General features: G+C 43.4%; 2 protein-coding genes across 2 annotated transcripts; one reads left to right on the top strand and one right to left on the bottom strand.

Moving 5' to 3' along the window:
* Positions 1 to 40966: 40966 nt before the first annotated feature.
* Positions 40967 to 119808, bottom strand: LOC147678446 (extracellular calcium-sensing receptor-like). Its single transcript, XM_086945632.1, has 6 exons — positions 119777 to 119808; positions 114571 to 114862; positions 95197 to 96027; positions 61327 to 61554; positions 52672 to 52795; positions 40967 to 41874 (listed from the first exon to the last, which is right to left on the bottom strand). The coding sequence occupies exons 1-6, from the start codon at positions 119806 to 119808 to the stop codon at positions 40967 to 40969; spliced, it is 2415 nt and encodes an 804-aa protein (XP_086801758.1).
* A 3400-nt stretch (positions 119809 to 123208) lies between these two features.
* Positions 123209 to 124333, top strand: LOC147678445 (uncharacterized). The gene has a single exon (XM_086945631.1). The coding sequence runs from the start codon at positions 123209 to 123211 to the stop codon at positions 124331 to 124333; it is 1125 nt and encodes a 374-aa protein (XP_086801757.1).
* The last annotated feature ends 6007 nt before the right edge of the window (positions 124334 to 130340 follow it).

Raw genomic sequence — 130340 nt, 5'->3', positions numbered from 1 at the left:
TTTAAAACAATATTGCTATTTTGCTTTTATGTGATACAGAAGGGTAATAGTAAAGTTCACCAACCCCTTGTTTCTAGAGTTTGTTAATGTTTGTATCAGTGGGGTGAGTTTTTCTGAAGTTGTGTGAGTTGACATTCTAATCTGGATAGGTGAGACAAAACACATTGACTTTTAATGGGATTTCTGAGACCCTTAACATTCCAGGTTGTTACTCTGAGAGGCATTCAAGAAGAGGACATCAGTACAAGTCAATAAAGAAACCTAATGAAATAAAAGTGAACTTTGGAAGTACTTCAGCAGAATATGACGTGTGAAACAAGAGAGAAGAAAGGGATGGAAAATAGTGGGGACGAAACCCACAGAAAAATAGAAAGAAAAACATGTAACCAACACAGGCAGGGTCCTTGGTTGCAGAAGCTTCATTGCGTCCCAAAGGATGCAGACACTACCAAGTGCTTAAGAAGAAGATTAGACCAGACCCGGATAACAAGGGATGGGGGTGCGAAAAATATTTAAGCAACAGAATTAACCACTTTCACTTTCCTCTGTAGCAGTTTTCATTCATTTCTCTCATCAATTGGTCTCTAGTCATATCTGACATTCTCAGACTTTAAGGGCAGGTCATTTAAACAGAAGGAAAAAAAATCCCTCTTCCATCATCCTCCAAGCTCAAACACATTTTGAACTGGCAGTTCCAACATGAATAAAGCCATTGACTTTGGAAACCACTTGAAGATATCAAACTTGTGAATTTAAGAAGGAGTTAAGGAAGCAGATTGTCTTGAAACCACCTAAGAAATCTGAATGAAAGAAATGGCTTTAAAGAGGTAAATCAACAACAATCAAGATTGGGCATGGCAGAGTACATTATGTGTGCTCTATATATTTCATAAAAATATTTTCATCTGAATTATTGAGGTATATCTCTAACAATAGTATTCAAGAAATAATTATAACTCATGGATAATTATAATTTCACTGGCAGGCTCCTAAAGTACTTACAAACACATAGGAGCCTATTATGATGGCAGGCGGACATGGCCCGCCCGCCACCGTAACAGAGCACGGGACCACCCGCCAATGCTGCGGCGGTCCCCCTATGCACATTAGGATGCGCCCGCTACACTGGCGGGAGCACCCTGTGCCTTTTCCATTGCAGTTGGATCTGTTGGCTGCAGACCCGCCAGCAATGGAAAGGACTGTGCACGGCACTGCCATGCACTACATGGCAGGCACCACGTGGTGCCTACCAAGTAGTGCATGGAAATGAGGAGGGATACCATAGGTGTCCCCATGTGCACCCCACACCCCCTTCACCCTGGGGGCCCGCAGCGGGCCCCCAATGGAATGACCATATACCTTTTCATGGCAACAACGCCGCAGTGGAAAGGCCATTGACCGCCAACATCCTATTATGGATGGCGGTGTCCCGCAGACACAGCCACCATATGCAGGCACTTTTTTGCTGTTCGACGAGTTGACCGGCGCAAAAGGGGCAGCGGGTCTTCTCGTCCTCCATGGACCCCCCCCCCCACCCATCCTAATGTGGCCTCATAGATGTGGGGTCAGCAGAATATCGGTATTAAGAGAAAAAAAAGCATTTTAGATAGACAAAAGTGGAAGAAGCTGTCCTTAATACAGATTCCAATTTGAAATAAATTCTTGAAAGAATTAACTTGTATTAATTTATTTGTAGACTCTGGGCCTGATGTAGAACCTGGCAGGAAGGCCACTATTCATCTGAGTGGCGGAGATAATTTCCTTGCCACACAGGCCAGACTGATGCCTACCAAATTAAGAGATCTTCACTGGCCCTGTGGTGATCTTTGTGCCGTCACAGGAGCCAGTGCCTTGGTGGCCACTTTGAGGTCACAAAACGTTTTGGTGCACGTCCACCACGTGTCTGAAGGTGGAGCACCAAACATTTTTGTTTTTCAGAAGTGAATTTTGAAAGGGGGAGTTTGTTTCTGAAAAAACTAAAAAACTAATAGCTGTCACACCCTAGGAGTCTTGTCCCACTGTGTGTCATTATTTTCCTGTTTTTAACATTCATATAGAACATCATATCATCTGCTCTAAAAAAGGGTTGGCAGTCTGATGCCCTTACTTAAATGCCCCTTACATTGTGGAGCTGTTTTGGAAATTTGGAAACTGGGCCAACTGACTCATAATTGAGAGGTTAGACAGAGGGATTGATGGACAGGATAAACGATCAAGTTTTCAATAGAGTACTCTGTGGACCAAACTCCAAATTAGACCCTTAGACCTCTAAAGGGGAATTGATGTTTGGTACTATATTCATAATACTTTGAGAATCATAGCATCAGATTTATAGTCAAATAGTTGTTTGACAATATAAATTGTGGCTACAGTAGCAAATGTCGAGCTCAGTCTGATAACTAGAATTAAAATGATAGTTAGTCATATATTTATGGGGACCATGCCCTTGGTGCTTTATCATTCATTTATTTAGGAGTGTGCATGAAAGATCCTATGACTTGCCAAAATAAAAAATATAAATGGCAGTTAGTCTATAAAAAATGAGCTTGTAAGGAATCGAATACTTAAATATGATCCCTTAAACTGATAAATTATTACAAATGTAAGTTACACTTGTGAGTTAATTTTACAATGGTACTTTACTCTTCCACTGTTGAGTAACTTTACTATTACTGGCAATTTAGGATATCCAAATGTAAAGTTACTTATATAGCATAACTTACATGTATCAACCCCCTAAAAAAATGGTCGGGGGGGGGTCCTAACATAATAGAGCACATGCCTAGCGAGACATTGAGGAAAACAAGAGAAATCAGGTTATTGGTTCAGACAAAGCAATGTAATGTTTTGAAAGATGATTAAATAAAGCAGGTTTAATCTCCAAAGAGATCAAATAAGGATATAATGCACTATATGATAACATGAGTGATGGCTTCCAATACTAAAATGGAGGCTTTAACTCAGTCTGTAACTGCCTCATGCACCACCATGCAAAAGGAAGGAAAAGTCGAAACACTTAGACATCAACAACTGATTGAACATATGTATGTTTAGTCATTCCATAAACCATCTTCCTAATGGTACATCTATATTGTCCTGATGCACAGTACACCCACGGGCCAAAATGGGATTTTACAGTGGTGATATGGCATGTGGGTTGCTGCAAGGCTCCACTGCACTTGAGGTTTTATAAACTTTACAAGTGGTTGCAAGCAAATTGACAACAACCTTCAAAAGGGAGGAGGGTTCAAGTCAAAGCAGGCTATCAGAGCAGGAAGTATACTGTGAAAAATTAGGTTACAGGTTGAAAGGGGATAAAAGCATACTCCATCAGCAACCACAATCGTTTGTGAGGCAAAAGCAAACTTCAAATGTGCATGTGCTTAACCCTCTGGTAGCTTGGCACAGAGCAGTCAGGCTTAACTTAGAGGCAGTGTTTAACGTATTTATGCAGAAGTTCAAACAATACAATACAGTGAATACAGTGAAAACATAACACAAGAAAAATCCCACACCAATTTTTAAAAATACAGCAAAATGTAGTAAAGCCCAAAATGCCACTTTCAGCTATCTGGTTGTGAGACCGGGAGAAAGTCACAAGCTCAGGCTGATCGCGATTGACCATGGGTCGAATATAGGGACCAGGTTAGATTTGTTGAAAGGTTACCGTCTCAGTTCAGCACAAAGAGTCCCATTTGCAGTGGAGGAAGTGTCATGGACGGTCAGTGTAGCATGAAGAGCAGATCAGATGTCACAGACAGTCAACACTGTAGTATGCAGATATTGTTACCGCCACAGGCTTTCAGGCCAGAGCTTCACAATGGCGCTCTGAAAGAAATCAATGCTGCAACATGAAGGGTCGGGTTGGCAGAACTTTGTGTTGGCAGGCAGTGTGAGTGACAAGGTTTTGCAGGACCTAAGGGGCACCACTTGGGGTCAGGGGCTAACTCCAGCTGGATCTGTATACTGGTTCAGGTGGTGTGGAGCCTGTTATGTCACTGTCGTGCTGAACAGTACGCCAGCAGACCAGCCCTTGGAGTCACTCTGGGAGTCCTGCGTTCAGTTGCACATACAGTCACACTGAATCAGGCAGAAGGCCAGCAGGGCAGCAATCCGGCAAGGCAGCAGTACTGCAAGTCAGTAGTCCAGCAAGGCAGCAGGCCAGCAGAACGGCAGTCCTTTTAGCAGCACAGCAGTCATCTTTCTGGCAGAGTCTCCACAGATCCATATGTGTACTGTAGAATTCAAAGGGCATCCTTTGAAGTGGCAGGAGCTTCTACAGTTTTCCCTTTGAAGTGCTCAGGTTTCCTGTCTTCCATGCCCTGGCTCCAGACTAACTAAAAGGGGTATGCAGCCCTTTGTTTGGTGCAGGACACAGCCTATTCAAATATAAGTAGGGCAGTGCCCAGCTCTGCCCTCCCATCTTGCCAGTGATGGCACATCCAGGCACACCTACATTCTCTATTGTGTTGGGCTGTCTAGGAGGAATACATGAAGCCCAACTATTTGCTACAGCAAGTCATGTGAACCAGAGACAGGCTGCAGGCACTAAATGGCTAAGGCAGGAAAAAGTCACCTTTCTAAACTTGCCATTTTCAAAATTGTATTATTAAGTCTGACTTTACCATAACAGAGGATTTTTTATTTCAATTCCAAAGAGACCAAACGGATATTGGTTACCTGTTCCCATTTTGAATTTACGGTTTATTGAATGTAACAAGGTCGCTCCAATGTTATTCTATGGCAGAGGTAAGCCTTGCAGTAGTGAAAAAACAAATGTAAGAGTTTTTCACTACCAGGAGGGGGCTCTGTGTTCAGCTGTTGGGGGCTTCAGCGGGCAATCTGCGTTTCTCCTCCCGAGTTATGTTATGTTATGTTAAGGGGTGCTTGTAAAGCGCACTGTCACCGTGGGTTTCCTGGCGCTGATTAGATGCTGAGGGGACAAAGGGACTTTAGCTGGGCTGTGGAAAGAGCCAGGTTTTTAATGATTTACGGAATTGGATGAGGGTATTGGTGGTCTTGACTGAGGCAGGGAGGGAGTTCCAGAATTTAGGGCCAAGGTATGCAAATCTCCGACCGCCAGATCTACAGAGTTTGATGGGGGGGGACAACCAGGAGGTGTAGGTGTGATGATCTGAGATTGCGTGAGGGACAGTAGGGCCTGATGAGAGATTTCAAGAAAGCGGGGCAAGGACCAGAGAGAGATTTGAAAGTGAGGCAGCCAAGCTTTAAGGCTGCCCTCAGGCTGACAGGGAGCCAGTGCAATTTGATGAGGAGGGGTTTGGCAGACTGCCATTTCGGTATCCCGAGGGCCAGTCTCGCCGCTTGGTTTTGGATGATTTGCAGCCTAAGGAGGGAAGATTTAGGCAAACCATAATAAATGGAATTCGAAAAATCCAAGCGGGAGAGGACAAGGGCCATGATAACTTGGAGCAGGGCATCAGGAGTAAGGAGGTAAGCCACCTTCCTGATCCTGCGCAGCTGGAACATACAGGAGGAGACCACCGTCCCCACCTGGGGCCCAAGGGATAGCCCAGAGTCAATGGTGACCCCGAGACTTTTTACCGAGGCCACCGGAGTCGGGGGGAGACCGAGTTCGGCCGGCCAGAAGTGAGGACCCCAGTAGGCAGAGCTCCTGCCGGGAAGAAGGAGCTCCGTCTTTCCTGGGTTCAGTTTAAGTTGGTTCTAACACATCCACTGAAGGATATGGGACATGACTGCCTGGAAATTGGGAATAGCAGAGGGGGAGTTTAAAGGAAAGATGAGTTGCAGGTCGTCCGCGTAGTTGAAAACGGTGACGTCCCACTGCCTCAGAGAGAAAAGAAGGGGGGGAAGATAGAGATTAAAGAGAAGAGGGGATAAGGAGGAGCCCTGGGGAACCCCACAAGGCGAGTGCTCCCTGGGAGCCCTAAAAGTGCCTAGGCTGAGGGTCTGGGATCTCCCGGTAAGGAAGGATTTGACCCATGCCAGCGCCAGGCCCTGGATGCCGGCCTGCTCGACACGGTGGAGAAGGATGTCATGGTCAACCGTGTCGAAAGCGGCCGACAGATCTAATAGTACCAAGGCATGGGGGGTACCCTTGTCAGCGCCGTCTCTCAAGGCATCCAATACGGCCAGGATCACAGTCTCCGTAGAGTGGCCGGGTCGGAAGCCGGCCTGGTTGGCCTCGAGGAAGTTGGAGCTCTCGATGAACTTTGAGAGACAGGCGGTGACATGGGCTTCCAAGATTTTAGAGAAAAAGGGCAAGAGGGAGATAGGGCGATAGTTCGCCGGGACGGCGGGATCGGCTCCGGGCTTCTTCAGCAGAGGCACCAGAACGGCCTCCTTGAAGGAGCTGGGTACCGTCCCGGAGGAAAGAGAGGAGTTCAGCAGGGGAAGAATACAGTCAGGTAGAGAGTGGCAGATGTCCCGGAGTATGGAAGGTGGACAGCGATCGTCAGGAGAACCAGACTTGATGCGGGCGGCCAGAGTTGCTAAGGATGTGGAATCTAGAGGGGGGAATTGTGTAAGGGAGAGGTCATTGTGAGGGAGAGTAACAGCATCAGCGCCAGATGGGGTGACCGGGATAGTGTCCTTAATCATAACAATTTTCTGTATAAAAAATGTGCTGAGCGCGTTGCAGGATTCCTGTGTGGGGGCCTGAGTCGGGAGCGTCCTGGGGTCAGAAGTAAATTCATCAAGGACTTTGAAAATCTCCTTCGACTTGCAATGGGCTGATAGGATTCTCTCTGAAGCATAAGCTTTTTTGGCGACAGAGATGGCTGATTTATACTTGTTGTGGACTGCCACATAGGTATCTCTGCTTGAAGAGCAGTAGTCTTTCCTCCACTTGCGTTCTGATTGGCAGAGTTCTAACTGTAGGGCTTTAAGTTGGGGGGTGAACCATTTATGAGAGTTGTTATGTCGGGACCGGGGAAACTTGGTTAAGGGGGCAAAGATATCGCTAGCTGACGTGAGCCAGTCAGATATGTAACCATCTAGCTTGTTGGTGGCGATATCGTTGGGGATAGAGGGGCGCGTTTGAGACAGGTGGGATAACAGTTTGGAGGAGTCAACAGCCTTCCACTTACGAGCGGTGCCGCCCTCCCGCGGGGGAATCCTGATCTGGCTGGCCGAGAGGGTGGTATCAATTAGAAAATGATCAGACCACACACAAGGTGTGACGAGCGGGCAAGAGGACTTGACCCCGTGGACCCAAATGTGGTCGAGAATGTGGCCGCCACTGTGAGTGGGAGACTTGACTAATTGGCTAAAATTCAAGCTCGAGAAAGCCTCGAACAGTTCGGTGGCGTGAGGGCCGGCGTCCTCATGCTGGAACCAGTAATTAAAGTCCCCAACAATGGCTAGGCGGGGGGAGGAGGTGGCGAGATTAGCGAGCTGTTCAATGAAGGATGAAGGGAAAGAAGGCATGGGCTGAGGGGGGGCGGTGGAGTAGCATAAGGGTAACTGCACCTGCCTCGGTCCCAAGGCTAAGAACCAGGTTATCCACTTCAGGGAGGGTCATAGAGGTGGAGGCAATGACCTTGAGGTTCTTACGTGTTGCCGCTGCGACCCCCCCCCCGGAGCGGCCCCCTGGGCGGTTGGTATTTAGCAGGTAATAGTCTGGGGGTAGCGCTGATAGGATGTCAGGGAGGGAGTCGTCCGTAAGCCAGGTCTCAGATAGTAGGAGGACATCTGGCCTCTCAGTCATGAGTAAGTGAAAGATGTCAGTTTGATGTCTGACAAGAGAGCGAGTGTTTAAATAAAGTAAGCGGATCTGTGACTCAGCAGTGGTAGGTAGGGAGGGAGGAGTATCCGGACCCAGGTGGGGGGGAAAGTTGCCTGCGATTTCAAGTGAAGTGATCCGCGCCCAGGTGTCCAGCAGTAGGGGGCTCGCAGAGGGTTGTAGATTCATGAGGGCAGCGGAGGAGTAGAAGGTAACAGCGTCCCTAGCCCCTGGGCCCGTCCGGCCGCGGACGGGCGCAGACGGGCTGGACTTAGGCGCGACTTCGGCGCGCTGATGGCGTGCCCGCTGCGCCCGTCCGCTGCGCTCCCTGTGAGGGGGCGCCATTTTATAGGGCTGAGGAGGTGATGGGCCGAGCGCTGCACCACTCACCTACTCACCCTCCTCACCCAAGATGGCGGCCAACAGCGCGTCCCGGCAGGAATTGATCTCCTGCGTGGACGCCCGTAGGCGATGAGGCAGCGAGCAGCAGAAGCGTGAAAGGTACTGCCCAGCGCGCAGTCAGAGTGAGCCCTGCACAACAAAAAAAGGGTTAAGCATACACAAAATGTTAAAACTTTAAAATAATGCGCGAAGGGCGCGTGTTACAGCGCGAGTCTGGCGAGTGGCTAGAATCCCACTGGCCGGCTCGTTGCATCCAATCAATTGAGGGTCAGACTACAATAGTTTATATAGGGCTGAGGAGGTGATGGGCCGAGCGCTGCACCGCTCACCTATTCACCCTCCTCACCCAAGATGGCGGCCAACAGCGCGTCCCGGCAGGAATTGATCTCCTGCGTGGACGCCCGTAGGCGATGAGGCAGCGAGCAGCCGAAGCGTGAAAGGTACTGCCCAGCGCGCAGTCAGAGTGAGCCCTGCACAACAAAAAAAGGGTTAAGCATACACAAAATGTTAAAACTTTAAAATAATGCGCGAAGGGCGCGTGTTACAGCGCGAGTCTGGCGAGTGGCTAGAATCCCACTGGCCGGCTCGTTGCATCCAATCAATTGAGGGTCAGACTACAATAGTTTATATAGGGCTGAGGAGGTGATGGGCCGAGCGCTGCACCGCTCACCTATTCACCCTCCTCACCCAAGATGGCGGCCAACAGCGCGTCCCGGCAGGAATTGATCTCCTGCGTGGACGCCCGTAGGCGATGAGGCAGCGAGCAGCCGAAGCGTGAAAGGTACTGCCCAGCGCGCAGTCAGAGTGAGCCCTGCACAACAAAAAAAGGGTTAAGCATACACAAAATGTTAAAACTTTAAAATAATGCGCGAAGGGCGCGTGTTACAGCGAGAGTCTGGCGAGTGGCTAGAATCCCAATGGCCGGCTCGTTGCATCCAATCAATTGAGGGTCAGACTACAATAGTTTTTATAGGGCTGAGGAGGTGATGGGCCGAGCGCTGCACCGCTCACCTACTCACCCTCCTCACCCAAGATGGAGGCCAACAGCGCGTCCCGGCAGGAATTGATCTCCTGCGTGGACGCCCGTAGGCGATGAGGTAGCGAGCAGCAGAAGCGTGAAAGGTACTGCCCAGCGCGCAGTCAGAGTGAGCCCTGCACAACAAAAAAAGGGTTAAGCATACACAAAATGTTAAAACTTTAAAATAATGCGCGAAGGGCGCGTGTTACAGCGCGAGTCTGGCGAGTGGCTAGAATCCCACTGGGAGTCCCGCCGGTAATCTCGCCGGTCCCCCCGCCGCTGCAGCACCTTTCATCAGTGCAGCGCGGCCGAGGGGGGGACTGCAACTACCAGGAGCCTTAGCAGGGAAAGCAGCCACCGCCCACACTGCCCCGGGAGGCGCTTAAGTTTGGAAAGAGCCCCGGTGGAGCGGGGCTCTGTGTTCAGCTGTTGGGGGCTTCAGCGGGCAATCTGCGTTTCTCCTCCCGTGTCCCGCCGGTAATCTCGCCGGTCCCCCCGCCGCTGCAGCACCTTCCATCAGTGCAGCGCGGCCGAGGGGGGGACTGCCACTACCAGGAGCCTTAGCAGGGAAAGCTGCCACCGCCCACACTGCGCCCGGAGGCGCTTAAGTTTGGAGAGATCCCCCGCGTCGCGGGACCGCGCGCGGGCTAAGCCCGGGCAAAGGGCGGGCCCTCTGTGGCCCTCGGAGGCTACAGGAGGACGGGACGGGCCACCCCCCTTGGTTCCCCACGACAGTAGGAGGTAAAATAGACTCATCTATACACACCTACTTTCGCTTCATACCCTTGGGGCACTATTATGTGAAACATTGAACATCTTAGGTGCTGTTGCCATTCTCATTACAAACCTGAGAAAAACTACTACATCATGACTTGTAAGGGGGTGCCCAAATATACAATCCCTCAGAGGGTCTCGCGTAAGGGGACACTGGACCACTATGTGAACAGGGCAACACCTCCCATTGCTTGTGAACTAGAGAGTCCAGTATGATGCCCGTCCACCGAGAGCATACCTAGTATGAGATCTCCTCGACAGACAACGGACCTAGCAGAAATTCCATCTTGGTTAGAGGAACTAAACATTCTATGTAAATCTACGTTTGTTCCTGTGGAGGCAGGAAATATGCGGACTAGAACTCCCAGCACTCCTACCTGCTCCACAGATAACACAAGTCCCAAGACTACTACCCCCTCCCAACCAAATGTAAGATTGTTGGATACTCTCCCCTTATTACCAGTAAAAGCTATGAGGCAACCTTTAGTGTCTCCGCAGGTTTCCTCCACTAAAAGAAAGAGATCAGAATCTGACCACACGGGGAGCCAACCTAAACAACAAAAGCTGCACCGAAGCCCACCAACGCCCATCACTACCACCCCAAAACCCTCTAGGGTAGTTGCTAACCCAGATTCTCCTGTACCCCCTATTCAGCCAACACTCTTGGACCAAATTGCAAATATGGTTAAATCCATAATATCCCCCTTGCTAGAAAAAATAAACAACTCAGGGGATAGGCTGACAGGTTTAGAGGAAATGATTAAAGCCAATTCGCCACACTTAAAAAGCATGGGAGGCCTCAGCCACCCACAGTCTTTAGTTGACAGGGAAGTTCCCAAAACAACTGCATGTTGTAACACTGTTAAAAATCCCCGTGTAGCAAAAACCAATCTTTACAAAAATGGAGAAAAAAAAATTACGAGACAAATACAGCTTCTTATAGAGACCGCCAACAGTCAGGCAAACAATCAATCAATCTAACTATTACTTCATAGATAAAAAATGCAAAATCCATATTTTGCTTTACCAATCTAAAGTGCAAGTATAAAGACCATTAATACATTTCTATAGTACAAGTATAATAGAGTGCAATACAGTAGATCCAATAAAAGCAAGTTGCTGGATGGGTATAAAACAGCTTCCTTTAAAAACCAAGGGCAGTCAATATAACTGTTAATTTACATACTAAACATAAATGCAGAATCCAAATTTTACTTTTCGTTTCTAAAGTGCATGTGCCAAGAGCTTTCATTCATGTTGAATTAAACTTAACCTCTACTATTAAAAACTGCGAATATGATACAATAGTATAATGGTTTAGTGGTCCCATAATGCTAATACTACAGACCCCTAAAGTGCATAATACCCCAACGTGCTAGTGCATACCCACCTAATATATTCAGCTTGCCCTGGCCTCGAGACTGTTTAATTCTCCTGATTTAAGTTCTCAATTGGCACCCCCTTACTTCCTCCAGATTCTCCAAATAGTGCCAGTTCCTTTCAAATCTCCTAATAGCCCCAACTCTACTTGAATATGCTTCCTCGAAATTTCGTGCCCTTCTCATTTTATTGAGCCATTTCAGGTGTAGTGGGGCTTCTTTAGATTTCCAATTTTGTAGGATTAATGATCGTGCAACTGTGCAAGAAATAAACATAAAGGTTTCCTCATCCTCCTTTAGCCACCCTCTATTATGACAAATCCCAAAAAGGGCCATTTCGGCTGAGGGCGGAAGACCTTTCCCCAGCGCTGCCTAAATGTCTAAAAAGACCATCTCCCAGAAACTATTCAAGTGGGGACAGGTATAGAAAATATGTAGCCAACCACCCTGGCCTTCAGCTAGACATCTAAAACACTTATTCTCTAGCTCCGGAAACCTCTTTCCCAGTGCCTCCGGAGTCCAATATGCTAGCCAACGAGACAGAAAGGACATTCTCTTAAAATTAGCGGCTCGCAAAGATCTATTGCCCAACCCACTTATCGTTTCCCAATCTTTATGAGATAAGTTGCATTGTGTTTGATTATTAATTTTCACAAGATGGCTATCTATAATAGGGAGTTGTCCTTCAGATGCAAGCTTCTTGTACCAGTTTCCTATTCCACAACTTTTGGCTTCATACAACAATTTCATCATCCCCTTTATTACTTCTAAATGGTCACCTATATTATTCAGTAGAAAATGTACAATTTGTTGATATTCAAGAAGTAGCGAGGAACCGGGAGTACTTGCTCTACCCAGAACTTCTTGCCATGTAATTATTCTATCCTGGACAAATAAGTGCCTTATCTCCCGAAATCCCATTCTTTCCCAGTTCATTATGTGGCTACTGCTAATTTGAAGGCCCAAGCTGCCACATTCTCGCATGCTTAGAAACTGAGAAGCTGAGGAGCTAAGATTTTTTTTAAAAAAAGACTGTAGTCTAGATGCATAATCTTTAATAGTCTTGTATCTTGTCCTTTTCGGTAGCTTTGCTACCTTTAAAAATACTTGAACTTGAGAGTCCGCCTCCTGTACCATTTTTTCCAAAAAGAAGCTATCATGATTATTCTTTGTTCCTAGCAAACCTGCCACTATATCAAGAAAGGCCGCTTCATAATATGTTTTTATATTCGGAAGAGCAAGACCCCCCTGTTCGACTGAGAGTTGAGTTACAGATAGTTTGACCCTCGAAGCTTTCCCACCCCAGATGAAGCTCCTGATCAATGATTCAATTTCTTTAAAGAAACGGGTATTCAGTTTAATTGGAACGTTACTAAACAAATATAGTAATAAGGGTAAAATTGACATTTCAATCAATGAAACTCTGCCAATCACTGTGAGGGGAAGAAGAACCCATTGGGCAAGAAGATTCTTAATTTTATTTTTCATCCTCTCATAGTTTAGCAGAAAAAGCTGATGGTAATCGCTGGTTACATATATGCCTAAATACCTTACAGAATCTTGCTTTGAGGCCTGAACACGAAGCCAAGATAGAAAAGAGCTAAGGCTGGTATTCAACGCAAGTACCTCTGTTTTCTTGGCATTTATTTTATACCCTCCTATTTGTTCATTGGCTTTAAATTCCCTTAAAATATTTTCTATGTTTCCTTTATCTGGTTTCAAATATAGAATGATATCATCTGCGAAAAGTTTGAGTTTCGCCATCCCTGGAATGGGAGGGATGATAACAGGATTTTTTCTAACCTTGATCACAAGGGGTTCAATAAAAAAAGTAAAGAGCAATGGAGACAGAGGGCAGCCGTGCCTCGTCCCGCGGTTAATTTTGATTGAGCCTGCCCTACTTGAATTTATTATCACCTGTGCTGAGGCATTTTGATAGATATTCTGCAGCATTACAATTACCTGTTCTGGGAACCCGAACAAAGCCAGGGAATGGAACAGCGTATCCCAGTTGACAAGGTCGAACGCTTTTTCTGCGTCAACCATTAATATACATGCTGGTGTTGAATTTATATTAAAAAAATCCAATGCCTGAATCAAGAATTCCGTATTAGAAGCCATTGAGCGACCTACTATAAATCCTGACTGGTCATTATGAATAACTTCTTGTGCAGCGCATTCAAAACGGAGAGCCCAGATTTTCATAAGGATTTTATAGTCAGAATTGAGCAGGCTTATCGGTCGATAGGAATTAATGTCATCAGGGTTTTTATCTTTTTGACAAAAGATATTATTGTAGCTTCTTTAAATGCTGAGGGTACCAATCCTCCTAGTTTTATATGATCATATAAATTCTTTAAGGGAATTAAGAGATCTTTAAAAAAAAGCTTATAAAATTCTATTGGAAAGCCGTCTTGCCCACAGGCCTTCGCCCCTGCCATTGAATTAATAGCCAGTGCGATTTCCTCTATCGTAATTTCGCGTCCCAGTTGTTCAACCCGATTGGCTGAAATCTTTGGAATTTCTATATCCTAAAAGTACTCCTGTATTTGATCTAACCCTGCTAGATATTTTGTAGAGTATATTCGTTTATAGTGGTCCACGAAGGCCCTTTGGATTAAGTCGCTCTTTACAATTTCTTGGCCATTCAGGGGGTCTTTTATTTTAATTATTGATGCAGATTCCTGACGTTTTCTTACGGAATTTGCCAAGAGCTTCCCAACCAGTTGGCTGTCCTCATAGACTTTTTGTTGATAAGTTTTGGAGCTATTAATTTCCTCGAGAAGAAAGAAATCCCTTAATTCCTCCTTTGCTTGGGCCAAATGATTCGGGCATAGCTGTAATTGTAAACCATATTCTTAGTCAACCGCCCTTTGCAATGTTGTTATTTTCTGTCTCCTCTCCCTGGCCACAACAGAGGTGAAAGATATTATTTGGCCTCGAGCTGACGCCTTAAACCCTCCCCAGACTGAGAAAGGATCAGCTGTACCCTCATTGATTTTAAAATAGTCCGTAATCCACTCTCTAAAAGCTGTTACCCAGTTTTGATTCTGGAGCATGGTACGGTCCAGCTGCCACCTAGACTGATCCCTGTTCGCTATTTCCAAGCCCACCAAAAGTTCTATTTTCCCATGATCTGAAAAAGGGTTTCCTCCTATCGAAGAGGCCAATATCTGGATGGATCTTGAGATCAAAAAAAAGTCGATCCTGGATGCTGTTTGGAAGCGATGTGAAAAACAAGTGAATACTTCGCCTTCTGGATTCAACGTACGCCACGGATCTATTAGTTGGTATTCGGCAATAAGGGAGCCCAGGGCCTTCTTAGTATTAGGTTTTAACTGTTTTTTGTTCTTGTTGGAGGTGTCTTTTTTTATGTCTTGTATATAATTAAAGTCACCTCCCATAATGATCTGTCCGGGAGCCCCCCTCAAAAGGTCATTGATTTCAAGAATGCTAGCTACCTCGTCCACAACTTGGCCATAGTAATTCACAAAGTTCAGAACTTTTGACTGAATTTTAACACAAGCCCAGAGCCACCTCCCCCTGGGATCCCTACTAATCTCCACTTCCTCCCATGGGATTCTTTTTGACAAGAAAATAGCAACACCTCTCTGTTCTACTCCCACTGATGCAAAAAATGCGTGAGAGAAATGTCTTGGGAGGAATAGATTAGGGGTATTGGACTTTAGGTGGGTCTCTTGGAGCATTAGTACATGTGGATTTTGGACTACTGCCCACTTAATGAGAGCCCCATATTTCTGTTTGTTCAAAACCCCATTGACATTTACTGACAGGATACTACATTTAATCATTTCCATAAAAACCTTTATTTTTTCCGCCATTTTACTCCAAAATCAATTAATTTCCGTCCCTGCCGCTCTTTTTTACTGCATTTCCCACCCCCTGTTCCCCCCTCCTACCCCAAGGAGCCCCTCCCCTGGAATGTGGGTCTTCCCTTCCTTCCCACGCAGACCACATCCCCCCTCCCTCGTTGTGACCTGGGTGTCTTCTCATCACACCCTGCATGACCTTGTGCAACCCCCCCCCCACATCAGCAAGACAGTTAATAAGGTTAATAAGGTTCATTCATTCAATGGAATTTTGTATAACACCTCCCTAAAAGAAGCCATCTTAAAGCTAGAAAAAGTCCTAGCTTTTATCCTTATCTTATCGATTGCTATACTTTAAGTGTTTTGCAATATCTCGGACACAGGTTAAGCCCCTGAAACCTGATACTATTCCTTAAGCTCTTGCAGATGACTGCGATGAGATCTCTTTGAGGAGGAAATGAGCTTCCTCGACGTCCGTGAACATATAGAACAGTCCTTTCACAAGGACTTTAAGTTTGGATTGTTGAGCGATTGACGCTTCAGCACCATTTGACTTAAAGAGATGAAGAATTTTCACAAATTCTTTTCTGCGGCGCGCCGCTATGGCTGTCATGTCAGAAAAAATTCTACATTTTATTGTCTCTGTAACCGAGAATTGCCTCTGTTGGAAAGCTTTTGTAAGAATTTTTTCTTTGATTCTATAGTCCGCGAAGTTCATTAGAATAGTTCTCGGGTATGCTGAATTAGCAAATCTGTGTGCCGGAACTTGGTGAGCTCTCGTAATAGTTAAGTACCCTTCAAATTCGGGAAGGACATTTCGATGTATGAACGAGTTGACCCATTGCAGCATGTCACCCTCTTCGAGGCCCTCAGGGACACCTACTATCCTTAAATTCGATCTTCGAGAGTGATTCTCAAGTTCATCCAGCTTATTTTCCAGCTTTTTTTACTTGCAGTTTCTTTGGCCTCTATATTTGCTCTATTTGTTTGATCCTCAAGAGCGGAGATTCTCTCCTCTGCCTCTTTTAATCTAGTAGGGAGACCCAGCATTGACTCTTCAAATTTTTCTAATCTGGAGTGTAGGGCGGCTATCTCGGCTTGTTGATTCACCTTGATCTCGCGGATCTCATCAAGAATTAAATTCAGCATCTCGCGGATATCCATTTGATAGCTCCTGCCCTTGTCCAGATTGTCCATACTCCCTTTGTGAGGTGAAGGTGATGGAGTTGCAGGTGCTAACTCTGAGAGAGCAGAGCCCCCTAAATCACCTTTTTGCAGTGGAGTTGCAGGAGACTGATTGATCACTGCTTCTGACCTTCGCTCCTCACTCAAACTTGCCTCCGCCTCCGCCTCCGCCTCATTTCCAGGGATTCCATTACTTTGGTCAGGCCTACGAGTTTCTCCCAGCTGATTTATCAAGGAAGAGTCTAGTATCTCGGGTAGGCTTAAATTTACAGGGTCCGTGTAGAGTTCAATTGTAGGTGTTGGAAGAGGCATTGAATGATTCCCTACCGAGGGAACAGATAGCGTTTGCAGGACAGGGGGGATTTTTTTTTCAAATAGAGGGAAAGCTCTTTTTTCTTTTATACCACACATGCTTTCTTCATTTGTGAGGGGCCCAGTTTCAGCTTCCGCTTCCAACACCACCACTTTTTCTATTGGGGTGTTTTCCAAGGCACCATTTGAGCAGCTTGCCCCTAGCGCCTTTTCTTTTGTGGGGGAAGTTAAATTAACTAGAGAGTCATCATCAGAACTATCCATTGCACCATCCTTTTCTTGAAGAGGGGACATCGTATTTCCTTCTCCCTTATTGGTTTTTGTTTTTTCCTTTGCTTTTGACGCCATTCGGGCGGCTTTCCTGGCTAATGCCAAGCGAGTTTTGCTTTTCAGACGGGATGTGTTTTCCATCTTGGCAGCTTTTTTTTTTTTGTTTTTTCCCCCACTCAGTTATTTGGTAGCTTACTTGCTAGACTACTTCTGGACCGTGCTCACTTTTCCCCTTCTTTCTCTTTCTTTCTTTCCTTTCCCCTCTGATAGTCTTCTTGGGTCCCAGAGATTTTTGAAAGAGAAAGGACCATTGAGCTTTTCCTGGCGTATTATAATAAAGTTTTGTAGCAGTTTTTATAGCTGACAGTGCACTCGTTCTGTGGCCCAGGCTTTAAATGGGAGTTGAGATTCCCCACGATCGATTAATTCTTTAATTCACAATCATCAAAGGAGAGGTCAGTGACAGCGCGCTTCTGCAGTCTTACGCCTTTGAATGCCTTTGAATGCCTGCAGTCACAGGGGGGGAATTCTGCATAACCTCCTCAAGTCAGCGTCTCTTCCCCGGCAGCTGCTCGCGCTCACCTTATCAGCTTATCACTGTTCCTTTCCGCCGCCGCCGAGTTTCTTTTAATTTTTTCACTGAGTCTCACCGAGTCTCTTTCTCGCCGTGTTCTTGCTGCTGCTGCCAAGCTGCCAAGTTAACGCGGGTTACAGCGCATTTCGCATACCGCGTCTAGCACTATCCGTCATTGCCGACGTTGCCGAGAACTGAGCACAGGCTGATGGGGGGCGGGGTTACAGGTCCTGACGGCTATCCGGAGGCGTGGAGCACCGGAGCCATTCCTCAGTCAATGCCGTAAATTTTAATGCCTTGTTGTTTTATGCCTTTATGGTTATGCATTCTAACCGAATAAAGTACTTGATTGTTAAAAAAAAAAAATGATTGACACTACCAGGACATTTAAAATATAAAAGTACATTTTGAAAATTTTAAATACATTGCATCCTGCACTGTGGGCTGTTTAGGGTCAACCCTTGGATTGGCCTATATTTATTAAAAAGGAAGGTTTGGGCCAAGCAAAAGATTTACTTTGCCAGGTCTTATTGGCAAAAGAGCTATGATACCAAGAGAAAATGCACATGCACTTTAGGAACAACATGTGATATCCTACATATACAACTAGATTGTCAGATGGTTTTAGAGATTCGAAGAGAGTTTCTCTGTCCAATTTTTTAAAAGTATGATATTAAAAACAGGGCTCAAGCAGTAAACCTTGTAATAGAAGTAATTAATTTAGATATAGCTTGAGTCATGGGGAAGTTCATACAAAAGTCAAAGAATGTCTCAAATGTGCTTAAAACTGAGATGCTTGTTTTATAGTTTTATGTGGTTCACGTATTTGGAAATGTTGAAAGGAATGTGGAATATATTATTTGAAATTTTATGAAGTTAAATGATGAATTGTGTTAGGAGTTTTAAATGTACTCCTAACACAATTCATTATTTGACCTCATAAAAAATGTTTTAGGAGCACTCGTCTAAATAGATTTGCCTGAATATTGAAATATTGCCTTCTGCACAGTATATAATTTACACATGCACCTTACTTGGTTCTTACGACAGTTTTGAATTAAAGGGCTGGATGGCATTTTACTTTTTATATACTCTCATCCTACAGAATTGTATGAGGTTTACTTTGTATACTATTATGGTCTTAAAAGACAGAATTAGTTATTCTGACTGACTGACTGACTGACTGAATTGGCAGTTTAAAACTGCACACACAGGCTGCAATGGCATACCTGAGACAGATTTAAAGGCCAACTTAAGTGGGTGGCACAAGTGCTACACCTGTAGCATTTAATTTACAGGCCTTGGGCACCAGTAGTGACAATTTACTATGGACTTATAAGTAAATTCAATATGGCAATTGGGTATAAGCCATTTCTACCATGTTTTAAGGAGTGAGCAATAGCCTGTTAGCACTGGTTAGCAGTCTGAAAACCCCCAAAAAACGAGTTCATATACCAAGAGGGTGAAAGAAGATTTTGGGAGATAACCCTAAGAAAGGGTCCAACATATGCCATGTATGTGAAAAAGGGAGCAGAAGGAGTGACACTGAAACTGCTCACCCCTCAACTGGTGTGAGATCTGTCAGCACTAAAGGACACAAAAACCATTAAAGAGTATAAATAGTCTATTTATTTAATACATTTTTATTGTGATAATTGTCCAAAATGTTTGAACAAATTCGTGCATTGTCTGAGTACATGCCTGGTTTGGTATTAACATGTTGTTTATTTAGAACGTCTGTGCATTAATAGAATTATTATATTCTCTTTATTATAAAAAGTATTATATATGTAACACACTCTACTACAACATACATCAGAATATATTTTTATACATTTGCATTCTTTTCAAATATTATTGTAGTAATCATACCACATTGATTCTTATGTGAGATATTACAAAAAGTGAAACTAACTACATTAAAAATTAACTTTTCACAATTTCGATATTCTTGAATATTATTATAAAAATCTACTAGCATTGCTCCTTTCAAAAGCAAACAAAATACATAACCATTCTTTAATTTGTAATTCAAAAAGTACACTACACATTTTATTAAAACTGGAATTCATGTAAATATATTTTAATATTATTTAAATTAATTGCTTTGCAATTTTTTTCCTCAATAAACACATATTTCCTAATTGAAATTATGCACTATTGTAGGTTTGTAGCATTAACTTTTCACACTCAATTACCACTGGTTTTAAGTTCATAGACATTTTGCAACGTTTGCCTATTAGCCATTCTTTCATAGATAATATAAGTTTTTTCACTAATAGGGAATCCCTTTTAGGAAATGTCACAAAAATAGCAACTCTGTAAGTATTTGGAGCCATATGTACAAATAATAGAGATTGCGATTTCCTGATCATGATTTTACAGAATTCCAATAAGGAAATCGCAATTTCTACTATAGGTAAACTTACAAACTTCATATAGCGATTCCTATTTTTAATTATTTTTATTTAAATACCTGGTAAAATCAACAATCCATACATTTTATAATTGATTCAGTTTAAAAGTCATATTTAGCGCCGGGAAACCCTTTTTGGGTAGCTGTAGCGCTTTACAAATCAAATAAATAAATAAATAAACAAAATATGTTAAAATCTGACATTCAGTATTAAAATTACAGGGAAATTCATGTATATACACAGCATTACTACATAAATATCATGTTCAGGGAGCAAAAGCTAAAAGACCTCAAGCCTTCAGACCTCCTAAAAGCAACTGGCCTCTTGATTTGATTACCATCCAAAATATAATTAGCATTGGGCCAGTTTATAAGCGGGAATCCCTCCAACCCTTGAGGGGGGCCCAGATGTTCAGCCCCAACTCCCTCATCTTCCTGCCTCTCCGGGTATATAAGGAGCATTTGATGTTATGAATCCCCAGAAGTCTAGCTAGCCACATCCGGAAGGAGGGTGCTGTAGTATCCTTCCATCCTGCCGCTAGCAATATCCGGAGAACCGCCACACATATAAAAACAAAATCTTCCTCCTCCTTGTTAAGACCCAAGTTACAATCAGTTCCTATTATCATGAGGGTAGAGGATAGGTTGATCTTAACACCTAGCAGCCCCTTCCAGAACTTCTCAATCTCAGTACAATTTCGGCTTAACTTTTCACAGTGATAAAACATATGCACCAGATTAGCAGGCTCTTCACGACACCTTGGGCATTTATCGTCGTCCCTTTTACCCCAATCAAATAGCTTGGCTGGTGTAAAATATTCCTCCATAAACACATATTTCCAAATTTAAATTATGCACTATTGTAGGTTTCTAGCATTAACTTTTCACACTCAATTACCACTGGTTTTAAGTTCATAGTCATTTTGCAACTTTTGCCTATCAGCCATTCTTTCATAGATTATATTATTTTTTCACTAATAGGGAATCCCTTTTAGGAAATGTCACAAAAATAGCAACTCTGTAAGTATTTTGAGCCGTATGTACAAATAATAGATATTGCAATTTCCTGATCACGATTTTATAGAATTCCAATAGGAAAATCGCAATTGCTACTATAGGTAAACTTACAAACTTTATATAGCGATTCCTAATGAGATGCAAATAGACCTACCTCATAAATAATAATGAGATAGAGCGCAATTTGTGACCCATTATGAATTCTAGCCATCACAGGGTTGGGGGCCTGCTGGGGTCAGCAGAACACCATGATTGTTAATGCTTTTTAATAAAGGAATCTTTTTTTTAATGCTTCGTGTTTTCCTTAGAGGAAAACTGGATCTATTTCCTCAAATAAAATGGAACATTTAAGTTTCATTTTTTAAGAATTTGCAGTGGTCCCGTGGACCACTGCCTGCTTAAAAAAATATTTGTTTCAACATTCACAAAGTGGAAGAGGTCCGGTAGGGACCCCTTCCCATTTGCAAATGATTCTCACCACCCTTGAGATATTGGTAAAAATGAACATTTTGCAACTATAATTCGGTCACAAAACATTCATACTTTGCAATTCGATATTTGGATGCAATGCCCTAAATGCACTGCTTTCAAATACAGAATAGCTAAACCTAAATTGCAATTCGGTAACATGTTATCGAATTGCAATTTAGGTTTTGTACATAGGTAAAAGCATTTATGTTATCAGAAACGGCCTGATTGTGTGAATCAGGCTGTCTGACTGCAAAATTGCTTTTGTACAAAAGGCCCTTGGTTTCTTACACTATTTTGCAAATAATCCTGAAATATACTATACTACATAACAGGTACACAGTTTTTGAAGCTGCATAGGAGTTACCAACTGGATTGTGAGGTGAAAAGTATTCGTATATCTGGCCTTCATTGACTAATCAGATTATTTAGGATTTTAGTTCTTTAAGTTCCTTACTGTAATTTCATATTTATTCATAACAATCCTGGGCAGAGGTTTAGTTAAGTTACAAACGTTTTCACTGGGTAAATATAAACTTATTCCCAGACGAGTTCAACTGGACACATTCAGTTTGGATAGGCGAGGTTTTCTCCCTCTCACCCATGGGAGTGAAAGAGCGCTAATTAAAGTGAAATTTTAGGGGTGCATCATATGTACTAGTAGTCAGCACCCACACATATAAGGTGTTTATAATTGCTTTTAGATGTAACGTAAGGCTAAGAATTAATGTGTTAGAGATACACTTAGAGCAACGTAAAGGGCTCTGGAAGCCTTAATGCCATGTTAACCTAGAAATGTCGTTTGCAGTGAAGAATTACACTAATCAAGAGATGCTCGATAGATTACCATTGAGTTTTAGATCTGCTTTATTAAACTCACAGTTATACCTTTAACATGGTAGAATTGCGTAAGTTAGAGAAATGTATTTTGCTTTAATGATGAAGGCATAAAGAATGAAATGTATTACTCGTGTTAGGATGTGATACACATAAACGTGCAGAGGCCTGGTTCATGGAAATCGTGTAGGCCTGATGGAAAATGTTTGCTTGACAATAGCCCACAGAAATGTTTGAAGAAAGCGGCCTTTAGCTAAAGTCAATTGCAACATGAAGAATGTGTGAGACGCTTTACATGTATTTTCCTTTGCAGGAGCAACGCCAAGTAGACAGTAAAGTAGAAGGGCCCATTGTGTATGAGCGTTAGGATGCTAGACTCAGACATGGAGGAGTGGACGAGGAATTTAGGGAAGCAATTTGAAGCGATGGAGAGTCTGGGACCCAAGAACATCTTAACGGACGAGGATGGAGAGATGCCATGGTGGAAATTTCCAAACACCAACACCTTCGAGAGGGGCGTACCTTATGGCGTGTCGTCTGCATTGTGGGGTTTCGTATTAGGGACAGCACCCCGAGGGTGGAGGCAGAGCAGATGGGTTGAGGAGCTAGAGAGAGCGGTTGTCTTTTGGACTAGGGACTTACAGCCTGATTCATCAAGCTGAATTGCGCTCGCAAAGGGCCAGATTCTCAGAATCTGGCCCTTTGCGAGTGCGATTTTTGCATTTGGGATTCATCATCCCAAATGCAAAAATCGGTAATAGCGATTTCGCTATTTTGCGAGGAATTACATTTAAGGAATCTCTATTTGAGATTACTTAAATGCAATTCATCATCCATTCAAAATTTGCGAATTCGCAATTTCGGCCCGCTATTTACAGCGAGGTCAAACCTCGTGGTAAATAGCGAAAACTCAGAAAAATGCTTTTAAAAGCATTTTTCTGAGTTGCATGTTGCACACACACACATGTCCTTTGGACATGTGTGTGCGCAACACCTGTTTAAATTAGCATTTAAGGGGTGCTACAGGGTGTCCTCTGGACACCCCTGGCACCCTTTAAATCGCTATCTTATTTGCGATTAGCAAATTGCTAATCGCAAATAAGGAATACTCCCCATTCATTCCTATGGGCCTTTTGGCCCATAGGAATGAATGGGGAGTTATTCCTTATTTGTGATTAGCAATTTGCTAATCGCAAATAAGGAATCAGTAGGAATCGCAAAAAATGTTGCTATTCCTACATTAATCCCGTTTTGCGAGTCTGGAATAGCGATTCCTTATGATTTGCTATTTCAGACTCGCAAAACCTCCCAAGAATGAATCAGGCTGTTAGTTGCAATTCTGGAGTCTCTAGTCAAAGAGAGTAAGTGGACGAGCTTCTTTGGAAGTCACCACTGCTGACACCTTTTTGTTAGGTTGGGCTATTGTTGAGTAGGGATGTCACGTAGTATAGTGTAGGGACAGACTAACCTGATCTTATGATTTTTCCGATGCATACCAGATCACAGATTATAGCTATTCTGTTTAGTCTGATGGTTCTCGAATTGATCCTGGTATTGTTCATCAGCCGTTTGAGGCTTTTCCGTAGGATTATGTTTGTATTAGTGCCTGTTTATCTTTTGAATCTTTTGCTAAGGTGTTTATACCTTCAATTGTTTTTGGTTATGTAATAAACCTTTAAACTTAGTCCTTGGTCAGTGGTTCTTTGGGGAAGATTATTGGGATTGACAAAATTTTGTAGATTCTTAATACATAGATTGCCTAATTCATTCCATGACAGGTAAAAAGATTCAGTCGGCCTGTGACGGGATTCTGGAGAATGGTAAGCAGGCTCTAGAATGTAAATCCCGCCTTTCCAGGAGAAAAGAAACACTGGGCTACAGTCTGATGAAATGGATGGTGGCATGGTGAAGGAAAGTGGTGAGAGGGAAATGGTGCACAGATATATGGATCACTATACAGCTACATTTATCAATATTTACTACAAGTGTTACATTTCTGAATTCTAAAAGACATCAACTAGAGGGAGGTGAACTGGGCGGAGTGAAGCAGCAGATTGCATGTCTTCAAGAGACAAAGGGGCTCATTAGAATGACGGGCAGAGTTAGTCTGCCCGCCATCCCATCGGTTATTGGGACCGCCCGCCATAAGGGCGGGGGTCCAGTGGTGGGTATTAGGATGCGCCCGCCACAGTGGCGGGCGCATCCTGCATATTTAGCTTTGTGGTGGGCGGTGCTCTCAACACCGCCCGCCACAATGCTAAAAATGCACATTTGCATAAACAAAGCAGCAGGCACCACGCGGTGCCTGCCGCTTTATTTATGCAAATACAGGAGTGTACCAGAGGTACCCCCCGAGTGCAGCCCCCACCTCTCCTTCACTCTGGGGGCCAATAGGGGGCCCCTAAAGTGAAGACTGCATGCCTTTCTGTGGCATCTGAAAAAGCCCATGTTAATAAGGCTGGCGGTGTCTATTAGACACCGCCACAATATTGGACCTTTTCCGTCCCGGTCGCAAGGCGACCGGGGCGGAAAAGTGGCGGACGGTCTTTAAGTCCGCTGCTGTACCCCCCGCCATCCTAATATGGAAGGGGGTCATTTAGGTGAGGATGGTGGGCGGATTGCCCCCGACAGGCCGGCGTGGCTAACGCCAGGCTGGCGGGGGCAATCCGCCCGCCATCCTAATGGGGCCCAAAGACTGTCTACAGAGATAAATAGGTTAACTCAATGATTGGATGTGAATAAAGCATTTTTACCACTCAAGGCCCAACCATAGTCCATAAAGGGGAAGACAATTGCTATAATAAATTAGAGATTGTCTTTCTTAAACTGCAGGTTGTAAACACAACAAGATGATGGATGGAGTGCTGAAACGTTTCAACCACTCACCCCCAGTCAAGAGATCTGGGTTTAAACAGCAAGTTGGATATAAAGGTGAGACAGGAATTGTCACAGTGACAGTTCAGACTAGTGTTTGCACCATCTCTTTTTTTGGGCACAATGATTATGTTACCGAGATGTTGATGAGTAAGCCGAGAGGTTTTAAGAGTCTCTTGACTTTAAGAGAAATCAAGCAAGTAGGAAGCAACACTGCTTTCAACACTGGGCAGGAGCCTGGGAATTTATCATAGACCATGCTTGTATTGTCAAGTTTGGAGTTAATACATGTCCCTATCACAATTTTATGATGTTCTTTACACAAAAAAGCAACATCTACTCATGTTTTAGCAGTTGAAACATCAGTTTGCAAAGTTGCTCCTAACGGGGAGGTTATACTCATACCTGAATACCACAGAACAGCCAGATATGTTGCCTTTGTAGCAGACTTTTGCTTAGGGCACAATAAATAAAAGGGAACACAAAAGAAGCTTTAGATATTCTAGCAAATGATAAGTGCGGAAAAGCAGTTCTTGGTTTTTACCCTTACGCGTCAGTAACCAGTCTAAAGACATACTGTGCATCAGCCCCTTTTCCAAGGCTTTTGACAGCAAGGTTTTAGAGAGCAATCTTTACTGTTCCAGTATCATTGAATAAAGATGTCCATTATTGCTTCAGTCAATAATTTTATATATGCATGTAAAGTGGTTCAGACAGAGGGACTGATATTGAAGTTGGCAGCCTGTAATGGCTGGATTTTCCGCTTAGATGAGATCAGCCCCCAGGGGCCCCTATGACCCAGCCAAAACGTACTCACCTTCCCTCCTTAGATCGTATTCACAATGGATAGCTATACTGATATATATACAGATCGCACCTAAGGATGGGGAATGACAATACACATGTATGGATTTTCTACAATATCTTATTCACATCAGTTGGTCTCGCGGCCACCCTGACCCAGACCGTTCTACCCTAGGGCAGATATGACACACAATCCGGTGCGTCTACACATGGGCCTGCAGAACCCAATGCTCCCTTTTCCAAACGGTTCGCAATCCGGCAAACCTACACGCCAGTCTCCCTCCTGGCGCTCTCACTTATTCAAGCCACAATCTTGTGGGTATCTACGCTGGTCTCCCACCCAACGCTCTCACTAACGCCGCATATCAACGACGACCACATTCCTATGAACAGTCATCAGGATAATGTCTCAGTTGCCTACTCAGGATAAAACTATAATAATGACTTTTGATACGGTTTCCAAATTATATAATGTACCTCCTATTCTTGGCATCAAAGGTCCACTCACTCCCTCTTTGTTCGATCACCATTTACCTGATCGGGATTTCACATCCGTTCACATAAACAACTCTCGACTAGAAGTTGCATTTACCGAGATTGAACAGGAACACGAGGCACACGATAATTCTATAAGAATTAGGATATTTATTGACAATAGACACAAATCACATTACTATGCAACATAATTTCTGCAAAGAAAAGGTAAAGATTAGAGTGCACACTATTTGGGAAAAGGACGGAGGTCACCTGGTTAATATGAAGTCTGGACTCGGCAGTCATCTAGGTTCCCTTCTCGTCTCTGTGTCCTGGCTCGCCTTGCAGTCACACCCCAGCCGTCACAAGTACACGTCTGCACCGCTAGGCTCAACCTCGTCTGCTTCCCTCCAGGGCACCGGAACCTTGCTGGTTATTAGCTACCGTCTCTCTCTCTCTCTCTGTATCAGTGCGCTCCGCGCTAATTCTCCTTCAGTCTTTCTCAGAGAGTTTCGGTCTTAAATCTTTCTCGGACTTCAAAGATGGCGACTGTCCGCCATGAGATAATTAATGACAGAGATGCTAACGGCTAGATGCCGCCTACGGACTAACTGACAAACTGACTAACACCTTCGCTAATATCAAAGCCCGTTCCTTCATGGAAAGCTACGGCCAGTAACCTGCCGCCCACCAAATTCTTGTACCTCCCCGTACCAAGGACACGTTCCCAGCCGGCCGGCCTGAAGTTGTGTCTTTGGAGTGGAGAAAAATACATTCCTTCGATAAGGGCCAGCTTGAGCCGGTTCTCTCCAAGCGAACAACAGCTTAAAACTAAACATTACACTTCACCTAGAAAGCCTTCTCGAGCTACCGGGCAGAAAGCAAAATGGAGTCTGTCTCGTTTAAGGCCTACGGGGCCCACAATATGGGTAACTCCATGGAAAATATCCTAGCATGTTAGCAAATGGGCAAATCATAACTAATACTTATATATCTATCCCCTAACTTAAATTCATAAGCCCTACATTAAGGAAAGTGGCACGAAAATGCCCTAATATATGTAAGACAGGGGCCCTGTCTATAGTCCTAATCCCTATGCTATGGGGATGATAGGCTGGAGTCACTCTCCATCATTCTCCCTCTCAAAAGAGCCAGAAAAGGGCAGCCATTACACAGCCAGAGTTTAGTCCATCAGGGTGATGGAATAAATTACTCCGCCGCTATGATGAAGTAACCACCTGCCAAATGTTCAAATGTCCATCAGCCTGACAGATATGTCAACCAATGATGGGAACTGGAATGAATGAGGATCCTGCTAATGTATTGGAACTGTGTCGTATGACTCTGTGAAACATGATGAAGCTATATGGCAAGGTTTCAAAAGTTTTTATTTTCGAAACCAGTGTGTATTTGTTTGTGGAAAATAACAAACAATACCACACCACCTCACCATGGGAGTTATCTTCAATGGGAAGGGGGTATTTTTAGTTCTTTACTACCCCTTACAGCCATGGTTTGCCTGGTGTTGACAGCCAGTAAAAAATAGGCATATATATGCCCATCTAAAATGGGCAGGCAGACATATAGCCAATTCTCTGATGGCTCTTACTACGTCAATGAGTATGGTCACAGTAGAGATGGAGTAGTCTCTGTCATGGCCAAATTATGGTCAACCTATCATCAAAATTCAGCAGGTGGACCATTATCCTGCTGGTAAGGATAACCAGTCACCATTGTGATGGAGTATCCTCATCCCTATAAAAAAAATATGGCCTGGTGTTGTCTACACTCTGTACTGATCTTGGTAAGTCAAACTGACTAAAAGTTTAATTTAGTAGGTAAGTAGAGGGTAGTAATAGAACCCGTAGAGCAATATTATGTTAGGAGGTTAAATACAGTGGAGTATCAGAATACCCTAAGTGCCTATTAGCAATTTAATTACATTTAAAGTCAAATAAATAGACAAGATGGCATCTGTTTTTTTTAATATATCTTTATTGAGTTTTATGAAAACAGACAGACAGCTTAAGAGAAAAGAACTTTCGTATCAACCAACATACACCTTGTTTTACAGTATACCATTATATATCCTTATAACATTTACTCATTTTAGAAGAAAACTTAGCTCCACGTTGACTGAACCAGCGTCAAAAAAAAAAATTACGATCCTATCCAATTGGTAATTGGAAGCCACAGTTTATACCCAAATTTTTTCTCCCTTATGCCCTTCATTTTGTACGAAGCAGTATCAAGGTGATACATCGATAACAGTTTGGCTTGCCACTTGATGAAATTTGGTGGCTCCTTGTCAAGCCATTGAGACGTGATACATGAACGATAGACAGACATGCACATGAAGATAAAACCTTCCTCTGCAGCTGAGACCTTATAAGTCAAGCTCTCTTCACATCCAACGATAACCAAGGGTGCCAATAGTTTTAATTGAATAGTCAAGCAGTTCCTTAAATAAAACTCTAAATCAGTAATAAACTTAGACAGCTTAGGGCAAAAAAAAAAACATGTGAGCCGCGTCTGCTGCATATAAACCACACCGGTTGCAATTAATCCCCTGCCCTGAATTCCATTTAGCCAGCTACCCCGGCGTATAATATAAGTCAAAAACTGACATAAAGTGTTGGCTTATCAATGATCCATTCAGTAACACCTTGGAAGCCAGTTCTATACTTCTCTCCATATTAACATGCTTGATGTTCAACTTGTTTTGCTTTTTTATTTCCCTGACCTATAAGTCATCTTCTACCTTCTCCAGGAGTAACTGATATAAAGGTCCAATTTACTCCCTGTCCTTGATCGCTTCAATGATCGCGATTTTCCCTAAGACTATCAAGTTCTTTGACATTTTATGATCACAAAAGCTACGTAACTGCAGATATTTAAAAAAGTCCATACGCTGCAACTTATACTTCTCCCTTAGATGGTCAAAGGAAACAAAGCGATTACCTTGAAACAAATCCCCAAGTTTACATATCCCCAAATTATGCCACCTTATCATGACCTGATCATTAAATATATCTGGAAAAAGAGAAAAGTTTTGAAGAGGAGTATATAGATTTATATTAGGGCCTATTCCCAATCTCTTTTGGCATCTGAGTGAGGTGGCCGCGCTGGTCGCTCTTTGCTGCCGGAGCGAGTTTAAAAGATAAATGACCTAATCTACCTCGAATCGAAGAAATATCTGGGCCCACCATGACTTTCCAACTTGCATTTGGCATCCTTCAGTCTTTCCGGGCCTTTGAAGCGCAGTTTGCAGTGAGTGTTTCTGCCGCCCAGGAGACTCGGAGAACGCTCTGCTCGGCAGCTACTGCAGTCTGGAAGAGAGGGGCAGCGGCCAGTTTGTCCGCAAGGTTCGGGTGGCTTTCGGCACGGAGCCACACAAAAAATTGGGTGGAAGCAAGGATGCCTCCCAAACCCAGCCGTGTGGCACGTCTGAAGTTCCACGAAGGGCAGGCAGGAATGAAGCTAAATTTTAGCAACCAGGGACTTCGCCCTAAGGGAGCAAAACCGGGGGCAACTTGAATTCAATCTCTAGAACATCACAGAAGGGGAGACTGGCATCAGATGGGACTAAGAAAGGTGAGATGTGTGAGAGTCTCTAACAAATCGATCTGTCTGAGCGTGGCTTAAGGGGCAAAGGGAGAAAAAAAATTCCAGCAGATCAAAAGGTATGCTCACAGGCACTATCACAGATGGTGCTCCAAGGGCAAGCAGTGCAAGTAGTGCAGCAAAGCATTACAGTCTTTTTTACCTCAACCCCCCAGACTGATGGTAATGGTATAATGGTTAACCTCAAGACACAAAGTGATACTGAGGGTATTGATGGGCGTGTGCTTTGGTCTGGTACAGTAGATGACTTATGCAGCGAACACCATTTACACTGCACCATGGAAAGACTGCCATAGAAAATCCGGTCAATGCCAACGAGCACAGACTCCTTCTGTCACCTGATCCGGTGCTGGAAGCCTCAGTATTAGCAGATGTGTCACCCAAAACATCCTATTCCTCCCTGGCTGCGGGTACTGCAACCCAATTGAACACTAGTTTATTAAACAAGGAGGCATAAGGTCTTAAGGGGCGGGAGGACTCTGTTGAGTTTGGTGATAAATTCTTCTCAGTGACAGATGGTTCCGAAGTTAGCTCCTCTGACATAGGAGACAGTAGCAATGCACAGTTTTCCAGCTCTAGCTTTAGCACTCATCAGAAGGATACGGTGGTAAGGAGAAAGAAGCTGCTGAAAAAGAAGAGAAATTCCCACCCATTGGAAAAAGAGGCAGAAGAGAACTTCAGGGGCAATATATACCCCAATTTCAAATGAAATTATTCTGCAACCCAGAGTGCTTATCCAGATTTCTCGGGACGGGAGGAGGGCGTTGACTGTCGAATGTCGACACAACCCGGAGAACCCTTCCTGAGGTTGATCGATGAATCTATCAAACAATTGCAAGAAGAGACCCGAATGGATGGGAAAAAGAACCGACTTGCAACAAAAAAACTTCAGGGTGCTGTGAGGAAAATGGCTGAAGCTTGCACAGAAATAAACTTGAGACTGACGCTGTTTGAAAAACGGGCTAGTACTCTTAAAGAACTCAAGCGCAAACCGATTCCTATGCAACACAGTTCACTGATCTCCAATGGAAGATGGAAGATTTCGAGAACAGACAAAGACCGAATAACTAACGGATACTTGACCATAGAAGAAGGATTAGAAGGGAATGACATACATGCCAATGTGCTGAAACTAATGAAGGGAGCCTTTCAGAGCTTCTTACCTGGAATTGAGAGACAGAGTTGCTGCGGGTTCACCGCTACCCTTTGACCCTGAGAGAATCACTGCTGCCTGGCAGGGAAGGATCAGCAATGCCAATGGTAATGCTTATTTATTTTGGGAACTTTTTGCTCAGAGAAGAGGTATATACAAAGGCTCGCCCGAACGCTAGATGGACCTACGAAAATCAGCCCTTCTTTGTAAAACCAGACTATTGCCATGTGACCGTTGAGCGACGATGGAAATTAAGAGAACTGTTTCGGCCCTGTCAAGCCATAGGAGCACAAGCGTACTTGATGAACCCTGCTCGACTGAAGATTATCCATAAGAATGCTACAAGAGTCTTTACGTCTGAGAACCAAGCTAAAGACTAAATTGAAAAACTAAAAACGTAATGGCTAGGATCAACAATTTTCGCTCTTAACTCGCTAGACTGAACTAATGAAGGGGGATGTATCTTCCGGCTCTTTAATTCACCAATTATTTTTCTCTATGCTTAATATCTTCTTTTCTTCTCTGGTGAATAGCCTTTATGGCAGGCGGGAGCAATAGGGATCCAAAGAAAAAAAAGGGGGGGGGGGGTGAGAATAAAAAAAGGTGGTAAAATTGAGCAATGAAATATTGAAAAATAGGGGTGGATTGAGTAGAGGGAAACATAATAGGCAGGAAGCAAAGGGAGCCGACTCTCAGGCTCCATCACAAAGACCTTTGGTCTGCTTGTCTCACATTGCAGGTGGGGGTGGGGGTGAGCAGGGAAGTGGGGTGCCTCAAGGGCAGGGAGGGTAAGAGGGTGGCAAGCAGGTGGCTTGCCGGTGGAGGGCCAGGGGGTGAGTAAAATTAAACTAAACACCATCCAATGAGGATGCTAGGGAGGGGGGCAACAAACAGAAAAGGGAAAGGAAGGATTGAGGGGACAGGCTGGTAACCCATTTGTTGTATGCATATAGCAACGATTAATATATGCGGGCCAAAGGATGCTGCTAAATGCAGGATGCTTAAAGAACAACCTAAAGAACTACATGCTGACATAATCTGTATTCTAGAGATGCATATCGAAGGGACACTAATTTCTTTTAGAACATTTGGGATTTCATCTGATAACTCACACCACACATGGGACAAGCACATGAGGGGTATCGATTGTGGCACAGAAGGGGGGATTGTGTTTAAAACATGCTTGTTGGATAGGCTAGGCAGATGGGCAATTGTTGATGGTCAAGAACAGGGATTGAGCTTTTTGCTTTGCTCAATATATGGGTCAACAGGGGATGATCTTGAGATATTTGAATTTCTCAATGTGGAACTCGAAAAATGGACCCTGCTACTCATCGCAAGTGGTGATCTTAACATAAATGGTATGGGGGGCTTTGGAAGGCAAATCCAAGCAAATATACAGGCCGGAAAAAAAGTACATAAGGCACTTATTAAAATGATGGAGGATAAGGGGTTGGTGAATTCCTGGGAGTAACTAAAGCCAAAGGAGGGGGGCAGCACATATTATTCGGTCCCACCCAGAGCCATAGCCCGACTAGACTAGTTTTTGGTCTCTCCCTCTCTCCTTCCCACCTGCACCATCAGAAAATTTCTCCGGGTACTTGAGCACACTTGGACTTTTGAGCGAGCCCTGCTGCATGACCCAAAATATGTGCCACATATGAGTAAATGGCTTGGGGAGTTCCTAGAGATCAACAGGAGTAGCGCTTGGTATGGAATAGTATGGGACGCTTTAAAGGCTGGAATTAGAGGGTAAACTCTGAGCTGCTTGTTGAACTGGAATAAAAAAATGAAACAAGACATAAGGTCCATGTATAGTAGTATATCAGATTTAGAAGAAGAGATGGTTAGGGCTATTGCCAATGGCTCAAATACAGACAAGATACTTCAGAAATTGGCGCTAGCAAAGGCTGCAACAGGAGAATACATGGCAACCAGAGAATATAGTGAACAAGTTGGGCATATGTTAGCGGCAAGGACTAGACAGAAAATAGCCGCAGGAGATATCTTAGAGATTAAAAATTCAATGGGGGAAGTAGTTATAACACCCACTGAGATAGGCACAGTTTTTCAAAGGTATTATGGTACGTTATATAGGGAAGATGGGCATTGAAAGCCCAAGAATATAATAGATTATCTATCATTGCTCACTGTTGTGACACTGTCACAAGAAGACCCCAAGGCAATAGAGGATACATTCACAGATGAAGAAATTCAAAAAGCCCTCATGGAACTGCCATCAGGAAAGGCAGTAGGTCCCGACCAAATCCCATTAGAATTGTATAAGGTGTTTTTTTCACTCTTGAGGGATGATTTAAGTTTTGTAATGCACCAAGCACAGAAAGGGGAAACACCTCCAGAGTCATGGGAGAAGGCTAGCATGAATATTTTTTTAAAGAAAGGTACGCCCTTTGACAAACCTGGCTCTTACAGACCGATTAGTTTCATGAATAGCAATGCAAAAATCTTTTCTAAAGTTTTAGCAAATCGTTTAAGTTCCACGATTGGGAAGGTGATTTCGCCCCGCCAGCAGGAGTTCATCCCAGGCAGAGGCACTGCTGAACATATTCGCAGGGTTGTTATCCTGTTTGATGGTACCTCTGTCACACGAGACCCTATGGCACTTATCTTGCTAGGCGCAGAGAAGGCGTTTCATGGGGTCTCGTGGGGCTATCGTTGGGCCGCTCTTGAGAATGCGGGGGTTGGAAAGAGGTGTGTTAAAGCAATCCAAACACTTTATAGGAGCCCCAAGATTCGACTCCGACTGATGGGAGGGCAGAGTGACCCAATTGATATCACACGGGGACAAGGCAAGGGTGTCCATGCTCTCCCCTCCTATTTGCATTTTATATTAATCCCCTGTTCTGGAGAATTGAGGCAAATAACGCAATTCTCTCTATATGACTAAATGGATTTGACACTAACATTTTGGGTTATGCAGATGATCCGGCTATAACCACTGCAAATCTGTCAAGGGCCTTGATGGAGATAGAGCCGGCGGCTGAATGATTTGGAATGATTTCAGGTTATAAGCTCAACAGGGAAAAGACACAAATTGTAGTAAATGGTAGAATTTCTATCCCCGATTTATGGGTGATTGAGTCTGCCACCTATCTCGGGGTTATCATAACATCAGATTTGAGCAAAGTTGTTGAAAAAAATCCTACCCCTGTGATTCAAAATGCTAAGGAAGACTTTGAAAGAATTCATAATTTACATCTCTCGATTGTGGGACGTTGAAATATTATTAAGATGCTGTTTCTTCCAAAAGTCCTGTATTTATTCAGAACGATACCCCTACAATTTGAGAACCACTGGTTTAAATAAATGGACAGGATGATTATTAGCTTTATTTGGGCTCAAGGTAAAACAAGAAGAACACTCAGATACATGACCTTAAGAAGGCAAAGGGGGGGCTGGACAGTCCCGGATTTAAAAACATATTATTGGGCTGGGGTGATCCAATACATCCGAGGGTTATTGGGGGAAAAGGTCATTGATAGATGGAGGAATGACGCTCCTACGGACGTATACGAACTACTAGTTTCAAAAGAGGCCCATAACTGGCTTTTGAGATTCACCGAAGCCAGTTACTATAAGAAAGTCAAATTGAAGACCCTTGGTGCAGCAGCTGTAGTTTGGACTGGTGTTAGAAACAAGCTGGGGTTAGGGAGAATTATTATTTATACTGTTCTGTTCGGGAACCCATCCCTGCCTGAAAATTTTCAGGATGGAACTATGCAGCGTTGGGACGCTCTGGAGGTGAAGAACATGGTGGATTTTCATGACTCTGCTTGAATAATTACATTTGAAAGAGCACAAACTCTTTATTACCTCAATCGCAGGGAATTTTTTTAATTCCTCCAGATTCGGTCATCCATCTCACCGAAACAGGCGGAACAGAAAGCTTTTGCTAGAGATCCATTTATGGACGCAGTTCAAAACTTACATGGGTGTTCTATCACCCAGATTTATAGGGAGCTGACACAACTACCGGGCGATGATTTAGACAAACACTTCAAGAAATGGCAGCGGAAGTTGAATGTTGAAGGAGAGGAGTTTATGGAGTCACTTAAGCTTGGCAATTTGGTTTTAAGAGTTGTGAGTCCTCAAGCCCAACATTTAAAAAATAAAATTCTCTTCATCATACACCAGCTAAGATTGCTCAATGGGTTGGACGGAAGGTATTCTTTGCCCCCGTTGCCAGAGTGCCAACGTAGATTTAGTTCATGTGTTTGCCTCTTGCCCGGTGCTTGATCCCCGTAAAAGAGCTATAGAACAATTTTTGGGGCAAACTCTGAGGATCCAAATAAAACTCACTGCAGAGTTGATGGTGCTTGGTGTGGCTCGGCAAGGGACAGTCTTAGATTATCGTGAATTTTATTTCTTGCCATGGCTTTGGTCAAAATATGTATTTCTTCTGCTTGGGTGGGCCCTAACCCCCCGTCATTCCAACAATGGCTTTCAAGACTCTTAGCTATGTGCAACTTGGAAAAGGGACTGTATGAGAAGAAAGGGTGGAAGGATAGGAAACTCTGGAATATTATTTGGGTCCCTGTCATAGATTGGAAAATAAGAGAGGAGCTCACTTCCGGTACAACTCAATGAGCTAATTCTGCTTGAGTGAACTCATTCATTGTTTGTTTTGTTTTACATGTCCTAATAATGTGTATATGCCTGTAAACTGTGCTATAATCTTCTTTATTATTCCTTTCTTTCTTTCATTTAAGATCTATCTATTTGGAACTCCCTGTGTTACTCCCTGTGTTTTGGGTTGCTTATACTTGTTTTCTTCTGTGGATACATTTGTGTTAATTTGTGTATAACTGAAGGTGTTTAACATAAAAAAAGAAAAAAAAAGAAAAAAATGTAAAGTCAAATAAAGCAGAAGGACCTCAAATATAGTGGGAAGTGAATAAGCAATCCAACTGTATGTAGTTTATGCAGCTTAATAATCATATATGTATATCAATTAAATGTCTAAATAACAACAAGAGAGGAAGGGAGACAGAGACCCTCCTACTCCCCTCAGAAGTAAATACTCAGAAACAACAAAAGAGCGTCAAGTACCAAAGAGGAGTGACTACCGATTATAGAGGCAACACAAAGTAAATAAACTTTTGTTGTTTGAAGCAAAACCCTGATTGGTTTTATTGAAAGCCCTCACTCACCGACCTAGTCGGTGACATGCTTCATCATCGGGCCCACCAGGAATGGCCGAATGCCACCCCGGTGTGCTACAATGCCAGAATTACTGCAGAGCTGGTATTGTGATTGTGAAGTGATGGATAAAATGGCCAATTGAGTCGAAAAAAATGATTTTATTGGTTTCACCAAATGGTCAGGTTAAAAAAGGTGTGGAAGATAACGGACACAAATTAAAGGTCCACTGTTATCCCGGTGAAAGGTGCGGTCAACATGTTTCAGCCTATGTGACAAATTCTATCAGGCATTCATCAGGACCAGTGTGTGTGAGTATTTACAGTGGTGTGTGTAGTGGCCTCGGTGGTATGAGCGCGCTAAGGCCCACCCTACCTGAGGACTGTTATGTTAAAAAACGCAATAATGCTGATTATGTGCATCAGATTCCCTTAGGAATGGAACCGAGTTTATTCTATTTTTGAAAAAACATAAAACATAACAAGCAAACAACATAAAGAGAGGATGACATAGTTAAACAGCATCCAAATATGTAAAATGCTAAATAGCTACATTCCATTATCCTCCACACCTTTTTTAACCTGACCATTTGGCGAAACCAATAAAATCTTTTTTTTTTCCACTCAATTGGCCATTATTACCATCACTTCACAATCACGATACCAGCTCCGCAGTAATTCTGGGGCTGTAGCACACCGGGTTGGCATTCGGCCATTCCTGGTGGGCCCGATGATGAAGCATGTCACTGACTAGGTTGGTGAGTGAGGGCTTTCAATAAAACCAATCAGGGTTTTGCTTCAAACAACAAAAGTTTATTTACTTTGTGTTGCCTCAATAATCGGTAGTCACTCCTCTTTGGTACTTGACGCTCTTTTGTTGTTTCTGAGTATCAATTAAATGTGACAAAATAGTTTGGTATAAAGTTAAATTAGTTTATAAATTCAGCTGATATATTTATGAAAATGAGATACCCTTGCACCAAAATATTATATTTTACACTTAATCAGATACAAATTGTGAATGGATGTTAGGAATCCGCTGTAGGATGTGTGTGATCAAAGATGGAGCCATGAACATCTCTGATGCTTGAGCTCCTGCCAAGATCCCTGATGCCTTGGTGGACACTGGATAGTGGCTTTCACCCTAGGTGACAGTAATCTTAAGGAAGAAAGACACCAACATAATGACATGCAGCTAAGGGATAATCATGACCTTGACTTGAGTAATTCACTAGATCTATTAGGGCAGTGGCCATATTGAAGAATGCATGACTGGGGAGCCATCAAACATGACCTATATAGCAGACCTGTGACAGCATAAGAGAGGGAGAAGTGCTCTGACGCTAACACTGTCTGCTGTTGTGGCAAAAAATGTGTGGCATTGGTACTACTCGGCAGCCCTTAAGCAAGTGAAGGGGGGCTCTTGTGAATGCTGACAGTGGGCATAAGGACAGCATGTTACCTCCATCCATGTTTCAAAGGCAGATACCGCAAGAATATTTAATTGAATACAGAAGCAAGGATAGCCATAGTGCCTCTAATGGTGTGGCAGATCCCTCAACAAAAGGAGGATGCCCCCCAAGTTATAATGCCGTAAATGAGGAAGGTTAAAATGACCTGAGATGAATCTCCCCAATGGCTATAATACTACTTATTGAATGATGTTAACTTGCACTGACCAAAACGGTTCCCTTTATCACTGTTTCCGTCAAAGACAGCACTGATTCATGGGCTACAGAGACCATCGTAAGACTTACCCAATATGCTAGGATATCTGCTGTTGAGGGATGCATCATATGGGAAGTCCAAAACATGGTGCTGAAGTAAAATTAATTGACCCACTTTGGGAAAGAGTTTGCCACCTCCACATGTGAATGCCTACAGCCCTCTAGGCACTTTGGTACTTTACTTTCCAAGATACATTGAAGCTAGATGGGAAGTCAGAGAGGAAAGGAGAAGTCACAAAACTCATGAAAATCTAGCTCTTTTGAAATTGAGTCAAAGAAAGGCAAACCCTTCCCACTTCTCAGGAAGGTACTGATGAGCTTTCTCAAGGAAAATTAACCGAGCAATACTTATGATCAAGGGGGTCAGAAAGAACATGTCCAAGATATTCACTTCACTGAGGACATCAAAGAGATATTCCATATTGGCAATAGAGAGGATATTACCAAGTAGAATATCTCTTTTTAGCTGGGAAACTTGGATGACATAAGGCAGACTCTCAACTGGCTGAAGGACTGCTTCTGTGGAATCGAAAATAAATGGAGGACCATTCATGGAGGGGCAATATTTTACAGACACCATCAAAGAGTTACTTGAAGATGGAGACCCTGCTGAATATGCAATGGGCTTCTTTCGAGCCATTGTAAAGCAGGGGGATACATTTCCCACTGACCAGGATAGCGTAAATTGAGTAAGCAGACCTTACAAATGCTCAAACAGGAACAGCCTGAGAGACTTGCAGCTTTAAATAAGCTCTTGGGTCCCGAAGAATAGGATCCTGATTAAGGCTAGACAGTAGGGGCCTATCTGCTTCTGTGGATAAAAAGTTTAACTGCTTAAGTTTTCTCACAATAGCCTTGGTAGATGGCAACTGTACAACATAAAGAATTTACTGGAAGATAGAAATACATTCAATCTGAAGCAACAATTTTCAGAGCCGTCCCCAAGGAGGATGACACATTTCCAGTTGATGGACAGGGCAGCTAAAGCGGGGGGATTATGCAAAAGCTTCAAGAGCCACCCCAGGGAAATACTGCTTTAAATGATCTCTTAGTGGCTAAAGATGAGGATCCTGAGTGAGGGTAGACAACAGCCATCTGTCTGCTATCAAACATATGAAGTGCACCTGTAACATGATTGTTTTTTTCAAAATAGCCTTTCTAGCTAGTAACGTGAAGTGTGTGCAAGATAGGTTTGATAACCTGGTAGTTCCCTCTTTGATTAATATTGACTTCAATATGATGAGAACAGTTGAAAATTGGAAAGACCCTCTTGGTCTATCAATGACAAACAAACAATCTGAATTTGGAGACCCCCGCTGTAGAGAAGGGGAGTTGGAGTAGGCCAGGATCAGGGAGCAGAAATCGCACAAATGCTGGAGAATATGAATGCTATTTTGATTTAATAGCAATAATTAGCAGGGGAATATTGGTACAGAAGATTGGAAAAGGGCAATTTTCTATGAAGGGACACTGTGTGGAACATGATATACAAGACGTAAAAGACAATTGGGAAAAGAAAGTAGAAGGCTAGTAGTTGTTTTCAGGTGCAATAAACACCTGATCCATCATAGTGTATTTCTATATCATAAGTCTGCATTGATGTTGGTTTATTCTTCGAATTTTATATGTATATTTTTGGTTGGATGGGAAAGTTTACCACAGTTTCCTTAATGACATAAGATATATCGGTGTGATAATAATCGCAAACTCCTGGACAGACATGAATAAAAGTGCTTATAATTAATGCAGAGGATGAAATAGTGTGATTTGGAGATTTTAACTTGATTGAGAACCTGCAAATCATTAGGCACCTGACCTATACATACCGTAGTAGGGGAATGGCACAAATGCTCATGCCTCTGTAGCATACGATTGAATAATATAAAGAATAACTCCTTCTTATCCCTATGCATGAACTACATTACAGATGGGACCTGGCATAGTTTAATGAAGCCCTTATCAGTAGCATGAGTGAGTATAGACAGCAGCCTTAAGCATGCCTCTGATCTTTTTTTCAGTTGAACATGGTTTACATTTACACCTGCAGAATTGGGGGACTAAATCCAGTATTCATTGACGATAAATAGGGTAGGTCAGGCACAAGATGGATTGACATGTAAAGCCTTTTAAGTGTACTCAGAGGAAAGTGCATAGGTTTAATGAAAGTTGGAACCCACCCTATGTGACTGGTACTGGAGAAGTTATAGAGTAGTAATAATTTACTATAATAGATCAGGCACCTAACCTATACATACTTTAGTAGGAGAATGGCAAAAATGCTCATGCCTCTGTAACATATGATTGAATATTATAGAGAATAACACCTTCTTATACCATATGCATGAATTACATTACAGATGAGACCTGGCATAGTTTAATGAAGCCCTAATCGGTAGCACAGGCGTGTATAGACAGCAGCCATAAGCATGCCTCTCATCATTTTTCAGTTGAACATGGTTTACATTTACACCTGCAGAACTGGGGGACTAAATCCAGTATTCATTGAAGATAAATAGGGGAGGCCAGGCACAAGATGGAAGGACGTGTAAACCCTTTACAGTGGTACTTAGAGCAAAGTGCACAGGTTTAAGGAAAGGTAGACCCCACACTATGTGACTGAGATTGGAGAAGTAATAGAGAAGTAATAATGCACTATAAGAGATGCAAGTTCAGATCCTCTAATGTTGGACACCTTGTTTCAAATCTTCCTTTGACATAAAATCTCCCTTTGATTCAAGATTTGGGTGGATGTAGTCTGTTGATGTTTGTGGGCAAGAGAAAGGATGGCGCATAGCAAACACATCTAGTTATCATTTTCATATTGCGGCATTTTCAAACTTCACCAATTCCACATTTCAGGGTTTAACATTAGACAAGATGAAAAGTAAAATGTGCATATTGTTTCACTTTCTACAAACACTAAGTACCTGTGGTGTAAAATGACAAAGCTACACTTGTTTCTGTTTACTTTACTCTTCCTTTGCCCAAAATATTCTCTCTGGTGTTCAGTTCTGGTCTCAGCAATATGATGTAACACTTTGGAAGAAATATACAAGAAAGTAATCCAGCACTAGATGCAATAATGCTAAAGACCTCCACAGCTACCATGTTTTTCCCTTGTGTGCTCAGATAGCCTGGAATGAAAGACAACCACACACTGAGGAACACAATCATACTGAATGTAATCCATTTGGCTTCATTAAAGCTGTCAGGCAAATTCCTTGAAACAAAGGCCACCAAAAAGCTAGCACAAGCCAACAGCCCCATATATCCTAGCATGAACCAGAGGGCAATCTCAGAACACTCATTGCACTGAAGTACAATGGTTCCAGTCTTTATTTTCATGTTCTCTTCCGGGAAAGGTGGACAAAGCAGCAGCCAGATAGCACATGTAAGCACTTGAAAAAGTGTGCAAACAGACACAGTAACCACAGGAACTTGTGGCCCTAGCCACTTTCTCATGTTACTGTCAGGCTTTGTGGCATTAAAGGCGATGACTACCATGATGGTTTTGGCCAATACACAAGACACACAGAGGACAAATATAATCCCAAAGGCAAGATGTTGGAGTCGACAGGTTGTTGGATGAGGTTCTCCAATGAAGAGTAAAGAACTGAGAAAACTTAATGCAATAGATCCTAGGAGAAGGTAGCTCAGTTCACGGTTGTTGGCTTTGACTATCGCAGTTTCTCTGTACTTGATGAAGACACACAAAACAGCAGCTGTGGTAAAGGAGGACAAAGAGGTGGTTGTAGTCAAAGTGCTCCCCAGAGGTTCATTATAGGATAGATATTCAATTCTCTTTGGGACACATTCACTTCTTCTCTCATTGGGCCACTTGTCACCTGGACATTGCCAGCAGGTGCTCGAGTCTGCAATAGAAAAAGCAAAATAGATTCAAAATGATATAGCAATCCATATACTTTGTGAAAAAAGATTTAGTAAAGTTTCTATATTCATGGTGTTAATCAAAGTGACATTCTTTAGATACACTAGTCCAGCATTCACCACAATGATCATACTACACCCATAATGAGGGCCCTGCTGCTCCAGTACCCCTTCTAAGCTAAAATGTTTGGGGGCCGTCATTCTTCCCCTGAACAAATCTTTAACATCCCTCTCAAGGAGGACATAACAAGCCTCCTACGACACATAAAGTAATCCCTCAGATTTGTCATTTGACTCTGGAGATCTGCCTAAACTGCCTATCCTCTTCCAATATTTAGTCTGATTAGACTTAGGTTCTGATTACGATCGTTGCGGACAAGGTTACTCCGTCACAAACGTAACAGATATCCCATCTACCAAATTACAATCCCATTTTATTTTATGGAACTTGTAATTCAGCGGACAGGATATCCGTCACATTTGTGATGGAGTATCACATCTGCCAAGATCATAATAAGGCCGTTAGTATCGCTCCCTTTTGATGACATTCTATGGGATCAGCTTTTTCTTCATCTCCTTATCTTAGGAGAGCTGCTGATATCTTTTGGTACTATTGTTGTAGAGAAACTAAGGCCCTCATATTGATGTTGGGTGGACAGCTACCAACAGGCCATCTGTGGCAGTCCACTTAACATCCAATGCATTGGTCTGACCGCCACATTACAATACCGGCGGTCAGAGCGTTGATGTCGGGGTGAAAGACCGCCACCTCCGAGGGGCACAAGGAGCACATTGGGACCACGGTCTGACTCCTAGCCCTACCATGAGGGTGGTGCCTGAGTAGACACCACCATAGGGATTAGTAAGTCCCTTTCAGACTGCCTTTTCATGGTGGTCCTACTGCATGGAAAGGCAGCCGGAGAGAGAGTATGGGGGCCCCAAGTAGCCCTCCCGTGGACCACTGCCAAGTGCAAGGTGGGCATGTGCCCCCAAAACATCCATGCACCACGTCCCAGGTACCACATGGTGCCTGCCACACGGTGCATGGATGTTTGAGAAATGCCTTGTTTACTAATGCTTGTGCTGTGGACGTTTTCTGAGCCACAGCACAATCCACAGTAGAAAAATGTAGTTTCCAACTGCCCACACAGCAGTCTCATCAAAATATGGTGGGTGGAACCACAGACTCCTTGTTGGGTGGTCTCATTCCTGCTGCGACGGTGGTCATCCAACCGCCATCGTAATGAGGCCCTATGTCTTCCTTACCTTCATGTCATATAGGATCTTTGCTACATCTTCCATTCCTTAAATTCTTGTAGGAGTAGACAACTCCTCCTTTTGTGTGTGTTTTTTATAGTAGTATCAAACTCGTCCTATGGTAGGAGATTACATTTCTTTTCTTTGTCTCTTATAGGCGCAGCAAACTCCCTCTAACCTTGGTATCTTATGAGAGGTTCAAACTGTTTATTTCCTTGATATCTTAGGGTCCAAATAAGACTTTGTCTACTTCTGATCTTATAAAAGTAGCTAATTCTTACCTATATGGGCTTCCCAACTGTCCCATTTTGTGATATTGTATAGGACTATCTGTCGGTTCCTTTCCTTTATCTCAGCTAGGAGTAACTAGCTCTTCCTTCTGCTGATACTGTATTGGAGCACCTATCTCTTACTTTACTTCATATTGTATAGGCGCACCCAACCTTGCCCGTATATGGTATTGTTTGGGAGCTCTTAACTCTCTCTTGCCTTTGTACTGTATAGAAGTAGCAATTTTATAATTTAGTATGAGGCATCTAACTCTCCTCTCCTTTATTTATTATGGAAGGTGCTAACTCTTCTAACAACATTGTACATGAGTTCCTGACCCTTCGCTTCATACATTATGTATGCAATTCAATGTTAAATTATCACAAAGCTAAGTTAGTTTTCTCAAAAAATTGGATCAATAGATATCTCTGCAAATGTGTTGTTAAGAAAGATACGGACCTGGGGAGAAAAACTATTATGAGGATCTTGCAAAATTATTCTATTCTGATCCAAGGAGCTCTGTTAGTCATAACACAGGGGTAACACAGAAAAGGCTGCAACGGATTTAGCTATATGCACCATGTAGAGTTTATGTATAATTTAACCGGAAGACTTTGCTGAGGAGGTAGAGTGGCAAACATGAAAAAGTGTTGGATATTCTTATTATCTTCTTAGGTGACCTGCAAAACTCCTCATTAAAATAGGCATGAAAGGAAATACAATAAAAAGACCAAAGCACAAGGGTAAAACAAATTCAAAGTAAAAAGTCAGAAAATGTCTGGAAAAAAAAGAGCAGTGACTCCCAAAGTGGGGAAAAAAGGAGAAAAATATCTATTTAAAACATCTTAAATGACAGTGCTGAAAAACGATGTAATAGATGAATTTGAGGTAAAGAAAACATTTGGACGGGACCAGCTCCTATCCTGCTTGACATGCCTTTCTTTCATTCACACCGGTAACTTGGGTGGGGCAATTCACTGCTCACATTCTCCTCTATTTGATTGGGTAGATTGAGGATATCGGCTGACGCCGGAGGCTTTATTCTGGCTCCCGAATGCTTACATTTCAATTTTACAAAGATACCACACAACCAGTACTCTACTGAGACGGTTGCATAATATTGAGGCCATATTAATAAATTCCTTTTGAGACTTCATGGGTGTTTGATTTGGCCCTCTTTGCAGTGTCATGCCCAAACAGTTTGCCTTCACCTTTCCTGGTCTCTGAACTCACTTTTGTTTTTTTTTAGGAATCTGCGCACTTTACCGTTGCTAAACAGTTTTAAAGTGTTTGTACTTTCTCCTTTAAACATGGTAAAATTGGCTTACACCCAATTGGCACATTTAATGTATTTGTTAGTCTCTAGCAACGTGATACAACATGCATCAAAGCCCATTTAAATTCTGCTAGTGGGACTGCAGCAGTGATTTACCACCCACTTAAGTAGCCTTTTAAACATATCTCAGTCCTGCAATTGCAGCCTGTGTGTGCAGTTTTACACTGCCATTTTGACCTGGCTCTTTTCCAGGCCGGGACCTTCCCTTTTAATAAATATAAGCTACCCTTATGGAAGGCGCTAAACAGCTCATGTGGCTGGGTGTAGTGCATTTAAAAAGTTGAACATGTACTTTTGACTTTTACATGTCCTGGTAGTGAAACACTCCAACATTAGTTTTTCACTACTGCAAGGCCTGCCTCTCCCATGCAACAACATGGGGTTACCTTATTACATTTAATAAGTGATAACATCCATTTCGGAGCAGGAAGGAATGTTGAGTTTGGTCTCTAAAGAACTGTAATTTAAAACCCTCTGTAATGATAAAGTTGGATTTTAAAGTACTATTTTGAAAATACCACTTCTAGAAAGTGAATGAGAAAACAAGGACAACAAGTCTTAGACAGAGTTTACACTACACGTGCGCTCAATCCGGCGTCAAACCCATGTTAAACTGATTACAGACAAAATATTAATACTCTCTTTTCATTTTCAACACAACTTATATATCATTAATGTAAACAAAGATTAACCAAACAATTGAATGTGTGTCCTTTGATTCATTGTTTCATGTAGTTTGATTTATTCACACAAAATAAATTTTCATCTCAAAACTGCTTTACAAATAATGTTCATATGAAATGGATATATATATTCACTCCGTCCCAATTTATTTCAGGTGTTGCATACACCCTTCTTCAGGGGAATTTGCAAACCAATAATAACTACAATAAATCAATATCATCATGTAATCACATCAAGTACAAAACTTAATTGAGAGAATTGAAAAGTAGGATTCGAACCCATACAAAGAGTTCAGCTTTAGAATGTTATTGGGCTGTCAAGCATAATTCTATCGCCCAACTAAGGTTCACGATATTGGAAGTGTTCAAGCAAAGAAGCGACAGGGACATGTCTAAGTTTTTGATTCCACGCGAGTGCTTCTGGATTCGGTTCCTGGACACTTTGGCACCTAAAAGGCTCAATGACAAATTTGAAAAGTATAGCATTGACAATGAAGCCAATAGTTAACCTCAACAACCACATTGTAGCTCAATCAACATACACTCACAATTCACAGAGAGTATTAATATTTTTCTGTAATCAGTTTAACATGGGTTTGACATCCGATTGAGCACATATGTAGTGCACACTCTGTCTAAGACTTGTTGGCCTAGTTTTATCATTCAGCTTATATGGGCGGGGGGGGGGGGGGTAGTACCGCCCCAGAGGGTGCAACCTAACATGTAAGAGTAATGGATATTATGGATTAAATGTTCACAGTATAAGCTTTATGTGCAAAGTTAGCAGTTTTTTTACAACTTTTAGAAAGTGCCCATTTTCTTCTCCACACCATTTGATGCATGCAGCCTGTATGATCGGTCAACTAACTAGGTATGGTTAACAGTTGGTGTTTGTGTATTCCCCCCAGACCGTGAAACAAAGGTGTTAAAGATGTAGGCATGATGGGCCATCTCTGGCTTGATTGGGGTGTGGAGCTGTCACCTACTACACTTGCACATCACAAAGACCTTGCCCCAGCTCACTCACAAAGAGTTCACACTAGTTTTTGTGACCCCAGACAAGCTGGGGCCCGGGTAGGGAGGCAGGAAATTCCAGACACCTCTATAGGAGCAGGTTTCTCAAAGCTTTTCCTTCTTTGAAGTGGGCACCAGGTATAAATATTGGACCGAGAGAGCCAACTCCTCAGTTCATATTTGGACCTGTGGAGGAATAAGATAAGGATTGTTATGCTCTTCTGCTGCAAGAAGGACTGCTACTCTGCTGCAAGGCTACTCAGCTGCCCTGCTGTCGGAGTAGGAAGGACTGGACCTGCATCTTGAACCAGGGACCACCACAGTGATTCCAAGAGCTACATGGCTGGCCTCCTAAACAGAGCCTCAGGGACAGAAAAAGCTCCAGCCAACTTGAACCCTGCACCTGGACACTTCCTGCTGTGAGTTCTCCCCCCCCAAGTGGTGCTAACCCACTCCTGGACCCTTGATAGTGGGCCTTGAGGGTGCTCTGCAAGCCCAGATACGGTCCAAGCAGAACTAATGCAATCCAAGTAATCACCTCGCAGCTTCGCATCAGAACCACAACTGCACAACGCTTTCTCGACTGCTGAACAGCCACTGCGCAGCACGTGCTCAACACAGGACCTCACATTGCATCCCCACAGCTCCTTGGAACTGCCACAGCGTAAGCCATCGGACCTCATAATGCTCTGCAACAAGTTAATCAGAACTGGGGTGGCAGAGTGGGCTAAAGAATGGTGATGGATTAAACCCAGATCAGTTGACTGGGGGTGAGTGCTTGTATTGTCAACGCTCCGTCCATCATTTCCTTTGGTTTTTCTTTGTTCGCCATAAGTTGGCAGGGTATGCTCAGACGTGGGTCCCTTGCTCACTTTGTCACTGGATTCATGCAAGCCGAACTGAAGACGGCTGAAATGCCAGAAACCGGTCCTCGGTAGCTTGTTTCTGGTCCAGGAAAGGCATGGCTTGGCAGTTCGGGCTGGACTGCTCCCATGAGGCACAGGGTCAGACTGATTTGCATATGGCCATATCTGAACTGGGGTGGCAGAGTGGGCTAAAGAACGGTGATGGATTAAACCCAGATCAGTTGACTGGGGGTGAGTGCTTGTATTGTCAACGCTCCGTCCATCATTTACTTTGGTTTTTCTTTGTTCGCCATAAGTTGGCAGGGTATGCTCAGACGTGGGTCCCTTGCTCACTTTGTCACTGGATTCATGCAAGCCGGACTGAAGACGGCTGAAATGCCAGAAACTGGTCCTCGGTAGCTTGTTTCCGGTCCAGGAAAGGCATGGCTTGGCAGTTCGGGCTGGACTGCTCCCATGAGGCACAGGGTCAGACTGATTTGCATATGGCCATATCTGAACTGGGGTGGCAGAGTGGGCTAAAGAACGGTGATGGATTAAACCCAGATCAGTTGACTGGGGGTGAGTGCTTGTATTGTCAACGCTCCGTCCATCATTTCCTTTGGTTTTTCTCTGCAACAAGTTAGGGCACTTTGTTCGTAGGACCTACCTTGGTCCCTGCATCTACCCGCGCTCCTTCATATTTTGCCTGAACTTGTGACTTTGGGCCTGATTTATATGTTGGCAGGAAGGGAACTCCATCGCAGCAGTGATGAAGTTTCCTCTCCACCAACATAGTAGTCTGCCCTCATGATCTATATACGGGCAGACCTAAGTTTGGCCACAATGGAGACTGCTATGTCTCTACCGTTGCAAAACTTCTCCAACAGCCCTAGGGAATAAATACCATCGGAGAAATACCAACATGTCTGCCCACCCAATTTAGATGGATGAAGAAGTAGTCATTTTTTTATGTTTCTTAACACCAGGTAAAATCCAGGTGGTAAGGAACTGTAAAAACATTTTAATGCTCCCATCACCATGGGAGAAGACTCCAATGGCATGGGACATTATAGTTTTGTTTACAGACAGAAAATCCTGTTTCTGGATTTTCTTTTTTTTTAATAAGAACTACAATTTCTACAGCACTACATCCAGCTGATGCAGCCCCATAGCACATAGTAATTTGCATTGGCAGAAATGGATGGGACGGCTGTGACGGCCGATACAGCTGTTCCTGGCATTGTTTCTATAAATTAATGCCTGCTAGGTGGTCATTTATAAATTGCATCGGCGGCCTCTTCACCATTTAGATGGAGTCAATGACTCCTTTCCCATGGCCAATCGGCAGGCCCTTTGTCCAGAAATAAATCAGGCCCTTTGTCCTAGTCCAGCATGACCTTTAAGCACTATTTTACCTAAATCTTTAAATCTGTATGTCTCCAGTTCTACTGACTTGACTTTTGTCATTTTGGTGTCAAATATTTTAATATAGTTTACTCTACTTTTTTAAAGTGTTGGGGATTTTTCTTGTGCGCTGTTTCACTTTGTTATTGCATGTGTGCTGCATAAACACTTCACACATTGCCTCTAACTTAAGTATGACTTCTTTTGTGCCAAGCTACCAGAGTGTTAAGTGCAGATTAACTTGGGGTTTGCTTGCATGTTACCCTGACAAAAATTGTGGGTGCTGCTTGAGTAGGATTTCCTCCCCTGAACTAGTGACCTATGTTCATACAATCTTCATGTACTATGTCCTCCTTAGACCAGCTATTGTGCCAATCATAACAATGCTGAGTGGCTCTATATCCTTTTGACTCCTGGTGATGATCCCACATCCTTAATGGGTTTGAAACATCATCCACCATTATCTTAGACTCTGATTATTATGAACTTTTACTTTATAGGCCATGTTACTTTTAAAATTAGGAAATGCAACTGATCACTTTTTAATGACGTGTATCACATATAAGAGAGGCACAAGCACTTAGGTCACCAGTACTCACTGAGTCAGCATTCTATCTTTTTGTGTATTCATTTTTGTAACAAAGTTGCCTGCTGTGTTTATTTGCTAAATGTGATCATGACACTGAAACACAAAAAGTCAAACTACTTGGGTTTACTGATTAGTAATTGCCTAGGCATGTGAAACAGACCGCAGCAACACTAGTGGCAGAGCAAGATTGTATCAACTGTTTACCCAATATGTATAAACTAAATGGTAACACAAAACAGGAAATTGTACCTTTCAGTAAAGATCCAGTGATAAGCATAATGGATATGCAAAGTGGGAGAAATGTAGAGTGCTTCAATGAAAACTTTGCTTGACCATCAGAAAATGGCCTCATATGGTCTATCAACTCTTGTAGGTCTCCAAACCTAGGGCCTCATTAGGATGGGGGTGAATCCGCATTCTCCGGGCCGGCGGAAGCCACCGCCGGCCCGGAGGATGCGTATTCACCGCCGCGGCCACAGAAAACACCCACCGCCAGATTAGGATGGCGGTGGGATTGCGGTGGGACCAGCGGCGGACGGCAGGTCCGTTCGCCGCTGATCCGCGGGTTGTGGAGGGCTATTTGGTGGCGGTGTCTGCAAGACACCGTCACCCAAATTAAGATGTGCATAGCTACATGCTTTTCCACGGCGGCTTTTCCGCCGTGGAAAAGCATGTGGTCTTTGGTGTTTGAGGGCCTGTTGCGGGCCCCCAGGGTGTCGGGGGTGGGGGGTGCACATGGGGGGTACCTATGGTACCCCCCAGCATTTACATGCACAAAGCGGCAGGCACCACGCGGTGCCTGCCGCTTTGTGCATGTAAATGTAAAACATGCATTTTTAACCTTGCGGCGGGTGCTGCTTCAAGCACCACCCGCCGCAAGGTTAAAGATACAGGATGTGACCGCCAGGGTGGCGGTCACATCCTAATTGCACTGGAGGGACAGCCGCTGCCCCTGCGGATGGTCCCTCCACCTCGGAGGTGGCAGACGGATGCAGGTCCATCCGCCATCCTAATGAGGCCCCTAGTTGGGATCTCAGGAACTATACTGAAGGTCCAACCAACAATATGGAAATCCTTTTTAGAACAACGCACCCATACGTGAAATACAATCATTCCCAACTCCTGGAGAGGGAGTATCCCAATTATTATCTATAAGAAAGGTGGTCGCTCCCTCCAAGAAAGCTTCTGGACGATCACCAAGATTTACAGTATGGCAGCATCATTGGAAGACATGTAGACGCCTCGAAAATATGGGGTAGAGAGTGGGCATATTGCTTATCTTCACATATGCTTTATGAGGAACATCATCACTGATGAGTATTTATTTTTACTAAAAGTACTTGGTCCAAAAGAAGGTCCTTGTGTATGTGGCATAACTTTATTTAATAGTGGCATTTGATTCAATGGAGAGAACAGTCCTAAGATGCAAGGTGATGGCATGGGGCACTCTTACATCACTGTTGTGAATAATAATTGAGCTACATTATGCCCCATGAATCTGGATACAGGTGGGAGAAAATGGGGCCTTGTTCAGTGTCTTGGAGACCGTGGATGCTAGTATATTTCATACGTCAAAATCTTAAGGGAAACCTATGGGTTAAACCCAATGAGCTTTTTACTCTGTGAACGTGCAGTTCTAAACCAGAGAAAGCTATATAATACTCAGACAGAAGTACCTTGTTGGGAGTGCTGGCTGAGAATGTTACAAGATGCCCCAGGCTTTGCATTTAGACTGGAATTAGGCATGCCATGAATTAGTTTCAAATATTATGCAAGAGCCTTACCATATTGGCAATGTATTAGTACAGCAGGAGAGTGCCATATGATACAGTGTTAAAATCAAGTTCAAAGGAAAGCAGATGGTTCTTCTTTGCAAATTTACATCTTGAAAGTTGGAAGAGGGCTTAAAGAATTAGAAGCCTATCAACGTATGAACATTTTGGACTACACCGGAAGGATTGTAAAGAAATTCAAAACTATGAATGTGTAAAAAACACGGAACAGCTGGGGTTACCCAACAACATCTGGAGGAAATGTAATCTCATTTAACCAGGAAGTGGCTGTAGATAGAAGATAAGAAAAAGATCAACTACACATCCAGAAAGCAGGGGAATTCTTAAAGAAAAAGTCGAAACCAAGAGCCAAAATGTCTCTGAACAAACTTCTTCTAAAAACCCTGATACCTGCTCTGTTATTAACTGAAGCCCTGATTGACTTTAGAAGACTTGCATTACTGCGATTTATAGAAAATTGAGCATACCTATAGGACAATATCTCATGATCTTTTATCATATACAATTACATTCAAGGATGTTCTAAGCTTGGAAAGGTTTTACAGTATTTCATGGAACGATGAAAAAGGGTGTTTTTTTAGAAATTGCATTTTATTGTTTATTTAAGATCTTTTCATATATTTGTATTGCCTACCTTGGCTGAACCCAAACACACTTGAAAGTTGAAGCCTATCCATGCTGAATACATGTTTAGGATTTATTATGAATTTTCTGATTAAAGATATTTCAGCAACATGCTAAAGTATGGGGAAGCAAATGAGGACTAACCAGCAGATGAACAAGTTGAAAGTTCCCTTCACTGGGAGAGCTTTCCTTGCAGTGTCTCCAATTCAAGTTTTTTATGTTTATGCATTATTTCTATGAAGTTCAGACTTGATTTAGAGTTGGAGGATGGGTTACTCCAACACAAAAGTGACAATAATCCTGTCCAATTTAAATGTTCATGATATCCTATAGCAGGGGTCTCCAAACCGGTCCTGGAGGGCCGGATCCATGCCAGATTTTTAAAATTACTACATGTATCTCAAATGGGGATATCCCAAAAATCTGGCATGGATCTGGCTCTCCAGGACCGGTTTGGAGACCCCTGTCCTATAGTATTTGTAATAAGGTTGATGAGACATCCATCACATTGCGAAGGTATGTATGTATGTATGTATGGCATACTTGTATAGCGCGAACTATCACCTAAAGGGTATCCTGGCGCTTTGACTCCAACATTACGGCACAAGCAGATAAAAGGTGTATCCCTTTCATCAAATTCTAAATCCGGCCTCTTATCCTGAATTAGGCTAAGCAAGAAAAAGGTTCTTTTTTCTAGTGGGAGAACACCAGTTCCTTCGGCCCTCAATCCTGACTTAGGTTGTGAGAGAATATTTTCTGTGTTTCCAACAGGAAAATATAATTTTCTTCTAATCTTCTGCTGGTAAGTTTGCACCATGTGAGGCAACAGCTTTTAAAAGGCAAGAGAACATTCTGAAAACATATTTCTAATGAGGTCATAATGTCATTTGTAAATTTACCTGCATTGATATGATTGTTAAGATCTGATTTTTTGCTTACAAAGTCAACTTGTTCTTCTTCATTTACCTGTTTCGTTGGCGATCTCTCCTTCAGCGCATGCAATACAGTCGAAGCAGCAGGCAGGTCGTCCTTCCTGGTGAGCCTTCCTATAGCCAGGGCCACAGCTCTCACTGCACACAGAACGGGGTACCTGGAGGAAAGAGGGAAAGGATGCCCGTGTTTGGTCGAGAAGTTTTTATATGTCCTCGAGGGGATTTCACATATGCGGCTCCTCCTTTAAGATGGAGGCGCGTCGCCCCGCATGCTGCAAGTGCAGCAGGTACACACAGAATAAGAAAATGGTCATTACCATTTTAGTATTTTGTTTTCTGCCAGCAGCGCTAGCACAAGCATGATGGTGGGGTGGGGCAGACAGATACCTGCGAGTTGCAGGATGACCGCTTAGTGTGCATGACAGATTGGCTGGCTGTCTACAGCTGGCCAACCTGTCATGCACACTTCAAGGCCTGCAATCCCAGTGGTGTAAAAAAGTAGAGAGAGGGATTACAGGTACAGGCCCCCAGCCTAAAAATGAGGCCTGGGTTAGCCTGCTCCATCCAATCCTGGAGCTGCTGCCAGTAGCTCCAGGATTGGTTGGATTTGTAAGCGGAAGTAAACCACTTATCTTCCTGCTCGTCATCGTCGTCGGGAGAGGGGAGTGGAGAAAGGCAACCTATAGGTGAGTTTACAGCGTGCTGCGCCACACCAAATTTCACAGTTGCTAGCTTCCCATGGTATCTCAATGTATATATCATGTGAGGAACAAGGACCCCTGACAAATTGTGAGTTCAATTTCTAGGACAGGGTAATACACACTGAAAAATAAATTCCTGGGCAATATCATTATATCCTACTGATTTATATGTATAATAAAACTCAGTGTAACGACCAAATTACAAAAATGCTAAATTTGTTTTAATAGCAGGTATTCAATGCTCTATTGACATTATTACACTTATAAATTAAAAACATAAATTAAAAACACAAATTTTCTAACTTAAAAAAAAAATTTACTTACACAACATCAGATTCTCAACTAAGTCACAGTTTCCTTTTTTGAAAAATCAATCAAGAAATAATAAAATATATCAAGAGGTGGTAACTATGGTGCTACACCTCACAAAGGGTCGCGAACACCAAAAGTTTTTATCTACAGAAGACCTAATACGGGGATACTGTAATCAACGAGTACCAAGCTATCTGACCTTACATATAAAGTTATTGTGTCTTTTCCTGACAAAGGCATACTTTACGCCGAAACGCGCGTCAAAGACTCATTATTCTGCCACCCAATTATGTTTTTTAATTGTGATTTTATTTAAATATGATTCTACAAATACAAATCATGAGAACTTTTTTAAAAAGTTAATACATTTGTGTTTTTAATTTATAAGTGTAATAATGTCAATAGAGCAATGAATACCTGCTATTAAAACAAATTTAGCATTTTTGTAATTTAGTTGTTACAATGAGTTCATTTTTATTACACATATAAATCAGTAGGATATTATTATATTGCCTAGGAATTTATTTTTCAATGTATCTCACTGTATATATGCCATTAGACAATCAGGTTTAACTCATTATTTTCCACACTAGCAAACTCAAACCGGCATCAACATTTGAGACAGTCTTTACAAAACAACATTCAATAGAGATGAAGAACAATCTAATCATAGGACAGTACTCACTGCCACCTCAAAAGAATGCATTATTTTATATTTTCTTCTTTGAAATGAGGTTGACTTCGCATTACATGGATTGAGGTTGTGTATGCCTACTCCATTCCAAAGTGAGAGCCTAGTTTCCCATTTTACAAAGGGACAAGAGCATTTACAGATAGGAGACATTAGACTCATTCCAAAATTTATTTAGAGGCCTCCTGTATTTTCGGGACAGTTTGAGGAATATTCACTAATTCTCTAATATTAGAGATTTTGGTAAGCACAAGAAAGCTGAAATCAATCAACTGTGTGCATTCCATTTTATTAAACTTCTTTCCTGAGGGGACCTTCGCACCACAAACTTCTGCTTTAAAATTGATAAGCGAAAGGATAGCACTGAAAACATAGCAAATGTAGATTGAAATTGCAAACAAAGGCCTGTTCTATAGAACCACAGGTCCTGGCAATAGCCACGATTGGAAAACTTTGTGGTAGGACTGAACATAGATCCACAATCACAAAGGCATCTTAACAGCAAGATGGCTCCCTCAGTCAATGCAGATGAAGCAAAGGTAAACCTAAAATATCATCACTGGTTTGGAATCTGTCATGAGCAACTGAGGGCTTGATTTTGATGGAGGTTGAAGAAAGACTTTGACAAGTTAAATGCGTTACTTCTCTCTCTCTCTATATATATATATATATCTATACTACTATAATAAAGGAGAAACTTTCAGGCTTTGAGGCGGGTAAACTCTGGAACAACTGCGCCAATCTACACACCCGATACACCGTAGACATCGTCAGGGTGTGTAGATGGTTATAGGCTATATAAAGTTTTAAAAATAAACCTTATTTAAAAAATGTATTTTTAAAAAAAGTAGTCCCCTCAAAGTAGCCCCGGCCGCGACGCGCGTGCACACGTCGAGGAGTGGCGTCAGAGGAGCGGCGGACATGGCGCGGGGGAGGAGCGGTCAGGTGAGGAGCAGCGGACAGGGCAGCGGCGGTGCGACCAGCAGAGAGGCGGACATGGCGCGGGGGAGGAGCGGCGGCGGACAGGCGGTGAGGAGCAGAGCAGCGAGGAGCTGTCAACTCAGGAGCGGCGGCTGAGGTAAGCAGGCGGGTGTAAGGCCAGGCGGGGGACGGGGAGTTACAAAAGGCAATGTCGGGGCAGGCGGGGGTCCGGGAAGATGGGGGACGGGGACTAACATCTCCATTGATTCAGTCCAGGCGAGGGTCGGGCCAGGCGGCAGGCGGGGGATGGGGCGGGCGGGGCCACGGGCTGCTGGGCAATGTCAGGGCAGGCGGGGGTAGGGGGAAGCCTGAAAGCTCCGGGACAAGGTCGGGACGGGCTGCTAGTACATATATATATTACCTACTGGCGGTCGCCAGTAGGTAGTTATAGTTAGGATTTTTTTCAATGTTAAATCTCAAAATTCTATTTGGAATAACTTTGGCGCCGGTTGACGAAAAGTTTCTATTGTTTGAATATGTGTTTCAATGGTTACATTACACTGAAAGGAGGTCTATCAGTGTGTCACAAGGATGGTGTCATCAGTGATGTCATGAGTGATGTCACTGACCATGTCATGAGTGATGTAATATGTGACGTCATCAGCAGTGCATTGCAGGGGCGCAAGTTATAGTGAGTCCAACTAACTATAACGTGGAATTTCATTGGTTTTATGTCAGTAAATTTCCAGCTAACTATAACTGATGTGAAACCTATGGTTTTTTTAGTGAATTTAATAGGTTTTTTAAATGCTAATTCCTAACTATAACTGGTGTGAAACCTATGGTTTTTTCAGTGAATATATATATATATATATATATATATATATATATATAATGAATATATATATCATGTGATCAAGGGGCTGAGGTCCCGAAACGCGTCATGGCGGCGTGTTTTTCTGCACGAGGATGAAATAAATATATTTGGCAACTTTCCATTTGGGTCCGGTTTCGTTGGTGTTCTGGAGCTGTATTTGGGACATAACGGAGTTCGTCTTATATATATATATATATATATATATATATATATATATATATATATATATATATATATATATATATATACTCCACTACCATTCGGTTTCCTAATAGCAATAGGCATTGCTCCTAGTGTCTGGATACCTTGGTGGGATTTAATCTCTATGTGACTAACAGGCTGCACCGGTTGACCCGTCTCTGTTGTGCCGATACTTTCTCACAGTGCATGCTTGAAACAATGAAGGAGTTGTCAAATGGCTATTCACCGAATGGCATGCATTAATATTAGTACTCTTCTTTCTTGCATATTGTACGTTTTATTATAGAAGTGTTTCAAAACATTGGTGTAGTAAAATGTGCTGTGTCTAGGGCCTGGTGTTATTTTAATGTAGCAAATAAACATCTCACATTAAGCACAATGTTCATATGACATGTGCTTTTATGGACATTCTTATCCGAATAAAGATTATTTGAACTTGAACTTGAACTCATATGACATGTATGACAATTTTTTTTCTGTTGTCATCGTTATCACAGATGTAAGTTTCCAGACTGCTCATGTGTGACATTTCTATGGTTGCAGTGTGCATATGAGTGACATTCGGCTGTCAAATGTGTGACATTTTTCTGGCAGTAAATCAAAGCCATGGCCAGTATTTGAGTGTATTTGAGTGTCTCTCTATGAGTATTCTGTTCCTGCATTCAGACATGTCACACAATAATGAACATACGCGGTGTCAAAGAATAGGCCCAGGCACCCAAAACAAATTGGCCCCCATTAGCATACCATATAGGTTAAAAAGTGGCACACATTTGCAAACTAGGCCAGTTTTGAACTAGTAAAGAATTGAATGTTAAGTGTTTTGTAAGGTATGTAGGACTGCATGGATATGAGATTGCTGCAGTCAATGTTTGTGGTGATATCCGGGAAATCAATATTACAAACTGGCTCAGCAGACCATAAACCAGGCCCACACACTGATTTAAAAATGGCCCACACACTGATCAATCAGACCAGCCTATCAGAAACTGCCTGATTACTCTATGGGCCAGTCCGACCCAGAACCCTTGAACCTGAACCAAGCCAGATCTATTGGTTTTGAAAGTGCTTGTTTACAGTCTCAGGTCCATGAGCTATAGCAACAAAGTTATGAATAAATAGAATTGAAAATGTTTCAGTTCTGAGAATATTTGAATGTCTATTGAAACGTGTGTGGGTTAGTGGCCTCCATATCTCCTGCTTTTCTGCCATTTTTAAATGCCTCCTGCAGAGGGTATTGGGAATGTTAAAATTGTTTTATAGATTACTTATACATTTTTCCTATTTTCCGCTTTATTTTTGCTAAATTGTATGTTTTTTCCCTTTGGGTAGTCTGCAAGCATTGCTTAGTCTAGCATCAAAGTCTCTTTATTATTTGTATCAACTGTGAAACACCCTGTTCCATGCCATGCTGGTCACTCCCTAAATTCAGCATCAATACCCTCTGTCTGGTAGACGAGAAAGTAAATCACAGTCATTTGGAGATGTCAAAGTAGGACAATTTAACTGAAGTCACGCTAGTTGGGACTATGAAAAAAAACTCTCATAATTCTTTGTTCATCAAAGTAACACTGTATCATCAATATAAACTGTCCCTTTATACAGTGCGAAACTGGCCAATCTGCGGCCTTTGATATCTTCTTTTCCATGGAGTAAGGAGTGAAACTCGAGGGCTTAGTGGGTTTTTGGTGATCAATTCTCAGAAATGGAAGGTAATGGTAGCTGGTCCTATTTTTCATCTGCCTGTGTGCTGCACTTGCATATGCAAGAGCAAAGATCTGATGCTGAAGCACTGGATGGGCGCATTGGGCACCCAGTCCTTCTTAACACAGACATGCAGAGCAGTGATTAAGAAAGAGACAGTTTTTGTGTCATCTTCAACAGGATTGACAAAAGGGCTTCTGCTATCAATACTGCCTTTCAAGGTGCTCAATGGCATGCAATGATTGCAGTGTTCCCATAGAAAGAAGCACACACAATCACCACCACTCTGGGATCATTCAATACCAAAGTCTAGTAATGGCTTGAACCCAAGGGGCACAACATTGTCAAAGCCATGGTAGATGATGGATACTTCTTGGTGCTTTATTTTACCTGCTGTATCAACCTGATGTTGCAGGACATTCTCAAATAGGCCAAGAAGTCCATGACATAGTGGTCATCTGCAGCTGGATTCGCACACATTTTAGCCATATGTTATAAGATTGTCAAGAGACGAGGGTCTTTCAGCAAACTGCTGTTAAAGCCCTCATGCGTGAGAAGATGTTTTTGAGCTGTACAAGTAAATTAATGTCTACTTGTTGCAAAAGAAAGGTGATGAATCTGCTAAAGGAAATATAGAGAGTATCATTATTTCAGCACCAAAGCACACCATATGGGTCCACTCATTTATTGGTCCCATTCAGCTGATCCGACCCTCAGGATCAGACCATCTCCGATTTACTCTCAGGCCCTATGGCTGCATGTGCCTGGATAGGGTCACACAGGAAATTCTTACCTTTGTCTTAGCCACCTCCCCTTTGGCCCACTGCAACAAATGTTAATGATTTGATCAGGAATGCACTTGACTCCATCACTCCCTTTAGATCATGGCCTATCACTCATAAATCCCCCTCTGCCACATGGCATACTGATACTCTAAGAGCTGTGAAATGCCACTGCAAATGCCTGGGAAACGTTTTTAATGGTCCCTAATTCAATGCCGACAAAGCATCATGTAAGCTCTCCATTAGGAATTATCAATGGCATGGTACAGTTCTCACTTTGTTTTCCTTGCTGTGTCTCTTTGTGCACAATAAAGCCACAGCATCGCTTGTGGGGAACAGGTGTGCTCTACAAATCCAACCATAAGGGTTTGCATCAGCAAGAGAGTGTCTGAGCCTGGAGAAGAAACAGTGTAATCACTAGGACAAAGAATAACTGAAGTGCTCTCTTCAAACACCTCTGTAGATCACTGCGGTAGTACCAGGCTCATTACACCTATGCCACAGTGGCACATACCACTTACATTCATATTTCAAAGACTCACCCAACAGTAAAGAAATCACCAATACTAGCATCAAGAGAAGCAGCAATAAAAACAACCTCTATGTACGGTGAGCTCTCAAGTTTCAATGCATTTTGATTCCATTTTATGACACATAGTTGGACAGTATCATCATGGGGTGGGTTGTTTTTTGATTGTTTCAGGTTTTAAACCAGGCTTACAGTTTCAGGAAACTAGAGAGGAGCAATGCATACTGGATCCTGTGATGCTGCAAAAAGTTGACCTTCCTGCTCAATAGGTCCATCTATGACTGTTGAACCTGCCACTGGAAGGGTTCAATGCTATTTTTTTGGCAAATGCTGTACCGAAAAATCTGATTTCATGAAGTCTGTCCTTAACATAAGGGGAAGTATATGCGCACATATAAAAATAGTCTTTGTACCTCCCCCTATGTTGCTGAAAATTAAAAATTAATGAAAGCAATCATGCAGAGCAGGTATAGCAAGCAAAACACAAAAAGGCAGAGGCAGCTCAGAAAAAGAAGGAGGGAGACTGGACTAGAGCTGGATGTCAATCAGGAGCCTCTAAATTCATCTGTCACTCCCAAATTGCAAAATGGCTCTCTTTTGCAGGTCAATAGGACTGTCTCCACCTGCTTCAGGATCATCAGGATCCTTTGAAAAATCTCTCAGTACCTCTATTTTTAAGCACGCAAGCAGACCGTCGTTGCTTTAGTAATGTCCAGACTCGACTATTGCAATGCCCTTTATTTGGGCATTAATAAAGGCCCTATTCATCGGCTGCAGATGGTGCAGGCTGATATTGAACCTTCCTAGACATCATTCAGTCACGGCCTTGATCAGGCATTTGCACTGGCTCCCGATGGATCGTAGGATTATTTTTAAGATCCTATGCCTGACTCATGAAGCCTTTTATGACTCTTGCTCAGAGGGCATCAAGTTGATTGTCCATAATTATGCTCCTATCATATCGCTCCGGTCCTCGGATCAAAACCAACTCACTGTTCCCAGGTTTAAGAAGATTAAATGGGGTGGCAGAGCCTTCTGCACGGCTGTGCCCAAACTGTGGAATTCCCTTCCAGATGAACTTTCTAATGAGGTCTGCCTTTTGCTTTTTCGTAAAACCTTAAAAGACCTGGCTTTTTCTAGATTCTTCAGTTTGAGCATGTTCTCTCTCCCAGCGCTTCCTGGTGCTTTGCATTCAGCGCCTTGACGCCCTAGGGCTAAGTTCTCGCTCTACAAATTTAATCTTCATTCATTCTGCACATAAATTAACATGACTTTTATCACCAACAATGTCCATAAGTAAGAATAAACCTCACAACTAACGGGGCCTGAGCCCGACGCGTGTGAAAGGTATGAGAGGTACAGAGATTAACATTTGGGTCTTAGAATGAAAAGTATTGTAGATTTTGATTTTTGATAGGTGACACATTTGACTTAATATGTATAAAACAATTGAGTCTTCTGAGAATTTTTACTATATCACTTTCAAAAAATTAAGTCAATCTACCCCGACCAATAACATTCATTGAAACTGATAGAGGCCAATGTCCTTATGAATAAATGCAACAGGGGTGTAATTGACACCCTATGATACACCAGAGGGGCAATTGTCAAGCTTCTTATTCAGTGTCCCCTGTAGGTGATTCAGCAAATAGACTTTTCTGTTTTCATTGAATGTCTATGTTAATCTTGGGCGAATTTGTGGTCCAATAGTAAGTGGCTCACTTTAGATCTTGAAGTAATGAATCTAATCTGGGATTCCACACCTGACCACATTATATGATTTTTGACAAGTAAGATGAACTTTCAGTGCCCCACAGGAACACTGCTTGCAACCCTCCTTTGCTTAACCAATTGTAAAAGCAACAATTCAGCAAATCATACTCCTCTATCCCTCTTCAGATTATATGCAATACCTGGCCTAGGGTGATTAATAATGCATAATTTCTGATTATATACTAATGAGACTGGTACCTCTGTTCTCTGCATATTCCACTGGACGGCACTATTGTTGACGTAAAGTTGCTTCCCTCCACTTGCTCGCACGTCAAAGTCTCCCACTTTCACATGTTGGAGAGTATTGTCTGCTTTCATTTGCCAATTGACAATGTCATACTGGGCAGGAGGCTCGCCACTGCTGTCAAAGTACATTTCCTCCCCAGATTTGATCTTGAATCTCACCTTCTTTACGTAGTGGAGGAGCTGTAAGTGAGCATAGATAACTTCAGTACTTTTGGTGTAGTTGACTGTTACTAAATTTGAACATTCCTTAAACAATATGAGAGTAACATAAACAGGTAAGAACAATTGATCATTGTGGGGGAGTTACAATTATACATATTTAACACCAAATGAAAGAGGAATGTCTAGTATAGCTGAAATGCTAATATCATCCTGGAACTATTGTACAGTAGAGGCCTGTGGCCTCTGTAGTCGTGTAAAATATGTACACAAATTATTTGGATCAGTAAATAAATACACTGCAATTCCTAAAACTGTAAATCTGCATGAGTCGACTACTAACTTGTGCTTGTTTGCCAAGTTGTATGCTAGGAGAATCAATTTCCAGGCTTCTGCTAATATTCCTAGAATCAAGGATGAGTTCAAGGGAAATTCAGTGGTTCTATCAACAATAAAACTTGCTCTCCAGCTCATGAGCACTTAAATAAACATTTACCTTGCACTCGTTTTTTTTACCTAATTTGTGATCTCCCTGAAGGTCTGGCCTCCGACAACTGAAAGAGGGTGTACATAGTGAAGGCATACATAGTCAGCTTACTTAGTGGGCTTTCTTTGTGATTATATGGTTTAATGTGGGTTGTGTATGGTGGTCAAGAAGGTATTTTCTAGTGGAAGAGCTGCACTCTATCAAAGCTGATAAAGTTTAGTAAAAGATATGTCATCAATGTTTAGAGGTGTGATCTAATAGATGGTGGTGTGGCCTCCTGAGATAGTTATGGGCAAGCGTTAGAAGTGTTGTATACAACGGGAATGCGGTTTAGTGTAAGAGGTGTGGGAGGCGTATTATAATTATGGACGTCTGGTTCTGCATAGTTGAGGTAATATTCCATACTGGAAAGGATGTGCAATGTGGAAGTGTATACATCAGTAGAGCATGCATGATTTAATTTAATTTATATTTGTATTTGTAGGCTAGTTCCAGAGAACTGAAATTACCAAAAGTACCTCCTGGCACTATGAATCGCTGACAAAAATGTATCGCTCCTAAACAAACATTTATTCGCAAATAGTCTGGTCTTTGAGGCTATTCTCATAGGCACAAGTTCCCTGCCTGCCCTAATCTTCTCTGGTAGTTTATTTACAAGATAATCCCCCACGACAGAAATGGTTCTGCCATCCATTATGACTGGTCCCCACCTTGAGACAGCCACTGCCATGAACTAAAGAACGTGAGCAATCAACCTGGGCAGTAATGCTGGAATATCTCTTGCAGATAGTTTGAGCTAGTTTGATGATAGACCAGAAAGAACATGCACAAAGTCTTGAACATGATCGTATTTGACACAAGTCACCAATGACGTTGTTGTAATCTCTCTCTTTTTCTCCCTGGCACTTTCCTCTGTATTGTTTCCTTCTTCCCTTTCCCTGCTGGTACATTCCCCTCTTCCCCCCACCACCTCCACCCCTTGGAACGTTCCTCTAGAGTTCACCATGGAATGTTGGACAGGCTGTCAGTTACGGAGAGTGGATGACAGAATAAATACGTTCATATTCACCCTGCCTCAGAGATTCATTATTCACAACACTGGCAACGAATTGGCAAAGGGGGCCATCGCTGTCATCTCACCTTTTCTTTACTCTCTCCATCCTGCGTTTTTACAAGGTGATTCATCTGTTCTGAAGTGATTATTTCCAGAAGTTGTCTCCTTTTGTGAGGAAGAAGTTCCATATCCCATGAAATGGAAGTCTCATTGAAGGTATTCCTGTAATGTTCTCTGGATTAATCATTCTTCGCTCTTCGCTGGGTAACTGTGACACCTACTGAGCATCTGGGTTACCTGGGCCTCTGTGCCTTCAGGCTACTACCTGCTGGGGAGATGTGGTTTTGCTGATGGTTCCTTATTCTGGACTCCCTGTCTTGAACGGAAACCTAGCTCACACCTCTGCATTGTGTGGAAGACTTTACAGAGCTCCAGTGTATCGCAGTGATCTGGGCCGCTGAGTGACGTGGCTGTGATTGCCGCCCGCCTGTTCTGCTTCAGTCTCGCACCCCTGGGGGTGTGTTCTGCTCCGAGGATTTCTGCGGTCTGTGGCCGGTGAGTTACTGTGTTTAATAGGTCTTGTTACCTCTCCGTGGCGAGGGGTGTTTGGGCATCGCTGAGGCGATTCTCAGGTGTCGTTCTGCCCCTCGCTGGCCCTGCTCACAGTTCCACTGCCTTCCTTCTGCGCCCCAGCTTATCTTCATTGCGCCACCACTGGTCTTCAAAAGTCAATGTTATCAGCTCATCAGTGATTCTCTGGCGCCTGTCAGCCCCTCATTGGGGGAAACAACACTTACAACACAACTTTTACAACGCACTACCTTTACAATGAAACTTTTACAACGCAACATCCATTACAATGCATGCCATTACAACGCAACCATTACAACGCATGTCACTGCAACGCATGCCACTACTATGCATGTCATTACAATGCAGTCATTACAACGCATACCATTACAACGCATACCTACACTATCCAACACTTACCCTACTGTTGCACCCCCTGGAGTTAGAATAGTAATTTTTACCCCTACACTATCCAATACTTACCATACTGTTGCACCCCCTGGAGTTAGAATAGTAATTTTTACCCCTACACTATCCAACACTTACCCTACTGTTGCACCCCCCTGGAGTTAGAATAGTAATTTTTACCCCTACACTATCCAATACTTACCCTACTGTTGCACCCCCTGGAGTTAGAATAGTAATTGTTACCCCTACACTATCCAACACTTACCCTACTGTTGCACCCCCCCTGGAGTTAGAATAGTAATTTTTACCCCTACACCATCCAATACTTACCATACATGCAATGTAATGGTATGCATTGTAATGGTATGCGTTGTAAATGTAGTATGTGTTGCAGTGGAATGATTTGTAAAGGTAATTTCAAAGAATTCGTTGTAATGGCATGCGTTGTAATGGAATGCGTTGTAATGGATGTTGCGGTGTAAAAAATGCGTTGTAAAGGTATGCGTTGTAAAAGTATGCGTTGTAAGGACATACATCCCCTCGTTGGTCCTGCTCACAGCTCCGCTGCTTCCTTTGGTGATCCAGTCTATTTCTCCACGGCGCCTCAGCCAGTCTGCAGGAGTGAACTCTGTCAGCCCCTCTGTGAGACATACCACTAATTTCATCAGTTCCTGTCAGGAAGATGCTCTGGGTGCCCCAGCCACCTCACAGCCAGATCTTCATTGCAAGTTTCTGTCAGAAAGTCACTCGCGACGCCCCAGCAACCTAAAGGCCTGGTTCCAGTGAGCGATTCCATTAACTCTTCCTACCTCCTTCATTGCATATTGCGTGCTCCCATCCCCTCTCTCAACGAGGCCATTCTGTCCTTTTAGTGCAAGATAACAGTGCCTTGCTACCGCTAAGGTTCATGTGTTGTGTCACCCCACTCCAGATTTTCATTGCCTTCCTTTTTAGAGCGCCTATTCCCTACTGCGCTCTGCACTTCCTCAAGGTCAACATCACCGTGCACTAAACAACATCATTGTGCATAGTGGAGGGTATCACCTTCAAGGGCGAGATCTGTCTCAGTGTGTGGAGAGCTTCAGGTACTGTACAACTTTGCCTACCCTCTTTCTGCCTTTAGACTCTTCACCTCAGTCAAAGCACGTGTATGCACCTCTACATCGGTGACACGCACACCTTCATCATTGGACTATCAGACACCTAAATTTGTATTGCATAATCTCCACTCCTCCCTATCTCTTTGAACTTTCCTTTACATTTTCGTATCCTCCCTACTCTTGCTTAGATAGCTTTACTTCATAGCTAAAGTGTATATTGCTGGTAGTACTGTTTCTCTATTAGGTTTTCTTCCATGCTTCATTTATTAGAGTGCCGCAAAGTGGCACCACTATCAGGTATGTTGGAGTCTCTGAAGTCGTATGATGCCTACGGAAAACTGCTTTACAAGCAAATTCTTCCTGCATGCTTCAATTATATAAAGTGTATTTATTTTTATTTGCTTACTGAGTACTCTTTACAAGCGAAGTTTCCTGCATTCTTCAATTATTTAGAGTGTATTTAGAGGATAAAAGTGGGATTGCTACCACGCAGGCTTTGAGTCTATGTGATTGTACTTAGCTTACTTTTAGTTGTTACTTACAGTAGTTTTCAATTCTGTAACTCTTTTCCTATCCTTGAGTAGAATCCTCTGCTCTTACCCTTCAGGTAACCTTACATTGCGGTCCCCCACTCAGTGGTTGTAAATTCCGGTTGTAGTTCCTGAGTCTCTTATATGATATTAACGTTGCTTTTGAAAGTTACTTAGAGGAGTTTTATCTTCTTTACTCCGTAAATCCTTCTCCCTTTAGTAGTGCACCTACAGCACATCGCTCCCAGTTGCAACTTGGGTATGTGTGGCAGCGTAAAAGTATAGCTTACCATCACCACTATGGCTGGACAAGATATGAGCCAACCTCCTCCATTCCTAAATGAAATCGGGGAACCAGAAATTCACTGGAAGAAATAGATAAATTTATTTGCCTCATATCTCATTGCCATAGGCGGCGAAAGGCATTCAGCAGTTCGCAAACAATACATCTTACTGCATAACCTAGGCATACAAGGTAGGGAGATATATGACACCTTACCTGAACCGGAGCTAGAGGAGGATGAGGAGGATACAGATGAGTTTAAAATCACCCTTTTAAAATTAGAAGCACATTTTGGTGACAGGGTAAACATAGTGTTGGAGCGGCATAAGTTCTTTACCCGTATCCAAGGTAAACCGGAATCTGTCATAAATTACATAGCAGCACTCAGAGGCCTGACTCAACTTTGTGACTTTGGTGAACTCACATATTCACTCATCAGGGACCAACCTGTCAGGTGCACAAACAATAGTCATATCCAAGAAAAGCTCCAGGAAAAAAACCCCACCTTAAAAGAAGTGGTTAGTATAGCAATCTCTGTGGAACACACTGCGAAGTGTATCAAAGAGATGAAGACTCCCAGTGAGCTTGTTGCCAATGTTCGCAATAGGAGTGATGCACAGGTCCATTCCATTGATAAGGAGGTATTCAAGGTTAGACCCGGAGAAGTCAAAGATAACCATTCTGTCAGGAAAAAGGGAAGGTTGAAATGCTATAGATGTGGCAGCAGCAATCACCTTGCTAATGATGTGCGTTGTACTGCCCGCAATGTCACGTGTGTAAAATGTAACAAGAAGGGGCACCTGGGTAGTGTGTGACAACAGTGAAAACTACAGAGTGAAAGTAGTACACAGTGAAGGTGACTTGGCCCCTAAGTATGTATTCCAAGTAAAAGCTAGGGACTTTCAAGCTTCCCCAAATTCTCAAGGACACTTCAGTGACCACAGGCCTATTGAACATCCTAAATGTACCATCTTTGTGAATAGTAAGCCCATAGATGTGTTGGCTGATTCGTTTGCCCCGGTTACCTTATTCAATATTGCTGTCATAAATGACATTTTTGATACCTCCAGTCTAAATAATGCTGGAACCTGACATTTCAGCAGTAGGGTATGCCGATGAGAACATTCCTTTAGTGGGGATGATGAGTGTGTGTATTAAATTCAAAGGAAGAACTACATGGGGCAAAGTGTACATGGTAAGCAAGGGGTCAAGTCTGTTGGGTTGGCATCATCAAAGAGAGCTGGGGATTGTACTCGACCCTAACAATAAAGATCAAGTTCTCGTAGCTGAAGAGGTGGAGGAAACCAGCCGGGTTGTAAACATTTGTTCTGAGTTATTCACTGGAATAGGTCAAAGTGTAAATAGCAATTCCTGCGACATACCACCCAGAGGAGTGTACATCATTTCTAATCAAAATGCCAAAACCCCTGTAGAAGGGTGGGTGCCAGAGATGGTTCATGCCGTATCAAGTACTGATGTTGTTAAAAGTTGGCCTTCAGTTTCCAATGTAATCTGTCTGATAATCCCACAGCAGTTCCTAAAACTCCATGGACTAAATTGGCATTGGGGATAATCTGTCCCACGGGACACTCAGGAGTCCCTAAGAGATTTTTGATTGTTCTCATGGACTACACATCTCACTGGATCAAATACAAGTGTGTCTCGACAAAAGTACTTATCGACTTCTTAGGAGACTCATTCGCATGTGGAGGTGTGCAAGCTTGCATGGTCACCAACAATGATATCAAATTCTCATCTATGGAAATGAAGACATTCCTTTGTGAGCTGGGCATCAAGCATGAGGAATCTACTGAGTATTGCCATGGAGACAATGACCCCATCCAGATGTCTATGCTCTGGATCTCACTTATCTAGCTTGTGCCAACAACATGGATGTAGATAAAATGTTAAGAGAAAGCATTTGGGCATATCACACCTCTTCTGACTTGATAACGGGAGTTACTCCTTATGCTTCTATCAGGGGAAGAGATCCGATTGCCAATTCTATACCCACCTGATATGCCATGCATAGCCCTTCACACTATTTGTCTTCATCATAAGGTAACCCGGCCGTCATTCTCCTTCCTTCGACAGCTGGGTGTCCTCCTCCTTCTAGGCCTAGGGGTTTCCATGTTACTGATACGTTTTTGCTATGTTTCTTCACAGGTTCCTCGTGCCCTATCACCCCTTCCTTTTTTTTTATTTCAACCTGTTTCCTTTGCTTCCCTCTCCCCTCTGTAGGGAGATGTGTTGTAATCTCTCTGGTTTTCCGCCTGGCACTTTCCTCCTTGTTGTTTCCTTCTTCTCTTTCCCTGTTGGTACCTTCCCCTCTTCCCCCCACTACCTCCACCCTCTTGGAACGTTCCTCTAGAGTTCACCATGGAATGTTGGACAGGCTGTCAGTTACGGAGAGTGGATGACAGAATAAATATGTTCATACTCACCCTGCCTCAGAGATTTATCATTCACAACAGACGTGTAAACAGAGCTTGAGCAGATGGTGCATGTGAAGGTAGTTTAAGAGTAACCTAGCACTGAATTTTTTATTCTCTGTAGGTGGGCCATGGACCATGCATGACCTCCTAAGTAGAGAGCATTGCAATAGTCTAAACTACCTGTGAGTGTTGCCTGCACCACAGGAGACTACATGTGTGCTGATATTTATGTTAATATCTGCCTTAACAACCTGATCTGCAAACGATAACTAGATTATAGCTCATTTACTTTACTGTGAAGATTGGTATCAATCCGTAACTCCAGGTTACATCGTTTGGTACATGATTTAAAGGTAGATCCTAATCCTGCTGGCCAGCATGCATCTAAAAATGGTGGCAGTAACTTGGCTCGAGTTACCATCAAGTTACCATCAAAAACTCTGTTTTGTTTGCATTAAATTTTAATGAGTTCAGAGCCAGCTATTTTGAGACTACAACCATGCATTTCTGAAACCAAAGAATCATGATCGATGGACAACAAATATTGTGTGTCATCAGCATAGTTCTGCCGATTTTCACAAATCATTTATCACTGCTATTAATGTTGCTACAGCGCTATTAGTAGTGTGAAAGCCAAATTGATCTGCATCTAGCATATCACAACAGTTAAGGTAAGTCGTGAGCTGATTACTTATTGTTCTTTTGGAAAGGGGCGACCATTCGGTCCCCCCGAACGTATGGTGGAGTACCACGATCCCCCCGTGAAGCCATCTTGGGCGGGAGGCGAGTCTCGGCTGGTATGCCCGAAGTGGCGTAGCCGGGGCGCGCCTTTTTCCCGCCCTGGAGTGGGCTGGCCTAGACACTGACGCGGCCGGCCACGCCCTCGGGGCAGGCCAGGGCGGGTTTACGCCCGCCCTGAAGACGGATAAAAGGAGCAACAAGCCAAGGAAGCATCCTCTTGTTCCTGTGCTCTGAAGCTGCACCACCTCGCTGCACGTGAGCTCGAGACGGAACGAAGAGCCATTTTTTGAGCGTTGTAATCTTTCTTGTTTGTTTTGCAGATACTCTGTCGGAGAATGCCTAAGAAGGCGGGAAAGCGAATGACTACCGACCAGATGCTGCGTGTTCTTATGAAAGAGGTGACCGACCTAAAGAAGCGAATGGCGGAGAAAGACGAGGAAGGGGGGCCGAAACGTCCTCTGGCAGGAGCAGCCCCAGGAGGAAAAGGCAAGAGGCCCAGAAGGGGAGCAGCTGGGGGAGATGTCCCAGTTCCCTGTACTCCACTCGAGGCACCCACCCCTGTGCCGGAGGAAGGGAATCCGATTCCCGTGGTGGTCACCCCCGTGTCCGGGGACGATATGCCGCCCGAGCTGGCAGCACAACTAGCAGCGTGGTTGGGTAAAGGTAGCAAGGGCGCCACGGCTGACGACGCGCAGGTGTTGATGAAGCAGCTGCGGGAAACAAGGGAAGCGACGAAGGCACCATCGCCGGCTGCGGCAGTAGAAAAACCACCTGGGTCAGGTCCAGTCGCAGATACAGCTTCCGGTTCAGGTAAGCGGCCATTACCGATTGCGAGGGATGAGTCGGCACCCTCCCGAAGGGAAAAGTTGGGTCAACATGTCCCTCTGGCTATCAAAGAGAAGATATGGGCAGGGGAGTATATAAACATCTTCTCGTTGCTTACCGATCATTATGAGATGGAGCATGTTAAGAGCCAAAAGGAGCTCATGCATCCGAGTGTTTGGCGCGCAAAGATGGCCGCCTTTAAGGTAAATGAAAACATTGGTAATTGGGGCAAAGCATGGGGGGTTTTTACATCCATCTTGGGTGAACGTAGGCCCGAATTGCTGCCCGAATTGCCGATTTATCAGTCACGGATCATGGGGTATTCAGTATCTCACGAGGGCAACCATTGGTTTTGTTACGATAATGTTTTCAGAAAAGCGAAAGAGCATGATAAAAACTTAACTTGGGATTGTTATGATTCTGTGTCCTGGTCCAAAATGGAGGATTCTGGTATGTTGAGGGTGCCATTGGTAGGGAGTAACGTTGGCGAATCCTCCCGCCAATATGCGGGGACGCCCTTTCGATCAGGTACGAGTAACGACAATCACTCGAGGCCAATCGGCAACACAGGTAAAAGGGGGGTTTGTTGGAACTTTAACAGGGGGAAATGTACTAGGCCCCAGGGGTCATGCAAATTTAGGCACGAATGTGGGGGGTGTGGGCAATCATCCCATCCTGAGTCCATGTGCAGAGCCAAAACGGGTGATAACGGGGGTAGAGGAGGCGCCAAACAGGTCTGACATAGTCCGAGGGGCGCCTTTACCTACTCCGATTGATACCATGGCAATGATTCCCTGGCTCAGCGAATACCCGGATCACGCTTCCGCTGGGGTGTTGCGGAACGGGTTTTTATATGGTTTCCGCATCCCAGTAGGGGAGTTTCAGGGTATAGCAAAATGTAAAAACCAGATATCGGTCTTACAGCATACGACCGTGGTACAGGAAAAGATTGGGAAGGAGGTGGCTCGAGGTCGAGTCGCCGGTCCATTTAATGTGCCACCAGTTGCTAACTTTGTTTGTTCCCCTTTAGGGGTGGTCCCCAAGAAGGACCCGGGTGAGTTTCGGCTGATACATAATTTATCAGCCCCACGTGGTCTTTCCGTGAACGATGCGATAGACCCGGAAGTGGGTTCGGCGCGGTACGCATCCTTCGATGAGGCCGTAGCCATATTGAATCGCATGGGGCCCGGTGCGCTGATGGCAAAATCTGATATCGAGTCAGTGTTCCGGTTGCTCCCGGTACATCCAGACGATCAGCGTCTCCTTGGTTTCATGTTTCAGGGTCACTATTACATGGATAGGTGTATGCCGATGGGGTGCTCTATATCATGTGCCTATTTCGAAAAGTTCAGTTGCTTCCTGCAATGGGTCTTCACAAAGAAGACGGGGTTTCAACATGTTATGCATTATCTCGATGACTTTTTGTTTCTTGGGGCAGCCGGGGATCCGGAATGTGGACAGGCTTTGAATGCATTTTGTGTCTTGATGAATCAGTTTGGCGTGCCATTGGCACCAGGTAAGACTGTGGGTCCCTCGACTTGCCTCGAGTTTCTGGGGATCGAGCTCGATTCCGAGGAAGGTTGTTTTCGTTTACCAGGTGACAAAGTGTTAAGGTTCAGGGCATCCCTGCAAATGTGTATCAGTGAGTCTAAGGTTAAGCTCCATCAATTACAGCAATTGGTGGGGCAGTTGAATTTTGCCCTAAGAGTTATACCGATGGCCCGCCCCTTTTCTCGCTCGATCGCTCAAGCCATGGTCGGCCTGAAGGAGGGTCATCATCGCACAAGGCTCTCGGCAGAGGTTCGCCAGGACATGCGCATTTGGTTGGCATTTCTGGCGGATTTCAATGGTCGAATTGTCTGGAACAAACCGGCCGTGTCCTCTGAGGAGCTGGGGCTGTGGACAGATTCGGCAGGGAGCATTGGTTTTGGTGCCATATTCGGCACTCAGTGGTCGGCACAAAGATGGCCGTCATGGTGGCATGATAGTGGTCTGACAAGTAACATTGCTTTCCTAGAACTTTTTCCCATTCTGGTGGCCCTGAGAACTTGGCCCGAGGGGTTCAGAGATCACTCTGTGATATTCTGGTCTGATAACATGACCGTTGTTGAGTGTATCAATAGCCAGGCAGCACGATGCAAATGGATTCTGAGATTGCTCAAGGAAATTGTGTTATTGTGTATGCAATTGAATGTACTATTTAAGGCAAGACATGTCCCGGGGGTGATGAACCAGGCGGCTGATGCGCTTTCTCGTTTTCGTATGCAGGCCTTCTGGGGTTTTCTGCCCACAGCGGACCCGGTGGCAGCACCCTTTCCCGAAGCTCTCTGGTCTCTCGGTGCCCCGAATTACAGGACCTCGTGGGAGAGAGTTTAGCACCCAGGACGAGGAAGGCATATGAAGGGGCGTTCCGTTCCTATTGGGCCTTTTTGGGGGCGGCTAGAGGGGAGCTTTGGGGCCAGGAGGAGTTGGTAGTGAAATTCCTGCTGTTGTTACGGCAGGCAGGCAAATCAGTGGCTACGGCCCAGAGGCATCGGGCCGCCATTTCCTTTGTGGCTAGGGCTCATGGGATCCAGGACCCGACAGCGTCTTTCGTTGTGCAAAAAGCGCTACGTGGGTGGCAACGCCTTGAGGGTCGCAGAGTAGACGAAAGGCACCCGATAGGTCTGGATAGGTTGGCCCTGTTATTATCTAGACTCCCTGCAACATGTTCATCCCAGTATGAAACAGTGTTATTCCGAGCCGCTTTTACGCTGGCATTCCATGGGGCTATGCGGGTAAGCGAATTAGTGGCGAGGAACAAGCAGGACGTGATGGGGGGACTGTGCCAAGAGCACGTTCAGATCAGAGGGGAGACAATGACTGTCTCGTTCGTCAGGTCCAAGACCGATCAGGGTGCGATGGGTGATTGCATAATAATACAAAGGATCCCCGGGTCCTCCATGTGCCCGGTGAGTTGTGTAGAGGAATATTTAGCACAAAGGGTGGCATCATGGGGGGGGACCTTGTTGAGACACGCTGACGCCACCCCACTGACGAGGTTTCAGTTTCAGCGGGTGCTTGCGATGTCGATTACTGCTGCGGGCTTGAACCCGGGCGAGTTTGGGACCCATTCCTTTCGGATAGGGGCTGCTACAGAGGCTACAGCCAGGGGTCTGAATGTCGAACAAGTTAAACGTGTGGGGCGTTGGTCCTCCAATTGTTATAAGAGGTATGTGCGGTTGCACATGTTGTGAAGCTGTAATGATGTACTCACGCTTCTTGTTTTTGTTTGGTTTCAGTTGCGCAAGCCTACGAGGCGGGGCGGACTATGCAGTCGACCCAACACCGGGCCAGCGGTCAGACTTCACCGGCTGTGAAAAAGGAGGTGTGGGTCGTGGGCCACTCATACGTGAGGCGTGCCGCGGACGTATTCAAAGCAGGTGACATGATTCACGTGGCTGGGGAATACGGGTACAGTGTGTCCTTCTACAGAAAGGGCGGACTCTGTATTGACCAGTTTCAATCATTCTTTGAGGGTTTGCTAGGGCGGACAAGGTCACCGCCGGCTATAGTCATAGTACATCTTGGGGGCAATGATTTGGTCACCACTGGTAGACGACTTCTTCTTGAGGCGATGCTTTCCACTGTAAGTTGGTTGGCGAGGAGAGTTCCAGGGTGCACGATTGCATGGTCACATATGATCTCACGGAAAGTATGGCGGGGAGCTATTTCTGTTTCTGCTCTGAATCATTCAGTAAGAAAAATTAATAACAAAGTGAGTCGATTGTTCCGTTCCAATACACTGCATTCTATTTCGCATGGTTGTATTACGGGTGACAGTATGTATTTGGGGGATGGTGTTCATTTGTCCCGGGTGGGGAACGAGTTACTCATAGGAGACTGTGTAGCTTGGCTAAAGACTTTAAGACATGACCTTTAGGTAGGAGTGTTGTGGGGGGTCCGGATAGCCGGTCAACTATCCGGCCTGTGGCGGTAAGGTCATGATCGGTGAGCACTAATTGGAAGATCCCTATGAGTGGGCGTCACCCATTACGGATGGGAGCGCTCGAGGGAGGTGGCCATTGGCCCCTCAACGGGGTAGGCGGTCCCTTCTAAGGATGGGCCGCCGAAAGGAAAGGAAAGGCGGTCAAGGCCCCTTCCTGGGTAGGAGGGGCTACAGCCCCCTCCTGGAGAATTTCCCGGGGCCAGGTCATCTGCGACGGCAGATGTGGTAAGTTGTGTGGGGTTTGGGGGGGGGTCTACGCTACCTTCTAGATACCTCACACGAGTCCTCGGACGACCTTTAAGTGGCGTCGAGTTTATTGGGGCCCCCGTCAAGTCAAGGGAAATTGGTAGTTGCACTCGAGGTACACCTCTGTGCGGTCGCCCCTCACAAGTGAGGGGGATATTTCTGGTTTAGGGATCTTGACACCGGTTACGACCTTGCCGTTGGCCCTTAAACGTTAGGATGTACAATTTCAAAATTTCAAGTTAAATGTTTTGTAGGATGTTAGTTCGGCTAGGAGAACCTTTGTATTAGAGAATATGTTAAGGTTAGCCAAAACATCGCAATGTAGTAATGAAATTGTACATAATATGAAACTGTTATTTTAATGTTTTAATTTTGTTTCATATTTTAATAAATACGGCCGGGAGGGTCACTCCCTCCCGTCTTCCAAAAGTTCAGAACTGTTTCCGGTTTCCCATCCTTGGGGATTGTGTTGAGAGGGGGTGGCGGGTATCTCAGCCATACAAAATTTAGCTGGATATTGAAGTTGTGAAATTGTCCGATAGTTACTTAAGACTCCAGGATCAATCATTGTTTTTAAAAAAGTGGGTCCAATGTTTGAGCCCATGTCTTCGGAACCATGGCTAACTGAATTTATTGGCTGCACATATCTTGCAGATTGTTATGAAGTAATACAAGGCCTTTCTGCCAGATATTAGATGGAATTGGGTGTAGAAATGACTCAGAAGTAGTCTTCTCCATCAAGCCTACTGTAAGAAATTGAGTTATTAGTTGAGAGTGTGAAAGTCCCACTAAAATAATAAACACAATCCTTGTTAAGGTGTACAGGCAAAAGTCATTAAATAAACCTGTGTTTAATCCTCTGACAGCTTAGCACAAAAGCTGTCAGATTTAATTTTGAGTCAATCTGTATTTATGCAGTACTCAAACAGTATTTAAGTGAAAATACAACACAAGAAAAATACCAAAGCAATTTAGAAAAGTGAAGTATACTGTAATAAATAAAATAGCCCCAAAGGACAAAAATCCATTCAGTAGAACAAGAGCCATGCATTTTTAAAGTTTTTGGTGAAAATAGACCCAAAGATCACAAAGTGCCACTCACAGGTATTTGGTTGCACTGGACCAGGGAAAAGCCACAAGTTCAGGGCAGGGAACTGCTCTAATCATGGGCGGATTATTGGGGCGGGGGGTCTTCTGTGCGAGTTGAAGAGAAAGAAGCTCCTGGTCACAGGAACAGCACGAGGATTGCGCTTGTTAAAGTCAAGGATACAAAAGCCTCTATCCAGCATCACAGCTGATTTTCGACTGTAGATTTGGGAAGAAGGAACACCTGCCCAGCCTCGACAACGCTCACGATTGTTTTTGGGCTGATGAATGAGTCACTGAATTTGAGCTTCAACTAGTTCCAACGACCATGTGTGTGTTACTATGCAATCGCACCGATGTGCGCAGGGGTCCCTTGAGTGAGCTGTCCATCCATCATCCTGTAACTCCGCCAAGCTGCCAGCCCCATCCTAAAATAGTTACTAAATTAGCTTCACTAATAGATAAAATAAAGCAGGTGCTCGAGCATTTTATCTATTAGTGCTTCCTGTGCTTCCTGTTGAAGCTAACTTAGTAACTATTTTAGGATGGTGCTGGCAGCTTGCCGGCGCCATCCTAAAATAGTTACAACAACAACTTCAAGCTTGAAGGCTTGAACTTTTGCCCCCCGAATCCGCCGCTCGCGGATTCGTGGATTTTCGGTAAATTCGCGGGAGTTTGCAGATTGCAGATTGCGGATTTACCGAAAATCCGCGAAATCCGCGAGCGGAACGGATTTTGCGCTCACGCTTAAACTGCTCCTCCCTCAACCATCCTGTCAGGAAGACTCTCGCCCCTTCCAATAGGCTTCATTTGTCTCACTGTCTGGAAGCAATAAACAACCCTCAACAGCAGAGCCATGTGTTTTTCCTATCTCTCTCTCTCTCTCCCACCCTCTCCCGGTGCTCGTGTGGCAAGTTCTATTCCAATTCATTTGTGTATTAAAAGCATTTCTCTATCTGTTCTTAAAGGAGAGATAGCCTTGCAACAGTGAATTCTGACTTCAGGAGTTTTTCACTGCCATGATATGTAAAACTTAAACACCCATGTCACACCTTTTAAAATACCATGCACCCTTCCAAAAGGGTGGTTAGGTCCTACTTTAGGAGTGCAATTTAGGTGTTCAAAAGGAGGATTTAGGCCTGCAAAATCTATATAGACAGGCTTTAATGACAATTTAAAACTGCACCACAGGCTGAAGTGAGTGACAGGACTGTGATATGTTTTACCATGCTGCTTTAGTGGTTGGCACAATGAGTGCTCCTGCCCACTACTAGCATTTAATTTACAGGCCCTGGGTATAGGTAGTAGCAGTTACCTGGGGTTTACAAGTACATTAAATATGAAAATTAGGTGTAGGCAAAGTTGATCATACTTTAAGGAGAGACTGCAAGCATTGACGCACAGGTTAGCAGGGGTAAAATACCAACGCTGCCAGTGAAAACTAGCTCAGTAAAGTAAGGGGGTAAAGGCAAAATGTTTGGGGGAATAGGGAATCAAGTCTAACACCTGTCGACTCTTCTGCAGTGAAGATGTAAGAGAAATGTGAAATAATCAAGGATATATTCCACAGAATTTGCATCATTTCTAGTTGTGTAGTAGTCCAATTTTAGAGGTGTGTTCTGGTGCCCTAGCGACACAATATTTGAGGCGGTCTAGGTCAATTTCGGATGAATATTCTAGCAGAGAAGGAATATTCCAGTGGAGTAGAGCCTATTTTTGATTGGAGGAGGTAAACTCTCGTAAGGATCTTGTGAAATAGCAGGGGGCTTGTGTCCTATCGGAGGATGATGCAGTCATTCAGTGGTAGTGGTTGTATTTATTTTGTATGGTAAGGTTAACTAGTGAAGATATAGTTAAGTTAATACAAGATCTGTTGTGTTGCCAACATTCTATTTCATTGCCTCAACTAGGTACAACTGTGTGATCTCTGGGCGGTATATTTTTTATCCTTCTGTTCCTTTCACTGTATACAGATACTCAGGTGCATCTGGGACAAATCCCATAATTTGAACGAGAATATAAACAAATTAAAGTATTTCCAGGTCAGATAAGCTTTTTTATTCAAATTGGAGGCAGGGTCCCACAGTTAGCAAGTGAAAGGTGTTCTGGTCTGGCTACTAAAGTCTATTTAGGTGCCCATAGATAACTGCATGTCAATCTTATATGCAAGGCGCGGTTTCAGAATACAGCAAACTCTCCATGTAAAACAATTCTTTAATTGATAAAGGATTTATTGTGGATCATTCACCCGATGCTGTACGGTTTACAGAGAGATTGTGTAAAACCATTCTCTCTCTGTGCAATGGAGAAAACATCCACTCACAACTACAATATTCAGAGAGACAGTAGATACACCTGAACTCAATTAGCATTCCAACAAGTTTAATTTTATTAAACTGAATTGATTGTCTCCTTGGTCAAAACCTTCAGGCAGTATAATTGATAGGACAAAGATTAAATAGTTCTGTTTGGGTATTTTTCAGCAGAGGCTGTACCTCTGTATCAGAGGTTTGATCTTATGTAGACTCTATTGTCGAGCTATAATAGCCGTAATTTATTCATGGGCTTCATCGAAAAATGACTGAATAAATATATTTTTCAGTAGAGGATGTACCTCCTTAACAGAGCTTTGATCTTATGTAGACTCTATTGTCGAGCTATAATAGCCGTTTTTATTCATGGGCTTCATCGAAAAATGGCTGAATAAATATTGATGAATACAATAAATATAAAAAATGATTTGTAATTAATTTTGACATAAATGTTTGTTTTAGTTTTCTGTATTCTTTACTATATGGAGATCTCCTATTCTTCTCAAGTTTAAAATGAAAAAGCACACCTTAAGTAAAACAATGATATTCGTATTATGTGTTCCACATTATTTGAAGTGGTTTACAGAATTGATTAAAAATAATTTAATCGCATTTTAATGAGAATGAATGTTACAATTTTTAAAAATTCAAAAAAGTTATTGAATTAAATAATACATTTTATTTTGTAGATCATTTTTTTAAAATCATATTCAATTTTTTTATATTTAAAAAGAAAATTAATTTAGCATTATTTTGTGTGAGATTTAATTTAAGTCCATTATTTTCTATGCAAGCATGTTGCAGTACCAGTGGTTGACAATATGTGATGCCGGACCTAGTCCAGCTCTGAGCTGTAGTACATATATTATAGTTTTGAGACTTTTTGCTGTAGGGCTGTGCTAACTTCAGAAGTGCAGTTTCTGAACACCAATTGCCTTACTTTTTTGTGGGTGGGTGGGTGTATATCCCTCCCTAATTCCCTCCTTAGCTTTACCTAAACCCCTGCTTACCACTTGCTTTAGTCCCTCCCACAGTTACTATTAAGAAGCAAACTTACAAGTGTAAGGATCTCCTAAATGAAAAGATAGGAGAGGAGGAGGTGGACATTTACATTTGTAGGTTAATAAATTGTGCTACAATTTTGAGCTACAAAATGCAGTTTGTGTATCATGCCAGTTGTGTTTTCATATAGTGTAATATATTTTCACGTTTTGCTTATGTGGTTGAATTGAGACCCTTGAAAGATTGAACAGTCTGGTTCTGGGTTAACACTACAGTGCACATGGCGTGGGAGATACCCAGAGTTCCTAAATCATCATTGGAAGAACATTCTGGTTGAATTGACTTAACCTGACAAGACTGAGGTGATCAGAAAATGTCCATGCTTGGGGGTGATAGAGAGCAGAAAGACCCAGAGGTTTGCAAAACACAAACCGAAGATTTATTTCTACTTTTGTAACTCATGAGCAGGTCTTCAGCGGAAAGGTTAGCTAGGCGCTGACGTACATGTCAGCTTTTTGTGGGTTCTACGCTGATGCGCAATATGAAGGTACTTTTGCAATAACTTGATTATGGCCGTAGATTGAGAGTTTGTTTAAAGAAAGTGCATATGCTCCATGTTCAAGGATTCATTACATATTCAGAATGCTGAAATATTATGTGTGTTATAAGAGGTGGATGCTGTGTGCGACCAGCTACTATACTCTTACCACAGGTTGTCTCCAGGACATGCATCCACTAGTACATTTTTCTGGAGCAGCTACTGTTTAAGCATTGCTAGAGAGAATTTAGTAAAGATTTGTTTCAATTAACCATGAGATTTCCTTCATTCATAAAATCACTGTTCTTCAGTAAAGAACCCTGTGTCTTTGTCCACCAGTAGATCTCTTGAACTCACACAATTGAGCCATTACATATTAACTCAATCAATTAAGTTTACTACAAAATTATTTAACAGAATTAGTCTTTGTTCAGTGGATTTTGGTGTAAGCTGTATGGAACAGTGCTCAAGGGTTGAAAAAAGTATTTGCACTCACGGCTAGAGACAGCCTGCAGAAGGGATGGAGACAACTGATCCTGGTGGTACAGCTAGAGAACACTAGGATGGCAGAAGGCTTTTCTTCGCTCTTGTGAAAATTAACTTTTGCCTCTTTGAGGACTCCTCGTACACTGACCTTTTGCGGTAATATGGCCCTGGAGGCACCTTCTCCCTTACCACACCCCGTGGAGGCGATGGACTTGGGGATAGATAAGACACTTTTGGAAGTACACACAGTGGTAAGACTTCTTAGGATAAAAAATGACCTGGCTTTATGTGTTGGGTACAGTAGGGCAGAAAATAAATACATTGATCAGATCCTGTTTTTGATGTGGCTTCGTCCTCTATGGCCAACCTCTTCATCCCAAAGAATGAAATGTTTTGCTGAGCAAAGACAGCACCGTAACCGATCCCTTTTCCAAAATATTTACCGTGATGGATGGCCCAGAAACCAACAACAAAGTGTTCATTGTTATGCTTAAGCATGAACACATTGATATACCTTTGGTGATCTTTTAAGCCTATCAGGAAAGTCTCCTAGGATTTTCACCAATTGTTAGAGTGGTTATGGGCTAAAATTAGTCAAGACAGGGACATCAATATTGTTTTCTGGCAAAAGAACAATGACACCATACTTAAAGGTAACGGGGAAAGATAGCATGGACAGTGTCCAAATAAACTAATTAATTGATAATTTTACAGGCTTCAAAAGCAAGAGGTGCAGCAAAGTCCCTAAAGATCAGACTGGCTGCCTCCAAGGACAGCACATGGGTTTGAACATTCATTAAGAGCATGCAAATCAGCCTTAAAGCACTGAAACTTTCTCTTCCACTGATGCCATTTAACAGTTTATTTATTTATTTATTTATTTCGATTTATATAGCGCTATATAACCCCGGGGTCTCTAAGCGCTTGTCCAGTAAACACCACAGGAACAGTTCTCAGATGTAACAGCTCTCTCTTGATTCCCTGGAACTTGCTGCAGAGGTACCCACAAATTAAGGAAGTTCTCTAATTAACTGTGTGTACTGTTTGTTGTACTACCGGAAATGGGAAGTTGGCTGTCTGATTTGTTAAATGAGTCCCTTCTGTGGTGTGATGCACCCTCCAATGAGATGCTGCTACTCTGTCACTTGACAGTGTCATCAATCATGGCCGCTGGCTAAAGGCACTGGGGTACAATGCTATGGGAATCTGAAAGTGACTTTAAAAATGAGTGTGTTGCTTTAACTTAAACTCATTAAAATAATGTTAACTACGTGTTAAACAGGTATTTTGCAGGTGCTCAGTGTGAGGTATGGATCACTCATATGGTGGCTCTTCTGAAATGCTGGAACCGTCCTCTGATGTAGCCTTTTAATGGTGGTTCGGTAGACTGATTAGCTCACTAGGAGACTGTGCTTAAACCCATGGGCACAGGTTTGGACTCCAGTTCTGCTCTCAGCATTTCATCTTTTCAAGTTGTATAAATAAATGCCATTGAGGCTTCCAGCATTAATCCCCCATTATCTGCCAGAAGACCATTTATGGACAACCATTACAGTAATGACAGTAGATATCCAACTTGATGCAATTTTTCACAGTGGTAATGTCTGATACCCCTCAATGAGATCCTCAAAGTCCAGTGCAATGAATGAAGACTAGGCATTGGCCTCAGGGCAGCGCCTGGAAGGCTGTACTGGGCTCTGCACGCTGGGTAGAGTGGAGGTTGCACTGGGAGTCGGAGAATAGAAATGCATCTCTCTACGTTGAAATGGGTGTTGAGAGCTGCATGTACACATTCCATTGCTCTGGTCTGGATATCATAAGATTTCATCATTTTTTCAGGGTCAGAGGCAATTTTATTCAGGTTGTAACACTTCATTAGATCCTAAAATACATAATATATTTGTGTCGTTTAAGAAAAGCATTTTTCTAAAGAGCGAATATCTTTTTATTTAAATTTAAATGGCAGCACATTTAGTTAGAACCCGGCTTAAAGGTTTTACATGACAGTTGCATAATGATTTCCATGGTTTTCAGGAAAATGCTGGCAAGAAGAGGAGAGCAAAGTTGCTGAATGTCTGGCTAGGCAAACGTTGTGGGTTATCCTTTTATGCTAACTTTGGCATAGAATTACTTTGGCATAGAATGACTGACCTAGGCAGGCGGTGGTTGCACCATTGGAGTAACATGCCACCGCCCTGATTAAACATTACTTAATACCTAAATGATCTGAATTATTAACTGTTGTGGAATTCTATAAGTCTTACTTTTACATTGATTGAATAGTTCTTCATGTCATCTCCCCATGTGATGTAGACAGATTCAAAGATTATATGACTTTACCTCGTGGGAAAGCATTGGGTCAAATGCCATATAAAGCCACTTTCTGCTATATCTTGGAGAGACAAAGACATTTTTTGAAGCCCTCACATTTCGATGACAGGATATTTATATTTTGCCTTTATGTGTAAATTGTATCCACAGAAAGTGGCAAACGAACATGTGCACCAGTGTTAAATTTGTAAATTAGTAAGTGCCAGGGCCCAAGATATTTCTCATTAGCCCATTGTAGTTTCCATCATCTATGGTCCATGCAAGGGCTTCCAAATACCACTACCAGTGACACCTAATTACCATTACAATCCTACAATTGTGAACATTGGTACTATTTTAGATGAACCAAAGCTGTAAGACTGGCCTGAGCACCATTATATTACTACTTTTGCAATAGTACATTGAATTATTAAATACTTTGCTCATGTGCTTTTTTAAAAACAGACTGACAGCACCACCATATGCTGGACTGTGATAAATATGTGCTGGTGTTATGAAATAAGTGCTGGTGCTCAACTCCTGCAAACACTAGCACAAATTAAGCACTGACGTACACTACAGATCCTGACTCACAACTCAGGATTTGAAGGTTTGTGTTATATTTAGCCTGTCTCTTTTCTGCCCATGGGATTTCACTGTGACTCACATGATGTCACCACTAGAATGTTTGGTGACATCATAGAGTGTTGGGGGCTTTGCCTGGCCTCAACTGGCAGTTGGCACCAGGCAGGCTGAGTGACATGGAGGTCACTCCTGGTGGGTCTTTTATATTATCATCTTAATTACTTCACCTGAAACCCAACCTAAATAAAGTAACCTAAAATATACCTGAATTGAGGACTTCGATTTACAAAATGTTTGGCGACGAGGATGGGATGCTTTGTGAAGGTTTTGTTTACACCAACTTAATTTCAACTGCGCAATGGGAAGTGCGCGACTAATTCATAACCGTCATTCTCATTTTTAAAAGTGCGCAAGAAACGCGTGAAGCCTACCTTCGCTTCTCAGCTCTTTATGACGTTGAGGAGTCTTGTTGTGCCGCACTTACACGTTTAGAGCAGCGGCGTGCCCTGAGCCACCCAGCGTGACGCAGTATGCGTGCAGCCATTTTGCGCTGATGTTAGGATCATCACCATGGAAATGAGTTACATCGCTGGAGAGTTATGTACATAGACAAAAGCAGTGGGACATCTGGAGTGTTGATAAAACGTATGCAGCTACATCGCAGGGGAGTGTGGTGTACTTTGCCAGCAACTCTTGACATGCAGGTCGATTTCGTGAAGCTGTGGCAAATAATGCAGCTTGTTTGTTTTCGTGTGATGGATGTTACATGGGGATTAAGCGCTGAAGAGGATTTCACCTTGTTTCCTGGTGTTCTGCAACAGCTACTAACATGCTATGAACAGTTATTCCTTCTTCTGAGGAGAACTCGGGTGAGAGACCGCTCACCGGAGCACGGGACTTTCTCTTACATTATTTTGCTGGTCATTTTAATATATGTCTCGTTGTTTGTGTGGGTTCAGTGAGCGGTGAGGGGTGAGTCAGTGGTGATTAGTGCCTTGTTGCAGTTCATTTTGGGGTGGTGTCTGTTTTGTTTAGTTTACTTGAGGGTGAAGAGTTCCCTGTGGTAGTAAGTTTTTGGGTGGTGAATGCCCTGTGTAAATTTATTTAGGTGTGGAGTGGTGAGTGAGTGGTGTGTGACGTACTATTGTGCAGTTATAGAATGGTGTGCAAATGCCGAGACACCTTAGGGTATTTGTCGCGCTATACAAATTACGTAAACATAAACATAAACATAGGGTGGTGTGTTTTTGGGGTGTGGAGAGCCCCGTGCAGTTTGCCATAGATGGTGATGTTGACATTTTGGCTTCACAAGGTGTTACTTTGGTTAGGAGTTGGAAGTTATATGCTTCAAAGTTGGGTGTGGGATTATGTATATGTCCTAGTAAAGGTTCACGGGGTGATGAATGCCCTGTTATGGAGCAAAGTAGACTCCATTTTGTAGTCATTGGGGTGGTGGGTACCCCATTACATGTTTGGTGGCAGAGCAGTGTGTACTCTAGTTTTTGGTGAGGTGCACCTTGTTGCATCTTCGGTTGTCGGACTATATGTGTCACGGTTATGGAGTTATGGTTCACAGGGGGTTGCCCTGTTGCGGAGTAAAGAGTACTCCAATTTTTAGCTCACGGGGTGATTAGTGCCCTAGTACGGAGCAAAGTGTACTCCAAATTTAGTTGTAGAGGTGGTGAGTACCCTATTACTTATTTGGTGGTGGAGCAATATGTACTCCAAGGTGTGGTTCACGGGGTGAGATGTATCCCGTTACGGAGAAAAGTGGACTCCATTTTGTCACAAAAACAATTTGTGTTTGATTGTGTTTCCCAAGGAAAGGGGATGGGACTAGTTGTGTTTGGGATTTCTTAGCAATTACCTTTGTGACTTGTTAATAATTACCTGAGAGTGTGAGGTTGTGTGAATGTTATCTTAATGCTCTATCTTTAGAATGTTTTGTGTACTTTGATGTCGATGTATACACTGAAGTTAATGTTTTAATATTTAATTTCACCTTTTCTGATTTCATTAAAGAAAGGAGATGTATTAGATTTAGCCTGTCTCTTTTCTGCCCATGGGATTTAACTGTGACTCACATGATGTCACTACTAGAATGTTTGGTGACATCATGGAGTGTTGGGGGCTTTGCCTGGCCTCAACTGGCAGTTGGCACCAGGCAGGCTGAGTGACAAGGAGGTCACTCCTGGTGGGTCTTTTATATTATAATCTTAATTACTTTACCTGAAACCCAACCTGAATAAAGTAACCTAAAATATACCTGGCTTGAGGACTTCTATTTACAACAGTTTGTATGTGTAGAAATGCAATTTATAACCATAGAAAACCTAAAAGGTGTCATGGTATGTCCTGAGGAAAGTGTTAGTAGAGTGAGACATGCAGAGGCTGCCGAGCAGAACAGCCATTAGTGGTGGAGAAAGTACATTGATTACCCCAATTATTTTATTGCGCGTAGAGGGTGATGGAAATTTAGGGAAAAAAGGGGAATATACAACTGTGACATTTAATTCCATCTCTGCCTATCTGGCAGACAGGTGACTATATGATGTTAATCGCAGAGTTTACACAGCAATACCTTTACACGAAGGCATTACAACGCAAGTCGTTGCAACAACTTGTGTTGGAGGGCGCTGGACTTAGGAATAGTATGGTTTACTATTCTAACTCAAGTCTACGTACAGTAGGGAAGGTGTTGGGATAGTAAATCATACTATTCCTTAGGTTAGAGTGCCATCTACTGCAAGTCATCGTAATGACTTCCGTTGTAATACTCGCGTTGTAAAGTTATTGTGGTTTAAACACTGCGATGTAACCGATGTTTCCCCAGAAGGGTATATGTTAAAATACATATAGAAAGTATAGCTTTTCTTGGCATTCATCAAGTTCTTGCAACTTAACCAAAAGCTACAAACGTCCGTATGTCATAAGGATATACCTAAACGCACATGGATTTCCATTTTTCTTCGATCTATCTTTAAAGGTGTATGCCTGAGTATCAATCTTCATTACTCTGATTCTTCTTTACTAATCCCAGTACTCACTACACGGGTATTATGGCAGCATCATCACCATTGTTTTCCCATTCCAAGTCCATGTTCACTTTTCATAGTACAGGAAGACCTACTCCTCTAAAGCACCTTCTGCTCTAACCCACTTCCTGTTTAATACAAGCCCTTTACAGAAGGCTGATAAGGAAGAAAAGAGGGAGGGTTGTATGCACTCGAAGGAGTAAGGAAGAATGAGAGTAATGGAGATTACTAGCAAGCAATCCAAGCATTACCTCCTCTTCACATTTGATGTCCCATTCCTTACTACATGAGGCCTGCCAAAGCAAAATACCCTCATCAGCAAATACAAACTCAGAATTTTAATGTTCAGGAAAGGAGGCAATTTGAATCATTCACACCCCTTTCTAGAACTATTTTTTTTTTTTAGAGTTTTATATAGCGTGAACTAGACCCGAAGATATCAGGTTGCTTTACATGAGCACCAGTTATGTTACACAAGGACACAATCATTTTTGTTACACACAAGGAGATTAAGTGAATTCCCCAGAATCAGAATCACAGGCTGTTGAGCCTCGTTGTCAAGATTCAAACCCAGTTCCCCACCTCCAAGATCGTCTGCTCTAGCCATAAGTCTGCATCAGCTGACATTAACACTTCAAGAAACAACAACTCAGCATTACAGCTCCATTGACATGGACCCCATAATATCCGACAAACCAAAAAATAATTCAACTACTGTGCTAGATGTTTTCTATTATGAGTAATGAATGTGGGGGGTGTAGCCCAAGTGGCTGCTTTACACACATCAACCTTTGGGACCCTGGCCCATTCCACCCAAAAAGTAGCCATCCCCCTGGGAGAATGGGCTAGAATTGAATTTGGAACCTCCATTCCACTACCTTATAAGTTAAAGATATTTTGGATTGAAAGTCCTGGGAATTAAGATAAGATGTGCCATGAAGGAAAACCCTCAGGGATGAAAGAGCAATAACCATTAAAAAAATATTGTAACTAAAGATTCAATGGTGGGAAATTCATCCCAAGAGTTTCTAAAATATTTTATAGCTGTCCACTGAAATTTGAAAGTAGACAACAATAATTCTACATCCAAACCATTGTGCAAGAATGGTAATGTGTCCGATGCTGAGGCCAAGAGTGGAGTAATAGATCTAGTAGTACACCAGGAATTAAAGGAAGCCAAATAGTGGTTGAAGGCCTTGTTTGTTAATGATCTCCTAGAAGACTCCAAGAATTTGAAGACAGAAACAGATGGAGATCTCTACTCATGAACTTCTCTCTCTCAACCTCCATACCAGGAGTCTTAGTATGATTAGGGTTCCACAAGAAGAGGATGATACCTCGAGAAAGAGATAGACAATGGAAGGCCCACTCCTGCTCCGCCACGAGGTGATGAAGCAAGGGAACCATGTTCTCCTGGTCCAATATCGGAAGACAATCACCATTTCTGCCCATGCCCTCTGTAATCCCACTAGGAGATTGGGGATCAGATGGATTGGGGAAACAAATGTAGCAGCCCATCTGGTCATAGACTGGTCAGAGTGCCAGTACAATAATCTACAGGCCTGGAGAACCTGACCTTATGGGCCAGGCGGCGCAGGGCATGCCTGAAATCTCCGGGTTCACCTGCTTTGGCAGACAGAGACATGTGACACTCTATTAGGCGTAGAAAAGCAGATTTATTAGCTGCTGCTAAGCACAGTGGTCATGTAAGTACACCAGCGGGTAGGTTATCAGGAGACTGCCACTTCAATCCGTGGCTCACAGTCTCTTATAGTACATATGTTTACAAGGCCAACTCCCAAAACATACAAAACTGACAAATAGGAATAGTTTGAAAACAAGCTATCAAATGTCTAAAATACACCCTCCTCTCAGACCCTGTGTGTTCTCCTCCCCACAAGTTAATCAACACTAGCATCCGTAATTCAATTTGCAGGTGGTAGAACATGTTGAATGCTTCAAAGGATAGTCTATGTAACAGGAGAACACACGAAGAGAATAGCAAAGGTCAGTAAAACAAGATAAAGTCACAGCGAATGGTGGGACCCAAACAGTGGAGTAAGACATGGATTAATCAGTCCAGACATGGTTTTACTAAACTCAGGAGACCCTGACATCGGTTTCGTAAACATAGGCAGAAGTTACTTTTTAACGGGAAGGACACGTAGCAGCTGCAAAAGCAAAAACATTGCGTTCACCATGTCCTCCGTGCTGCCTGAGTAAGGCAACACAAAATGGCGGTTAAATACAAGAATGGCAGCTAGATACGAAGCGAAGTTGAAAACCATGTAACCTCAGGCCCCACCCAGCCTCTCCATTTTTGTTTGTAAACAGATTTGTATTGCCATTTATTATAGGATAGACTATCACATCATGTATCCATACAATAAAACCATAGTCTATACACCTCCCACAGTTTACTACACACACTCTATCCCATGTTTATAATTTTGCTGTTAGTATTTACAACAACATACTCACAGAGTTTTCATAAAGGTAGTACTAAATATTTTCTTTCCCAGATACATCCTCCTTGCTAGGATCTTTAAGACAATCTAGTAATAGATCCAACGCTCAAGCTCTATCGGTTGATCCTCTTTCTTTTCTCACTTCTGTATGCATTGCAACGCTTTAGTCCATAGACCACCCAACAAATCAACTCATCTTACATTTTTCAACTCTAGGAGCCCTAGTTTGCCTTTCAGTGCATAGTTATCTCTTGTCTATCAAGAACCAGTGCCAAATCAATTAACCCTGTCTAGTTTTTGTACTTGGCAGATTTTGAAAATCCCCCCAGAATACAAATCTAAAGAGCACAATCTATCATTCTCTGTGTCACCTCATTCATACAAAACACAACATCCCTTCAAAAATCCAACAATAGGGGACATGACCACACCATATGAAGCATGTCTGCTCCTTTTTTAACCACATTGGGGGAATTATATATTTGCCACAAGAAAAATCCATGATATTTTTCCCGGAGTCTGATATACCCTATATATATATAATAAAAGTGAATCAATTTAAATCTAACATTCCTAGATACAGTATTTGAACACCCAAGTATTTTTGCCCAGTCTGCTTCAGATATGGAATGTGCAAAATCTTCCTCTCTCTCCCACTCCCTGACAAGCATTATGTTGTTTTGGCTCTTCTACAACCATACCCCAATGAAGACACACCTGGCTACTAGAATCTGATGTCACAGCTTGGGATCTCAAAAGAGGCTGCAAAATCCTCAAATTAAAAAAACTTCCAATCTCTATAAAGATCTCCTCTTTTAAATACCACATGATTTGACCGTTCTACTTGGCCTCAGTCTGCCACCTGGATTCATTTGTTTGAAAGATTTCAACAGGATTTCTTGGGCATAGGGCACTCGGTTATGAGTTTGCAGAGGACCACAACATCAACAATGTCACACTACTCGCAACGCGATAGGGGCTTCCTGAAGAGACCTCCCTTGATTCAAAAGGATTCTGTACAGAAAATATAAATCAGGTAGTAACTCCATTCCAACCTCCTACGGGAACCTGCAAGCATGGATCCACTGGGAAAACAATTGCAATTGGGCTGCTAAATAATAAGCTTCAAAGTTGGGAGCCGCTAAGTCTCCCATAGTAATTGGGCATTGTAATTTAGCTAGCCATTCTTCACTTACCTTTGCCCCATATTAGACTAATCAATAATGAATCAAGTTGTCATAAGACCCTACAGGGCACACCAAAGGTAAAGCTGGGAAAAAGTAAAGCAATCATGGGGTGCCCACATTTTAATTACTGCAATGCCTCCTGCCACCAACAAAGGCAGAGTCTTCCAAAACTCAACAAATGCATGTAGACTTCTAATAGCCACACCAATGTTACCCTTCAACAAGTCAGAGAGATCATGGTATAACCTCACTCCCAGTTACCTTAGGCATGTTCCCTCCCACGTAAGCCCTCTAAGATCCTCTGGTTGAGGGCTTACGTGGTTTGTAATAAAACAGATAAGATTTATTTTAATAAATGCATAAACCAGATGCTTGTCCAAAACGTTCAAGGTGGTTTATCACATGTGGTAAATCAGCTTTTGCATCCCTCAGAAACAAAAACATATCATCCGCATTTAGCTCTGAGTAATACACAACACCTTACACACCTAGTCTCCTGTAGACTCCTCCAACCCCTGCACTGTTTAGTGAATGGCTCAGCCACTAGAGCAAATAATAATGGGGAAAAGGGGCAGCTTTGTGCACCCCCTTCCCATCAATTATGTGTCAGACATATGCCTTCCTGTCCGGATGTGGGAAATAGGTATCGAATACAGAAGTTTAACCCATTGGACAAATGACCTCCATCCCATTTTACTTAGCACCATACAGAGAAAATCCCATTTTAAGATTTCAAAGGCCTTTTCTGTATCTAATGCCACCATCACTGCTTTCTCTTTCCCTTCAATTTCTGCTTCCTTAAGCACCAGTACTCTCCAGATGTTATGCGCTGTATTACGTCCAGGAATAACCCCAGATTGATCTGTATGTATGCATTTGGGCATAGGCGGTAATAAGCACGTTGCAAGAATCTTACCCAGGATTTTGTAATCCAAATTGAGTATGGACAGAGGTTGATATTCCCGTACATCCTCAGGAGACCTTCCCGGCTTTAACAATGGGATTCGTAATGCCTCAGATGTTGTGGGCTGGAGAGTAGAGGGAGACCAATTTTGGCACTAATTCCTAAACATATTTGAATTTCATAGCTCTCTGGTTCTGAGCAAATGTGTCTCCCTTCACTCCGGCCTGAACTTATATGTGGACTATGTCCCTAAAATATAGTAGTCTAAGCATCACTGGCTTTGGAGATGGTCCCAGTAGTGGGGTCTGCCCCGGAACTCGATGGGCCCTTTCCAGAGCATAGTACATTGAAAGTCCTTCTGGCACTGCTACATCTTTCAACCAAGACTCCATAAATGTTTTCATATTTACATTGGTACCCTCTATTTGTTCTGGTAATCCTATTATACAAATATTATTCCTACGTGCCCTATTTTCAACATCCTCTGCCCTTGATTAAAGAGTTTTATCTCTTTTCTCTATTTTCGCATATTGTTTATTTCATGGGTCATTTCACCCCTTGCTCTCTTTGTGGACACAACTCTCTCAACCAGACTATGGTGATAATCTCTTATCCCCCTTGCTCTACCACCAAAGCATTGATTTTCAGTTCTGATTACCCTGTGAGGTAGAAATAGCAGAATCATGTCCTATGTGGCACTAGGCCCATCCTGCAGTTTAACACTGGTTCCCCCCTCTTTCGTTAGGACAGGCTGCCTTTTTTATTGGTCCTTCGTCACTGGCATCTTTTTTCTTTGTGTTTTTTCCCGATTGTGTAATCTCCTAATTTTACCCCTTATGTGAAGTGTTGGTGCAACAAGTTCATTTTTTGTTTCAGTGTTCGCATCACTTTTAATAACACACCTGCTTGAACCTATTATAGTACCAGAAAGCACATTGCAACATGAGCTGCCCTTCTCAAGGCAAGAGCAGTCACACACAAAATGGCAGTATTATAGTGTGCGAGCCACTGAACATGGTTAGCAGCAAGCAGACGCTCAGTCAGTAGAGCTGCACTATCAATGGCATCAATTTTGCAATGCGGCTAAAGCTGACCATCCTTCATTCTGCAGCAAGCACCGTCACATACCGAATCACAACTTTATAGTTTCTAGCATACAAGTGTGCATGTGACTGAGTGCTTCTCAAGTATTGTAATTGAGATGCATACAGTATTTGCAGGATTTACGAGATCCTCATAATTGCTGCACCGACAAAGCCAGTATGATCTGCATTTTCCAAGATAAGCGTAGTCACACACTAAATGGCTGCATTATAATGTACGTGTCAATGAACACGCTTAGCAGACAATCTGTCAGAGAAGCCACACTATCAATGGCATCACCTTTGAAAGATAGAGCTGACCATATTCAATCCTGAGCAGCCTGCATATAGAACTTTTATATTTTATAAGCCATTAAGGAAGTTACAGGATCTTCATATTTGCCACTCCATCATACTAAAACCAGCACTCCCGCCACCTTTATCACAATGTTTCACAGGGACTCAATGCCAGGATCTTCGCATTTGCCAATCACTTCATGCTAAACCAGCACTGCTTCCATTTTAAAAACAATGGGGCTTATTTGCAAGCTCCTTGCGCCGCCGGTGCAACACTTTCAATATGGGAAAAAGTGACCACCCGGCGGCGCCGATATTTGTAAGTAAGCCCAAATATTTCTTTCAGTATGCAACTGCCCTTGCTTCAGGGTCCTTGTATTTCCTGCTAATTGCTCATAAAGTGAGGCTTTTTTAAATACAATTACTCTCACTTCAGGATGCTTGCAAAAGAGATACAGTTGCAAGATGTTTCAATCAAAGAACAGATCTCTTCATGTTGTGGTTAAATTGGCCCGACCAATTGTAGAAACAATGGGGTCCTTTAGGATGGCGGGCGGATTGCCCCCACCAGGCCCGCCCGCCATCCTTGCTCTAAAGCCCCCCGCCATATTAGTATGGCGGGGGGCACCGCGGCGGATGGAAAGACCGTCTGCCGCTTTTCCGCCCGGTCGCCTTGCGGTATAATATGGTGGCGGTTTCTATCAGACACTGCCAGCCATATTATGATGGGCAAAATCGAATGCCTTTCCGTGGCAAAGGCATGCATAGAATCCCTGCGGGGGCCTGTTGGTACCCCAGTGACACCGGGGGTGGGGGGTGCACATGGGGGGTATCTATGGTACCCCCCAGCAGTTCCATGCACAGCAAGGCAGGCAACACGCGGTGCCTGCCATGCTGTGCATGGAAGTGCACAGCATGCTTTCCTGCCATTGTGGCGAGTGGTGCTGAGTGCAGCACCCGCCACAATGGTAGGAATGCAGAATGCGCCCGCCACTGTGGCGGGCGCATCCTAATGCTGCCAACGGGACCCCCGCTCTTATGGCGGGCGGTCCCTAGAACCGCATGAATGGCGGGCCAATGTGTCACTGTGCCCACGGCCCCTCGGCCATGCAGCAGAAACAACACATGCAGCACCATGGCATTTCACAAGCTTACAGTTGCAGGAGTTAAGGAATATTCGTCCTCACTTTCTCACAATCCCTCCTCCATCATTTCGTAGTTCCAGAGACAGCAACAGATACACATAAGGCGCGTTCAGGTTAAAGTTTTTTTTATATAGTCTTTGTGCCAAGAGGTGCTGTACTTTTCAATCTTCTCCACATGGTACTCACAGACCACTAAATGTTGCTTCAATGATTGCGTTCAGGCCGGGCTTCTCCGCCATCTTAAGATTTTGTTGGCAGCTACACTGGGCTTAATAAACATACATGGGCCACTCTCAGAAGGCTCAATCGTCCACACACTGACAGGTGACAAAACATTCACGTCAGATCACGGTGCTGCTCGTGAGTGGGCAATAAAGGTGCAGAGTAGAGGTAGATGGTGGAGTTAGGGTGGGAGCTACACAGGCCCCAACCTACTCCATCAGTGCTAAGCCACACCCCCGCCCAGCCTCCCTCACCCAAGACTCCAGAGAGGAAGAATGGTAGGGCAGATTCTTTTTTATTAAATGCCTTCTTGATGCTGTGGGCCAAAGCATATCTCTCACACCAGAAAGTGAACTAACACACCTCCAAACCTGGGGAAATAAAGAGCTAAAGCAACACTCTTTTCTCAAAAAGAAAATGGGCCGAGACACTAATTGCGAGCTGGATCATGGCTTTTGTATAATTAAAAAGACGGTCTGCTGCACCATGTTCTCTCCCCCTACCCGATTTGCCACTCAGAGTGCTCAAACATGGGGGCAATTGTACAACCCGGCATCTCCCAAGCAGGCTTGTTAGCCACGGGGATTCCACAGAAAGGCAGGCCGCTGCACTGCTAATATACCAACTAAGGATAGAAAAACCAAGGGCCCGATTATGGAAGTGCTCTGGAGGCATGACGGTCTTTAGCGCCCACTTTGTGTGCCCCAGAGGCATTTCGGAATCACAGAAAGCGCTGCAGATGCTTGTGCGGCCTTTCTGTAATACAGATAGTGCTGGTACACATACAGCACCAGTGCTATAGCCAGAGGGTGTTCCATTATTTGCACAGGGGCATGGCCCCATGTAAATGAGGGAATCCCTTTGCCTCCACCATATCATAGATATGGGCCCATAAACAAAGATGCTGTTAGAAGGTGCTCTGACAAAGCGCCATCTAAAAGGTGGCACACTGTCAGTGCGCTCCCTGATAACAGCTCCCTGGAGGGGAGTAAGGGGGTTCGATGGACCCCCCCAGACATGCCCTTTCAGGAGGGTGCAGTCACCCACTTAATCCGCCTGCAGCAGAATCTCTAATCCCCCTTAGAGTGCAGGCGGGTTGCTGCCTGCACCTTGAAACACGGCGTGGCTGCTTCAAAGCCGCTCTGTATTTCACTTGAATGCGCTGCCCCCTGAGCAGTGCATTCAATGTAATAGGGCACACTGTCACTGTTTCCATCTGGCTCACCAATTTTAAGGTGCTCCATGGTCCGCCCTATACAAAATACGGCCCCAGGTGGAGAAAAAAAATTGGAAAAATATACAGCAAATATAAAAAAATGAGCTCAGCACCCCATGTCAAACATAGATATAACCAGAGGTGGAAATTTGCCAGTAAGATTGGAGGGGTGAGCTTCAGACTTTCAAATATTCATTCTTGCATATAATGTTAAAATACTTTATATGACAAGCAGGGCACTTGAGAGGAGCTAAAGGGCAGTGGAAAGGGAGAAAAATGTGGATTGATAGGGGTACGAAGTGACAGAAAACACAATATTTTGTAAAATAACCAACATTTTTCAAGTCTTTCAAAGCAGAAGGAGAGGGTGTGTGTGCTTTTTTGTCTGTGTCAATGTAAATTTTCCTGGTTAAATCTGACAGACACCTCACCGTACCCAATGGAAAGCACCTGTACTCAACAAATACATTTATAGAAGGGTGACCACACCAAACACCCCCCGAAGCTATTACCCCTGCACATAACAACTGTATCCTACCTTAATGGAAAATGAATGTAACTTCCTTCAATATGTAGGAAATGGCAATAATGAAAATTGTCCTATCCTTCCTGAAAGCATTGACACGATTCAGCACAAAAAGCAAATAGAAAATGAGTTAGAACAGGAGATGTTTTTAAGGGAGTGTTCCTCTCATTGGTATAGAAAGTGAAAAAGATTTTTGGAATGGGTGAATATTTGGAGGTAATCCTGGCAAAAATTACTCCTTACATTAGTTTTTGCATTCTTGTGCTAAATAGCTGTTAAGTGAGATGCAGCAAAGTTGTGATGTTACCAAATCACTTCCTGTGTAAAACAGGTGGCTGGCTATGAACAATTGCTAGCAACCTTTTAGGCCAATGTTTTACCAATCAGCCTTTGGCCGAGGGCCCCATAATATTGATGCCAATTACTTTGTTGGTCCAAAAATCTCTGTACATTCATGTTACACAACCCAAGATGGCTTAGTAGGCAACTTCCATGTTATCTTGCAATAACAAGGGTCTACATCAAACATCCTTGCTAGTCACATAGTCCTAATATTTAAACAAATGACATTAATGCATTTAGGAGAACATCTTACCTGCCATGGCTGAAAGGTTTTTAGATTTGCACATGTCCTGTTTAGAAAGGGTCCATTGCCTGGCACACAGGAGACCATATCTCGCAGGGCGTGTGCCAGAGTATAGGCTGCCATATAAACACTAAAATTGATTCTTAGATCTGGGTCATGAAGATATGGGTTATTGATCTCTTCCAGGTCCTCTTCACCAGAACACATAACACCTGTACTTTGTTCTGCAGTCTCATTTTTGTCTGAGCTGGGCCATTGGCATCTGAAAGCTATCTCCCAGAGAGGTTTAGCAAACATATCAGTAGGAGAACGAGATGGGTGAATCTGAAGGAGGAACTCTCTGAAACCGGCCATCTCACCTTTGTGCAAGGCCAACCCCAAAGTGCCACTCAATAGGAAAGAAAAGGGTTCAGTGACTAAAAAAGATGAAAATGACCAACTGGCCATGGCAATCCATACTTTACCATATTTTTTTTCTTCTGCAAGCCCCTGCAATATTGGGACTATGTAAGGCTCAGAGCCAAAGACGATGACAACTGTAGCTGTAGACATCTTCACCAACTCAACAATTACTTTGGTCCTTGTAATGGAGGAAACAACTGGGATGACTTCATGGAAAGCAATGCAGATTCCATATTTTAAAAGCTCCTTTTTCGTAAATTGAGAACCCATTTTCCCAAAATCATTATCTGTGGAAAGCAGACCTACCCAAGTCCAACCAAAGTTCATCACAAGCTGAGCGATCACCACCGCCTCCGCTTCACCAGAAGAGATAGTACGGAGAAATGATGGAAATTCATACTTGTTCTTGAGAAGAGGACTGGAAGCAAAATAGCTGACCTGAAACGATATAATGTATTTGTTTGAATTTTTATTAGTTGTGAAAAGAAAATTAATAAAAAAGGGAGACAACTTCTCGAACAACCTGATTAACATAATTGTTAATTTGTAGAGAAGAAACTAGACCTCTGCAGAATTTAGAAAAAAGATGTACATTGCAGGCATGGAAAATAAAAAAGGTTGTTCATTACTTGACAATTAAACTAATGAGATAGATTCTCATCTCATTTGTGGTGAAAGGTGAGCATTTCTTCTTACCAATATTTCGCCAGTAGAGTAAAATAAGGCATGTAGTTAAACACCAATTTCGACTTTTAATGAGATCCAATAGAGACATCTTTTTTTATTGTGCATACCGTTGAAGCCCTGCCTACAAAAGTGTCCAGTGTTTGGACATTCATTTAAAAAAAAAAGCCATGGTTCCTTACGAAAGACCTTGAGTTGAGTATTTACGGCAATTCAGTTATTCTCTCCCAGACCCTGAGTTGAAAGAACACTTTCTACAGATTTATCACTAACATGATATAGTGGGCAAAGAATCAAATGAGATATCCACTCACATGGTTCCTAAAGAGAGATGCCCTTAGTTGAATAATTGAGAAAACAGATGCCAAGGATGTAAACTGCATAGTTCCTCCTTTCCTCTTCCACTGAGTGGCTAATCACTTAAGGAATGTGCAACTTTAGAGTAACTTTCATATGGGGGAGCTTGAGAGCATCTAGGGATTAAATAAGCGAGAGATAACTAAGAGCCTGATTTAGATCTTGACGATCTTTCCATCATCCCGCCAAGGCGGCGGTCCCAAGTTTTCTGAAAAGTCCGCCATATTTGTCCGCCATATTTAGATGCATGCAGGCTGACTCGCTGTCTGCGTTGACAGTGATTCCGGCTGCGTTTGCGCCTCACCACTGCCTATGAAACAGACAACTGTGCTGGCCTACAGAGGTCATGTAAATGTCGAGCCTCTTCACTGACAGCAGCCTCCCAACCATCCAAACCTTGTGCCCCACCTTCTGCCCCTTCCCCACTAAATTCCCTGTTCCCAGACCTGTACCAAGCATACTCACACCTTTACATGTACCCACTCAAACTGACTCAAGCAGCTCACCCTCACAGAAACACAAATACCACAAAAACACAGGGGCACAACCACACATACAGGCACCGCAGCCACCACCACACCCACATGCACCACCCTCACAACCAGCACATCCACAGACACAGCAGCTACCAGTACACCCACATGCACAACCAGCACTTCCACCGACACCACAGCCACCACCACACCCACATGCACCTCAATGACACACAGCATATCCACAGGCACTGCATCCGCCACCACCTTAACATGATGAAGCCCAACCACTGTCATGTAGTTTCTATAGAACATATATAGGACTGCTCATTTATACATAATACACTGTAGGATTTGTGTTAGACTGATTCTAGACACCCCCTCCGGGTATGTTGGTCTTTGTACCTGCTAGCTCTCAGTGCCACTAGAAACTCCTCTTACCAAGGAGAGAATAGTTCTTGGCAACTATCGTACATGACAACCCTGATCCCTCAGGACCATGGAAAAAGTGTACTACTTTTTGTTCAGTCACTCATGCTCACTTAGTCTCAGAGAGTTACACAGAATAAACAGTAGGGACATTTTTCAATAAGTATTTATTGAACAGTCTTTATTCTAGTGTAAAATAGGTGTGCTGAATACATATGGGCGAATTTTGCAGATCTCCTTCCCGCGAATTTGCGGATTTTTTTTAAATGTTCGCACGGGTTTCTGCAAGTTCGCGAGGGTTTTGTACAATTTTGCAAATTGCGAAATTGTACAAAACGCGTGCGAACTTGCAGAAACCCGTGCAAACACAATGTGCCCAGTAGGGTATGTGCCTCTTGTGTGAATAAAAGGTCAGAGAAAGATCAGTTCAGCAGATGAAGAGAAAGAAGCTCGGGTATTGCGCTCGTGAAAGTCAAGGATGCAAAGCCTATCCAGCATCACAGCTGATTTTCCACGGTAGATTTGGGAAGAAGGCACACCTGTCCAGCCTCGACGACGCTCACGATTGTTTTTGGGCTAATGAATGAGTCACTGAATTTGAGCATCAACTAGTTCGAGCGACCATGTGTGTGTTACTATGCAATTGCCCCGAAGGGCGCAGGGGTCCCTTGAGTGAGCTGCAGACCTGACCAGTGCCCAGCCATGCAACTATTTTACAATGGCGCCAGCAAGCTGCCAGCGCCGTTGTAAAATAGTTACAAAGTTAGCTTGCACAGGAAGCACTGAGATAAAATAAAGCAGCACCTGCTTCGTTTTATCTAGTGGTTGCTGTGCAAGCTAACTTTGTAACTATTTTACAATGGCGCTGGCAGCTTGCTGGCGCCATTGTAAAATAGTTGCATGAGTGGGGGTTCAACTTTTGAACCCGTTACGTTCGCGAATTTTTTTTTGCGGATTTTGCGGGAAATCCGCAAAATTCGCGGATTGCGGATTTCCCAAAAATCCGCAAAATCCGCGAGCGTAACGGATTTCCCGCTCACACCTAGTGCTGAAACAATCAATAGACAGTAACAGATAAAAATGATTAGAAGCACTAAGAAAGTAAAAGGATGGTAGATCTATTCCGTTTTGCTATAACCATCCATACAGGCAAGTATATAAAATACATGACAATAAATATGCATACTCATAAGATGCTACCCTAAGTAGATGTACCTAAGTGTATCTAGCATGTATGTGGGTATTAAGTCAAGAAACCCTCTAGCATAAAGTCAACCCCATTACCTGAAGTGAGAGACTGTGGGACCCGGTCTTGGTCTCGAGTTGGACACTCCACAAGGGATGTTAGAACACTGCGAGCTGGAGTATCTGCATGCAGGAACCTCAGCGACTCGCGTCATTGTGTGTCAGCAGGGACATTTTGATCTCCTCTGCTTGACTCAGCAAGATGAGATGTTTATATACCTAAAGGTCTCCCCAGGGGTTTTACCTTGCTATGCCACCTGTCGGACTTAGGATGACGTTGGGAATGAACTTTATACATAGATATTATTCAGGAGTTGGTAGTCCTGCTGAGTTTCCAAGAATCCTCATGCATAACGTATGAGACTTTTACCAGGGAAAATCCTGTGTTCTGTGTGCAGGGTCGTATCTTGGTAAAAGGTCAGTCCAACAGAACTGTTATGTATGTAATGTAGGGAAGAATATAGGGTGAAGGGTTACGATGTTACCTGAGCCTATATTGGGGAAGCTATATGGAATATAACACCACACCCAGCCACTCCACAGACACCACATCCACCACCACACCCACATGTACCAGACCTAGCACCTTGTCAGGCACAGTATCCACCACACGCATGCACCATCCCACCACCAGCACCTCCACAGCACAACCATCCACACACACCTTAGAATCTACACCCAAAAGGCTCAAACACCCACTCTAAAGCAAACAACAGATGCCTAGTAAGCAAGGCACACCCAAACATACACAACATACACCAGACCCACAAGGACCTGTACCTTCAACAGTCACATGCACATCAGACACTGCCACGCCCTCTACCCCCAAACCCAACTCCCACCCGAGTACCCTAACCATTTTTTCATTGAATATATCCTTTTTACCCTTGGCCTAACTCCTTTCAGACCCCAACCCATGCCTAGCAAAGGCCAATGTAGCCCTTCCAGACCCCAACCCACCCCTTCCACATCCCAACCTACCCCTGCCAAATGCAAAATCACCCCTCCCAAAACTATTCCCCCTCAAACCCAAGGACACCCCTCCCAAACCCAAGGGCGCCCCTCCCGAACCCACCCCATCCTTCCATGTAGGATATTTGAGGTGCCTGTTCTGCCCACTAGATGCCACTTACTGAAGATGTCGCCATTGGCAGTGTATTAGGGGCAAGCTTTGGGCAACTGAACAACAGTGCAGATATTTGGCTTACTTATTATTTTGAGAGCCTTATCTCATTTTGTGTAATAAAACCATTTTATTTGTTTCACCAGGTTAGTCCTGGCATTATTTTCCTTAGCAATTGTTTGATTCCTAGCAATGAATGTTTCTGGGTAAACTGTGAAGTACTTAATTTCCTTTACCATGATGGCAGGTAAATAAAACTGATTTTTTTAATGTCTACTTTGTTAGGTGCATACAGTGCTTTATATACAATGTGATAGTCATTTGAATTTAGGTGCAGCCTTCATCATATCAATGGGACTTGCACCAAACATTGTATTTATGTGTTACTAAAGGTGTGTTTGTTTCACCTTGATTACTGATCAGTATGAAAACCTTTGTGACAACTGAAATTAGATCCAGTACACTACTTGCACTAGACATGGGGACATTTTGCATGGATAAATAGGTTGAATACTTCTAACTTGTGACTGACATTGATTTTACTGTTAATTTCTACGGTAATGGTTACACCTTGTCTAGTGCAATTTCGGCATCATGCTTAATTGCACTAATTACTATGATGTGTGTTGATCATGGTTTCAAGGTGTGAAAATGTCTTCAAACACACTTGTCTGGTGACTTTTTGATTTTATATGGATATCCTTTTTTGTGTAAGTGTCAATTTGTTTTAGGGCAGTTTACACCAAATGTATACATGCAATGTGATGATACAGGTGTGTTTCTTTACATTTCTTTAAGGTCAACATTACAGACATATGCATTGCATATTGATATGCTATTGCTTGTAAGAGAGATGTATACATACACAAGTCTTGTGCAAATGTTAACAGACAAGTCAACAGGTAACAGTTAATAGTGGAGCTTACTGTTGATTGCATCTACAACAGTGTTGGTTTTGTTTGTCTTCAAACAACAGCAGCAGCAGCACTTGTATGATCAGATCAATTGCAAAACAGGAAGTGTGAAAATGAGAAAAGGTGAATTTCTGCCTTATTTCCCTTCCATTCTGCCAGTTCAGGTGTGGAGGACTTACCACCACAGTCACGTTGGTGGGAAGGCACATCGTATTGGCCCAGTGGGGAAACTGGTGGCCCTCCCTCTGACTTCTGCTTACGCCTATCCCACCATCTTCCCTCTGACTTCTGCTTTAGCCTATCCCACCATCTACGCTGTTGAGATTTCCTGGTGGAGACGGTGGGACTGCAGCAGTTTTTTAGTGTATGGGCCCACTAACATCTAAATCTGGCAGCCAGACCACTAAGTCTGCCGCTAGGAAGACTGCCGTAAAAGCAACAGCGGGACTGGGTCCGCTAAGATCTAAATCAGGCCCTAGAGTTGAATGGACACAGATTAACAGATGCTTTATATTTACACTGTTGATTTTTTTGCATAAGGATTTTTCTAAAGAAAATGGAAACAATACTCAGTGTCTTCATTGCAGCACAGGCCATAACTCAAAGAAAATGTTACCTTCAGTAACAAAATTTCTTTTGGATGAATAATCTTCCTGCAGATTCCTCCCTTTATGAATACTACTTTCAGGCTAGAGACTGAATAAACTTACTCCAGTGACCTAAGTATATTTATTTGGTAGCAGTGTTCTTGGCCACCAAGTATGAAGGACATACCTCGTCAGGATGACAAAAAGACTCTAACTGGCACTGCTCAGTCTCTACATTTACCAGCAGAGCATTTGGGGATAATTGTAGTGGACATAATCATCCTACTATGTGAACTGATCCACTGTCTAAGGGAGAAGAAAAAGCAGCCAAAAGCTGAGTGCAAATATTGTGGCATAGCAGATCCTCCTCACCTAGATTGGAGTGCCCAGAATCACCTATGCTGTATCCTCCCACACATCTGCTGGACAGAATCAGATTCAGAAGAAGAAAAACTGCACGCCCTAATATCAAATGAACTTAAAGGTATCCTCTAGGTAACAGTTCAGACAGTAGTGCATGACACAAAACCGAGAACAATTTATGTTATGAGCCATGGCGAAGACATTTTGTAATGAGAACGTCAATTTATAGAGCATTGCCTCTGTCATTTCAGGGTGTACCTCCAACTCTTGGTCTTCAACTGAGAGGTCACGGACAGCATCTGCCCTCATGTTGATGGACCCTGGTAAGCAACCTGCTATTGGGAAGATGGGAGTCACTGTAACCACTTCCTCCGGTTATTCGTATTCCCACACAGGGTACATGAACCTACACCGCCCTTTTCAGGGTCCACATGCAACTCAAGCACGTGCATGTGAAGGTGCTTCCCTGACATGATCCAAAAGTCCCACAGCATCATAATGCCCAGATGAGTGCCGAGCCCAGTGAGGAAGCATCCATGACCAAAGTAACGTGAGCCAGCAGTGGGCAGAATTTATGACCCTTTAAAATTACACATAGGTACAGTCACCAGTGCAGAGCCTTATGCACTTGCTGGAAAATCTACAGCATAGCTAATATACATACTTGGCGTTCCAGCCATTTCCAGCTCTGAGACCAATCAGCCATCATCTGGAGTGAGACAGCAAATGGATTCACTAGGTCTATAGGCCTATCAGCTGCCCTTTAGACATCTATGCACATGTCTTATGAGAACCGTTGAAACTCAAAATACTTAACCCGCCAGAACACATGAAGAAGCCATTCCCTGCCCTTGGAAGTGGTGGCTTGGATGTGACAAAATAGATGCTGAGTTGTGTCTTTGATTTGATGGACATCTGTCATGCTTTGGTGATATGCGTGCATGCATTTCACTGCCTTTTCATGGGATGTCCAGGATATGCAAATAGACATGCCCTGTGACAGAGAACTGCTATTCTGTTAAAAGTCCAGGTAAACCTTGGAATCCTTCCAGAATAGCAGGGCTACAGCTCACACTTTTGGAGTGGTATCCCTATGAAAATCAGTGTCACCAACATTATTTAGGAGTTTCAAGGTTATTCCGTGGCTTTGCAACCCAGACAACATTAACAGCCTCATCACGTCCAGATGCCAAAACAAATGTATTGTTCCTTTTGATGCTGGGGTATAGCTAGGCGGTATCATCAGTAGTAGCAGATTCAGACCTAGCTTCTGTGCCTCAAACCTCTTCTGACTCCCCCCTCATAACGGTAAAAAAGGGGGTGGTGATGGACAGAGCATATGAATCAATCAAACACTCACACCCAGTCAAAAGATCTGGGTTTAATCCATCACCGTTCTTTAGCCCACTCTGCCACCCCAGTTCAGACATGGCTATATGCAAAACAGTCTGACCCTGTGCCTCATGGGAACAGTCCAGCCGAACTGCCAAGCCATGTGTTCCCTGGACCGGAAACAAGCTTCCGAGGACCAGTTTCTGGCATTCCAGCCATCTTCAGCCCGGCTTTCTTGAATCCAGTGGCAAAGTGAGCAAGGGACTCACGTCTGAGCATACCCTGCCACACTTATGGCGGGCCAAAAGCGTTAGAAAAGGGGTGGTGATGGACACAGCATCTGAATCAATCAAACACTCACACCCAGTCAAAAGATCTGGGTTTAATCCATCACCGTTCTTTAGCCCACTCTGCCACCCCAGTTCAGACATGGCTATATGCAAATCAGTCTGACCCTGTGCCTCATGGGAACAGTCCAGCCCGAACTGCCAAGCTTGTTTCCGGTCCAGGGAAGACATGGCTTGGCAGTTTGGGCTGGACTGTTCCTGGGGTGGCAGAGTGGGCTAAAGAACTGTGATGGATTGCTCACTTTGCCACTGGATTCAAGCAAGCCAGGCTGAAGACGGCTGGAATGCCATAAACCGGTCCTCGGAAACTTGTTTCCGGTCCAGAGAAGACATGGCTTGGCAGTTCGGGCTGGACTGTTCCCATGAAGCACAGGGTCAGACTGATTTGCATATAGCCATGTCTGAACTGGGGTGGCAGAGTGGGCTAAAGAACGGTGATGGATTAAACCCACATCTTTTGACTGGGTGTGAGTGCTTGATTGATTCAGATGCTCCGTCCATCACCACCCCCTTTTGTACCGCTTTTGGCCGCCATAAGTGTGGCAGGGTATGCTCAGACGTGAGTCCCTTGCTCACTTTGCCACTGGATTCAAGCAAGCCCAGCTGAAGACGGCTGGAATGCCAGAAACCGGTCCTCGGAAGCTTGTTTCCGGTCCAGGGAAGAGATGGCTTGGCAGTTCGGGCTGGACTGTTCCCATGAGGCACAGGGTCAGACTGATTTGCATATAGCCATGTCTGAACTGGGGTGGCAGAGTGGGCTAAAGAACGGTGATGGATTAAACCCAGATATTTTGACTGGGTGTGAGTGTTTGATTGATTCAGATGCTCCGTCCATCACCACCCCCTTTTGTACCGCTCCCCTCTCATAACAGCATTTTCCAGAGGGGAAGGGTCTCCCATATTGTCACTCAAGGGAAGTTGTTCATCATTTCTTCTCCTTCACACCAGACCACTCCCTTCCTGCAGTTTGTGCTTCCATCTAGGAGGCGAAGGTCCTTACTTTGTGGTAAAAGGGTCAAAAGAAGTGGTGCTTGTAAAAAGAAGAGGTGCTTGTAGAAGAGAGAGGTGCTGGTTTCATCAAGTCTAAATATACTTTCGTTGCTGGTGACTGACAGAGTTCCCAGGGCAATACAGGAGGGAAGGCAAAACTCTGTCACTGGGTCATTTCTGTGATAAGTTACAAATCCCTTTGCTTGTGGTTTAAAGGACAACAAATTCTTGGACGTATTCATTTGCTGTTGTCTTAGCAGAATTGAAGTACTTCACCAACATTTTGGTACATAAATAACTTCAGACCGACTCAAGAGGATCCTAAGTTCAGAAAACTCTGGAATGGGCTGATTGTGAAAAAAATTACTTCATGTTAATATTCCACAAAGAATATTTGTTTGTATTTGTTTGTATATTGCTAGAATCGACCCCCGAAGGGGTATCTCTGCGCTCAAGCAGAACTGTGAGGAGAGGCAACATATTCCAATAGGATCAGCAGGGACTGAACAGGAAGGTCCTAAGCATCTTCCTGAACTGCAAATATTCAGAGCACTGTCTTAAGGGGAGTGGAAGCTCATTCCATAGGTGGGGCCCGAAATATGAGAGAGCTCCACCTCCTAATCTGGTCCTTTTCACTCGAGGTACCACCAAAAGGTGTTTAGCACCTGAGCATAGGGATCTGGGGGGAACATAAGGCAAAAACATTTCGGTGAGGTTGGAAGGGCCCAGATTAACCAGAGCCTTATGAATGTTTTGAATTTAATCCGCTGACTGATGGGGAACCAGTGTAATTTCACACACAAGAAGGGGAATGGACGGGGTCCGAGGTGCAACATTAAGGACCAGCCGTGCCGCCTTGTTCTGTACCACCAGCAGTCTGCAGAGCAAGGTATCACTCACTAAAATCAGCAGACCGTTGCAGTAGTCCAGGCAACTTAAAACCATTACCTGGACTAAGGTTTTACGGGCATAATCCGGAAGTAAGGGGAAGACTCGACGTAACAGACCGATTACAGTAAAGCAGGAACCTGCTATTTGGGTAACCTTTTCTTTCAGGCTAAGGTCACGGTCTAAGTGAATCCCCAGGTTTTTTACTTTGAGCTTGGGAGAGGGAAAGGGGTCCAGGTCCGTTGGCCACCAATCTGGAGTCCACAGGAGGGTACACTCTCTAAAAAGCATGATTTCAGTCTTTCCTACATTGCACTGGAGGAAAGTATTACACATCCAATGCGATATAGCTCTCATCCCATTAGAGAAGGCCAATTGCACCAAGGATGAAAATGTAATCAATGGGAAGAGAAGCTGGGTATTATCTGCATATGATATGGGGATAAAGCCATAAGTCCTCACGAGGTTGGCCCAGGGAGCAAAATAGATGTTAAAAAGAGTTGGGCGCAAACATGTGGTCTGAGGTACTCCCTTGGTCATATCCACCGAAACCGACTGATACGGGCCCAGATTAACAATCTGAGAGCGATCTGACAAGAAACTTTCCATCCAGGACAGGGCTGAATCTCTTAACCCAACTTCCTCCAATCTTCTGAGCAAGACACTATGGGAAACTGTGTCAAACGCAGTGGATAGGTCCAACAGCACCAGAATCATAGAATGGCTCTTATCTAGGGTCATTCTGATGTTATCCATTACTGTAAGTAATGCAGATTTGGTGCTGTATTTGGGCCTAAAACCAGACTGGGAATGATCTAAACACCCAGTCAGTTCGACATAGTTGGAAAGATGAGTGTTCACATGTTTCTCCATTATCTTGCTCTAGAAAGGAAGAAGTGAGATGGGATGGGGGTTAGAAAGGTCAGTCCACGGAATATTAGATTTCTTGCGGATAGGTCTAACCTGGGCAACCTTCCATTCCGGTGGAACATGGCCCTCTAAGAGAGAGAGATTGATTAGAGATTGGACCACGAGGGAGAGGTGATTATCAAAAGATGGAATGATTTTAGCTGTAATAAGATCCGTAGGGGATCCTGATTTTATCCTGTGGATCAGTTTCAGCCTCTACTAAGGTGACAGGGGGAAAAATCTCTAATATTTTCTGATTCACAGTTTCCAGAGTGTCCAAAGCCATAGTAATCTGCGATGGACCACCAGCTGCTGTGATTTTACCGTAGATGAGTTCAATCTTTTGGGCAAAGTATAGGGCGATGTCATCACACCGTTTTTGGGAGGGAATCTCCAAGCTTGCACATGCCTTGGGATTGGTGAGGGAATGAAGAATTTGATACAAAGTTTTTGAGGAGTTACCAGCCTGGGCTAACTGAGACATTATGTATGTTTTATGAGCTACCTTTATGTTTTTATGGTAGCTGGTCAGGGAGACACAGTACTTATCCCTATCCACCTCATTGTGTGAGGAGCACCATACTCTTTCCAGTTTCCTGCATAATTGTTTCTGAGTTCGCAAGAGGGGTGTGAACCAGGTTGCTTGCGGGAGATTAGATTGACTCAGAAAGGATTTTTGCGGCGCAATATGGTCAATGGCTGTTATGACCGCCGAATTGAATTTCGACAGTGCTTCCTCAATGTCGTCAGATGCCGAGTATTGGGGCTTTATAAATATACTTTGGAAGTTTTCTGCTGACACCTTCTGCCACTGCCTTCGTAGATATGGTACAGCTTGATTAGGAATTTTTGGGATTGGTTATCGAATTCAATAACTGAATGATCTGACCAGGTGAGTTGCTGAGGGGGTTTGTACTTGATCTTAGAGGAGGTAGAAAATAAGATGTCCAATGTATGACCAGCTATATGAGTCGGTCCCTCATTAAGCTGCAACAAACCTAGGAGAGATAGATCCGCCAGAAGTTTCTGAACATCTGGTTTGGAGTGGCATTCGCTATGGACATTGAAATCTCCTAATAATAAGAAATGATTTCCCCCATTCATGTGAGGAGCTAGAGATTCCACCAGTTGTAGGGAGAAGTCCAGTAGAGGTCCTGGGGGGGGGGGGGGGGGGGGGAGATTAGTGCCCCTTTCCAGCGCTCCTAAAGACCAACATCTCTACCGTCACATCGCAACGCTGGTCTAAACAGAGATGTTTATACAATCTCTATATACAATAGCAAGCCTCCCCCCCCCCCGGTTTTTATGGGCCAATCTAGTCTAAGCATTTTATATCCCTCTGGTATACCTAGAGTTATAGCAGGGACCGAGTGGGGTTTCAGCCATGTTTCAGTAAAAAAGCCTAGCTCAGGGTGGGCTGAAGCCACAAGGTCCCAGTCTTCAATTGAATGTTTTGGCAGACACCTGATGTTGCATAACATACAGTGGCTTGCTTGTGAAGGTGAATATTGCGGGCCTACGGGCAAAACAGGATGATCAGATTTGGCTACAATTAGTGAAGAACCATGATATAGTTGCCTTACAAGAAACTTGGACGAAAGGTAAAGTCTTTTGGGTAGATGGATTAATTTCCTTCTTTGTTGATGCCCAGAGCTCCATATCGGGAAGGGATAGAGGGGGTTTGCTATTTCTTGTCTCAGTTAAAATTGCAGGGAATGTTAGAGAAATCCCAGTTCTTCGCACTATTTTCAACTGGTGGAAATTTGCTCTGTAGACAAAAACAAGATTGTATTAATAAATTGTTATGACTCTATGCAGGGGGGACCCCCAAATTTTGTTTTAGATGGTTTATCTGCCTTTTTAACCAAATATATGTCAAAACAAACCACTTTTGTTCAGTTTATAATGATGGGTGATTTTAATGTTCATCTGTGTGAGTCCCATTGTCAGATTATTGATGATACCGGTCCTGATTATACTTCGCTGCCACACTTTGAACATAGCACTAAGGGTGTGGCAATGGAAAACCTGTTATCATCAAATGACCTATATGAACCAGGGTTTTCAGATCCTATAAACCGTGTGGTCACTTATAACGCAAGGGGCAGTGAATCGATTATCGATTATTTTTTTATGTCTTCAGGGCTCCTTCGTTATGTATTGTTTTATAATGCATTTGTAAGTGGGTTTAGTGACCACAACCCTGTGCTGTTGGTTCTGGACGCTCTCTCTGGTTTGCATAAAGGAGAACTAAGGGCTACCTCTACGAGGGACGTAAGGAGCAAAGATCAGGGGAGACGCCTCAAATGGTGTAAAGTCTGTCCAGAGGATTTCCATGGTCAAATTGTACAAGACATGTCAGTCGAAATTGAGAAATGTAGGGATGGAGAGAGGAGGGGGGGTGAGGTTGTGAGTGCCTTTGAAGCTATTTGTGCTAGAATAGAAAAAGAGCTTAGAGCTAAACCAGGGAGGGATTCTGCACCAGTATGTAGATGGTTTGACCGCTCTTGCTCACAGGCACATTCAGCTCTGCTGAAAGCTCTTAAACAATCCCCTAGAGACAGGTCTTTGGTGGCACAGTTAAGAAGAAAATATGCTTTGGTAGTTAAAATTCGGGAAAAAGCCATCAAAGATGAAGCATGGGATTCTTTAATGGATCCCATAACCCTTAAACATAGCTCCAAATTTTGGGCCACAATAAATAATCCCTTGTTCTCTAACACTAACAACTTGGATCTTGAAATTAATATCTCTGAAGCTGACTGGATCAACCATTTTTCCAATATATATGGTTCAAATGAAACAGTTGAGGCGTTTAAAATACCCCACTCCTTACCGTCTCCAACTAATTTAAATTTCAGTAAATCGGAAGTAGAGCTGGCAATTTTAGGCTCTGCTGCAAATAAAGCCCCGGGCCCAGATGGGGTACCCCTGGACCTACACAAACTTAACTCTGAGATGTGGGCTGAGATTTTAGCTAATGTTTTAACTGTGTGTATGAGGGGGGTCTGCCAAAAACGTGGGCTTGTTCTATTATTGTACCCATTTTTAAAAAGGGGCAAAGAACTGACCCTAAGTGTTTTCGACCAATTTCATTATTGGATTCTTCTATGAAGATTTTGGGCAAAGTCCTGCTAGCTAGAATTAACACCTGGTCCCTAGATAATGATATTTTAGTAGATGCTCAGTATGGGTTCCGTGCTGGTAGGGGGACTGAGGACCAATGCTTAAATCTTCATATGTTAATCTCGAAATACACATCTGTTAAAAAAGGGTCAATTTTTGTTGCTTTCATGGACCTGTCCACGGCTTTTGATTTGGTGAATAGAGCCCGGCTGTGGACTATGCTATTAAAGCTGGGTCTTGATCCTCCCCTTGTATATTTTTTGGCAGAACTACATAAGGACTTAAAAGCCTCAATTAGAATGGACCAAGATGGCAATTGCACTGCCTGGTTCAAATCCAGTAGGGGCGTGCAGCAGGGCTGCATCCTTGCTCCCATGCTATTCACTTTGTACATAAATTCACTTGAGGAGACTCTTTTAACTGCTACCTTGGATACTCCGCGTGCAGGGGACACTCGCATTCCTGTTCTCCTGTACGTGGATGACGCAGCTTTAATAGCTCGGACTCCCATAGGTTTGCAAAAACTTTTAAATGCTTTTAATGATTTTATGTTATCACTAGACTTAGTGATAAATAACTCTAAATCTCACGTCATGGCTTTTGGGGCTGGTAAAAATAACTCTAAACAGTTCTACTGCAATGGTGACGTTATCACTAATGTCAAAATTTTTACGTACCTGGGTGTAATTTTTGACACTAAGGGGAGCTGGGCTCCACAAATTGTAGCTAAAACTAAAACGGTCAGGAGCTCAGCCAACGCCATTTTACGTTTTTCTAGGAGACTGGGCGGGAAGCCAACGGGTGCTTTACTTAACCTGTACAGGGCGAAATCAGTAGCAATAGCCAGGTACGGCTCGGGTTTGTGGGGCCATGTAAATAGTGATTCTGTCCAAAGGGAAGAAAATAAGTTTCTGCGTTCCACCTTAGGGCTTCCCCAATCGACAGCCACGTTCTCAGTTCACCAGGAAGTTGGTCTTGGGTACATATCTGACATCCTTCAAATGGCCCCTATCTTGCTATGGATAAGGCTCTGGACCAATAATAACCTAGGTCTGAATCACAAAATATTGGTGGACTGTCTAAAATTGGACAATTACAAAAACATTACTTGGCTCTCATATATACAAAAGTGTTCTCTGGACCTGGGACATCCTGATATTTTTTGGGCCCCTCAGGGTCTAAAGAAATCGGATCTAGATTGGGTGAAGGTCAATTTTATTAAATCGAAAAATGTGGAGAGGGAGGAACGCCAATTACTTAAGCCCACGGTCAGAGCCCATTACCTGACTATTACCAGCCTTACTATCCAACCGTACCTTACCATTGTCAATATCCCCTTTCATAGGTGGCTCCTGGTTAAACATCGGTTTAACCAGATTTATACAGTTTTGTGTGATAGTCAAGGCTGGTACAAGGAGGAGGACGCCCCTGTCTGTAATTGCGATAATTTCTCTACGCAAAATAATATGCACTTTATGTTGTTTTGTAATTTTTACACTACGCCCAGACAGAAATACCTGGTACCATTACTGAAGGACAAAGCCTTCTACCAGGCTAAACCTGCCCTCCTGTATCTCCAATTATTGGACTCTGTGTTGGCTATGTTTAGCGTGGCCAATTATTTAGTTGCTGCTGTTAGGATCAGGAGGAGAAGACTTAAAAATGCAACACTAGGGTTTTGTATAGAAGACTGAAATGGAAATGTTGTTTATATCAAAAAATTCGTATTTTATTGAGTATTTACTCTTTTTATGATGTATTTTTACATACTGTATATTAATTATTTATTATCGATGTTTCCTCATATCATCTTTTTCACCACGAATATGTAAATAGCATTGATTGTTGATTACTGTATTTCCCCATGAATTTGCATTGCCCCCTTTTTTGATGTGATTGTAGAATGCTTTTATGATTTTTAACTAAATCGAATAAAGTGGTTTTGACTTGACTTGACTTGACTTGCTTGTGAAGGTGCTTGCTCCGAATTCACCAATGATATCAGTCCAGGTGTTAGGGGTTCATTTAAAGTGGGGCGGGAAGCCTGCCCATCAACGTTAAAAAAAGCTTCTACTCCCCGGGTGGTTGACCACCTGCCTTTGTGTTTCAATCCCAGGGTAGGCATTTAGGGTTGGTTACAGGCTGGCAGGAATGAGGGGTTGCTCACAATACTACAGACTTTGGAACTGTCCCCTCCATTCTAAAGCTATTTTACAACGCATTACACCATTATCCCTAAAGTTACAACCATGGTGTGTGCCCTTTACCAAAGCACTCTTTTCTCCCCTTGTTGGGGAAGGATACAGCATTTCCCTCTGAGATAGTCCACAGCATCAAGGGAGCCACACACAGCGGTGGTATGGGAATAGCGCCCCTTGTGAAAGCACTCCCCCTCCCCTTGTTGGGGAAGGATCCAGTATTTATGCCCTGGAGTCTCAGAGACATCTCTGAGAGAGTCCACAGCGTAAAGGGAGCCACGAACAGCGGAGGAGTGGGAATGACACCATTTCCACTGGGATCACAGCACTCCGAATGTCGGACATTGTTTATTCCTCGTCTCCTGGTTGCATTTCCTTCACCCCCCCACCTCTTTCCCTCTTTTCTTTCTTTGTCTATCTCCCATGCTCCTTTCCTCTCTCCCCTAAATCTCTCCTCTTGCTTGCTTTTCCCTTATGTATATGTTTTTAACTCATGTAACTACGCTCCAGCAACTTGTAACTATGCTCTGGAAACTGTGTAACTTGTAACTATGTAACTGGTAACTATGCTCTTACAAAATTCCACATGTGAAGCGCTCTGATACCTCCGGGTCTAGCCAGTTCTATATAAAACTTTTCAAATAATACATAAATAAATACAGGTAAAATCAAATACAGTTCACCTAGAAACCGGTGCTTAAGGTTGAAACTGTTCTTACTCTATTGATACTGAACTTGCTGTTATTACGCTGATACCTACGGGCCATGGAGACACAGGGATTGAGTTGCTGGTTCCTATGTATATGATTTGCTGTTGTGAATAATATTGTGTGTAACAATGCCTTAACTTTGATGCCACTGTATAACAAATGTACTTTTTTTAAAAACAGTCCACCTCTCTGAACGTAGCAAAAGAAAGGTTTTGCTTTATTATGCTAACTCCTATACCTCACAGAGATAGGTAGATAAAAAGGATTATATTAGACGTAGAGAAATATGAAAAAGCAAGAAAAAACTCTTTACAAATAAGATCAAGTATATCCAATTTTTATTGCTAATAGAGCATGCATGGAATGACAGTTACTTTCATGATAAGAGTTTTAGATGAAAGAAAAAACAAAAGGAGAGGATCCTATTTTCATTTAAAAAGGTTAAACTAAGATCATACAAATAAAAAGCAAAACATATTGAACCTTTGGAACTTGATAAATTCAGTCATTGAATTGAAGAAAAGTTTGAAATGTTATCCTAACTTTACTTACCAGCAAAGTACAAATCTCAAAAATAGATTTGTGATATCTCACGTGTTACAAAAAGCAAACTCGTCAAAGTTTGACTACCGGTAACACTAGTATGTTTCCATGTATGACCTGTAGAAATTGTTGTGACATCTTGAAAGCCAACATAGTGTTACAGCCACACTCTGGAGAAGCAGTAAATTGAGAAATGGTGTTAGATGTGCCACCACTTTTAATGTAAGGTAGATTCTTCCTTTGCTTACTATATGTTCAGATAAATGAAAGGAAAATCAAAGTACGTTTTGGAGAACATTAAAAACAAGATACATACAAACCATATTGAATCACCTGTGACTAATCATTTACATTAAGGGAAACACAATTGAGATCAATTTTGATTTCGAGGTTTGAAAATAATCGTGACAATTAAATTGGGTGAGAATAGTAGGTAAGGTACAATTCCCAAGAAAGTTGGTAAAAAAAATGTGATGTGTGGGTGGGTACTTATTTTAAAACAGTTTGAGATGACATTCAGAAGACATAAACATAATCAGAACAATGTGCTGACTGGAGCTTTAAAAAAAAAAATCCCATTGGGGCAGCTGTACTTTGTCTCTGTTGTCAAAAAAAAGCAATGCCTGCCCGGAATTTGATTAAAAGAAACCAGGGGCAGATTTACAACAAATTAACGCAGCACGTTGCAGCAAGTAATTTTGCTCTGCTGTGCTGCGTTAGTTTAGAAAGCACAGAGATGTGACATATTTTCAAAAATATGTCGCATCTCTGTGCTTCCCCTGCGCTGGCTCTCAAACTGCAGCCATGCGCCGGCGCAGGCACCTTTGCACCATGGTGCAAGGATGCCTGCGTCGTGGGGAGATTGTTTTTGTGCAGGAAGGGGCACCTTCCTGCACAAAAACAGTCACAAGAGGCTTTTTACTCTTTCTATTTGTGCTGTAGAATGCAGCACGCATTGAAAGAGGAACAAACGAGGAGAAATTAAAACATTTCTCTTCGTTGCTCCTCACTACCCCACCTCTAGGGCGGCGTAGCATTCACACGCATCTCCAGATTTACGATTTCTTGTAAATCTGGAGATGCGTCTTGTTCCTTGGGTGTTTTTTGGGAACACCCCCAGCAACACCCATGGAACGCCCCTTCCACGCACTGTGCTGCGTGTGAAGGGGCCATATTTACGAGGAGAGTAAAAGTCACGCAGGGTGGGGTTTCCTCTCCTTGTAAATATGGAGGAGCCCTCTGCGCCACCAGTAAGTCATGAAAGTGACGTAGTGGTGGAGCAGGGGGATTTTAAATCAGCCCCTTAATTTTTTAGAAATATTTCTGTCCTTCAAAAGTAGTTACTCACTTTTCTAAAAAATGCCCTTGTTTATAAAACACAGCTCAAAAAAAGTATCAGGTATTTAGGGCTTGTTAGAGGATGTACTGAAAAAGCTATTTGACTACACAATCAGCAGGCTGTTGAAACTCATACATGGAATTCATCAACATTAAAGGTGTGAAGACCAGGACTTCACTAACTTTTAAAGCTTTTTTCAATTCATCAATTACCATAAAGTTGTTAAGGTTTTAAGAATAATGAGGATGAAAAGTCTTACCAAATCCCCAACAATCAAACAGAAATTTCTCCAGCAAATGAAACTGTGTGGGGATGACAAGCTTGAGAATTTTGCTAAGTTTGCATTTTTGCAATCATTCCTAATCAGCATCTGAAATTATTTCGGATAATTGTTTGTTTTATTTTTAGATATCATTAAACTTACCTGTGGGTATTTGTAGACGCCCAAGAGCCTAGCAATGAGAGTTGTGGGGTCTGACGCTGCATCCCCCACAAAGGCGGCCAAGGGAGCTGAGCTTTGGCATCGGTAGTTCAGGATGGACTTTGGCTCCCCAGTCAGTATCCACAGGGTACCCTGCAAAGCCCTGGGTAGGGACAAGCATGTGTCAAAGATCACAAATCCAAGGGTGATGTTTGGCAGGATCAGTTGCTCGCGGTTTATTTCCTCGATGGTGAAAGCCAAGGCTTCAGCCCAAACCAAACTTGCCATGTAAAACCTGCAGAAAACAATTATGTAATTAGTTTAATATAGCCTGCCCAACAACATGTTACTAGCAGCCACTTCACTGCACCATATGTTTGTGGTAAAGGATGGCCAGATGCCCATCCTGTATTAAATAGTTTAAAAGTCACAGTTGGAAGGTGTGCTGGGAAATCCTAAATTCAATGGAAATAGCAGCATTTCAAGGAATCAGTGAAGAGAGACAAAAGAAATAGCTCATGTGCCAGCAGTGCAATCCTCTTTCATATATTCATATGCAGGTAGGTGTGCACAGACGCAGCAACACGTTTTCTATATATCAATAAACACAGGCAACATAATCTCAAGCTTGCTGTTATGATCTTTTTCTATTAGGCTACTTGCATATTTCGTTCTTCTAGAATTGTTGCATATCATGCAGAATGTTTAGGAAAAGTTGTAAGGATTGTTTTTGATGGCAATTATTTTCTACCTGCTGCCCTGAGGAATGCTTTGCTGATGTTGTGCTTCATCTTGTCATGGAGATGGGCTTTGCCTTTACGCTGTGTTAAGTTAGCATGAGCTTATTAGAAGTTTAAACGCCATTTTTCCTTTCTGCTGCTTTTGCACACGGCACATATTATTATAAATGTTTAGAGTCTAGCAGAATATTTTGCTTCACACGAGAATAATATGTTTTCCTATTGTATCAGCTTTGCCTGGTAAGCTATGTCTGAACAGTGAGTGCCGAAGCCTTCAAGGTTATTTCAACACATTGGTTGTTGTTCGGTCTGATCAGCGCACGTCCTAGACATAACACATATGCAGCTGTGGCCAACTCTGGTTTTGGCCCGTTTAGTAATGCACTGCACATGCATGCAAACACATTTTGAGAACATTTGCATGCAGAGAGCTGGTGTAGAAAATGATGTGATCCCTTTCTACTAGAACCAGAGGTATGGGGCTGCTCTTCTAAACCCAAAGAGACCTTCTGTAGATATAATATAATATACTAGCAAGGGAGGGTAAGATAGAGGTGTGATTTAGCCTTCTTTCCTTTAGCATTTTACCATGCTTTCACCCTTTGTATTTTATGGAATAGTAACTATGCTGATAACCTTGTTGCTTATAATATGTCTGCTTGTATTTGCTAAAATACTGCGCTTGAGAACACGGCATTAGAAATAAATATTTTAAACTTGCACGTGCTTCATTTACTCCTTGTTTTGGACTGGTATGATAGTATAACGAATGAGTGTTCATGTTTTCTACGTGACCTGAGGTGTTCTAAGTCCATGTTCTGGGTTGTCTAATCATTGGGGGTATGGAAGAACCAATGAGACACTGATTGCTAGTCTGGTAGTGGATTTTGGATACTAAGGTGAGTTTTGGTACACCCTAATTCACTGATGTTCCAAGTCTCTATTCACAGTTCTGTGTAGGAGCAGAATCCCTACGACATGGCGCCCAATCGTTGGTGGTCTTATTACATGACGCTTGAGTAGTACTTCATTCAGTCCCTAACCCCTTCGCTATTGTTTCCGGATAACAGTGCGGACAAACCTACCTATAGGTCTTTTCAAGCTTGAATCTTTTCAAACGGTTTCCTGTTGAATTGCTACCCAGTTGTGCTACACAGGTTTTTCTTTGTACCACTTTCTTACTGTGTCGTTTTGGCTGGCGTTGATATACCGCAACATAGTCGAATTGCTGTTTGCAATCATTTGGAGACTTATAACGTCGGATTAGAGGGCATGGCAGTTATCATGGTTGTGAGTGCGGAAGTAGCTTACCCTTTTGAGATTTTCTACTCATGGGTGAAATTCCCAGCTGTGAACTCAAATACTGGTGTGTATGACACGTATACTCCCACAGCCGTGTCTGCAGAATAAGTTCCGTATAGAACACGGGAAGTTCCGAATAAGGCTTGGCAGCAGCAAGTTTGGTTTAATGGCGCCCTACCCCACACTTTACTGACAAGCAGGTTACGTCCTTTGTCCATTGCAGGCGGTACTTGGCCTGTTTTGGCTGGGTTTACACCGCAATCTCAAGCAGGAGCTTGTTCCCTTGCAGATAAAAGACGGCTACATACAGTCGCAATTAGCGTTATTAGGTCGTTAGTACAATACATTACCCGCAATCTCCCGGGCGGGGCCCCGGGTGTTGCGGTGCTTCTGGCCGGACCGGGCGGAATCAAGCTTAGTCCCGTGATGGTGAACGCAGTAATGGGCAAGCGCCCCCAGAATAGGGAAGATTATCCTTTCTGGCTTGCCGAGAAGTTTGACCAGCTGGAAGCAGTATTTGCTAACACAACTCCTGTTGAAAAACACAGGATTCTGACAATTAGTTTGCCTTAAGACTTGATACCTGAAGCTGGTGACTGTGAGTCTTGGGGTAAGATTTTTGCGGCAGTGTATACGAGGTGCTTCGGCACTCCCTCAATGACTGTCTTTCCCTCGGTCATTAAACGTGTTTAAGATGAACACGGACTTGAGGCGGTGGTTGAATTGGGTATGCGGCTATGCAACAGTTTTGGCTTAGTTTCTGATCTCGTACTTGCTAATGTCAAGGGAGATGCGGTAATCTTTCAAGTGTCTAATGCTTTGAAGGCGGTTCCCGATGTCGATAAACCCAAACAGTTACCAAGAAATATTGTGGCGGCTTATACGACCGTGGGCCGCAATAGTTTGGGTGTCAAGCCATTCTCTTCTAAGGAGAAAAAGCAACCCCAAGGGCCGAAGTCAGAAACGGACGAACAGTCCAAGGCTAAGAAGCAAAATTGGCCAAAAAATAAAAAACAGGGCAAACAACAACAACAGAAGCTGGAGTCACGTCCTGAATCACCAGTGCCTGCATCTACAGAACGTGTTTATGACTTGGGCAATCACGCGACGATCAAATCACCTGATCGTTTTCAGGTTTCTGAACAACGCTCTCCTCGTTCTTTTCAGAAATCATCGGCCTCATCAACCGGTGGTGGAGGAGACGGCAGAGGTAGGGGTGGCCAGCAGGGATGCGACCAAACCCGCCTGAAAGACGGTAAAGGCAAGCAGGACGATTCCACACCGAAAAGACCCCAGTTTCAGAAAAAGAAAGTTGCCGCTTTAACAGCGAGATATGCCACAGATAGTGAGAACGCAGCTTCGGAATCTGACATGGGCTCTGACCTTGCTGGACAGCGCGGCGGAGATTACCATAGTACGAGAGGCCCTGCGTCCACTACTGAAGGTGACAGCGACTGACCGATATGTTGTTGTGGAGACTGCAGATACCAGAGTAGCTCCCCTGATAGACTTTATGAAATTGTCCTTTTGATTGAAGGTGACATACAACGTACCATAAAAGGGGTATTCTGGGAAAATCTTACAACTACCTATGACATTTTGTTAGCGGAGGCTGACTGGCCCCCACTTTTTGTTCTCGCAGCTCCAAGAGGGGAGGAGGAAATCCTCCCTAGTTTCACGCACACTGTCTCAAAGGAGCATGCGCTGAATTTTGCAGAAGAGTGGGCTAAAGCCCTTGCGCTGGCTCTGTACCGTACACACTGTGGTTGGGATAAGCTTTCTCCACACCACGAGATTCCCTTACGGTCTATGCCACAGCCTCAACCTCAAAATCCCATCCGACGTGAAGCTAAGGCTTCCGTTGCAGAAATCCTTGAACAATTGGAATATCAAGGTGTAATTGAAACTTGCGTGTCACCGATGATTAACCCACTTTTTACTGTGACCAAGCCAGACGGTTCGTACCGTTTGGTATTGGATTACCGGCATTTAAACTCACATTGCCGTATCTGTGCAGTACAGAATACCCACGGCTCTGCTTTAGTGGATGGTCTCGTGCGAAAACGGTTTAAAACGACACTTGACATATCCAACAGTTTTTTTGCCCACAATTTGGACGGACTGAGTTCTCAGTGGACCAGTTTTACCTGTGGCGGCAAACAGCGACAATTTAAATGCCTAGCGATGGGCTATAGAATAGTCCCGGTGTGTTTGCCGCCCGCATTGTCTCTCTCTTGGAGAGAGTTGATCAGGATGCGTGTTCGTATGTGGATGACATCTATCTCACAGACAACGAAATCTGGGCACATCTGTGTCGCGTTGACCGCATAATTTGTAACTTTGTGGACTTTGGTTACAAATTTAACTTTGCAAAGTCTCACATTGCAGAGTACACAGTGTTGTTCTTGGGCTATGAGCTCAACAATGAAGTTTGAGGATTGGCGCCTCACTTCCTGGAGAAATGCGCACAGCTGCGCGCTACTAGAACTCTGACAAAATGACAGTCCTTGCTGGGATTTTTGAATTTTGGGCGTACTTATATTCCTGAATATGCCCAGCGTATCAAGCCTTTGTATGCTTTGATACAACCTACTTTTACCAAATCGTGCTGGCTGCCTGAACATTCAGCCATTTTGCAATCTTTGCAGACTGATCTTCTAGAATCTAAATTCTTACTGACTCGTGATAACCACACCAACCTGGTGATAAGAATCATCCCTGGGGCAGTGGGTTTCACTTACCTTACTTTTAACAAGGGACACTCAGTACCTATTGCTTACAAGTCACACTTGCACACTTCAACAGAAATGCGGTTTTCCACAGTGGGAAAAGTTTTGACAGCAGTGCAAATGGTGATTCTTAAGGAACGTGCACTGTCGCAGGGAAAGCGCATGTTGGTTGTTACCCCGTATCCTGCCCTAGAGGCAGTGACGAAAGCCAGTGTACCAAATTCTAAAGCTTTGCACCCACGGTGGATACAATGGGCTGCATCATTGACATCTCCGGATGTCATGTTTATTTTTGATGCCTCCTTACAGTCGCAAGAGTTTTTGAAGTATGAGTTTGTTCATCCTGCGCCATTGACTATGCGTCCTTTGGAGGATTTCCATTGTATCATTTACTCTGATGGTTCAGCGCAAGTTGTGCATCGGTCTAAACACCCATACGTTTCAGCTTGCACCATTGTGGTGGGCACCATGGTGAATGATGAATTCAAGTCCAATGTCGTGCACACGCAGACTTTAGGGGACTGTACTGCACAATTGGCAGAGCTCCGTGCTCTGATCCTTGCATTGGAGTACGCAGATCCTAATGTGACGACTCTTATTGTGAGTGATTCTTATTACTGTGTCCAGTCTTACAACGAAAACCTGTTCTTTTGGATTCAGAATGATTTTCGTGATTACCAGGGTAGCAAAATAAAACATAAAATGATCTAGGTCCGAGTGGCTGAGCTTAAAGAGCAGTTGCCGCTCGTGTATGTAATTCACACTCTCGGTCATCAGTGCGTAGGAGTTCATGCAGTTGGCAATTCTTTGGCCGATGAGGCTGCTAAATCAGCAGTATCAACATGTTTGGTTGCAGCAGTTACACGTTCCAAAAGTAAGATTGATGATGACATCTTGGCAGCCATTGCTGCGACTGAGAAGGGAAGTAAATATCCTAAGGGATTCCCTTCGAAGTATTCGTACCAATTAAGTCCTGATAAAGTTCCTTATGTGAAAATACGGGACATTGGTGAAAGGTTAATTCCCAACGCGGACCGCAGATCAGTGCTTATTACAGCTGCCCATGAAGGTGTTGCGTCTGTGCATGTGGGCGTTTCGGCTACTGTATCTCAGTTACAACAATGTTTCTGGTGGCGGGGACTGTACAAACAGACGCGTGATTATGTCCTTCAATGTGACATTTGCCAGCAGATTAAACCTTCGACTGCTGCACGTCCACCCCAGACACAGTTGTACATTTCTAATAAACCACCTGGTTGTGTTTACTTAGATCACTGCGGTCCTTTTTCTTCTGATACTGCATATAAGTCTTAGTAGCAGTTGATTCATGCACACGCTTTGTGCGGGTGTGGCCACAACGCAGCGCTGATTCGCGAACTGTCATAAGAGACTTGCGTGTCTTTGTAGGGATTTTTGCCTGTGGTACCTTCCATTCGGATCAGGGTCCTACTTTCGCCTCTAAGGCGTATAAGGATGCCATGGCTTTCTTGGGGGTCCAAGTCAAGTTTTCGTCTCCATAAAGACCTGAGGGTAATAGTGTTGTGGAACAAATGAACTGTAATTTAAAGCAGTCTTTGACAGCTAGGGTTATAGGCACTGGCAGGAACTGGCTGGTCCACCTCAATAGCATGCAGCGTGACCATAATATTCTCCATAGAAGGTCTCTGGGTGGGCAGACCCCATACGAAATGCTCTTTGGTATCAAGATGTTTGTCCCGGACCTTGATGGTCTAGACTAGGCGGCTGTTGCTGCCTCCTTTGACGTAGATGAACATTGCAATGTTTTACAGGATCTACGAGAGACAGTCTTGCAAAGGAACATTTGCCCTGCACATCAGAAGCTGCGTTGCAGATTCCTGTAGTTGGCTGGCTACCCCAAGTTGGAGAACTAGTTCGGGAGAAGATCGAAAACAAGAAAGAATTTGGTCCCTCTTATCGAGCTCCAGTTCCAGTGCTTGGAGTGAAGGGCACAAGAACAGTCATTTTACCACCACTTCCAGGTCGTAAAGAACACAGGTATATCTCCATAGACAATGTCAAACTACACAGAGTGGCCGATTCTTCTTAGTATGACACCGGCGGTCTCATGTCCTTCGATTTTGAGAAATTCTCTTTTAGTCCCGACTTCTGATCCAAGGCTTGATGTTGTCCTCGAGATGCCTGCAGTTTCAAGTCCTTTACTGAGTTCACTGCCTGTACTCACCTTGATGAAACTGACTACACTTACCCCACTGACTTATCGATGCCTGATTTGCAAACTCGTTTGGCTACCGAATCAAGATTTACATTTGACACTGACTCTCACACATCAAAGACCCCTTCAAACATTTCTGTTTTTGGCAACACTGTTTAAAAAAAATGTTTGATTCCTCCTTGGACCTACATTTGGTTGGTGCTTTTTTCAATTTACCTATTCATGTCAATTGCCTTTGTGGTGTATTTTTTTCGACTTGTCAACGGACACTATGTCTAGGAGAGAACATGCATTCGACATATCAATGGAAATTGGCTCCCCATTCCTTGTGACACCGATTGAAGAGGGACCTGGCCTTTGTTAATATAACTGCTTGGCCTGTCTTAGATAGGATTGTATGGGATGCTGTTCGATTTCAAATCCATGGGCCCACTGAAGTTATAAATGTCCCTAATGTGCTTAGAGTTTCTATGGGGGATGTAGTTAAACAAAATATATGTTCTGATGATTGGGATGTTCAGGCCATAGGACTTTGTTTTCTTATTTGAAATATTATGCTGCCTTTGTTGCTGAAGATTTTGTATTTACAGTCTGCTAATTATGGTGATTTATATTGTTACCAACACTTTGGCAAGCACTACCTCCATAAAGCTAATACAAGGAGGAACACTGTTAATTATACACAATGGGAACAATGTCCAGCTCCTATGCAAGGCAGTTCCGCTTCCTTTTTGAAAAGGTTCACGTATTTTACCAATTTTAATCAGTCAAATCCCAATGCCTTTTATTTTAAGATGACTGAAAAGTCCACATACAAGGTTAGACTTACCGATACAAAATTACTGTATTCAAAGTCCTTTCTAGACGAGTTAGCTGTTGGGGGCTACGAGTTGTGGAAGGATACCATTGACCTTAAATCAGTTTGGGGTTCCAAGGGCTGGCAAGTGTGAGGCACTGAGGCTGTGCACTGTGCTTGCCTCATCCCGAACCATATGTTGTTTTTGAATGCCTCAATTTCACAGCCAACTTGCTTTGGATTGGCTACTACTAAAAGATTAAATGCTCCTTCTTTTCCTGATTTAGAAGAATATTCCGGTTGGAATAATGCCACTACATTTTCGATCAGAGAGATACAAGCATTGTTGCTAAATTCTTACTTTAACATATCCAGTTTGGATCCCAAGGGCTGGTTGCTCTGGCACAGAAGTGCTGACTCTTGCCAGCTTTGTTTTCTGGGTTTGGTTCATGGCTTTACACAGGTCAGGGTGGATCCCCGTTTTGAAAGTGGCCATTCTGTGAGTACCTATTCGTTAGGCAAATTATTTCAGAATTGGCTCAAACATTCTACCTTGGTGTCAGTTCAACTTTATTTGTCTAAACTGAGTGACGATGTTGATCTGAATGATTTTATTAAGGGCCCGGATAGTGGCAGATCTAAAAGATGGATATATGCTATTTACAACGAAGTCTGGAAAACTTCCCAGATTGAGGCGGCTACCTGCATTGGAGGTATAGATCAGGCTAATTTAGAAAAAATGCTAGTAGTTGTGGATAATAGCATAAACACCCTCTCTTCCCGCATTTACACGTTAGACAATATTGTATCATCTGTTGTAGATATTGTGCAGGATGAGGTGTCTGTTTTGTACCATGGTCAAAATCAATTGCGTTCCATTATGCAGTTTGCATGGACCTTGCAGACCCTGAAGGCTGGAAAGGTACCCTGGCATTACATGAACACGTCATCATTGTTTGCCCCATTTAATTTGACTGACAAGCAGCGTTTACTGTCAATGAAAGATGCATCCGTTTCTATGTTACACATTGAGAGGTTGGAGCATTTACCGTTTTCAGTGGCTGAAGCCAATTCGGCAACGTGGCTTATCCACGGGTTAATCACTCTCCCGTTTCCTCTGTTCAAGTTCGAAGGGTGTATGAAGTACTTTGCAATTGGTAGATATGAGCCGCTTGGAAGTGCTTATCTCCATGAAGCTTGGTCGCTTCCATTTACCTATAGATGCCTTAGGGAGGGTAAGGAAGTTTATTTGAATGGTGAAGAATGCACTGCAACACCAGACCACTCATTGATTTGTAGACATATCCAATTACATGGCTCTTGCAATCAGAATGACCCTAATTTGGCCTGTATTTTGAAAGGTACACCTGTGCCTGCTATCGTACCCACATTCACATTACTGGCAAACGGGAGTTATTTACTTTTAAATAATGAGAATTGTTGTGGGTTGGTAGCAGGAATTGCTTATGTCGTTACCGTCAGTGAGCATGTGGTTTGCTGTAAAAATGTACTGTATCCTCCTCCACATGGAAAGCTCGATGTTTCCATCTGGCCTAAAATTCCGACCTTGAAAGCAGAGTTCAACAAGATGAGTCGCATAAGAGCGCTATTGTCCCAGAAGGAAGTTGCCCTCACATCTGCCTGTGAAACATTTGTTCTTTACGTGGCAAACACCCGCACAGAAGTGCATGCTTTATTGAATACTGATTTGCCCTTGCATTTCGGTGAGTTAATTCACACTATCTTTAATGCATCCTCCATCATTGGCCTGGCGCACTTTTTTAAAGCTCTAAGCAGTGGCCTTGTGACTTCTTTTCAAACTATATTTGGTGTGTTACCAGCATTTTTTCATTCTATTTTTTCCAGCCTGTTTGGTGGATTTCCCTTACTGCTGGCTCTGACTGCAGGTGTGCTGTTACTGTTTTGTTTGTTTCAAAATGGATGCGCATCCTGTGTTGCAGGGAGAACTGTCACGGCTGGGGCTGCTTCGCAACCGAATGCTTGAGTACTATGGAGCGCTGCCTTTTGCTACCTTGAGTGCGGCTTATGGATTATCATTTCGATTTTTCTATTTTACATACGTCCAGCCTGTCTTTCATTGCCTGAGTTGCGACTTTGACTGGGCCCTGGATTTGTGTCTCTGCAATACGGTGTCTCCTGATGCGTATTATGATCAGCTTCTGATCCCCTTAGTTGCTCATGAACTGCTTTGTTCTGGCGGAGGGATTATGGCCTTTGCAGCGATGTATGGAGTTCTGGGTCGTTGGAATATGTTCGCAGCGGCGCAAGATTTCTTGGCACACAGCTTCGTTGAAAACCCACAGAGTTGTCGTCTGATGGTGCTAGAGGCTCCAGTAATTGAGGAACATGTATGCTCTTTCCCTTTGTTAAATTGGATGGCCGAAATATTTTCGGATGAGAACAGTGACTTCCTGTTGGAGACTGTTGCTGCATATTTTGCATATTCATTATTAGGATGAGATGTGTCTTCGCCTCTCTCTTCCATAACCGACATCGGATATTTTTTTATATTTTTTTTAATTAATTTTTGTCTGCCCAGACCTATTGACTTCACTATGTCCAATGGCTAAGTTTTTTTTAGGTTGAACTATTACCGAACTATAAAAACATTTGTTCCCCCTTGTGCAAATTTGACACTGGGTCTGTCTATTGTTCTTGAACTCTGCATTCCTAAATTTGCCCTTATCTTATCTTATCCGTGATCGGATCAAGGGAGGGTGTCATGGAGATGGGCTTTGCTTTACACTGTGTTAAGTTAACATGAGCTCATTAGAGGTTTAAACGCCATTTTTCCTTTCTGCTGCTTTTGCACATGGCACATATTATTATAAATGTTTAGAGTCTAGCAGAATATTTTGCTTCACACGAGAATAATATGTTTTCCTATTGTATCAGCTTTACTTGGTAAGCTATGTCTGAACAGTGAGTGCTGAGGCCTGCATGGTTATTTCAACACAGTGGTTGTTGTTCGGTCTGATCAGCGCATGTCCTAGACAAAACACATATGCAGCTGTGGCCAACTCTGGTTTTGGCTGGTTTAATAATGCACTGCGCAGAGCATGCAAACCCATTTGGAGAACATTTGCATGCAGAGAGCTGGTGTAGAAAATGATGTGATCCCTTTCTACTAGAACCAGAGGTATGGGGCTGCCCTTCTAAACCCAAAGAGACCTTCTGTAGATATAATATAATATACTAGCAAGGAAGGGTAAGATAGAGGTGCGATTTAGCCTTCTTCCCTTTAGCATTTTACCATGCTTTCACCCTTTGTTTTTTTGGAATAGTAACTATGCTGATAACCTTGTTGCTTATAATACGGCTGCTTGTATTAGCTAAAATACTGCGCTTGAGAACACAGCATTAGAAATAAATATTTCAAACTTGCATGTGTCTTCATTTACTCCTCGTTTTGGACTGGTATGATAGTATAACGAAAGAGTGTTCATGTGTTCTACATTACCTGAGGTGTTCTAAGTCCATGTTCTGGGTTGTCTAATCATTGGGGGTATGGAAGAACCAATGAGACACTTATTGCTAGTCTGGTAGGGGATTTTGGATACTAAAGTCGTTTTGGTACACCCTAATTCACTGAGGTTCCAAGTCTCTATGCACAGTTCTGTGTAGGAGCAGAATCCCTGCGATAATCTCATTAAAAATCCTCTTGTACAACCACTACGCTTGGATTGACTGTACACATGTAGCAATGAGTATAGGCATCTGCACACGGGACTCACAACACACCATTGCCATCGCTTTTGGGGTAGTCAGCTCGTATTGGAGTGAGCAGTAGTGATAATTCTATCTATTTGCTAACTCTCACATATTCCTATTTAATAACTCACAGCAATCTCTCAGCAGCAGAATTATATTCCGTGTAACAGCTCACTCTCTAAAAATCATTGTTCATTCATTTGTAACTGTGCAACACAACAGCAAAGTGGTGTTCTTCAATGTGATTAAAGCTATGATTGTTCATCAGATCAGAGGTAAAGTGCTCTCCTGTATTGCATTTCACCTGGTGGCACCATGCAATATGCGTTCCACAACAGGTGAGAGGCTAAAGTGCAAAGTATTGAAGATGAGTCGTGTATTGAAGAAGTGTCCGTAGAATGGAAGAAAATATATTGCTTGTATCCAAACTGAGTGGGGATCTTGACAAGGATGATGTGGTGATACCAGATGTTGATGTTAGGTGGCATAGACGTAGTTGTTCTAGCAGACATCATATAACTGTATACAGTGGTGGGGAAAGATAATTTTGGGAGGTTGTGTGTTGATCGGGTGTCTACGATTGATAAATCAAACATCTCAACAGCAGCATATTTATAACGCAGGTGAGAGTAGAGTTGAAAGGGAGGCTGTGGTGGGGAAGATATATGTTGTGAAGATGGGTGATATTTTGTTGGTGTGGAGAACAGTGGGATTTAAGGATCACCATTGATCTTAATGCACTAAAATGCTGAAGGAGGGGTGAATTTGGGACAATTTCCTCAAGTGTTCAAAGACAGGATTGGATTCACTTGAAGGTTTTGAACAAAAGGTGCAGTACATGTTCATAAAGTGTAGCATACACCCAATTTGATGAAGAAAGTGTCGAACAAGAGATTAATTAAGGAAATTGAATCTTCTAAAGGGTCAGAACCAGTTGCTTTAGCATTCAAGGCAGGTCACACAGGTATTAGGAGTTTTGATATTCAAAAGATTTTATTCATAACTAGGCTTGGGTGAAATTTCTTTTCTGTTGATGTAATCTTTCATCATTATGGTAATTGTACTTTGGGCTTGTACATGAAATCCCCCAAATTATGCTATTATGTCACATTTCCATAATATATGTGTTGTTCAAGGCAACAACTTAGCACTGATACAACACGAATTAGCAGAACGTGAGCAACTGATGCTTGTGCTGCCTGTGTTTTTTGCACTTTTTTTAGCCTGCTCTGCGTCTTTGTGTCCAAAATGGACGCAAGAACACATTTCACTCTAAAAGATAGAGCCAAATGTTGGTTTTACATTTCCTGTAATTATGCATGATTTTGCATAATTTTTCAAAATTTATATTTTTTGTGCAAAAGCAAATTATGCAAATGACTAGCACCTTTAATCATTACATCTAAATGTGCATACATGCTCTTCTCAGTATTGAGACAGAGCTATCCTTGTTGGATAAAGTGAAAACCTTGACTGTGATCGAATCCCCTTTTAAGTATTGTCAAGTAAAGTGTTGAACCCCACTTCCTTTGTCACACTCGCATCAGTGGACAATAATTCAGGGTGGTGCGAAGAGGGTATTGGCTGGCAATCAGAATATTATCTGGTTTCAGGGTGATATTCTGGTGAATGGTGGATGAGTTAAAGAGGGGAAATGGGTAAGTATTGGTGGTTTAGGTGGTTGAACATTATGGTAGAATTATCTAACATTTTTCCAGGACTGTGCATGTTGTAATGACTCTGATGGAGGAGAGCAAGGAATGTAGTCAAGTCAAGTCAAAATTTGTATAGCGCACTACTCACCCAGAGGGTCTCAAGGCGCTTGAGGGAGGGGGGAGCTTTACTTATCAAATATCCAAGTTTTTAGTTGTTTTCTGAAGGAGAGGTGGTTCTGTGTGAGACGGAGGTGGGTGGGGAGGGAATTCCAGGTATTGGCCGATAAGTAGGAGAAGGATCTTCCTCCCATAGTGGATCTTTGGATGCGTGGAATTACGGCGAGGGCTTGATTGGACGATCAAAGTTGGCGGGTGGGGGTGTTGAAGGACAGGCGCGTGTTGAGGTATTCGGGTCCTAGGTCGTAGAGGGCTTTGTGTGCGTGGGTAAGGAGACGGAACGTTATTCTCTTGTTGACGGGGAGCCATTGGAGGTCTTTCAGGTAACCGGAAATGTGAGCTTGGCGGGGGATGTCTAGGATGAGTCTGGCTGAGGCGTTTTGGATGCGTTGGAGTTTTTTCTGTAGTTTGGCTGTGGTTCCGGCGTAAAGGGTGTTTCCGTAGTCTAGTCGGCTTGTGACCTTTGCATGGGTGACCGTCTTTCTTGTTTCGGTGGGGATCCAATGGAAGATTTTGTTGAGCATACGTAGGATGTGGAAGCATGATGATGTGACGGCGTTGTCTTGTCTGGTCATCGAGAGGGAGGAGTCCAGGATGAAGCCCAGGTTACGTGCATGGTCCGTTGGTATTGGTGCGTTTCCCAGGGCCGGAGGCCACCATGAGTCGTCCCAGGCGGAGGGGAATGATCCTAAGATGAGGACTTCGATTTTGGCCGAGTTTAGTTTTAAACGGCTGTTCTTCATCCACTTGGCTACTTCTTTCATCCCTTCGTGTATGTTGGTTTTGGCGGTGTTTGGGTCTTTGGTGAGGGATAGGATCAGCTGAGTGTCGTCTGCGTAGGAGATAATGTTGAGGTTGTGTTGGCGCGCAATGGATGCGAGGGGACTCATGTATACGTTGAAGAGGGTGGGACTGAGTGAAGATCCTTGGGGTACGCGGCAGATGACTTCGGTGGCCTCTGATCTAAAAGAGGGGAGGCGGACTCTCGGCGTTCTTCCGGCGAGGAACGAGATTATCCAGTCCAATGCTTTTCCTTGTATTCCGACGTTGCTGAGGCGTTGTATAAGGGTGTTATGACAGACTGTGTCGAAGGCTGCGGAGAGGTCGAGTAGGATGAGGGCAGCAGTTTCTCAGTTGTCCAGTAGAGTTCGCATGTCGTCTGTTGCTGCGATGAGGGCGGTCTCGGTGCTGTGTTTGGCTCGGAAGCCGGACTGTGAAGGGTCGAGGGATTTGTTGGATTCGAGGAAGGCGGCGAGTTGACTGTTGACGGCTTTCTCAATGACTTTGGCAGGGAATGGGGGAGTGAAATGGGGCGGTAGTTCTTAAGTTCAGTGGGGTCTGCTGTAGGTTTCTTCAACAGGGCGCTGAGTTCGGCATGTTTCCAGCTTTCCGGGAAGGTGGCGGAGTTGAGGGAGCAGTTGATGACGTCTCGGAGATGGGGTGCGATAATGGAGTCTGCTTTGTTGAAAATGTGGTGGGGACATGAGTTGGTTGGCGATCCTGAGTGAATGGTGTTCATAAGGCGGATGGTGTCTTCAGTGGGGATTGAGTTCCAGGCGCAAAGGTTGTTGGAGGGGGGTTTAAGTTCGGAGGTAAGTGGGGTGGGCAGCTCTCCAAAGCTGTTATGTATGTCAGCGATTTTGTTGTGGAAGAACGAGGCTAGAGAGTCGCAGAGGTCTTTGGATGGAGTGATGTCGTTGGTGCCGGCGGTGGGGTTGGTAAACTCTTTGACGATGTTGAATAGTTCCTTGCTGTTGTGGACGTTGTTGTCGAGTCGATCCTTGAATGCTGATTTCTTGGTGGATCGGATCAGTTGGTGGTGTTTGCGGGTGGCGTTCTTGAAGGTGGTCAGGTTGTCAGTGGTTGGGTTTTTTCGCCAGGCTTTCTCGAGGGTGCGACAGATCTTCTTGGATTTCATAAGGTCGTCATTAAACCAGGGGGCTTTTTTGCTGCCTTGCTTGATTTGATGGTTTTTCAAGGGTGCTAATTTGTCAGCGCTGTGGGTGATCCATTGTGTGAGGTTGGTGGCTGCTTGGTTTGGGTCCGATGATTTTGCAGGAGGGTTTTGGTGAAGCGATGTGAAGAGCTGGTCGGTGGTAATTTTATTCCAGTTTCTCCGGGGAATTGGTTGTGGGTGGTTGTGGGTCGTAGTCTTTTTGTAGTTGAAGTGAACGCAGCTGTGGTCCATCCAATGGAGAGCTGTGGTGTGATTAAAGGAGATGTGCTTGCTGGAGGTGAAGATTGGGTCGAGGGTGTGCCCGGCAAAGTGGGTGGGGGTGTCAACAAGTTGTGTGAGTCCGATATTGGCGAGGTTGTCCAAAAGAGTGGTGATGTTGCTGTCGTTGTTCTTTTCCAGGTGGAAGTTGAGGTCTCCCAGTAGGATGTAGTCCTCGGAGGGGAGGGCGTGAGGGCTGATGAAGTCAGTGATGTCTTCGCTGAATTGTGTGC

This window comes from Lissotriton vulgaris, chromosome 12, assembly GCF_964263255.1.
Source record: "Lissotriton vulgaris chromosome 12, aLisVul1.2, whole genome shotgun sequence".
In the NCBI taxonomy this organism is placed as follows: domain Eukaryota; kingdom Metazoa; phylum Chordata; class Amphibia; order Caudata; family Salamandridae; genus Lissotriton; species Lissotriton vulgaris.
This window is presented reverse-complemented; position numbering and strand designations above follow the sequence as displayed.

What these genes read in the sequence shown, in the direction of transcription:
- LOC147678445 (XM_086945631.1), top strand. Translation starts at nt 123,209, where the DNA reads ATGCAGTTTGCATGGACCTTGCAGACCCTGAAGGCTGGAAAGGTACCC.
- LOC147678446 (XM_086945632.1), bottom strand. Translation starts at nt 119,808, where the DNA reads ATGGTGCCCACCACAATGGTGCAAGCTGAAAC. An exon ending in GCGTCTACAAATACCCACAG is followed by an intron (nt 96,028 to 114,570) that starts GTAAGTTTAATG and finishes ATATCGTTTCAG; the next exon opens with GTCAGCTATTTTGCTTCCAG. An exon ending in AGAGATCGCCAACGAAACAG is followed by an intron (nt 41,875 to 52,671) that starts GTAAATGAAGAA and finishes TTTCTATTGCAG; the next exon opens with ACTCGAGCACCTGCTGGCAA.